The 130,978-nt window shown below is 36.4% G+C and overlaps 9 protein-coding genes across 16 annotated transcripts in view; 2 read left to right on the top strand and 7 right to left on the bottom strand.

Moving 5' to 3' along the window:
• The first annotated feature begins 14,694 nt into the window (after nucleotides 1–14,694).
• On the top strand, nucleotides 14,695–15,923 carry LOC131672954 (ecdysteroid-regulated 16 kDa protein-like). The gene is made up of 3 exons (XM_058950536.1): nucleotides 14,695–14,826; nucleotides 14,922–15,232; nucleotides 15,371–15,923. The coding sequence occupies exons 1-3, from the start codon at nucleotides 14,742–14,744 to the stop codon at nucleotides 15,455–15,457; spliced, it is 483 nt and encodes a 160-aa protein (XP_058806519.1). The 5' UTR covers nucleotides 14,695–14,741; the 3' UTR covers nucleotides 15,458–15,923.
• A 1,356-nt stretch (nucleotides 15,924–17,279) lies between these two features.
• Nucleotides 17,280–18,726, top strand: LOC131672953 (uncharacterized). The gene is made up of 3 exons (XM_058950535.1): nucleotides 17,280–17,438; nucleotides 17,620–17,930; nucleotides 18,408–18,726. The coding sequence occupies exons 1-3, from the start codon at nucleotides 17,354–17,356 to the stop codon at nucleotides 18,498–18,500; spliced, it is 489 nt and encodes a 162-aa protein (XP_058806518.1). The 5' UTR covers nucleotides 17,280–17,353; the 3' UTR covers nucleotides 18,501–18,726.
• An 18,708-nt stretch (nucleotides 18,727–37,434) lies between these two features.
• Nucleotides 37,435–49,521, bottom strand: LOC131672958 (probable serine/threonine-protein kinase clkA). 2 transcript variants are annotated; one of them, XM_058950543.1, is made up of 7 exons: nucleotides 49,245–49,521; nucleotides 48,052–48,162; nucleotides 47,130–47,789; nucleotides 46,319–46,575; nucleotides 41,088–42,760; nucleotides 39,385–39,715; nucleotides 37,435–38,786 (listed from the first exon to the last, which is right to left on the bottom strand). In XM_058950543.1, exons 5-7 carry the CDS (start codon nucleotides 42,724–42,726, stop codon nucleotides 38,744–38,746), a joined length of 2,013 nt encoding a protein of 670 aa, XP_058806526.1. In that variant the 5' UTR covers nucleotides 42,727–42,760; nucleotides 46,319–46,575; nucleotides 47,130–47,789; nucleotides 48,052–48,162; nucleotides 49,245–49,521; the 3' UTR covers nucleotides 37,435–38,743. The 2 variants fall into 2 exon arrangements, with proteins under 2 accessions (XP_058806526.1, XP_058806527.1); XM_058950544.1 differs by having other exon boundaries at nucleotides 46,410–46,575.
• Nucleotides 49,522–49,726: 205 nt separating this feature from the next.
• LOC131672966 (steroid hormone receptor ERR2-like) lies at nucleotides 49,727–74,782 on the bottom strand. Of its 5 annotated transcripts, none has more exons than XM_058950552.1 (9): nucleotides 74,533–74,782; nucleotides 58,628–58,774; nucleotides 58,034–58,144; nucleotides 57,494–57,623; nucleotides 56,787–57,008; nucleotides 56,316–56,351; nucleotides 55,791–55,931; nucleotides 55,341–55,543; nucleotides 49,730–55,072 (listed from the first exon to the last, which is right to left on the bottom strand). In XM_058950552.1, the coding sequence occupies exons 1-9, from the start codon at nucleotides 74,569–74,571 to the stop codon at nucleotides 54,734–54,736; spliced, it is 1,368 nt and encodes a 455-aa protein (XP_058806535.1). In that variant the 5' UTR covers nucleotides 74,572–74,782; the 3' UTR covers nucleotides 49,730–54,733. The 5 variants fall into 5 exon arrangements, with proteins under 5 accessions (XP_058806539.1, XP_058806537.1, XP_058806535.1 ...); XM_058950553.1 differs by having other exon boundaries at nucleotides 49,732–55,072; nucleotides 56,787–56,993; nucleotides 74,533–74,781; XM_058950556.1 differs by lacking the exon at nucleotides 58,628–58,774 and having other exon boundaries at nucleotides 49,727–55,072.
• A 4,951-nt stretch (nucleotides 74,783–79,733) lies between these two features.
• LOC131672968 (protein AF-10) lies at nucleotides 79,734–84,278 on the bottom strand. The gene is made up of 4 exons (XM_058950557.1): nucleotides 84,102–84,278; nucleotides 82,228–82,349; nucleotides 81,321–82,152; nucleotides 79,734–81,188 (listed from the first exon to the last, which is right to left on the bottom strand). Exons 3-4 carry the CDS (start codon nucleotides 82,063–82,065, stop codon nucleotides 80,941–80,943), a joined length of 993 nt encoding a protein of 330 aa, XP_058806540.1. The 5' UTR covers nucleotides 82,066–82,152; nucleotides 82,228–82,349; nucleotides 84,102–84,278; the 3' UTR covers nucleotides 79,734–80,940.
• Nucleotides 84,279–84,744: 466 nt separating this feature from the next.
• On the bottom strand, nucleotides 84,745–97,137 carry LOC131672959 (DNA polymerase alpha subunit B). The gene is made up of 8 exons (XM_058950545.1): nucleotides 96,974–97,137; nucleotides 96,355–96,580; nucleotides 96,179–96,236; nucleotides 87,164–87,336; nucleotides 86,436–86,844; nucleotides 85,562–85,947; nucleotides 85,282–85,491; nucleotides 84,745–85,199 (listed from the first exon to the last, which is right to left on the bottom strand). The coding sequence occupies exons 1-8, from the start codon at nucleotides 97,113–97,115 to the stop codon at nucleotides 84,881–84,883; spliced, it is 1,923 nt and encodes a 640-aa protein (XP_058806528.1). The 5' UTR covers nucleotides 97,116–97,137; the 3' UTR covers nucleotides 84,745–84,880.
• Nucleotides 97,138–97,395: 258 nt separating this feature from the next.
• On the bottom strand, nucleotides 97,396–100,704 carry LOC131672956 (dipeptidyl peptidase 3). 3 transcript variants are annotated; one of them, XM_058950539.1, is made up of 5 exons: nucleotides 100,572–100,704; nucleotides 100,256–100,355; nucleotides 99,663–99,960; nucleotides 97,791–99,537; nucleotides 97,396–97,699 (listed from the first exon to the last, which is right to left on the bottom strand). In XM_058950539.1, the coding sequence occupies exons 3-5, from the start codon at nucleotides 99,936–99,938 to the stop codon at nucleotides 97,542–97,544; spliced, it is 2,181 nt and encodes a 726-aa protein (XP_058806522.1). In that variant the 5' UTR covers nucleotides 99,939–99,960; nucleotides 100,256–100,355; nucleotides 100,572–100,704; the 3' UTR covers nucleotides 97,396–97,541. The 3 variants fall into 3 exon arrangements, with proteins under 3 accessions (XP_058806522.1, XP_058806524.1, XP_058806521.1); XM_058950541.1 differs by lacking the exon at nucleotides 100,256–100,355 and having other exon boundaries at nucleotides 100,572–100,703; XM_058950538.1 differs by lacking the exon at nucleotides 100,572–100,704 and having other exon boundaries at nucleotides 100,256–100,473.
• A 337-nt stretch (nucleotides 100,705–101,041) lies between these two features.
• On the bottom strand, nucleotides 101,042–102,585 carry LOC131672960 (DNA repair protein RAD51 homolog 1). Its single transcript, XM_058950546.1, has 2 exons — nucleotides 102,397–102,585; nucleotides 101,042–102,329 (listed from the first exon to the last, which is right to left on the bottom strand). Exons 1-2 carry the CDS (start codon nucleotides 102,475–102,477, stop codon nucleotides 101,394–101,396), a joined length of 1,017 nt encoding a protein of 338 aa, XP_058806529.1. The 5' UTR covers nucleotides 102,478–102,585; the 3' UTR covers nucleotides 101,042–101,393.
• Nucleotides 102,586–105,697: 3,112 nt separating this feature from the next.
• LOC131672955 (papilin) overlaps nucleotides 105,698–130,978 on the bottom strand; it is a 74,620-nt gene continuing 49,339 nt past the window's right edge. Inside the window, exons 4-40 of the mRNA XM_058950537.1 lie at nucleotides 129,983–130,043; nucleotides 121,252–121,334; nucleotides 120,817–120,967; nucleotides 120,174–120,297; nucleotides 120,015–120,095; nucleotides 119,245–119,417; nucleotides 118,910–119,045; nucleotides 118,033–118,373; nucleotides 117,643–117,825; nucleotides 117,392–117,565; nucleotides 117,123–117,311; nucleotides 116,908–117,049; nucleotides 116,714–116,823; nucleotides 116,300–116,618; nucleotides 115,786–116,232; nucleotides 115,101–115,679; nucleotides 114,678–115,032; nucleotides 114,486–114,610; nucleotides 114,228–114,407; nucleotides 113,756–114,154; nucleotides 113,322–113,678; nucleotides 113,076–113,252; nucleotides 112,826–113,005; nucleotides 112,284–112,460; nucleotides 111,555–111,725; nucleotides 111,114–111,338; nucleotides 110,869–111,039; nucleotides 110,375–110,794; nucleotides 109,959–110,171; nucleotides 109,678–109,839; nucleotides 109,119–109,355; nucleotides 108,711–109,039; nucleotides 108,462–108,612; nucleotides 107,698–108,201; nucleotides 107,216–107,371; nucleotides 107,043–107,156; nucleotides 105,698–106,955 (exon numbers count right to left, since the gene is read on the bottom strand). Of these exons, the coding sequence (XP_058806520.1) occupies nucleotides 106,732–106,955; nucleotides 107,043–107,156; nucleotides 107,216–107,371; nucleotides 107,698–108,201; nucleotides 108,462–108,612; nucleotides 108,711–109,039; nucleotides 109,119–109,355; nucleotides 109,678–109,839; nucleotides 109,959–110,171; nucleotides 110,375–110,794; nucleotides 110,869–111,039; nucleotides 111,114–111,338; nucleotides 111,555–111,725; nucleotides 112,284–112,460; nucleotides 112,826–113,005; nucleotides 113,076–113,252; nucleotides 113,322–113,678; nucleotides 113,756–114,154; nucleotides 114,228–114,407; nucleotides 114,486–114,610; nucleotides 114,678–115,032; nucleotides 115,101–115,679; nucleotides 115,786–116,232; nucleotides 116,300–116,618; nucleotides 116,714–116,823; nucleotides 116,908–117,049; nucleotides 117,123–117,311; nucleotides 117,392–117,565; nucleotides 117,643–117,825; nucleotides 118,033–118,373; nucleotides 118,910–119,045; nucleotides 119,245–119,417; nucleotides 120,015–120,095; nucleotides 120,174–120,297; nucleotides 120,817–120,967; nucleotides 121,252–121,334; nucleotides 129,983–130,043 (8,320 nt within the window). The 3' untranslated portion in view covers nucleotides 105,698–106,731. The remainder of the gene's footprint in view (nucleotides 106,956–107,042; nucleotides 107,157–107,215; nucleotides 107,372–107,697; nucleotides 108,202–108,461; nucleotides 108,613–108,710; nucleotides 109,040–109,118; nucleotides 109,356–109,677; nucleotides 109,840–109,958; nucleotides 110,172–110,374; nucleotides 110,795–110,868; nucleotides 111,040–111,113; nucleotides 111,339–111,554; nucleotides 111,726–112,283; nucleotides 112,461–112,825; nucleotides 113,006–113,075; nucleotides 113,253–113,321; nucleotides 113,679–113,755; nucleotides 114,155–114,227; nucleotides 114,408–114,485; nucleotides 114,611–114,677; nucleotides 115,033–115,100; nucleotides 115,680–115,785; nucleotides 116,233–116,299; nucleotides 116,619–116,713; nucleotides 116,824–116,907; nucleotides 117,050–117,122; nucleotides 117,312–117,391; nucleotides 117,566–117,642; nucleotides 117,826–118,032; nucleotides 118,374–118,909; nucleotides 119,046–119,244; nucleotides 119,418–120,014; nucleotides 120,096–120,173; nucleotides 120,298–120,816; nucleotides 120,968–121,251; nucleotides 121,335–129,982; nucleotides 130,044–130,978) is intronic.

Below are 130,978 nucleotides of genomic sequence, written 5' to 3'. Positions count from 1 at the left end.
TGATATTTATTTGACACTCCAGCTGTGGATTTTTTCTTGTTAAGCGCTCTACTGATATTCAATTATAACCGCAGTTCTGAACAGAGCAATCACGATTTTATGTTTCATCCGCGAAACGATTTCTTTGTAGCAATGGAATTATACTAGGATACTAAAGAATATAAGTCTTGGAAATATTCACTTGCTTTTCGCGAACTTCTCAATTCTCAAGAAATAAATGTCAACGCATGTACGTCATTTGTCGACTATTTAGAAATTGCACTTGTGGAGCCAATGAACCGCACGCGTGTCCAAGCACGCAGATTTGCGCACAATTGACTCGTAAAACGAATAATCGTGGGCACAAATAAAGCAATAATCAGCGAATATTAAACGTTTTGGTATGGACTTTACGTCGCTTGAAACATCACTGCACGTATTTTAAGCTTAGCCGATCATGCGAGACTGTGTGTAATACAATGCGCTTTCACAATTCTTCAACGACCTTAATGATATTCCACAGAGCGAAATCCCGAATTGGATTCAGCATAACGGTATCACAGTTTATGTGATGCTCGTGCGAACTAAAGTAAGTACATTATAGAGAGTTGAAATTATAATGAGCTTTGATGTGTAAGCCGCAAAGGGTACGCACGAGGATATAGAACCGCTTTGAATGTTCTTTCTCGTTCATACTACATGAACTGTACACATTTTGATTTGTTATTGACTGCTGCAATCGCGTACTAGTTATTATGTACTCGGATTAGCAATTTTGTTTTGCGCGTTATATATTCGAGAAGAGCACTGTCTACTAAATAAACCTGCTGCTTCGATAAAATATTAATGCGAAGTGCTGAAAAGTCGAGTTTCATGAAATTCTTTAGCAATCGCTGGTGCATACAATAATTATCATTGCGACTAAAATTGGACTGGAAAATAAAATGCTATTGTCTTATATCTAGTGTATCGTATTTGTATTACCTTGCTGGCTAACGATCATGTAAGCCCGTTGACGCCTCTAAACTGTTCTAAATTGACTATGAATTATTCGGCAGCATTCAACTAATGATATATGCAAATCTTTCATTTGATAAAAAAAGTGGCCTATAAAGTATTTCTTTTTTGCATAAATTTTCGAAAGTACATAGTGAGAATGCGTATATGTATATCGTGGAATCACAAGAGAACGCGCGTCCACGCATATCCGAAATGCAAGAAGGAAAGCGGAACGTCACCGTGGCAGAGCACGACGACTTAAATATAAATTTTCATTCTAGCAGAAAACTACCAGAGTCGTTCGTTCGCTCGTATGTTGTCTTTCGCAAGTGTGCTTATTCATAGTCCCGGTTCCTTTTTATCAAATGTGCTTCGACAGACCTTTCCTCTCTTTCTTTCGTGATCGGTATCTCGCGCGTCACACATATGCATCATTCTTCAGCAGCTCGCTTTACATTGGAGACGTCACGCGGTGGCAAGGATCGTCGTAGTAGTGCAACGGCTGAATAAGCGCGCAGAGTTTTGCCTCGGGCTCCCAGTTACTGCCTTGAATTCCAAACGAAGTCGCGCACTCGCCCCTCAATCTCAACCCGTTTTTTGATCGATTTCTCTCTATCTCTTTCTCTCTCTTTCTGTCCGTGAACCACGTCGACCTTAACGTCTATTATTCTTTTTCGATCGCCAAGAGAGAAAAAGAGGAAGAGTACTTATTTCTTTTTTTATAGACTTACTTTTCAAATTATTTTTTTGTCGGACGACAATGAAGAGTGAAAATTTTCAATTTTTCCTCTTCTTCACTCGCGCCATAAAGAGCAAATACAATATATGAGCAGCGGATATTTTTTCTTCGTCGAGAGGCATATTATGCTTTGACATGGCGAAGCTCGTTATATTATGATTACGTAAGTGGATTCGGACAGTATCATTCTTATTAACGTAATCTTGATGATATTTGAATTAGCAAAACCATATCAAAAACCATAGCAAAACCGCATCATCTGTTACAACTGTGAAAATTGAAAGTCTTGTAAAAATAAAGATTTCCTTTTGAATGATATGGTGTTATGTTGAAATGTCACTGAATAACTTTATTAATATAAAGTTAATAACGCAAAATATTTATAAAATAATGTATAATTCTATTACAACCAGATTTTTCTTCGAAAGTTTTATCGTCATTAACAAGGTAAGCCACAAAAAAGCCTTATAAATTTCACAGTAAAGCAGTCCCCTTGAGAGAAAAATTCGATTACAGCCGCGCAGCAGAATATTTTTTTCCATTTTACCAGAATATTAAATGTAAATAAGACCACTCTCTTTCTCTTTCCTTTTTCTCTTCCTTTCTCTCCTTCCTCTTTCCCCAATCTCGTCCAGCTTCTCTTTTGCAGAAGCAACGAACCAATATTTCCGCTCTTTTCTCCTCGATACAAACAAGAGATAAACAGTGTTTTGATAAGGCGCGACCCATCCGAAAATAGTGTATGCTCATAGTCGAAGGAGTGTTTGGATAAAAGAGGACTCGGGGTAGACTGTATATTTGCCCTAAAGAGACTATGAGCCACGGAAATTTTCTTAAAAATCGAATCCCATTATAGGCCGCTTCTCAGTCTTTGCCCTCTTTCGAACTCTACTGTGTAGTGGTCTCGCGCCTTTTTCTTTCCTTTTATTTCTCGGTGCTTTAATTTCTTGGTCGTGGCAACTTTGAAATTGAAGTCGACAGCCCTTCGATTATTTTATAAACTCGTGGCGGCATGACTCCTTTCATTAGCCGCTTACACGTTTAACAAGTTACACTAACAAATTATAACGATATATTAAGCGCAAAAAATAACAATATTGTCTTCAACGCACTCACTCTTTTAGTTGGAACTTTGTTAAATTAATATCTGCACAACGGTGCCGACATCACTAACCCATTCTCCATTCTAACTCGAATGTCAAACGCAAGACAATTAATTAGAGTGAACATTTCATTTTTTCAGGAAGATCTGCACAAAGCTGTCGATACGTTATACGAATTACATTTAACAAATCCAATTACCAATGACAATATCAGCATGACAGAAAAGTAGATACAGCGCGTTTTCTCTCTCGTGTCGCACGCCGCAAAGAGCGATTGTACGTTACCATGGAAATAGAAAAGGAGAAAATGGAAAAGGATAAATGAGGCAAAAGAAAGAAGTTGAAAACGAAGCTGGAAAATCGTAAAAAGAAAAAAGGAAAAAATGGAATCGAATGGAAATAAAAATTGTACCGATGTAAATCAAATGATGGTAAGAAATATTAAACAGCTTGATATAATATTACTATATTACTGATAATAAACAAAATTAAAAAGATATTTTTAGTCTTTGATATATAAAATAGATTGACTAATAACATCTCAAGTATAATCAAATAAGTCAATTATCGGGCCGGTGCATATTACCGTGCACAAATACTTCGGCTAAAAAAAGCACTCACAAATAAAGAAGTGACAAATCAGCAAAACTCTCATGGTGGATTTCAGAATCAGATAGCTCCTATAGCACGAAAAAACGAAGTGAGCTGTGAAAAAAAACAAAAACAAAAAAAAATGCTCGAAAAAACGATCGAGCGCGCGAGCGAAGTGGAGTTTAAAAATATGATTTTAATACTAGAACTCGGCAGTGCACCGGTAGCCTCGCCGTATATCATGCTTTTGTCCGCCTACCATTGTCTCTCTGTTGGCCGGTACCTTCCTCTCACTCTCTCTCTCTCTCTCTCTCACTCTCTTTCTCACTTCTTTTTGCCGTAGCCTCCCTTGTTACCGGCGCTTTGTCCTCGCTAGGATTGAAACGCTCGTAATTGAAAAATTCACGATTCTCTCTCTCCCGTATTTATATCGTTCCGTGGAATGCGCTGAAATTAATTGCTCGACGGAAGCTTGGTGACAAAGCGCTGCTGCTACTGCCGCCGCTGCTGTTGTTGTTACTCTACATCTCGGAGTCTCGTCGTAACGAGCAGTCGCTCCACAACGCCCCGCCTCGACGAGCGACGTTATTTATGATCCTTTAGTTTTTTTCAATGATGATAAATGCTTTTGCCAACGCGTTACGATACCCCGGCACTCGAGCGCTTATTATTCGTGGAGTCAGGTGTGATGCCTCCAGGTAAATAGAACTTCGTTTCTTTATAGTTACTGTTATTTTCAGTTATTCTTTTCAGAATACTATTGAGTGTATATGTAACGCAATGAATAATATCGCCCATTGTACATTTCCAATAATGAAAGTGGATATTCCATTATTTTAATTTCGAGTCTTAATTAGTACAAAGCGAACAATACGAAATGATAATATTTCACATTTCATCGTCATCGAGTGCATTTTCGAATGAAATATGGTAATATTTGACGTTGCTCAAAAGCTGCAATGGTCGAATAAGAGTAGGCAGCGATTTGCACCAATGACGAATCGAAACACGAGATGTAGTGGTCTGAAAGTTTCTCCAATCACAAATTATCCATGAATCAAAGCCCGATGTTCAGAAAGGAAAGTTCGAAAATGCGAAAGGATGATTGAAGTAGCGCGAAAGAGAAAAGAGAACTCAAATTCGTGAAAGAGTCGTAATGCATCGTGTAGCGAGATGAGGACCATTGACCATAGGTGCAGCTGCGCTGAAATGAGAATGAACTATACTCTCTGGAGAACACCATTCGGATGAGTGCGAATGCTTTTTTCCGAAATGCTGTATCGCGTAAATGAGCTTTTACTGTTTCAATACCCTCAGTTACGTACTTCTACTTCAATCTCTGAGATACGAGGAAAGTATGATGAGCAGTTGTGAATATTGAAGAAAAAACAACGATCAATGAAAATAGCATGGAACAATGAAAACCAATGATGTCGAAAAGCCATCGCAATTCTGATTGTTTTTGACCTTTTGTTTTTTGTTGACCACTGCATTATGTTAAAGGCCTGTTTTAGGCGTTTACTATAATGCGAAGAGGGCGTGTACATCGAAAGTCACAACAATGAGATACGATTGATGACAGTAAATAAAGATAAAAATAGAAAGGCCAAATATACGTATATGGTCAAGCATATTCCGAAAGGAATGACATCATTATCGAACGATACCGACAAAAGAATCGCTGCACTGGTATACTACACTCGGGTAATTTGTTAATTTCATTATAATAGGCTTGCCGACATTATGCCTCTCGCTTTCATGCTTTTGCCATTACTCCGAATAAGTAATTATGCTTGCATTAACAGCCAAATTTATACGAGGGAATGCATACGCATGTGTATCTGTACGAGTCAGTCTGATCAATTATATGTTCATACTACTTATAACTTGATTGGTAACAAACGTTATGTTGAATAATAAATAATTAAACTGAAATGATTTAGATAAATTCGATTATTTTAAATTAAATAATTCTAATTATATAAATCTGTTCACAGAAATCAATGTATTTACACCCTGCTAACTTATCAATATCAAATTAATTAAATTGAAGAAACATCCGATACTTTGAGAGTTTATTGCTTCATAATGTCTTGAAAGCTATATTTACGTAGTAACCAAAATGTCCTTACCGGATTTTTAGATTTTCGGCTATTTCAGACTCAAAAGTTAATCTCGTATGCTTTCATTCTAAAAAGCTTTTTTACGGCATATAATACGGTGCACTTTAAAGATTTAAAGTTTAGTGGTTCTATTACTTTGATGGAAATTAAAAGAAAAAATTTAACAAGCTTTATCCATTAGCAGAAGTACGTCAAAAAAATAATGTAGCATTGAGCATATGAAAAAAGATTTCAATAGAAGGTTTATTTGAAAATCAATGTAGTTATTGATGTAGGCATTGGTATTAATTCGTATAGAATTTAAAAGAAGATGACATAGATTGAAGGAATGCGTGATTTATTCAAGTTGTTGTTGAGAAAAAATACCGCATAGTAAGCTTCTAGAAATAAAAAAGGCGTACTACATCGTGTCGGCAGCATTAACGATCGAATCATCGCCTGTTGTATGATCACGCCAGCTTCTCATCGTGACTAAGCGAAGATGAGTTCTCTTGAGAACGCGCAACGAAACTATTCATCAACGCGTACGCTCTTCTTCCTAAGCTCGTCAATGAAAAGTATGTTATCTGCAGTAGTCGTGCGCGTAATTAATTTACAAACTCGACGTTTAAATACCGCCCTATCAAACCGCGGGGAAAATAGCGCAACTCGTGCGACGCGTCGGCTACGTTTACTTTAAGTGATTATGCCTTTCCGTGAAATCGAGTGGTTTATAAATAATAAACATGTCTCGACACGATAACAGAAAATTCTGTAGGGGTTCGTACAGTGCTCATTTTTTAATCGGTTCTCTCTCTCTCTCTCTCCCTCTCTCTCTCTCTCTTTCTCTCTGAGTTTCCGACTCGGATTATGTTTTAATTGTACCGTGAAATAACCGCGCAGCTTGAATTTCATTTTTCAACGGTTCTAATAATTCGAGCCTTTCCAGCCTGCATTTTTTATTTCACTTTCATTTTATGAATTTATTTTTCAAACTGTTTCAATCAAATAAGGGTATTCTCGAAAAATAATTTATCAATAGCAGAAAAATCTTCCAATAGATCATAGTTTTTAATATTACTGTAGAAAAAGATATCTGCAGGGATATAAATCGACTGTTCCGTATAAGGTTAATTTATTTTTATTCAATAGCGAAAGTTCGCCTCACTATTATCGTAAAAAAGAAAAAAGAAAATTTTAACAAAAGTCACATGCGACATGGAAAAGTAAAAATCTTATAAAAATATAACCGGTGTTTATTTTGATCAAGTGTTTGATAAATTTCCTCGCCTCATAGTTTCTTTCGCGTTATCCACTCCATATCTAAAATGGACGCGACAAGAGCGAGTCAAAGAAAAGCCACATAGAAAAAAAGAAAGTAATCGCGACAGATCTTATAAAAGCTTTCGTGTTCCATTCAACTTAAGAGTACATCAAACACGATGATCGACTACGTTCGTGATAAATTCATCTCTTTCACATTGAAGAGAAAACTCCAGGGAGTCTCGTGAGTCTTATCAGCTACATGACAGTAATTTCATGTCGTTTTTAATACTTTTCTACTTCGATTGCTCTCTTTCTATAAATTTTTGCAAAATTTAAATATTTTGAATAGTTTTATTGCTATGCCAACTCGGAAAGTTGATATTTATAAATATTAACCTGTTAACCGGGGAAATCCCTTTCTAATTACGCAACATATAACGGGCGCGTCCTTTTCCACTAAGACGTGTATGAATGACGTATTACCATAGTAGTAGTAAAATATACGTCCCGCCCGTTCCAGGGCGCAATATAAATATCGAGGACGTATTCATATATCCTACCCGTACCCGATATTGTTTACTTTGGACGTATTAATACGTCCCGCTCGGTTAATAGGTTAATGAGTTCTAGTAGCAGTCATAAAAAAAGATTTTTTTCTTGGCTTATCATAAATTCGATTTTTTCCGTCATCTATTAGTATTATATAGTTCATTTTGGTTATATATATTTTTTCAAGAAAATGTGATCCTTAAAAAATTAATGATAGATACATCAAAATTGGAAATATTTGAAATTAATGTCAGAGAAGTGGATTGTGCAGAGAAAATTAATTTTTTGAATAAAAATTATGACGTCATGGAGTTTGAGGTTGATTCGAATCAATCAAGCTGCTCAAACTTTTCGAGCTTTCATAATAACTTTCATAAAAACGAATTTTTTTTTCCTTGAACTGCTTGAACTTTCCAAGCTTTTGTTAAAGCCCACAAAATATTACGTATAGCCTAATTGTACTTCACATAAGCATCCTTCATTTCAAATCTTTAAAGTATTTTTTAAAAAAGGTCGACTTGAAAAAACATCAATTTTTATGGAAAATACTTCATAGCGAGATTTTCAAATGGGCTAATATTTGCAAATCAGTTCATTAACGAGCAATAAAAAAAATAATCATCGGTGGTACATTCTGAGCGATCTGTGTACATACACAAACACGAACATGTAGATCTGCCAATGTTATTTTATAGAAAGATAGGAATTCTACCTTGAACACGTAGCATATATGCAGCACGGATGATCAAAGCCATACTCGCTGCAACCCTTGGTTCACATTTTCCATTCGCAGCTCCCACTTCCCCTCTCCTCCTCTCCAACTTTCTCCGCCGCTACCGACACGTTCACTATGCTTGCGCGAAAGTTCTGTCTTATTTGCCCTCTTATCTTTTTTTTCTCTGCTCAGCTCGACCATCTTATCCCACCTCTCTCTTTCTTTTTCTCTCTCTGGCCTTTATCTCTATGTTTACGAATATTTTCTTACCTCTTTCCAGAACTTATTCTTTTATTGTTTTTAAATTTTATTATTTATTTACTTTTTTCGTCGTGTACATACAAATATGTCAGATTTATTAAAACTAGCCCATTAAGACTGTGCAGTATTACAGAAATGCAATTCTATTCTTTATCAGAATACGTCTTATAATAAGCAAAAAGTCATTGTTAGCTTTCAATTTTAAGTGATCTCCATAAGTTAAAACTTTTCAATACTCATTCATTTCGATTTTTTTATCAACTATAAAATAATAAGAAACTTTTTCTCTAAGAACTTGATACACGAAAAAGTCTAGAAAAATTTTGAAATTTTGAGGCAAAAGTATTTTGTGGAAATCTAAACAAGAGACTTGCAGCCCATTAACAAGTGCTTGCGCAGAATGTTTGACGGCCGACAAACGGCGACGGTTTAGTTTCCCGTCGCCAAACGACAAAGCAGCGATTCGCAGTTGTAGTGCTGCACCTTTATTTCGCAGTTGTAAAACACTCGCGTACGAGCGAGGCCAACAAGCGCACATCCGCGCGTGCTCAAATTTCACTTCCTCGCGAGCAACACCGGGAGCGAGCATAGTGCACGACACACATACACTGACTCCGCGAAAATCGCCGTTGCGTAATTTATTAACACGGAGTTTGGCGCGTAAGAGTCGAGCTCTGTAGAAAAAAATGAAAGAAACAAAGAACGGTGCGCTCATATCCCCGCCGCGGTGCAGTACGAGAGTAGCGAAAATTAACGTGATGCTGAAAACGCCAGTGGCTAGATTTTCGCTCGCTCTTGCACGTGCTCGCGTTCTCGGGGCTTACGCGAATGGCAGAAAAAAACACATTCGTAGCCAGAGACAGCGTGAGTGTACTATAATTTCACTCGTGCTAATGCTGTATTCCGGGCAATTTTAGTTTATTACAAACGTGCGAGAGGTGCTTATTAAGGCAAATTCCATTTATTTTCAGAGGCAAGCTTTTTATTTTTTCCAAATTTGTCCAACCTTTTATTCGCACGGGCTCGAGGAAAATTTTTCCTTTGACAAAAGTTTATTTTTGTAATTCGAATAGACCAATTGTAATTTCACTGTAGGAGGCTACAATTTAAAAATAGACTTCTCATATTATCAATCCTTCGCGAGTTCTATTGCATAACTAATCCTCTACTACATTATTTTTGATCCTCTGAACAAGGCCTCAAATATACGTAAGCTCAGTTTCGGAATATACCTATATTTTGTCTAAATAAATGCCAGCTCCAACATTTTGGAAATGTCAGAGATTGTTTTTAAGTATACCCACTTTCTAAAAACGCAAAACACTGCAGCTTATTTGAGGCCAGAAATGTTTGGATATTTTTATTAATGCTACTACTATCAAAGTAATGATAATTGAATTATAAGAAAATATATCAATATTGTGATCTTCCCTCATAAAACATATTGTTGTTTCACATAAAAATGTATTTTCAGAGCCACGCAAGTAGTTTCATTACATAGGATGGAAACAAAATAAATTGATGAATTTCAAAACAGACAAAGACATAGGATGTTCAGCGTATACCCTACGAGATCACCAGCGAAACAAAAATAAAACACAGATAAATCAGAAAAATAGTAGGTAAAGAAGACCGCCTGAAAATAAGAAACTGTAAAATTTAAAAGTAGCTAGGCGAAAAGTGAAACAAGATGTGTGAATGCAGGAATATATACAACTGCGGTGAGCAGTCTACTTATGAACTCAGGAAGCGCACAGAGAAAAGCCAGGAGGCGAGGAGGAAAAGAGCACCAGCTGCAGACTCGCCTCTGCTATTACGAATAATAGAACTACGAAGGCAGAACTCGGCAAAGCTTTTTCTCACTCATGATATTCCAAAAATATTCCAATCTCGGTAAATTAATCTTGATGACTATTTTTCAATAATCCATGTAAGCAAACTACAACGTCTGACTAAAGTTGATTCGTTCTACTTGCGAAACGAATCCAATCCGATAGCTATCATGCAATTCCAATTTTAAACATGTCAAGGTTTCGGCAATGAAGAAGATTCGCGCACAACAAGAGAGAGGCCAAACGACGTCCAGCGGAATTCGAATTTCCAATCTCGCGCTATCTTGGCTGTCAAGCTACGGCGCATAAACGTCGCAGACGACTCGCTTTCGGACGATAAGGTGACCATGCGGCCCCATGAGACCAGTCAGTTGCTCGGTCAGTCGCTCCCGCGAGGACTACCCTTTTGACCTCTCGAATCTCTTCGTTCGTTTCGGTTGCTCGCACTCGATCGCCTTTTGATATCCTAGTCCGATTAGAATTGTACAAATCGAATGAAAAATCATTCCACCTGCCATTATGTCTTAGGACTTTGCTTCGTTTTTTTGTTTAGCGCATATTATTATGCAAGATTGCTCGGTTCATTCAAATATTTTCGAATTTTTCACATTCATGTGTAGATTTATAAATTGAATTGTATGATGACCAATACTGAGCTTGCAAATCCGTGTCAAATTATGTGGAATTTCGAATTCCAAATTATGACAACAATTTTTCTTGGAATCGCATTAAATTCCCTTTCACAGATAAAATAGCACTAAATTATTTCAAATTTAGTCTTACCAATACTGTCGAGGGCCATTATACAATATAGAAACTGACAGCAATGAAAACGAGTAGACATCAAAATTCTCATACCTCGTCAACAAGTATACTGCTCACTAAAGTTCTACGGGTCGGGCAGTGTGAAAACCATGTAGGAATTCCACAGCGAAAAGTGGAAAATGGTGAGAGAGAGAGAGAGAGAGAGAGAGGAAGCGAAGAACTATAATTCTGCGTTATCTGCAAGTTCACGGCCGAGCGCATTCCCTCGTGCAAGTACTCATCTAAGCGTGACGTATCCCGGTCGCCTGCACCGCCACCGCCACTTGCGCGTCGCACATAATAGACGCGCCTCCAAACGATAGCCATCTGCCATCGCCAGATCCACTATGTGAAATGTTCGCACGTCTTTTCTCATACACTGTTTTATAGGCTTTTTTTGCCTTCTCCCCTTTCCCGCTCGCATCGTTATTTGGCCTTGCGCCGCGTGATCAATATCACAGATTGAAAGCAACGACCGAGTCACGTTTCCCTCGTCGATCGTTTTATTTAGTTTTCTGGTCAAACCCACGATTCCATCATTTTTAACCAACGTGCACTGGAGAGGATGGATGTTAGATTTTTTACGGTCAGTGAAATTAAATGCCAACAATCATGCAGCGCTGGAGAATTTTAGTGGCATTTTAATACTGCTTTTAATAAAATGAGATCCGTGTATTTGATTGAAAAAAAAACTTAAAATATTACGTATCACGGCGATTTTGAAAGTATTATTTGAAAGAATTAAATGTACGCACACCTGGCATCTTTGATAAAAGATGACCAAACATTCAGAAAGTATAACTGAATTGGAAAATTACTCGTCAGTTTAACGTGAAATATCGGAATCAAGTAAAAAAGAGAAATTTTTAACGGCAACAGATGTTAGTTTAATTAAAATAAACTGAAGCTAGCAGAAGCAGTTTCTGTACGCATTACTCTCAAATGCGTGGTTAAAAAGCATTCACTTTGCAGCTTGTATAAAGTCGCCAAAGTTTTTCAAAGTAATAGAAAGTTTTTAGATATTCAAAGTTTGCCTCCTCCCCCTCCCGCGCTCCAGCCCCTTTCACTCTACTTTCATCTCGTTCTTCTGCTTTTTTTCTCGCTCGCGGATATCATGCTTCTTTTTTCCTTCACGCAAGCTTTCGCTTGAGGAAGTGTATCATTAAAATTCTACCTCGAGCAGAGCATTATACAAGTTGAGGATTTAATCCATGAATTTCATTGGCTATCTTACATTGGCTGTTTGACTTTATTATAACATCAGTTATTAGTACATCCGTTTATCATGAATCATTAAGGAGAAATTAATTAATTAATTTGTAATAAAGTTCATCAAATTCATTTGAATTATTGCATGATTAATTTAATAATAGCAAGAATGCTTATAGAAGCTTTCACCTGCAGTATGCTACCAGCACAAGCAATATCATCACATAACTAACAAATTACGGCAGCATTTTCATTTAAAATTTCATCAGCTCTTATTAGCGCTTGAAACGATAAAGTTACTGGTTATTCTTGTCGGCGTACATAGCTAGTGTGTCAAAAATAATTGGATTCAATGATACATCGCGCTTATAAAATAAGAAGCTATGGGCAGGGTGAAAATTGGTAGATTTAATCGACGCGAAGAGCTTGCTCGCGTAGATATAACCTGGTTTCTCCCGAACATATTGGGGTGGTCGAGGGTGGAAAGCGAGAGAGAGAGAAAAAAAGGATCTCGAGCGCAACTTCGGGCCAAGAATGATTTAAGAGTCGTTATCAGCGGGTGCAACGTGGCTACGGAGTCGGAACGACCTCGTCAGCGGATCGCGCGGGCGAACGAACGCAGGCAAGTTCCTATCAATTCGCTATATATTCCAGGCAGCCGGAATTTCGCAGAGCTCACGGTCGGAAACTACAGTAGAAGAAAGCTAGCTGACCTCTAAATGAGAGAATGTCAATGAGATATATATTCCCTAGTCAATTTACCAGTTGAAAATCTACTTCTTCGAAATAACTTCTGTCGATGGCTAAACCAGATTAACTCCTTTCAAACCGTTCAAGTTCAAGGTATTCGTCTAAAATGAAATTTCGAGGTTCATATTTTCTTTTACTTATCAACGCACTCAACGAAATTGTCTTTGGCTAAGGGTCAGAGCGATTCTTGCCTGATAAACCATTTAAAGAGGTGAGCAAAATTGAAACTGAAATTGATAATCGTGTGGAACAATAGACCTTTCGGAAATATTATAACTCTGAAAGCATTAAAGACTGAACCACTACAATACGCATTGTGAATAAACAAAGGAGGCCCATTAGCATCAAAGAAAAGAGCAGAGGCGCTGAGCTTATACTGTAAATTTGCATAATTAGAGAGTCCTGTCGCACCTGCGTGACTTTGATTGCATTTTATCAACTTGTTATTACATTTTAGTAACAAGACCATTTAATAATTTCCTTCATTTTAATGAACGATGTAATTATTGAAACTGTATCGATTACGCGGTTAACTGTAGAAATGAAAACGAAAATATACACGTCTTATCCAATGAAATAATTATAGTTGCCTTGAAAAATATTATTTTCAAAGTACTGGTCAGATAACTTAAATTGCGGAAATACTAAATTATAGCTAATGTCATAGTCAAGTATCAAACAATACTTTTTAAAACGGTATTTTTTCATCCATTACAATTATTGCTAAAATGTCAGTATACTTCAACTATAACGTGCACAGGGCTAAAAGCGGATATCTTAGTAACAAATATCTTCCGTATGCTACAGTATTTATCGTAGCACATAACTATCCATTCGGTCATTAGTCCTAACGGATGCTATTTCCTAGCGTCTACCAAACAGAGAAAGAGAGAGACAAAGAGAGTAGGAGAGATAAGCAGGCAGGCAAACAGACAGAGGACAGGTATAAATTCTAAGGAGTTGGTCAAGCCTCTCGTTCCTTGAGTTGACAGGGCAAATACGACTCATATTAGGGTCTTAAAGGGGTATTCAAGGATGCTGAATAGCATCAGCCTGTACTATTATGGTGTTCTCATCTCTCTGCCGCGAGCGCGTTATATAGGTACATAATGCTCTTCAGTCGGCTGCGCGTAGAGTGCAGCCAAGCGTTGAGTGCATGCGCTCGATTTCACGTGCGATTGGCCTCCGATAGCCAATGACGGGTGATGAATTGCCGATTAAGACGACCGGCCACCACTGCCATCGCGTAGGTTGCGAACTATGTGTGCGCTCGGCACGCATTTGTCAAAGTATCTCGATGTTATTGCCGTTTGGCCTTAATCCGTAAACAATGAGAGCGTTTCGCGTTGTCTAGCTTGCAACATTTTTTTTGACATTCTTGTTATCTTTTCTATGTTTGCCTTCTTTTTGAGAAAGGATTCGACAGAGAAATAAAGATCGCAATTAATCTCAATTGACTAGGAAAATAAATGACTCTTATTATAAATAAGTTTTCATTGTATATATTATTTAGATTTGTCTTAAGTTAATCTAGAATCTTTATATGTTATTAATAAATTTTTTATTAATAAAAATAATAACGTTGTATTTATTGATAAATTTATTTTTTATAAATACAATAAATAATTATTCAGCAATGTAGAAGCTCAAGGCAAAATATTGTCGTAGTATTCATCTGTAATTATTAGAAAGATATAGATATATCGATGTTCGCATAAAATATCTATTCATAGTACTTTGGCGTCACTGATAATATTATCATTGATAATTGTGCTTAACTAGAAAACTACTCAAGCTTATATAAAACTTACTTCCGACGTAAGGCATCCTTCAGTGGTCACGATGAAGTCAATATTACAAGTTATAGCTGTTGTAGTGATGATCATTTTAGATTCGAATGGAACAAAAATAAATAAATGCCAAGGAGGTAAAGAAAGTATATAATATTTGACAAAAATATTGGAAAAAATTGACGTATACACTAGAGAAAGTATGTAAATGAAAAATTATTTCTCTTTGTAGACAATGCGCCTTCAATAAATGATCTCAAGGTTATGCTTGGAAATTGTACAGATGAAGTACCGTGCGTATTGACTGCGGGTGAAACATACAACTTTGAACAGAAATTTAAAGCCCCAAAAGATGTCGATGATCTCCAATCAAACGCATTTGGTTTAGTCTTTACATATTTAATATCTATTAAAAGTGCGAGTGATCCTGAAGCATGTAAAAAAATAGAAAATACAAAAGGTATGACAGGAGTATGCCCTTTAAAGAAGGGTGAAAACTACATCTACAAAAATGCAATTAAAATAAAGGAAAACGAAATAAGGGTAATTTAGCAACCAAATATCATTACATTAATAGTTTGTTAACGAAAGTCCATTACGTTTTAAAAGATTTTATTTATTAACAAAATTCTGCATATAAATCCGATAGTCATATAATAACAAAATATTTTCTGTCTGCAGGCTAGCATTAACGTACAATGGCATCTGACACACGCTAATGAAAGTCTTACTTGCTTCGAAATTCCTATAAAAATTCAAGATAAATAATTAGTAAACTCAAACCGTCGTGAAATAAACCTTTGCAGTTGAACCGAATTGTTTTGGCAATTTATTTCCTGTTGCAAACTTGTTAATCACAATGCAGCATAATTTTCAAGTTATGTAATATATACTTTTAATGTAGGTACAACGTATCGGGTATATAGAGTGGTAAGGGAAGAATAAACTTAACAGGAAATGGACGGTAATTGATCACCTAGAAAAATTATAAAAAAACTAAGCTTGATTGATAAAAATGGCAAAACTCGTTACTAATTCCGCGCAATTTTTCTATCCAACCCAAATATCATTATAGCTGTCCGTTTTGCTATCCTTGCTAATTACGCATTGTTTTTCTGTAATATTTTCAAGTCAATTTTCGTCGATTTCCAACTGAGTTTCTTCATCAATTGATAAGTGATAAATCTTACAGAATCAAGTGCTTTTGAAAATAAAAACAATTTTTTAAAATCCATTTTTCTTTTTTATAACAATGTTTATTAACGTATATATATACATACGTGTGTGTGTGCATGCGTTTCGTAATTGATCTAATATCTATTCCTATAACAATTATTAATATTACAAAATGTAAATTTTCTCCTTGTGGTCTCTTTCATAAAGTGTATATATGATAAAATCTTACGGCTAATCTTAAACTTGTAGTGTAAATTTTGATAATATACACAAAGCAGGTAATTACATTACGATTGCTTTCGTCATTTATTCGCAAATTTATCTTTTCTTTATCAAGAATAACAAACTTTAGCGATTCAGAGGTACTAGATGCATCACATCGCGTGCTTAGCACTCCTATCGATCTTTAATTTATTTATTTATTTATTTTTGTTCGAAATTGGAATTGGAATTCAACATTCCATCGAAATTGAAAATTTAAGAATATAAGATACTCCAATAAGAATATATTGAATAGAATTTTTCAATAGTTAATAATACAAAGTGTAATGGCCAAAAAGAGTAATCGAATTTCAACAGTAATATGGAAGAAATTGATCTCGCAAGGGTAAATAAATGTTCACGTAAAATTAATTAGTTACACATTAAATTGCTAAGTAACTTGTGAAATATTGAATAACTAAATAGTTTTTTGAAGCCTCAAATATTAATACAATTAAAAAATATGTTGAAAAGTAATAATTGGCTTAGGACTAGGACATATTTTTAACAAAGAAAAGATACATATGTATAATACAATGTTTCCTTTGATAGACTATACTATCACTTAAAAGCAACAAAAGTACTTCTCTAGCGATCATTCTCGTCTCTGTATTATAGAAAAAGAGAATAATATACATATGATACATCAAATATTTCTTCGTTTTTTGATAATACATTTTTGATGATTTTTCTACAATTACGACGTTCAGGAAAATTATAATGCTAATTGAATCATAAGTAGATAAAACGTGCATGTTATTTTAAATTTTGAAGATTCAAACAAGAAACTCTAATACCATAACAATATCAAAACAAAAACTCTAGACACAAGCTAATAATAGATCCAGCTGAATAAAACTAAGACTTACTCTTGACTATGAGACAATCATCATCTTGGCATTTTACTTATAAAGCTACATTATCGGCTACAGTTAGCCAATGCCGGACTGTAGCTATAATATAGGTATATAATTATATAATACGTGAATAATTATTTAACTACAAGGAAAAATTTCATAAAATGTTGTAATATTATAAAGGTCATCATTCATAGATAATTGTACAGTAGATTATAGGAATAATAATTTGCTCATAATATATCCATTGATTATTTTGTACACCAGTGATAAATATTATCGTCCATAATTGCATTTTAGTGAAAAAACCACTTATTCTAGACTATATAAAACTTTTTTGTGCTATTACGTGTTTTATTTAATAGTCAATATGAAGAAAGTATTACAAGTTTTTGCTGTCCTCATTGCGATTATCGTGGGATCAAATTCAACAAAAATAGAAAAATGCAAAGCAAGTAAGTTCAAAGCATATATCAAAAGGTGTTTTCTTTTAAATCATTATATAATTCGTGGAGTTTCATACAAATAAAACATATTTCTTGAATTTACAAAATATATGTAGTCATGCTTTACCTTCAAAAATTCACTGCTATCAATAATACAATTATTGTCATAAAAATTTTTTTTATTTTATAGAAGATTCACCAAAAATAAAAGATCTTGAGGTAAATCTTGAAGACTGTACTGGTACTGATGGCCGATGCATTTTAAATAGAGGTCAAACATACAACTTTGAACAAAAGTTTAAATCACCGAAAAATGTCGACAATCTCGAAGCAGTTGCAACTGCATCAGTATTTAAACAGCCAGTACAAATTACCAGCGCAGATGACTCTAATGCTTGCCAAAATATATCAGATATGAATGGCAAGAAAGGATGCCCTTTGAAAAAGGGCAAATCGTATGTGTACAAAAAACTAATCACAATAAAAAAAGACGAAATTTGGGTAATTTTTCTACTAAATATCAATAATAATAATAATAATAATAATAATAATAATAATAATAATAATAAATATTCAAGTAACAAGCTAATTATTCAAAAAATATTTCATTTTCTTATAATATTTTACATCAGCTGCTTTGATTCACTTATTTGCTCAAGTCGCTTAACTGATTTCGTTAACTTGATTATAAATAGCAACAACAAAGTGAATATCTCGAATATTGATGTATATTAATTGAAAAGAATAGTATTCAATCTCTCATTTTATAAACGATAGATTAAATTCAATTGCAAAGGTTGTGTAGAAATTAGGTTGTTATATCTTGTATAGATTGTATTGTATGTATTGTATATAAGTAGGTCGATTCAAAACTAGACCCACTCAGAGCAGTTTTTAAGAGTTAGCTTCGATAAATTTTTAAATTTAATTACAAATAATGAATCGTTCGATCGAACTGAATTTATTTTTTATTTTCAGGCCAATATGAATATGCAATTTCATTTAAAAAGTGGTAATAATACCATTACTTGCTTTGGACTTCCTATAAGAGTTCAAGAGAAAAAAGAATAAGAGACTAAACTTGTCATGAAACAGAACCATTTCTTATAGTCAAAACAAAACTACTTAATTATTTTCTTACTATTAAGAATGTTATCGATAACTCTATATAGAACTATTTTTCGGTTTATGTATTATTTTTTGTTCTAGTAATCTACTATACTAGGAACTTAGAATAAGAAATGATTTCTTTAAAGTCATTTGTTATTTCAAATAAATGAAGCTTTTAAATAACAAACCGTTATAATTACTCCAAAATCAAAGCTCGAATTAACAATAGTTCTTTTGAAGCAATCGTGCATATTAAACCTTATTTACAGGATAATTTCATGTGGTGGAAGTTAAACAGAATGACCGTTGTTAATCCGTTGTTAATAAAATCATATAAATTATTTAGATGTTGTTACGGTTGTTCTGGTTATAGAAAATAATCGAATAGATAGATAAATCACGGAATTAATAGTGCAAAACGTCCTATAGCAGATAGTAAATTTATATAATTGAGGTCAAATAAATTACGCAGTGAAGAAAATACGTTGAATTGAACAATAATAAGTAGTAATGTGAATTAGGGGCAATGTAAGAATTGCATAAATAAAAAGCATGTAGATTTTAATTAAATAAAAGGATTTTAATAGGTATAAAAAAACCTCCTCAAAGTAACGAGGAAAAAGCCGAAGGCGTGCAGATTATACAATAATTTTACATCAATAAAGCATTAGAAAAGAAGTAAAGAAAACATCTAACTTACAGTGGAAATGCACAATTGAAATGAGATAAGCTCGATTAGCCCTTACAAAGATACAGTGGAATGGCTATTCGCTACGGTCGCTTGGAGATCTCTCTTACTTCACGGACGACGCTTACATACAATAAATAGCGCGAGAGGGAGAAGATGCTGTCAGAGCGAAAGAGCACATGCAGTCCCGATGTCTCGGGAACGGAACAGCCCTCACTATGATGTCGCTGAGTCGCTGATCTGAGGGTAGCAGATGTATGGTAGGAGGACTGATGCTACCTCTACTAGTATAGCAGGTTAACCCGTCGCTAGCCTCTTAGTGGTCGTCGCAAGGGAATACATACTGTAGCGGTAAAACAAACACAGGTACATACGAAAGCCATGGAAGATAATGACAACGGTCGAACTAAATCGCACAGAGAAATGAGCAGGTGCCGGCAGTTAACGAAGAGCGAGTGGCTTAGTACTCGACGGTTCAAACTTTCGAGCGAGATTGACGTTCTCGAGCGCGTCTGTTTTTCGGTGAGAAAAAATGGCGAAAAACGAAAGGATCAGAACTGTGTGCCCTTTCACCTTTAGGCTCCTCTAGAGGGGAACCAAGCAACGATTAGGAGAGAACAAGATGACAGCAACTCTACGCGATGTCTGTGCAAACTCGTAGCTACTTTAGGGGTCGCGTGCTTCAAGGTCCGTTTTTTATGGCTCAACGCGACAGAAGGTAATTTGGGTTTTCTCAATACATGCTGGAAAGACTAATTAGGGACTGAGATGACCAAATGAGAGAAAAGGAAACATAAGGTACGCGTCTGTCGAGGAGTTGCAGTTAACAGTAAAAAAGAAGCACGAGTGCTTATTGTAAACGAGGGATAGCACAGGACGCGAACAACGGCATTTTTTCGTTTGAAATTTGTTTCTCAAAAAAATTGTAAATTATTCATTCAACAATCATTCGACAGTTCTGAAAATAATAACTTCGTATATTCGTATATATAATGGAAAAAATTAAATGCATTGATGAATATATTATACCTTCTTACCTGTTTTAGGTCAGTATTGATGTCAAATTTAGTATAGTATATGAAGACGTCCGTATGACTTGATTCTCAATATCCATGCATTAATTGTAGAAAAAGCACACCTTGTTGTGAAATCTTAACTTATAGTTTAACCATCATAGGCTGATGATTTTGCTTTTTTGACTATAATATATATATATCTTTAATATAAATAAATGTTTTAAAGTTCAATTACTGATGCATATAATAGAAAATATTATTTTCATAAATACACTATTCTATTAGATACTGCTAACTGTATCAATATACTTCTTTTTGAGGATCTTTACAATTTTTTAAATATTCAAAATTATATATTCAGGATTTCTTGTATTATCAAAGCACGATAAGAGAAATACAATGTTTTTAGAACTAAACGAAGTAAACGATTAATGACTTTACATGAGTTCGGAACGAGAACCACTAATATGCGAAGCTATATATAAAGAAGATTCCAGTAGTAAGGCTCATCAGAAATTGGAATACGCGCGCGCGCGCGCGTGTGAGATAGAGCATTTAGCACATGGTCGTGCATAACGAACATGCAAACGAGATTCAAAGCGTTTGGGATAGTTTGAGCAGTTACTAATGTCGAAGTGGTGCACTTTATAATGGTACCGACAGCGAGGAATGAGAAATGCACAAAGAGGGTAAAAGCGAAAGCCGTATAGCGGCTTCGTCAGTGTACAGCTAACTGGTAGCCGCCACCACTCGTCCCTATTCCTCTCGCCGTAAGCAATTCTATTCTGATCTACAACACAATCGTTATTTGACTGCTTCATTATTTCCTGGATAACTTCCTACAGCCACTAGTTATTTCCAATCGAGCAAATAACGAATATCAGTTAACAACTTGAAATTATTTTTTATCGTTCTTTGACTTTCCTTTAACATACCACATCTAATCATTGAAATCCATAGATTCCATATTAAAAATAATTATGTTCTACATAAATCTGATGCGAATATCATATCTTCTACAGGATTTGCAATCCTCAAAAACCTATGAATTTGATGTAAGTATAGTTTATTCGAGGGTCATATTTGCTTCAAATGATTGCAACTCTTCATCTCTTACTGTAGTGGACGAGACAGGGCCAAAGTTAAGTTCCAACTATTTTTCTTCTTTTGTTAGGCATCTCGTCTATAAATAAGGAAGACTTGCTTGAGAATAGCCTCATAATAAAGAAAATAAAAGATAAAAAATAAGAGGAGAAAGAAAAAGTGACGTTCTGTAAGTTATAGCCCCGCTGTTACCTTGCCTCATCAACAATATTGCTTATTTTTATTTTTTAACTTTTATCTTGCTGCTCGCACATGTATACATAAGAAATATGTCTTCTTCTACTCTCTTGTCATACTTCACTCGATACGCTTATAATCCGTTTCAGAGTGCTAATGGATCTGACAACGTCCATCCACGGTAAAACGACAAATGTCTGATGTGAGAAAAGGACAGTATACTATGCCTCATACACACTGAGGCGAAATTATTCAGAGGAATATCCCCCCTCTCGCTCTCTCTTTCTCTCTCTCTTTCTCTCTCTCTCTCTCTCTCTCTCTCTCTCTCTCTCTCTCTCTCTCTCTCTCTCTCTCTCTCTCTCTCTCTCTCTTGTTACGAGCTCTCTCTTCGCCTTTTTGTAAGCGTAAATTGCTCGGTGGTCGGTGTTGTAATGTAATTTGGACGTACTGAAATATTCGTTTGAATGTCACGTAGACGATTCTGTTTATGTGCTTTTATGCTTTCTTACTTTCTGTCACTGTCTCGCCCCTCTCTTTTAGTCTCTTTTGGTTTTACTATTTTATACTCTTGATAAACTCTCTTCTCTATTTTTAATTTTGGACAAGTGAAAGCGTAATTGTATACGTAAGCGTTGCTTTACTGTTGTTACTAGCTATTGCAATGCAATAGAAAATATTATCTAACCATGATATAATAATTTGGTATTCCATTAAAAAAGTCATGCTGACAAATTTTGTTGAACTTGCAGAAAGTATGAACGTTGATATACAGCAACCTGCTCTGCAATTTGCGATTAATATTTTACACGGAAAACAAGTTTACCGAAAAGATTACGGTTACGATCGGTAATGTAGGAGCATGGCAACCGTACAGTTTGTTACATAACTTTCAAAACATTGAAATTTCCAAAGAAACCTCATAAAAATTCTAGAGATTAGTTGTATTTTTATCACGTCATTATCGTAAACTTATGTTTTCTTTTATACATTCTTAAATAAATGTTTTATATTTTCCATATTCCTTTTAAAATATAATTTTTTCGGACTTATACGCTATACTTTTAATATTTTGATGAGGAATTTCACAAAATAATTTTACAAAACTAGTGCTTTTTCTAATGGTTGAAGAATTTAATAAACCTGACCTTCAACATTTATTTCTTTAGATGATTTATAGTTCAATAAATTTTTCTTTATGATTAAACCTTCTCATGTATATCATTACTATAATTTAAAAAATAATTTAACTTAATTAAGCTTTTGAAGTTTGGTGGAAAAATTATAGGTGTCTGTGAAAGTAAAGAGTTACATGAAAATTTTGTGGTGACGGCTCGGGAATGCTTACGGAACAGGTACCTTGACTTTTACAGACTATTCACCGTAATTGTTACCCTAGCCATCTCTGTAATTTTTATAAGCACATGTTCACTATGAATACAGGTAATAGTCCAATAGATGATGAGACGAAAGTTCCCGTGCGTAATAATTAAAATGAATATTTAAAATGCAAATATATAGTATAGATTGCCAGCCAAATGAGACGTTGGCTATCACTGTTGTAAAATATCCGAGTGAACTATGTGTCACAGGAAAACTTGGCTGATTATTAATGCAAGCGCAAAAAATTATTAATGACGCGAACGAAGAGCGCGTTGCGGCCAACAAAAAAAAGAAGAGTAGGCGGCGCGCTCTCGAGTCACAATTAAAAAGCGACGTTTGAAAAAGCGCGTGCGAGAACCGAGCCTCCCGTATAATTTATAGTCTTGGGCTGATAAAATTTTTAGGATTTAGCATCGTGGCGACTCTTTTAACGAACGGTCCGGTCGGGGAACGAACGAACAAAAAACCAAATACCAGCCAGACAAAAGAGGACGCAGATTAAAAGCGACAAAGCCCGCGAGCGAGCGATCTGTAACTCTGCGTGGCCGATAAAACGCGCGAAGAAAGAAAAAGATTTTTTTTCCCTCTGCAGTTGCAGTGGCAGGAGCACGCGGACTCGCGCGAAACTGCTGAAGTTTTTAGCCATGGATCGCGGCACATAACTCAGCACTCGTGCAAGCGCGAGTTACGTAGGAAGGAGAGAGAGAGTCGACGCCAAGAATTTCACTCGACGGAGATAAACGCCCTTCGAGACTTCTCTCTCCCTTTCTCTGTCTCTCTCTCTCTCTCTCTCTCTCTCTCTCTCACTATCTCTCTCTCTCTCTCTCTCTCTCTCTCACTATCTCTCTCTCTCTCTCTCTCTCTCTCTGTGCCTCCCAGCAGCCAGATAAACCGAAGCCGTTCATTAGTTTCTCGCTTGGCACCTTCTTCTCCCTCGGCGTGCTTCTGTCACCTCTACTTTACAGGAAGACGACGACGACGACACGACGATATCTTCAACATCCACAGCAGTTGCTGTCAAAATTTTAAAGCTACGACAAGTTGTGACTTTTAGTTGTTAGAGCCTTTCTCTACGCGCTGGAAAAATTGTAGATTACGACAAAAGTATAAAACTTGGAAATTTGCATCTTGTAGTGACTCGGTTCCTAATCATTCTTTTAGTTCGATATCGAAATAATGTACCTTCTACAATGTCAGACGAGAATACCAATCTAAAAATTGTTATCGAAAAGATAAAGTTTAATACTCCAACTCGTTATTCAATTTTATACAGTTCACCGAACTGTATATTGAATACATATCAGTTGCACTCTCATATCAAACTCCAGTATAGAAAAGAAGCTTAATACATGTACATTGCTAAATATATACTTCTTGGAACAGTGTTAGCTAAAAGTAATATCATTCACCAAAAATATAATTTGACCGATATTCATCTTTTCTTAGATTGATTATTTTCCAAACATCTTTGATGTAGCAAATTGCAAATGAATTTAATAGAGTTACCGCTGCTATTTGCGATATTTCATTTACGTAGATCCTGACAAAGACTACGAGGCATCTAGATTAATTATCCAACAATGTGTATGAATTTTCTGGAAATAACTCTGTTGCTATCTCGCAAGCGAGTAAGAAAATATGATAGCATACCTGAAGAAGTTGATGAAACGAGCACAGAGTTATCTCACAAAAATCACATGCTTTCATGTTACTTCGTTGTTTTTTAGTTTCATAGTCTACTTTCTATATTTTGCATATTGAAAGAGATATTGATTTGTCCTCTGTATCCCACTCGTAGTTCTTACAATTCATCTTCGTTTCCGAAAAACAATTAAGAATTTTCGTTTATGAAGGCATACATTTAGTTTATTAAAGCAAAAACTTTACTTTTAAGCAATTGTTCTTTTTTTACGATTCCCTATATTATTTCGAAAATCCTTGAATTCAAACCTCTCTTACTTCAAAAATGTATATCGAACGTCTATATATATTATACAGTATGAATGGACGGTACAGTCAATGAGTTGCCCTAATTTTGTCATATCAGGGAAAAATAAGCTGCGAAGAAAAAAAGTCTCAAGCGGATTCCATCGGATCATGGAGCTCTTTATCTAGCGTCGCTCTTGCGTACCGTTCGTCTAAGAATCCCGTCAAGATCGTATTAGCTGTCAGACTTTGAGCTCGCTCGAGTGACTATAGCGGCGTTTTTCGCCCGCGGAAGTTCCCAATTCGAGCTGTGTATTCTCCCTCTTTCTCTCTCCGGCATCGCTTTTCCAGCATCAATCTCCAATTTCAATCTTTTATCCATACGCTATTTCTTCTTATACCTAGGTAAATTGATACGCAGTGAACTTGTCTTTTCGAATTGGACCCACATTTATTAAATAATTGATATTTTAAGAATTATCATATGCACTCGAGAGATAATTCAAAGAGAATTTAGAGCGTTCAGCAAAAAAGAAGAGCGTTTACGTCTTTTAAAAGTTAGCAGACAATAGAAAAATATTTGTGTACGTTAATCTAATAACGTACGCGACTTATAACGACCCCGATTATGAGTTTAAGCGCCTCTATAAATCATGAAAAGACTTCATGTTTACATGAGAGAAAAGATTAGTACAGTACTAAAGAAAAAAAGAAGCAGTAGCAGTCCGTGCAACAGCACGCAAAAGATAGGAAATCGTATTCTCTCTCTCTCTCTCGAAAAAGAAAGAGAGACCTATCCTCGATGCGTTGGGATTCAAAGGGAAACAAAAAGAAAATGAAGAAGAGAAGGAGAGGCAGAGAGCGGAAGAGCGAAGAAGAAAAAGAAGATAATAGGACTGCGAGAGGAAGAGGGATTCGCGCGTGCGACTTTTCTTGCCTTGCGGCAGTGGTAGCTAAGGAAAAATCAAAAAACCTGCGGAACTGGGAACCGACTACTTCGCGGTACTGCTACTAGCACGTAACCCCGCGTGTCAAGCCTAAAAAATATGGGTTTCGCGCACCACCGAGAAAGAGAGAGAGGGAGAGAGAGAGAGAGAGAGAGCGGTGCGAAGTAACTTGAATTATAGTGAAATAAAATAACGATCTCGTGCGCGTGCGGGAAGTAAAAGCGAGTATGGCAACTCCTGTCCTCTTTCCCACTTTCGCATCCACCTGCACGCGTGAATCCTCGGATAACAATGCCGAATAAAAAAAGACGAAAATTTGGCGCGAGAGAAATACATTTTTCTCAGAGCGCACATGCCGACGATATACAATCCAAATGCTACCACAATACAGCGTTTTACGTTCATGCTTGCCAGGACTTTCCATGTCAGGAGGACTCTGTATTTGCGAGAAAGCGTCATTCAGTTTGAGAACGGCTTAACTTTTTTTTAAATAAAGTTGAATCGGAGCACTTGTGAATTTTTAACGATCGGTAGAGAGAATCAATTTCAATGTATATCCGGAGATTACAATTTTGAGCAAATTATTTCCCACTGATAGAATTATGAACTTTGACGTCACTAGATTGACTACTAACAATTATCACATAAAACACTTAACAACCAACGTAAGAACAATCCCACAATGGATATAATCGAATTTCAATTTCGATATTTGGTAAAATCATGCTGATAAAAATTCAAAGTGCACACAGTACTTTTCAAGTGACGTGACAAACCGTCGGACAATTTGAAAAAAAATTGTAGAACATTATATATACCAAGGAAAGTGTATATATTCAAAATGCCATATAAATTACGTAGTAGGATGTGAAGAAAAATAATAACACAAGCGTGATAAATTGAGTGGACATAGCGGGCGTAGAGACGAGACATACACAATTCTTCTCTTTTGTCGAGCGATGACGACGAGATGCTGTTATGTCAGTTAATATATAACGTGCGCGCTACACATATAGGCAGCCGAGTCTGACTATCACCCGATCTCGACTACTATACGCCTGACGCTCTCTCATGAGATGACTACGATTGACGAAACACAATTCCATTGAGAGCTTCATTTGATAATATTTTAAGTATGTGTGTGTGTATGTGTGTCCTATCAAAGCATACGTCGCGTTTTTAGCAAAGTTCAGGTTAAGAAATTCTTGACAAAAACACAATTTTTCGACTAATTCCGTTATAGATCTTTGATATTAAAATGAATAAATGAAAGTTAAATGATTATTAAATTTAATGTATCAGAATCTGCAGACCGTGTGAAAAACTCAATATCATCTTCGTGAATAATTGATATTTTTCAGAACTGAATCCACTTGAAAAAAGTAACGAAGTTATAAATGTAATATGTTTATTTATAATTCTTCTTGATTCAAATATGAGCGACCGCTGGGTAGTAAAAAAAGACGCGTTACGCGAGGTCAAAAGTTCTCTGGTTCTTCTTTTTTATTTTCCCTTGTAATCCTCGTAAGGAGAAAGTATCCGTCAGAAGTAGACACGTCGTAAATGGACACACGCGCTCAAGCGTCCAATTTTAAATCTAGATTTAACGCAATTTCATACACATACATTCGCGCGTGAGCACACATGTACAGATATATATGTATGTACACACATATATATATATATATATATATATATATATATATATATATATATATATATATATATATATATATATATATATATATATATATATATATTACAAACCGTAAAAAGTCAATTGGTACAGCGAGAGAAGAGCACAGCCTCGTTAATAAGTAATGCCGTGGGTGGTAAAATTTTACAGGCCAATAAAAAAGCTATAATGGTAATCCTGCAGGTATATATAGGGGAGCGAGCACACGCGACAAAGGAAAACGCTCGATATACGAGGCTGATATTTCGGACGCGACGGGAATAAGGTCATGAGGGGAACCGAAGTATCCGAAAATAATGAGAGATTAAATACGCAATTGCAGAAGGCGAACACACCAGCGGTTTCGTTGTGTGTGGCGTCACGGCTTGAAAGGTGAATTGTTTATAAATGCTCACGCCTAATAAGTGCTCACACGATAGTCACGCGCCTGGCTGCTAGAGAAACGTGTATTGCACGCGTAATTATGAATGTATTCAAACAAATGCTACGAACAACAATCCATTATGCTGAATATACGATTTTCAATTTTACATTAAACTACAAACACATTTATCAATATAAAATTAGATAAAACCCCATTAAGTCACTTAAAAAATATAAACTCATTGTATCAACTCTCTCGCATGCTACCCTCTCTTGCGGCGGTGACTATTCAAATGAGGTTATTTACTAGGGAAGAGGCTGAAAAACAAGCGGTCCGTTCACAGCGAAACTCCGAAAATTTCATGTGAAAAATAAAGAGAGAAAAAGAGAGAGACAGAGAGAGAGAGAGAAGTAGCCGGAGCCGAGAGAGTAGAAATGGCTGCGCAAATATTTTAATCCGGCAAAAGGTAAAGTCGGACTTCCTCCCATTCAGACCATATGAAATGGTTACGGTTGGCGTGGATGAAAAGAACGAGCTGCGCGCCTAACAGAAGCTTCTCCCTTCCTCTTCAGAAAAATGACACACAAAAGTCGTCCAATGTATATCACTGAACAAAGAGAATTTTAATTAATCGCGGCAAGCGAAGAACTGCGTCGCGTCGTTCTGCAACGGAAAGGAGATAGGGGAGAACAAAAACTGTTTTTCTACCCAAGTCAGTAACACCGTCAATTAATAAGTATTAGCGTCTTGCCACGGAAGAAACGACTCCTTCGAATGATTTGACGTCGAGTGTCGCCGCGCCTCGGAAGAGACTTTTAAAGCTTGACATACGATCGAGAATTGGCCTGTAGTACCTCGCCGAGGAATTTGGCGAGAGATTAATGTTTTTCCTTGAGAGAATACTTTTTTTTATTTCAACGGCGACGAGGTGAGCCATTGACAATAAGAATCTGTTCTGCTTTTTCTTCTAATTTTTCAAAGGTTATTAAAACAAGTTTTCTATTTCTCTCCATTTCGCGCTAGTCTGAGTTTATCATTCTAATGAGATTTGAAAATAATATTGTCACTTTGTGAAAGTTGCAGTAATTTTTCATTAGCAGTTATAACGAACTTTTACTAATTTTATACTTGAATTATTTTTATTTAATCAAAAGTTCAGTAATATTCACAAATAAGCAATATTCATCAAGCTATAAAAAGTGACAAATTAAAAGCCTTTAGAAAACTTTCTTCCTCGTTATTTTGCTCTAATTTCTTATCAAACTGAAAGATAGAGTCGCGTTCGAGCAGCCGTAGCGAGCAGACGTGTTTTCCGATGTAAACATAAACATTCTCCACCTCTGCTGGAACAGTAAGCTAACTCAGAACAAGTCCGCGAATAGTTTACCGCTGTTAAATTCTTTTCTGGTTCTTGACTGCGGTTGCAGCCAAAACCGAAAATGGCCACCCAAAGCGGTGAGCCCTCGAACCAAGAAACCCAAAGTGCTAGTAAAACCCAAGTTCATCAATCCTACGCAAAGGTCACTTCCAGTTCAATAATGCCAAAAAAAGACCAAGCTATTGTTATAGATTCCATTGAAGGCTGTACCATAGAAGACTACATCGACGGTCTCGAAGCCCTTATAGACGCCTCCTACATTAAATACATCTCAAAGATCTCTGGAAATCGTGTGTGCACCTACTTAAGTGATAACGCTCTTGTTGAAAAGCTAACTAACAAAATGGTCCAAGTCAAAGATTTTACCCTCAAAATTCGCCCACTACTAGAAAAGAACAAAAGGGTGGTCCTATCCAATGCTTGCCCAGTAATACCGAACGAAGTTTTCATTGAAGCCTTAAAAAATAAAGGCATTACAATAGTATCCCAAATGAACAACATCAGAGCAGGACTAAATAAACCAGGGCGATCACATATTCTCTCTTTCAGACGCCAAGTATACATCAAAGAGGAAGATGAGCACCTGCTACCACAATCGCTACAAATCACCTATGAAGAAACTCAATACTGGGTATATCTAAGCACCGAATCAGCCCACTGCTTTGTTTGTAAACAGTACGGCCACATAGCTAAAGTATGCCCGCATGCCTCACTAACACAAGCTAACAACACAACCATCAACAACGCTAGAAATCAAGAAAACGCCGAGCTAGCTCAAAATCAACATATCCTTCACGATTCTCATAGCGAGCAGCAAATGGACATAGAAAATCAAATACGTGGTCAGAAGCGGCCCCCACCTTCCTCTATTACCTCCGACGCAACTTCAGGCACTCAAACAACTCCTCCAGAAAATTCTATGCCAACTCTTCAAGAAATTGCGGCCCAGAATACTTTCAAAAAACCCGAGCACAAAAAAACTAAAAAGAGCAACGAAACGGTCAGTATTGAAACAGCATTAGCTCCAGCCAAAGAAGCTTTGGACGGACAAGAGCTAACTATTAACTTTGACCAAATGAAATTGTTCCTTGAAAAATGTCGTGGCCAGCCTAAAATTAATAACATCGCAAAAGAATTCACTCATGATATAAAAGGACTCATAGATACAATTGACATGATCTATCCTCAGCTCTCAAACAGTAATCTCAAATCTAGGCTAACCCGCATAAAGAAAAAATTGTCACTACCATCTGAAGAACTTACAGACTCACCTCAAGAGTCGGACTATTAAGATAAATAAAAACGACAAGTAAAAAACATCTAAAAATCGCGTTTTGGAATGCACGTAGCATTCTAAAACGTATTGAAGAACTTCCCCTTCTTCTCGTAAATATTGATATCTTTATCTGTGTCGAAACGTGGCTCACTACAGACTATCAAAATTTCAACATACCGGGATTTCAAATATTAAGGAAAGACAGAACGGAAACTGCTGGCGGCGGAATCTTAATCGCCCTAAGAAGTGGACTTAACGCGATTGAACTAAATCCTCTTAATGATGCGAACGGTAAAATCGAAATCTGTGGCGTTAAAATAACCAATGTCACTCCGCAATTAGACATCATTGCCTGCTACAGACCCCCCAGGAACACTCTACTTCAAGAGGATTGGGACGCAGTCGTAAACAACGTAGAAAACAACAGCTACTCTCTTCTCGTCGGCGACTTCAACGCTCACCACCGACAATGGAACTGTTCTGGAGAAGACTCTCATGGTAAAAAATTATACAGTGCGATCGATAAAAAAGATCTTTTAATTCTTAACACGAAAACGCAAACACGTATAAATCCTTCAAATGGTAATAAATCTAACATAGACCTAATTTTTTCTTCATGTAATATAGCTCATACTATTGATACCACCGTTCTCGATGATTCACGCGGCTCTGATCATTTCCCCGTCATTGTAAATATAGACGCAACTAAAAGTGCCTACGAGAAAAAATCTTTCAAAGTAAATTCTATCCGAACCTGCTGGCCGAAAGTACAAGAAATGCTCAAAGAAAATTTCTCCACATTTTACGAACCTGAATTCTGTGATGCATTGCCTAGCGAAAAATACCAAATTTTTATGAAAGTAATCACAAATACTATAAAATTGAACACGCCTAAAAGAAAATTACCAAAACCACATCGTAAAATAAAAAACCCGGTAACATGGTGGGACGCAGAATGCGACAAAGCCCTACGGTTACGTAAAGCCGCTCATAAAAAATGGCAATTTACACATAAAACGAAAGACTACATAAATTATAAAAAACAAGTCACGATAACCAAAAAGACCCTCAAATCAAAAAAAAGAGAGAGCTTCAAACTTTTTGTTAAAACACTCAACCTCACGACTAACAAATCATATGTTTGGAACAAAATTAAAGTTCTTAAAAATAAATGGACAAAAATTCGTCATAATGATTTTAACTTTGACGCGGAAAAAAAAATAAAAGAAGCCTTAAACAAAGTCGCTCCTCCATGGGCCCCCATTAACCCAGATTTTCACCCACCCAGCAATATCAACGAATTTCTAAGTAAATCGTTTCAGTATTCCGAGTTTAATGCGGCCCTCGACCCGAAAAAAAATAATTCCTCCCCTGGCATGGATGGCATCGATTACGAAATTCTCCAAACTGTACCAACTAATTACAAACTGATACTCCTAGACATATTTAATGAGATGTACGCATCTAACGACTATCCTAACGAATGGAAAAAACAATACATTCACTTCATTAAAAAATCTGACGGAACCAATTACAGACCAATAGCCCTCTCCTCCTGTACGTGTAAACTGTTCGAAACCCTCATAAAAAATCGACTACAGTGGTATCTTGAAAGTAATGACCTTTTGCCAACTGCCCAATCCGGATTCCGGAAGGGCCAATCGTGTACTGACAACCTCGCGAATTTAAAACTCATCATCGAGGAAGGTTTTAAAGAAAAACAACACGTGTTTGCAGTTTTCTTGGACATTAAATCAGCTTTCGACAACGTAAATTACGAAATTCTTTTACAAGTCTTAGCAGACCTGAACTGTCCCTCGAATCTAATTGAATTTGTCAAATTTCTTATGTATGAAAGAATAATTTATGCAGACACTCTCGGCAACGAATTTAGATATGTATACAAAGGCGTCCCTCAAGGAGGAGTGTTGAGTCCTTTATTATTTATTATTTATATAAGCCTGGCCCTCAAAAATTTACCCAAAGGCGCGGTTATTTCAAAATTTGCAGACGACCTAGCCATTATTGTCAAAAAAAAATCCGCAGAAGCAGGTCTATCCACTACCGAAAAATTTGTACAAATTATAAAAACAAATCTAGATAATATTGGACTTGAACTCTCCCCTGAAAAGACAACCTTTATTCACTTTAACAAGTTGGGTATCCTTCCTGGCGAAAGCGAAATTAAGATTGATAACTCACACATAAAGTCTACAGCGTGCGCTCGCTACCTAGGTCTAACGCTAGACTACACACTGTCTTTCAAAGAACATATTTCAAATGTTAAAAAAAAATGTCTACGTGTAATGAATATACTGAAATTCCTGAGAGGAACCTGGTGGGGTGCAGATCCAAGTACTTTGATAACGCTCTACAAAAGCTACATACGACCGATAGTAGACTACGCTAACTTTGTATATTTTCCTCGTAGAAAGTCACAATTGGAAAGCCTCGAACGAATACAGTACTTGGCCATAAGATATGCATTTGGCTACAGGATCTCCACCCCGACCAACGTCCTAACACAAGAATCAAAACTTCCATATCTGTACGACAGGGGAGTATACTTGTGCTCAACATATCTGTCAAAAGTGATTACCAACAAAAGCCTACCTGTAACTAAATCAATCATCCGATTTCATGCAAAATTCAACAAACATAAAAGAAAGAGCCTTCTAGCCAAAGGTATTAGCATTGTGATCCCTCTCAGAAAACATATTAAAACTGACAAAAAATTCAACATTTACATGCACAATTACGATACACTAATCGAAAGCATAAATGTAAATCTAGAACTTGGAAAAACTGTAAAAACTAATCATTTTCCAAATCGTGTCATAGAAAATTATGTAACAAAAAACAACGCTATAGCCGTCTACACAGACGGTAGCAAAGTAACAGGAGCCCAGTCGGTTGGCACAGCATGTATATGCCCGGCATTGCAATTCACGATTGACCGCAGCGTTTGCGAACTAGCCTCCATATTCACAGCTGAATCTATTGCCCTAAACGATGCACTCGATCTTGCGCTCGAAAATACAAACAGAAACATTCTCGTTTTCACAGATTCCCTAAGCGTTCTACATAAACTAAATTCCACAATATTTGACATTAAAACAAACAATTACCTCCTGCAAATCAAAAAGAAAGTTTATGGATTCAAAGAATCTTCCCCAAACGGAAGCACTGTTCAGCTTATATGGATCCCCTCTCACATTGGAATCTGTGGGAATGAATCAGCAGACGAGGTAGCGAAAAATGCAACTAGCAAACCACACTCAAAATACGCTCATATTCCCTACTCCGACTTGCGTCAGATATTCAAAACAGAAGCATCTGTAAATACCAAGATTAGAAATATATCACTTAGTACGCACAAAGGCAGAGAATACTTTGACTACTTTGGCACAGAGGAAAATCAACCATGGTTCCACAAAAAGAATCTAAACCGCGACACCATCGTCACAATAAATCGCCTGAGAGCTAACCATTATAATTTAGCTGCCTCTTTAGCACGAGTAAACTTGGCTTCCTCCGCCTGTTGCTCATGCGGACACGATCTGCAAGACATTGACCACATTGTGTGGCAATGCCCATTACTTGACAATCAAAGGAAAAAACTTGTTAACCAACTAAAAAAACACAGGCTTCAACTACCTCTGAATATCCACTGTCTAATCTATGATCCCAAAACAGAAGTTTGTAATATATTGTATACGTTTCTCAAAAATTGTAACCTACATGTATAATATGTAAAATCTTTCCACCGCAAAACTTTCATCTATATCTACAATGTATCCTACTTGTACAGATCAAAAAATAATGTAAACTTATAGCTAAATAACTCCAAAAGGAGTTGAGAAAGCTCAATAAAAAAAAAAAAAAAAAAAAAAACTGAAAGATAATTTACCAAAAATAAAGAGTAGCTATAAGGAAAGCAAGGAGCGATAAATAATGACGGAACTTAAAGGGTTAAAGTATACAAATTACAGCTAGTTTGGGAGCTGGGTACCATCCCGTATGTAACAAGTTTGCCAAAGCTGAAAACTGATTATTCTTATGTATTTTAAGCCCCTGAAGTCGAATCCGCAAGTCAATTTGTTGACAAATGCGCAGAACATTGTTTAAAATAAAATTGTTCAAACAATTTATCAAAATTGATTTATTCGTGCTGGATACGTTTTTTGTTTTTAGAAAATATAACTTACTTTAAGGTGCAAAAGTCTCTTATAACTTTTTTGTAAAATGCATATTTCCAAAGTTATAAATTTTTCAAGGTCCAAAATACAACATGTTTTACCAACTATGAGTGTTAATAGCTTTTGACTTAGTCAATATTTTTTAAAACTGAAAAAAGCGATTTATTTTTGAATAGTTACTCTATAAATTGATATAGTGAAACATCAGTACAGGTTTTTGTAAATGCACTTTTTTGTGATTAACAATGAGACTTTTTCGATGTTTTAATGCTTGATCTAGTACGCATATCGATAGATTCTATTATATAGAAATTTTTTATATTATATTTAATTCAGATTGATTCAGGTCCTAACAATTACGTCAGCGATATAACAATATTTATTGAAATAACTTATATTGGCTGATAAAGTAATTTAATTTATTCCTACATTTTTCATCGTTGGCACATGTACAAAATGAACAATATTTAACTTTATATTTCACACAAGATTTTTCGCTTATGCAAGCTGTGCAGTTACAACTTATGATAAAAACTTCGGGAGGTGGGGTAGCATTATATATAATTTCTTAGATTCAAATATTTTATTATTTATGTCGTATGCAAGCAGTGAGGTGCTCGACGCCACAATGGTATAGTAATTGTGAGTTACAACTCGAATGACAGATTTGAATTTTTATTTAAAACAAAACTTTTTAGCTTGCTTCATGCGATTCAACTTTCCATTTAGAAAACAATTATTATTGAATAATGCAATAATTATTGTAATAATTATTTTAATTGTTACAATTACATTAGTTGTTTACAAAATGTTGTACATTTATAAGGCCAAAATCGCAGTATAAAATCCTGATACAATGGGTTCTACCAATGCGCGCACTAGATCAATCATTGAAACATCGAAAAAGTCTCATTGTTAATCGCTAAAAAGTGCATCTACGGGAAATCTGCACTAATGTTTCACTATATTAATTTATAGAGTAAGTATCCAAGAATAAATTGCTTTTTTCCGTTTTAAAAAATATTGACTAGGTTAAAAGTTGTTAACACTTAAATTTGATAAAACACATCCAATTTTAGACCTTGAAAAATTTATAGCTTTTAAAATATGCATTTTAAGAAAAAGTTGCAAGAGATATTTTCACCTTAAAATAAGCCGTATTTTCTAAAAAAAATTTTTCCAGCACGAATAAAACATTTTTTGATAAATTGTTTAAACAACTGCATTTTAAACAATGTTCTACGCGTTTGTCAAAATATTAACTTGCCGATTCAAATTTAAGGAGTTAAAATACATAAGAATAATCGATTTACAGTTTTGGTAAACTTATTGCATACAGGATGGTACCCAGATCCCAAACTAAGCTGACACAACGAGCGCCTAATGAATTTCTGTTATTAGTCTCTTAAAAGTAAGAGAAATTAAGATGGTGATCGAAGCTTTAAGGCAAAAATCGAGTGGCATCGTTGGGAAACGCGAAATACAAGAGAGACGGCAGTGTCATAGGCAAGAAAAACAAAGTTACAGGAGGAAAATGTCCTGAAACTGGCACCACGCTGTGAAGGGGGCGGAGGAGAGAAAGAGAGAGAAAGGTTATACGCCAAGCGAGCCGCTGATCCTTCGGATACTTAAATTGAACGAGCTCTACGCGAGAAGATGAGAGAGGGTGGAGGGGAAGGGAGAGTATAAGGGGGGGATAGGATATGAAATGGGACGAAGTATATGTATATTAGAAGATGAGAACCAAGGTTATGGAGAATAGGATAAACAATGGGAAAGAGAAATTATTTAATGTATAAACAGAAATGGAAAAAAATGAGAAAATTGAGAAGAGAGCGACAAATAGGGGTGGATTTAGTCAGAAAGTAAAAAAGAGCTCTTTTGATTAACATAACGGCAATTGTGACCTTCGGGTAAAAGCCAATTTTTGCTACCTTTTCTATACCATAACATTTGATGAGAGGCATTCAACGAGAGAGAAAAAGAAAACAAGATCGATAACGCATCTAAATCATCCCACGTGCCTGAAAGATTACCCGATAAATAAAAGCTCGTAGGAACTGAAAATGAATACAACGGTCTTTACTGGAAGCAAAAAAAAAAAACCGAGAAAAGAGGCGCAAGCATCGAAGTCAAACGATAAGCGGGTAGACACGTGCGGCACACACATACAGAGCGACCGGAAGTAACGTTGCTGTACGCCGTGGCATCGATTGGTGGTATTGTAGCCATGAGAGTAGGTATATACGTACCGCAAGGAATGAAATACACACGTATACGATACCCAGCGCGCAGATCATTAATAACGCGGGCCTTTAGCCACTTTGGCTGTTTTTTATCCTGGCAATGCCACGCACATACATGTACTCACACGCCTCTGGCTTGCACAAATCAACGTTACCCCCGCACAGCTCGCCTACAAATCCGGACACTTTGAGGCTTAAAATCGATTTACGGACTGCGATATATAAATGATTTGGAACCTCCCGGAGACCTGATTCATGGTGTTCACGTTTCTCCTACTTTACCTTTCTCCAGAGACTCCTTCTTTACACACTTTTTTTCCTCGTTGGATCCTTCCTCTTCTTCTTCGTCCGCTTCTGCGTTGTCAGTGACTTTTCACTATTTCAACATTGTCACGCTAATGTATTGACTATATGTACTGTACGATATGTAGGCCATTTGATTGACGTGCAAAATGCTTTTGATGTTTGTATTATAACATTTATTGATTTGTTTACCTCTCTCAAATGCTTCTCATGTTTATTTATAAGCTATATACGAGCAATTGTACACACACACAAGGGGATTTGAGGTTCATTCGGGATGGAATGACGGGAGTTTCTTTTACAAGAGCACGCAAATGTATTGTTACAATTGAAAAAAATTTACATGTGAATAGAGATTTCGTCGCTTTTCTGCAAACAATTTGAAGCCATCAAAATTAAGGAATAATAATAAATTCATTTCTGTCGTGCATGGGAACGGATGAAATGCAGTATTTCGTGAAATTCGAATGACATTTGCCATCAAACACGGTTCACGGACGCTGCTTTATAAATCCACGCGAAGCAAACTTCATTATCACTTTTGCCATACCTACATGGATTTCGCATCGGGAGTATGCATATATATTCTACGGTTTTGTTAAACTTTGTGCTCACTGCACAAAAGAAAGCCAGATATATCGAAAATCAATTTTCAATCTTAAAAGAATTCCGCGCGAGGATTGAAGGCACAACCAATTTCCCATTTCCGATCGATAAATACGTCGCGTAACCTCGCTGTCGCAATCGATATCCAAATGAAACTCCTCTAGTCTACCGTCTACTGCCTATCGGCTATCGCCTATCACCTATCGCGTATCACCTCCCCCCTCTTCTGCATTTTTTTTACGAATGCAAGTGAGACGAAGAAAATAAGAAGAACTCGCGTCGAGCGGCAGAAAAGACCTTGTGCATATTTCAGGCGGTAGCTCATCATTTGACGCGCGAGAACTCGTCTAATAATAATCTTTTGCTCTCAAGGTCATCAATCTCCCACGCGATGATTTCCTTTTCTGTTCGTCAATACGGCCTTATCCCTGTATTCGCAATAAAGCCTAACCGCACATAAGTGTCACATGCAAAGGCTGCTCCTCCGTCTTTTGGCCATCGTAAACTATACCTATGGGTTCTCGTAAAGTACACATTTATGCGGCGCGCGTCTTTGGTCACCTGTGAACCATAAACGCGCGCGTTCGTTGACGAGGAAAGATAACAGCACACAGGCCGAGGACAAGGCGGATCGCATGCATATAGATCGAACCCAAGGAGAGCACACGCGCGCGCGTGTGTGTGTGTGTGTCGGAATTTTTTGTTCTCTCCTCCGATCATCGTAAAAAGAGGAACTCCACGTCATCGTTTCTTTTCGGTTACTTCAGCTGATTCGATGCATACTAGATGTCCTCTAAGTCGTAAACTTCGCTGGCTGCACTGGTTATGAATATTGATTATATTTGACGCGACTCTTTTTCGATGTAATAATAGAGATGGGACGAAGATCTTTGGGATTTCATTGATTCTTCTTGGTCCATGCTTGACTGCCGAGGCTATCCCTGTAAAATCGTAAAAACACCGGGGGTGAGAAGTGTACGCTAAAACCTAACCCTTACTTCTCTATAGCAAAGGATGAGAGGAAGAGGATATGTATGTATTTGGCAAGAGGGTTTCAATGTCGCGAAGAATTCGTTTGAATTTATTGGAGGATCTACTTTGAACCCCTTGAAATTTGCTAGTTTTATTCAATTTTTAGGGTTGAAGCCCTGGCAGTAAAGAGTTTCGAGATAACTAATAGAGTCTTATCTCCGCGAACTTTATATTTCAAGAATGATATAAGGACGGGTTATATGCTCGTATATTTGATTTTGATCAAATACAAATTTACCGAACTTTAGAGATCCTTTTCTATGTGTTTCCATGTATTTTCATTAGAAGTGAAAAATTTCCATTTAATAATCCGCGCGATTATAAAAGTCAATCCAACTGCGAAAGCCCCGCGCGAACTCGAAGGTGAGAAAAGATCCAACTTGGAAACTCGCTCAAACAATGACAAACGAGTGGAGAAATTTCAGCTCGTTAAAAAGCAAACTTGAAAGAGGCGAAGGGTCTCGAGAAGTAAAAGAATGAAAAGGAAGCTCCGCCCTTGCCTCGTACCTTTTTTCGGCAAATTGCGTTTGTCTGGACCGCAAGCTAAGAAGGAAAGTTCGATATTGCCTCTGGAGTTCGGCAGCGCTGCCTTTATTCATTTCGCTAGTGATAATCCTGGATGGCCGATTCCTCGAGGACGCTAGAGTAATAGGCGAGGAGTCCATCCTCGACGATTCCCATGCGCCAGTGCTGCCGTTGACTAACCGAACTGACGACGACGTTGCCTCGGGCGCTCTTAATTTGCCGGCTGACGCGACGTCGACGCTCGCTTCGTCGCCTTGAAAAGTCATCAGGATGTTACGCCTCCGACGTTGCACCGTTGCTGCTTCCTCTGACACTGCAAATTATCAAGGCAGACGGTTAAATTATATGTAATTAAGCTTTATTGGCATGCAAGTGTTTCCTCGTGCCAGTACTTTCTGCTTTATTAAAATGTGGATTACATTTTTTTTCTTGGTACATTTTTATGAGCACTTGAAAATATGAATTCCTGCTTCCTGTAGTTTCTAACATGAATCGATAGCTCGACAGCGCTAATATAAAAAACGCTTAAGTATACAATGTTGCGTTTAAGCCGCGTAAAAAGTAGAACCCAAGAGCTATTGGTCATAACAACGAGAATTTGTTACATTATCGAAAACAAACGGCACGTCTAGTAATAGTAGAATCTTAAACGTTCGGAGAGCCGACGAGTTCCTTGCGATAACAGCTATTGTGATAAGAAGTGCCCAAATGAGTGTTCGAGCTTAAGCGTATCCCCGTAGTAAAAGAAAAAGGAAAATGCAGTTGTTTTCAAGGTTGGCCGTCTAGCGATCAGCGTTGTTACGCTGTGACTTAAAAAAATGTAAAGTGTAAGTCAAGAGGAAGATTCACAAACATAGTAAATAAAACACAATACGAAGAAATTTGAATTTCGACAAGCTTCGTTATTAGAAAATAAGGGTTAAGGTATATAAAGGACTGGATGAATGCCGTAAGTTGCAATTGCAATTGATCGCATGAGATGCTGCTCTATCAGCGTATACGGTTAAGCCTCTCAATGTTCTGAGCTCGACCTGAAGTCTATAGTCCCCGCGGGCTACTGGTAGGCTGGTAGGCTGCCGAGCGACGAGCAAGCGAGGGCGCAAGGAGTAGGAGTGTAGGGACATCGAGGGGCCGAAAAATTCGAACGGTACGCGACAAAACGGATAACGAATAGCTCTTTGTTAGGCACCAACCAGAAAGTCACTTTCATAGCTTAATATTTTTCTCTCGCCCACGAGTACCTTTGTCTTCTTATTCGTATACTTCGTGTACCGCTTAAGTTTAATTGTAAAATAATAGCTTTTTTCATCACCGCGGTTTGTTCACGCCAATTATTTAGTATAGTTTAATAATAAAGTTCGTTGTTACTTTGTATTTTCGTTTTTTTTTTCATTAAAATAATCATTTTAAATACGATAATAATTTTAACTTAATCTTACCCCTTCTCAACAACTAACGTTCAACTACTCTATTTAAATCTTTAACGTTGACTTATTGTCGGCGTGTAACTATGCTTAATTTAAAAAAAACAACCAAAACAAATGCTTTCTCATTTATAGCAAAAATCTTATACACGAGCCAAAATATACTGCATCAAAGATATAAGCTACATTCAAAGCAAATAGGTTCATAAAACAAAACTCGGTCAGAAGGGATCTGTACCTGTATACACATAGAGCTTATACCTTTCTCGTCCGCATGGGACTCGATCAATGCTATCGTGCTACCCCAATCATCCAAGCTCGCCGTCGTCATCGCAGCAGCAGGAGCAGCAGCAGTCGTCGTCTCCTTGAATAAATCATCGCTGCTTGACGGTGCATGGCCGGCTCTGTTCCGATCCCCTGTATCGGCATATTTCGTTGATCGATCTTCCATTCGATTTATCGAAGGAGCGGCAGTCTCATTTGCATACGTTCTCGGCTGTGCTGCTGTTGCATTCTTATCCTCGTTGCTTATCGTCACCTCGATAAACTCCTTAGACGATACTAATTCGCTGGAATCCAGAATCTCGGTCGAGTTTTCCAACTTTGATAAGCATAACTCACTGCTACTGCTGTCGTTGGAAAAATTTGCGACTTGTGCTATTTCCGAAGAAGTAACGTTTGCCTCGTCGAACCATTCAGTGCTACTCTTTGTCAGTGAGTCCTCTTGAGAGATTGTTGAATTTTCGCTTTCGATATTACTCGTCAAATCTTTCCAATTCGTTGAGTTTTCATTTTCATTACTGAAGAAATGCTCCATACTGAGAGTCAACTCCACGCTGCTGTTGGATGAACCGTCGTCTGGGCTTTTTGTTGAATTAAACTCGCTACTTGTGGTATTATTATTATTGGGTTTGTCATCGAACGTCCCTGTAAAATCTTTATTCGACTCTTCGCTTCCAATCCCATTACTGTTGAGATTCTCGTTCTCAGACGCAAAGAAATCATCCACTAACTCGTGGCGTTCACTCGTAGTATTATTATTTTGGCTTTCGTCAAGTACTTCGTTGAGATGCGGCATTACTCCAATTCCGCTTCCAGAAAGATCTTCGCTCTCATTAGCGAAAAAAGCGTCGACGAATTTTTTATCCGCAGATGAATCCTCCCCACTTAATGTCTCCGTTGAATTGCTATTTACAAAATCACTTACAGAAAAACTTTCGTTCTCGTTTGCAAAGAAATCGTCGACGAATTTGTCACCTACGAGGTCGTTCTCTTCACTTAATGCTTTCGTCCAATTCTTACTTAAAAATTCACTTACTGAAAATCTTTCCTCCTCGTTCGCGAAGAAATGATCGACGATATCATCGTGTTCACTCACAGTATCATTAAGAGCCTCACTATTCTCATTCGTAAGAAAGTTTTCTACCATTTCATCGTGTTCATCAGTGGTACTATTTCCATCGATCTCTATCGAGTCATTTTTCGGCACATCGACAATTTCATCTTCCAACTTAAAAAACTTCTTGGCAGTCGGATCGACGTCTTGGTCAAGTGGCGGCTGCTTGTGTTGCTGAAATTTCTCCTTACTGTCCGCGTGTATTGCCTCATTTCTGTACGATTCGTCTTCATTGTCGCGGGCGAAAGTTTCGTTGGAGTTGTTTCCGCTTGCCTCGTTATCGGCGATAGTGAAAGTCTGATTGAAATTCCCCGGGAGAATCGACGACAACGAATCGTCATAAGACGTCGTTGAGTCTTTTTCTTTCTTCAAGAAGAACTTTCCACTCGACTCAACATTATTGTACATGAGGCTGCTGGTGCTCGCATTAATCCAAGTGCTTCTCTTCTGCGCTGTTGAGCTCAGTGTTACATTATTCGCTTGTTGATCTTCAGCTGCCACCATCGTCGGAACCGCAGTCGTTGTTGCTTTGTCCTGCCTGAGAACAGTGAATGGACAGTCGTTAGATACTACTCGACTTGTTTTTTTCTTATTTCCGTCGAGGAACACACACAAAAAGATTCGATGAATGGCAATTCCTAGATACACGACTATAAAGTGCTCTCTTGTGTTTCCGAGTGAAAATTACGTGACTTCAAATATCAATTTACATTTTTATCCGTGAATAAATTATCTGCGTAAAATTTGAACTGTAAGATCATTTGATACGGATCAACCCACGCTATATCAATTTATTTCGAAATAGTATAATTATGTTTCATTGCATATTGCAAAACCAAAACTTATATGAAAACTTATATACTTATGTGCAGTTATCTCGATTTTCAAAAAAGAATGTACAAGATATATGAAACTTATGAAAACAATTTGTTGAATTAATTAGTGGATTAATGTAACAAAATAAGACCTCGACCCGTGGGCTATTCAAGTTGAATCTATAGCTATATAAATCAGGTACCAAATTATTTTACAATGGCAAATGGGGTAATGTTGATCAAGAAATATAATTTCCTTGCGGTATTGGGGGAAGGAGAATTCATACAATATTTCAAGTGCTGTAAAGTCATCAATCAAAAGTAACTCTCGATAAAAGTTGAGCGATTGAATCTGTGCGTGGGCGCGTTATTATTACAATGGGAAAATCAGCAGCAGAGGCGATATCCATAAAGTATCGCGAAAAGATAAAATTCGAAAATGAGGGAAGGTCGGGTTCGGGTTATAAAATACAATAATAAATTCGAAAAAGTAGCAGGAGAAAGATAGAGAGGGAAAAAGAGAGGGAGAAAGAGAGAGAAAGGGCGGCGAGAAAAGGGAAGATATAGCGTGTTGGAGAGAGGAAACGTCCGAAAGAATCAAATCGAACCAATCAAAAGTCCATTACTGAGATATAATCGCCAATTTAGTTGGAGCAATAAACGGCCCCCTTCATTCCCAAAGAAAAAATGACGAAGACGAGGAACCCCCTCTTTTTCTCGCGTACCGAACGAGCCAGTAGAATGGAATTCGCGCAGGCGAGCAAGACGAGTCTCTCTCTCTCTCTCTCGACTTGTCGAGCGAGCGATTGATGATATCGAAGAGTACGATATAATGAAGAGCCGAAAGAGAGCTAGCTGCTGCATTGTTTAGTAGTTGTTCTACAAGAATGATGAAAATTTCATAGGTCTTCGATATAAAAGAGAATGACAGAGGAGATGGGATTTAACTAGAGAGGTGGCATACGACGGCAACAATGACTACGGCTATATATACGTGTATAACATCTCCCTTGGAAGCAATACGAACAATATACGAGCAGAGAAAAGGAAATTATGAAAACAAGATAGACTACCGGATAGAGAGTATGAAAATAAGTTCCCAGTAGGCAAACTCTTTGTCTTTCTCTCACTCTCTCTCTTTTTGTTTATCGGATTTCCTGGCAATATATACTCTATATGCTTCGAAAATTCATCAGTTAGGGTTTTTGCGCTGATTTTATTGTTCGCGAGTTTTTTTTCTCTTTCCTTTCATCGATCCGTTTGATTGTATTGTGTATTGATTCATTATCACAATTTTGAAACACATGATATTACTAACAACGTCTTAAAAGGTCGGTTTTCAATTATTTCTCGTGGCAGTTAAATTTTGAAACTAATAACGAAAGCTAAAAAAATCATTCACACAAGTAAAAGTTGGTAATATTTGCAAGTATAAGTGAAGCAAGTTTTGTGACGTTATGTAAGGTTATAACGAGGTTGATAAGTACGAAGTACAAAATCGTCTCGATCAATTATACTTTCGAGATTATATCCCGCAACTTTTGTCGAGTGAGGTACCGAGCTGTCTCGCTGCCAGCAAAGTTTTCCCAATTTTGCGACATTACACAGTAATTGCAGTCGCGTCGGCGCGTAAAGGTACATGGTTGTAACAAAGAAGCGAAAGCAGAAAGGGAGGCCCAAGACAGAATGAGAGAGGGAGAGAGAGAGAGAGAGAGTTGAGAAAATCAAGAGAGCTACGCACATACGACGAAGAGGACTAGAAGCAGCAAAGAGGCTCGAGTCATCTACTCGTCGACGACGTCGGGGTGAGAGAGGATGGAAGTTCTCTCTCGTCTCTTTGATGAATCAGCTGCTGAATCATTAAAGAAACGTCTCTCTCTTTCGCTACGCTGTCATCTCCTGAGGCGCGCTGCTGCCGTCGACTTTTCATATAGCCACCGCTTTTCCGATTCTAGCTCCCCTCATTTCCTACGCAATCATTCTGAATTGCGCGTTTATACGTCGATACATACATGAATCTTTCAAGAAGCTAAGAGAGCGGAAAAGTAGCAACGTATTTTTCAAGTGCATTAGGGAAATATTTGCGAGAGCACGATTCGTCATTGTAAATAGCTCGCGCAGTTGAGGCACTTGCTGAATTTTACTACTGCTATGCGTGCTCAGCTTATTTTAGCGGCATGTAGTCATGGAAAAGGAGGAGGCGCAGACGTTGGAAAGAAGGCAAATATTTGAACGTCAAGAAATTATGTGACCGGCTGATCGATGAAATCTACTTCTGCGAAATTTATGAATGATATATGACCTGTCGTGAAAAAGCTACTTTGTCGACATCTCTTTTCTATGCGACGTCAAGCCTGTTTGCTTACACTTTGCGCAAACATTCCAGTTGAACTTTTCCAACGTAAATAATCGTTTTTTTATTTTTTTTTCATCAGGAAAACCATCAGCGAAATCATTGTTACATTTGAAGATAACCTGATTTTTTTTTGACGATTCGATGAAATAACTAATTATTGTTTTTCTTTTGTTTAGTCGAAACAGCGTCAAATGAAAATACTTGATAGAAAAGATTTTTCATCGAAGAGAAAAAAAGAAGAGTGAAAAAGAAGTCTAGGATAAAAGAAGCTCCAAGAGAGTGAGGCTGGAACTCCTTGAAAAGACGGCGGCGGCAATGCGGGCATCGAGGGAATTCGAGCCTCCCTGGCGGGCTTTTTGCTATCCTGCCCCCGACCTTTTCTAAAAAAAAAAGGGCTTTTATGAAGAATTTTCATTCAGTATGAATTTAATATGGGAAACGTAGAATATGAAATGATTTTTCTGTGAAAAGTTCGCTCAGTTCTAATACTAAAGTAAACCAGGAGGATGAAAGCTTGATTTTTTCAGTAGATTTCGTAAACCGATAAATTGTTTCAATCAAATGGTTATTGTATAAAAAAGATGTTTGACCGCCACTGTTACTGAAGGAAATTAAAATAGTCGAGTTTCAACGTTAATTATGAATCTTGTAAATAATAGTATTTTTCCTAATTGTGTTATCATTATTAATAAGAATTATTCTATAGCACAGTTACAATGCTAAATAAAAAATAATTTAAATGACAAAAAGAACATCTACGAAGAAAGTAATTTTATAATCCACGTGTATAAAAAAGCTGTTGAGCACATCAATCATACAGTAAAAATAGGCAAATTTATTGACAGGTAGAAACGGGACTGAGTCCAAATCGGCTCACTGTATTTAATAATAAAATCCAATTTATTACAATCTTATCTATTCTTACCGATTCTGTTCCGAGTATCGTTCATTCAAAAGTATGTAAAGCTTGCTGTTACACAATTGTTCAACACGATCCTCAAGTAGTAAGTACAAACCAAGCCAGTTGGAGTCAGTCGAGGAGGCGGAGGGCAGAGGCGTCGCTGATGCATTCTCGTTCACGTCGTTGTCGCTTGAGGACCGTTCCTGCTCGGTCACGTACTTTTCAAGCAGCACCTCGTCCAGACTCTTGCAGCTTTTTTAGCTGCTGTTTTTTTATCGTCGCTATTGAAAAACCAATCGATTTTTTTGATTTTTACTCCTTTGTAATTGCTCCTTCTCTATGCTACTTGGGAATTCAGTTACTGTTTTCTTTATAATAAAGGTTGAGTAATATAATATACCGAATAAATTAATTAGTATTTTTTGCGGATCATTTGGTACAGAACTTTTTTCTTTAGTCGAGTTGGATTCACTAATTTTACATCGGATAAATTTTCTTTGAAGTCTATGAAATCTTGGGTTACTAGATTCAAAGAGAACGATTTTAAATCGAACAAAAATTTAATCAAACGTTTCAAATGGAACTGAGTAAGAGCTTGCCAGGGGTTTTCAGAAAATACTATTACTCTCGATCTGCTCAACAAAATTTTCGTTTGAGTTGGGATAACTGAATGAAGTGTTTCATCGAAATTCAATTAAGTTCAAGTTGAAGTCTACTAAAAGAGCGAAAAGCGCGTCACTCCGTAGTTCGTAAAGTAAACTTCGGAAAAATAATGATTAAATAAAGTAAACGTCGCACTGCCTATACATCTAGATACAAATATTGAGAGCCTTACCTGCAGAATTTCGAGGCAACACCAGCAGCAGCAGCAACGACGTAAGGACAGGTACTGAGATGCGCGACATGACTGACGCCGTTGACGGAAGATTAGATTCTGTACGTCGGTAAACTGCAGCAGGTTTCGACCGCCTCATACGTGTGTGGGTGTCTGATAGCGCGCGTCGTTTGCAAAATCTTCCCCGTCCGATTCACCTATGTGAAGTGAATTTCGACACTTGAAGGCGTGACACGCGCCTGATGGCATTGCCCACCTCCAGCTCACGTGCCGATTCACATACACCTATATGCCTACATACGTGCACCCGACGGATTTTTTTTTCTGTCGAGCTGTAAGTCGTATGAAAGCGAAAAAATTGGTCCTCCTCGCGCAAGCTTCTCCGCAGGATTTTATGAGTTATTCAATATTTTCAAGATCGTTTTGCTCATTGCCCTTTCGAGCGTTGTTGTATATGCTGATCGAGCACGATTCGTATAAAGGTTGTACCTGCCCTAAAATATGTTTTGACCTTTACTACTTTTGGAGCTTCTATCAGCAAATTACGTCGATGGCTGTTATGACTTGATCACTCTCACTGTTGGAGGCAACTTTTATGCTGACACGTGTTATAAACGTGTTATCGTGTACTACCGTCAAATGATTCATAACATTTTCTTGCTGTAAATAATTCAATTAAATTCGATTGCTTTTCAAAATGTTTAAATACAGAAGATGAATAACATTGTTGAATAATCAAAAAACAAATAAATTGAACGATAAAATCAAAGTTACCAATAAATTTAGTAGAATAAAAACATGCAACAGGCCACTCATTTAAAAGCAATGTTAGCTTATACATTATTCTCGAGAAATGTCTATTCGATATAATTTCTTGAATTTTATTCATATAAATCAATGCATCAGAATTGAGTATACTAACGTAAAACATAATTTCCATTTTTTCCCCGATGCCATCGAGTTTCTCGTCTCTAATTAAGACATTGGTCTTAATTCATGCATTGTCGCTGACGTAAAGAGCCACTAATTAATCCTAAAAAAATGCAGAATAAGGTTATTTTGAAAAAACACAAATTAATGAAAATTTTGAGAAAGAGAGAGAGAGAGAGAGAGAGAGGAGAGAGAGAGAGAGAGAGAGAGAGAGAGAGAGAGAGAGAGAGAGAGAGGAGAGAGAGAGAGAGAGGAGAGAGAGAGAGAGAGAGAGAGAGAGAGAGAGAGAGCGAGAGAGAGCGAGAGAGAGCGAGAGAGAGAGAGAGCGAGAGAGAGCGAGAGAGAGCGAGAGAGAGCGAGAGAGAGCGAGAGAGAGCGAGAGAGAGAGAGAGAGGCGAAAAGTTCGACAGAATAAACTATTCGCAAATTGACGAATCAGTTCTTTTTTGCAAGCTCGTGCATGCACACGCAACCGGATGAAGATTTTTTTTCGATATGCGTCCGTGTGAATGAGTTGGTGCTGGCGTGCGAGTGTGTGTTGGTAAAAAAACCGCAGAGTCGTGATGCGGCTCGGATGTCACGGTGTCACGTACATAAAAATTGGCCGACTATCGTTGCCTGAGGAATGTGTGTACAAGTGCTGCTTTTGTATGAAAAATGTCCGAGCCGCATACGCATACACACGCATACACACGCATTCACGCGCATACACGCGCATACACACGCGTGCGTGCGCGCGCTCGGCGACGTGCAATGAGTGGTGAAATTTCGTCGACGACTGTGACATTCGTTTTCTTTTTTAGCCTAAAAATTTGGCAGACTTTCAAAACTTGCCAAAAAAAAGCACAAAAAAAATGTTGGAAGTGATGAGTAACACCGACGATTCCGATCGTACTTGCGAGCTTTTCGAAAGACCATTCGATCCGTAAATACACTTGATGATCAAATACCTTTGCAAAACAAGTTACTAACGTATTAAAGTGCCATCCTCGAAAACGCAGTCATCAAGTTAAATGATTTTGCGCAGAGTGCACAAAGTTAAAATTTAATGTGTATGCATATATCCGGCAAACTGTACGGGTCAATATGCAGGAGAGCTTGAAACCCGTTCAAATAATGAATAAGTGTAGCGTGCAGTGCAGTCCTAAAATGAGTGTACATACATATAAAAAAGTCAAAACGCACCATCATCATGCTGCGAAATGTAAATAACATATTGGCCTTGCTAAATGGAGGTCGTCCAGTCTGCCGAAGCTGTTGCAGAAGCGATCCATCGGGGATAATGCGCAATGAGAGCGTAGTACGATATTCGTTAACGAACAATGCCGACATTACTTACGCACTACTTAGCTCTTTCACACAGAGTAGTAGCAGCGCAATAGCATCATCGATTATCAACGCTACGATGTTGTCATGACGACGCAAAACACGTATGATGAGGAAAGTAACAGCACACGCGAGTTACCGCTACTAAACTCAATAAGCTCTTAGCGCATAGATTTGCATTGAAATGCCAAGTAATCCCAAACAATGTCGTTAATTACTTTGTACATAAAGCTTAATTGAATGCAGACGTTTATTGGCATAGAAACTATTTTGAGCAAGCAGTTCTGTCTCTGTACTTAGCTGCATTCGATTCATACATTATTTTTGGGCTATACTAATATCGCGCGATTTTCTCGAATCCTGTGAAAACAAATTATATGTATTACGAATAAGTTTTAAAGAGAATATCAGGATGTAGATTAAACTTTAACGAACAGTATTTATTCCATCAAATTCTGTTTATTGGTATAGTTCCGCAAATAGTGCTGCCTCATAAATACAATATTCTTTATCTGTGACAACCATCCATTCAGATAAATATAATCGCGCGTGTAAGAAATCTTTTTTTAGGTGCGCAAGCTTAATTAATTTACACAATAGTAGTGATGTTTCGCTTGTTATGACGTACAACTAAATTTTTTGACTTTCTTATATATCATATTGCGCGCGCGGTGTGTGTGTGGTTGTATACATATTCTGTATATGTTTACATTTTATACATACAGTTATTTAACTTTTTTATATTTATATCAAAATTATATATAAAATTGATAGATTATAATTACAAAGTAACTACATACATATTTATAGTTCCATGAGGAAATCATTGCCTAATCCTTTGGCATTCGTTTACATCAGCGGGTATCGCATTCATTTTTTACATAAATAACGTTTTGAAACTATAAAAATATCAGAAATCTTCATTTTGAACAATATTATTAGTAATAAAGTCGAATTTTTTCTACGACAACTGTTCAAAAGTAAAAAAAAATCAATCTTTTTTTATACAAAAAATACGCTAACCCCCGCAATGTAAACACCGACCCACTTACGATTTTAAAATCTCAAAACTGGAGCCTACTGTACATATTTGATGCAAAATAAACGAGATTCCAAAGAAGAAATCTGATGCATTATTTCCATACTGTTTGTATATACATTTGAATTAGGGTATTTACAAACACAAAACAGAATTGCACTGAAGTTTTGGAAATGTTCCCGAAAAGATAGTCATATGCATTAATATAAAATTAAATAAAAATTTTGCATGATAATCTGTTAACAAGAACGTTTCCCACAGATTTTGTTAATTATATTGATAAATTTAAATTTCATTGAAATTTTCAACAGTTTGCATATTCAGTTGATTTAACATGACTTGTAAAGACCGCAGTACAGATTGAAAAAAATGTTTCATCTGTCTAATTACATGGTTATTCAATACAATTAGAAATCATTGATAAATACATTTAAATAACTTTAAATAGCAAGTCAAATTATGGGAATTAATAAGATTAATATATGTAAGCAGTAAGTGTATATTAATTTTTTAATTCCTGCTTTATCATTTTATTTAAACAGAATCCGTTATTGTATTTTGAACGGACATTCATATGTTGACAAACAGTTTTTAAATCATAATCAATCAAATATCCGGAAATTCGCACACTCAATAAGTAATAACCATAACTCCGTAGTAAAGCTCTCTTAATCTTAATATACACCTATTTTACGTCTATAATCTTATAAACATTATTCGAATTTATGCTTTAATACATAATTATAATTTATATATTTTTGCAATATTATTTAATCGCATTTCAAAGTTACTTTTGTATCCAATTCTCAGACTAAAAAATCTAATGCCACGGCGAATCTGTGCTCTTTTTTTTAAATAGTTAGGAAAACAGAACGTAAGAGTAACTAAATGGCAATAGTTTAAGAATAAATGAAATCTATCTCATATTATACTACTTGTCAACGCATAAATGATAATTATTCAAGCTTGTGTTGTTATAATGATTATCTACTTAATTATGTGAAGTTTTTTTAATTACAGAGCTTTAACAAATATTTTTTTTATAAAATACTCGCAATAATTACAACCAAATAATTTAAATTCTTAAACAATAAAAATATAAAATTCACCAAAGGTTTATTTGCAAATAAAATAATTTTTTGGTATATCTTTTCAATTGCTACTATAAAAAGACGACTAATATTATTTATCCACAGATATTAAAAGACTTGAGAAATAGGTAAACATTATTTTAATCTTTCGACCATTGAAAAATAGTCCGAGGTATTTATTTATATTTTTTACATTAGTATTTTTTGTGCTTCATGCCATAATTTTCTTTATAATACAGTACTGAAATTTTATTTTATAATTCTGTGCATCAATATCATTTGAATCAATGAAAAGGAAATCGTCTAAATAAAAAATATAATTTTGTAATATTCGAAGCTGTATTGAACTTTTCTAGTAAAAGTATCGATAAATAATTATCACATTACAATCTTAAGAACTAAAAAATGTTTGCATAATATTTTACTTAATAGACGGATGGCACATTCATAATTAATTAAAGTGGTCGGTTTAAGATGATTGACAGCTTCAAACTCTTGTGAAAAATAAAAAATACTGAAACCTTTTTTTCGTAATTTTTGATTTAGCTTTAAATAAAAATTCGTTCGACCGTGCGTTTGACACTGATATTACATGAGAAGCTAATTATAGAAGAATCCTGTAAAATGTGTCGCTATTATTATTCTGTCGTAACAAGTAGAATTGCGCTGTGTACATTTTTTACGTAACGTATATATCACAGTTCAATAGAGAAGCTCTTTAGTAGCTTCCAAAAAAGGAAGTATAATAGCTAATGTACAAAGAAAAAACGTAATTATCATGAAGACCTAATCATCATTTTACTCAAACATTTAGCAAATGTAATAGTAATTTGATTAATTCCTACGAAATTTCATGAAAAAATTATAACAAAAATGCGTTTATTCTGTTAGACTGTAACTAAATTTATTTTTTTGTGATCCTACCCACGATTTATTAAAGTTCTTTTGCAGCTTGACTTTATTTTAGCAAGCTGTGTACTATAAAAGACAATATCAATCATCCTATATAAGAGTTAAAGCGAGAAAAATATTTACTTAAAAATATCTACTGTTAACGTAAACACGCCGTAAACCGAAGAAATTGAATATAAAACTTCATTCAAAATAACGTAGGATGAATACGCATAGATATTCGCCGTGACTATACAGCCATTTCACTTGATTCAAACATCTTACATTAATAATCATCAAAAGTTAATTGGTTAAGATGTATATTTACATCATAAGCTTTACAGTTTCTTTTACTGTTCATGAATTCCGCAAAACAAACTATGATAAAAATAAAAGAACATTTTTGACTGTTAAAATTAGTTTCTTTTGAATATAAATTTTTAAGTAAAACAAAATTCGTGTGTTTGATAGTGGTGACTTTGAATGCCCATTATCAAACACGCAATTATAAAACGGTTATTTTTAAATTAAAAAAAATACAATTTTGACTTCGAAAACACGTCAACATGATTACATCGAGTATAAGAATCTGTTTTGTAGTCTTTTACAAACTAGCACACTTGCGCATTTTTTAATTTGGTTCTGGTTATGTTAATTAACAAACTATTTTTTAGTATTTTTTAAGTTATGCTTAGGCACTCTGTATTTTGTTACATCACTCTTTTATTTAGAAGATCGAATAAAATTGATAATTAAAGAAAAAAGAAAATCAAATATTTTTTAATGCTAATTATGAATTACCAATAAGAGTGGAATTTCATTCACAATGAACAAATAATAATGATTGAAGGTAGAGGCTATTTGTAATGAAAAACGTATTGCATATAATGTACTTCCGTTACTTTAATGACTGTAAACTTTTTAAGTTTCATATGATTTTAATTATGAATATCTACCTATAAACTGTTCAACTAACTAACACTTTTATTTTTAATATCACAAATCTCTTACAAACACTGTTACATGACTATCTTTATACAAGGCGCATATTGCTATCAACTCACAATACGAAGCATTGATAGATCTGGTTCGGTTCCATTACGTAGGATTCAATAAAGCACTATGATCGATATAAGTGTTTATCGCTATCGTTGACTTGAGCGAAAAATTTTAGCATTAAAAAAATAATTAATAAAATATTTGTTAATATTAATAGATAAAAGAAAATAAAACATTTGCTTTTGAGTTGAAAGATGGTCCCAAACACTTGCACATGATTTTTGTAAAATCAAAAAGTATAATATTCTATTAAATAGAAAACAGATTGAAATTTTAGTTGTTATGAGTCACGCTATTTATAAGTATAAAATTTTGAAACAACGTTTATATACAAGTTTCAACGACACTTTTTGTTTCCGTATTACGTACTCATTTTTAACTAAGAATATTATGCAATAAATTAAAAATGAATATTTGAGACCGATCTTATAATTCAGATATTCATTACACAAACTCACATGGTTAGAGTGCCTAAGCTAATATTTGTCATATTGTATGGTAGACGCTCAATAAGAGCGCTGACACCGTGAAACTGCACATTATATCTCGGTATAATGTAAGTATTTTATTTATTTTAAAGTTCCTGAATGAATTTGTCTTCCTATATTTATTTATTGTGGCACGCACGAATAACGGACGCTTGGTTCTATTGGTACGATGTACGGGTAACGGTGAAAAAATAAAAGGAAACATATTCAGTTATTGGTTTTGCTTCCTGCTCTATACAACATAATTGCACTAGATCTGGACTGATATATGGACATTGATGAATATTATAAATATCATTCACTTGTCTCTTACCCAAAGCATAAATTGTATTAACCCTTAAAATTTTTAATATTCATCAAAACCTGGCTTGCTAGCAATATTATCAATATCGTCTTTGTTTTATATCTCACTCAAGTTCATTTTAACTATCATACTGGTCAAGCTCTCACTTTATGTGCACTACATAACGCCATGTCACACACTCATTTTCAGTACGATATCTTTTTTAAACACTGTTAATCCAAACAAAAAAGAGAGAGATGAGAGAGAGATGACAGAGAGAGAGAGAGAGAGATGAGAGAGAGAGAGAGAAGAGAGAGAGAGAGAGAGAGAGAGAGAGAGAGAGAGAGAATAAAACGAAAAATTTTGTTCGATCTAACAAAAGATATACGCGCACGAACTTTAAACATCTCGTACCTTGAATCTTGAAAGAAAGAAAGAAAATCGCTCTCGTGCGTTTTCAACTATACATGGGTTTAACAAGGCATTAGGTGAGCTGCTCATCGGTAGCTTGCTGCTTCAAGCATTTCGACGAAGAGCTTGTTCATAGGCACCTTACCGGTGCGATAAACGCTGGACCAGAACTTGCGAACAATGCCATCCGCCTGGCGGAGGCTCGGCAACATTAGGAACATGTTTTGGGTAGTGCGCAACGTTTGACCTGGACGCACTGCATTCACGCAATCCGAGAGTGAACTAAGAATGCTGTCGCGAAAACGTTGCAATGCTTGCGGCTCGTCTAATTTTGCGTCGCTGTTGCTCAGAATGAGGGCCTTCAGCATGTAAAATTCTTCACGGGCCAGACTTAATCGCTGCAGTCTATCGACGATCTGCATGCACTGTGAACAATCGTTAGTCACGATTTCATTTTTGAAAAAAATATTTTAATACTGTTTAGTAGTACTATATTTATCTGACTTGTTTGAATGTCAACGCTCATTAAAAACGACGAATTATGCATATAAGTTTTGAAATATCATTACTACTTGAAATAACATTTTCAAAAATTTTCAAAGAAAATCAGATAAATTGTATACCTCATAACAAAAAAACGTCTGGAAATAAGTAAGATTATTACAATTAATTACGAAAAGATATTTCACTCACATGTGTGTACAGTTCCAAGCAATGGCACTCTCGCGCAAGTCTTTCATCAAGCACAAAATCCTGTGCGAACCTGAGCTTTCCGCAATTTGGTATACTTCTCCAGACAAGACCGAAAGTCAAAATTTCAGCCCACGTGCTTTGTAGGAGACGCATTTGGTCATTGAGTGGCAAACTACTGAATCCTGGAATCTGTTTTGCCCAACCTTTGGAACAAACAAAAGTACATTATAAAATATGCTATTAAACATAAGTACTGCTTTGTAAGTACTCAATTAAAAAACAGTAGATCACTCGCATAAGCATTGCTTTCTACCTATACAGCGTAATATTTTAAGTGCCTCGTTAAAAAAGACGAAAGGCAATGAAATTGTTTGAAATTTCAAACAAAAAATAAAACGAAGTATCTTACGAAGTTTTAGCGTCTCCCAAAACCGAAAAAAGGATAATTACCTATAATTCCGACGAGTTCGCGATCGTAAAGATCCGACAGCTGGCCAAGGACTCGCTGATCAGTATCCAAAGTATGCGACAAGTTGGACACCTGCAGCATGTCGGGTTCGCAAGCTACTAGTGCCTCTACCATTTTATTATCTAAAAATACAATTAAGTATAATTAATATACAATCAATGCATACGATTCTCCAAGAAGGCATGCATCGAAATTCATGCCTCACAAAGCTATAGGTGAAACGAAATTCCATTGGTTCGATCGTATTTATATTATTTTACGCATTATATGACATCTGCTGAGACGATCACGTTAGCGATAAAAATGTGGTCTAATGTATGACTCTTAAAAAGCTATTTTTAGGAACTCAGTAATTTTGCGTATTTATAGAACTGAATAAGTAATGAAAACGCATAATATTTATCGTCAACTAGCATCAATGAAAATAATATTCATTTAAATAAAGCGAAGAAGCATTATTTATATATGGAGTTAATAATGATATGATTGAACATAAGCTCACTTACTGATTGTATCCAAATAGCCTGCTGACCCTACATTAGCTATGAAACATTAAAACAAAGAATGTGTTAATCACGCAGTTGGCAGATTAATATTTTTTTAAATACGTGCATTTAAGTTTCGTCTTTCGTATATGGTATACAAATAAGCATTGAAGCATATGAATCGCGACAAAACCGACAATAATTTATCAAATGCCATTCATTAAGCAAAGCAAAAATCAAGCGGTAAGCAAGAATGACAATAAATATAGCATTTTATTAATATAGGAAACGTGGAAATTATTTCTATCAATAATTACTTTTTATTAAAATACAACTACGAATAAGAAACACGTTGTTTCGGGGAAATAAATCAGATTTGATTGATCACAAAAGCTCAGGTAATAAAATACTGAAAATCTTATTGCCAGAACTGGCAATTGAATAAACTCAAAACCAAAAAGAAGTTGCCACAAGTAAGAAAATGTACTTTACCTTCAAGCGTAATGTTTTTTCCCGTGACGTAGGGATCGGTACTCCTTCGATACTTTTGCCTACCACCTCTGACACGGTCCAACCGCACACCTTCCTTGAGCATACCCTGCCTGAGGCACTTTTGAAACCTGCAAGCCTGGCAGGCCTTTCTACGACGTTTGTTGATCTCGCATTCACCGTTCGCCGGGCAGGTGTATTCGATGTTGCCTGTGAAGTTACTGGCTACTTTACCATTATATTCGAAGTTCTTCGCCAGATAGGACTGACAAGCACATAAACACATGATTTGCCTGTCTCTCTTGGTTATCAACATTGAAACACGCTGTTGTTAGATTTCATTCACGCATATAGTCGCGAGAGCCGTTTGATCATCATGGCAATCAAAATATAGAGTGCTATATATGTGCATATGTATTCATAAGTATATATAAATTGTTTACGTTTATTTACTGATAATCTTCTGATGCATCGATAGTTATTCCAGTTACGTATACGACAAATACACCGACAAACACTAAACTTCTGCAAATGATAACGGAAAATTTGATTATGTTTTACGCATCGACAGATTTTCAATTATGTTATTTACCATCATATTGGTCGATAATTCATACAAGATAGGCAAATTTGTTCAGTGCTATCTGGAGGAGCGGCGCTGAGTTGTTTGACATAAAATGCGATTCTCAAGGAGACTATGCCATTCTTACCTTGTATCGTTCTTTTGAAAAAAGCTTTGCAAGCCTCGCAAGAAGCAACACCATAGTGAAATCCACTGGCAACGTCTCCGCAAACAAGACATAGCCTCCTAGGCATCATGTCCTCCTCTTTGACACCGTCCTGTAAGTATTGTGCTGCCTTCAATTGTTGCATTTGCATAAAAAGTAAATGAAATGAAAAAAATATCCGCATCGCTGCGTTTTAATTTCTATCGTTTGCCATCTCAAATAACAATGGATCCCGATAAAATGTTAAAAGGTTCGCGAAGATGAGTCACAAATGACCAACATAGAACGTAATTTTTGCGACCACTCGTCAAAGTCTACTGCACACGCATGAATTTTTTTAGGAACTCCGTATGCCTACAGCTATGAACTGAGTTAATGAAGCCCTTAGACAAACTCACTGAATAATTAGTCGAAAACGCGTATTGTTCGGTGCAGTGCGGGGCACATATAAGTAAAGATACGTGACAATTGCAGAGACGCATACAGGTACACACGCACAAAGTTAAGTTGCGAGTATTATACCTCTGGGGTGCCGAGTGGCTGTGTCGTCGAGGAACAATGATGCATCTCCGGACTGCCAGGACTACCTCCGCTACCTCCGTAATCCGGCATATCCATCTTGGTGCACAGCGACTGCAAAGTTCAGATCAGAAGCTTCAATTGGATATTTTCAATTATCTCCTACGATATTTCAATATTCAACTCTAGTACCGATCTACCTCCATCAATTATTATAAATTATATGAAGTGTATAAGGCACAAGAAAAAAATGGAGATTATGGATCATATGGCGCGGTACATTAGCGCAAGCTTCACGTATACCTATATTGGTGTGTATGTGTGTGTGGTGTGTGCATACGTGCGTGCGTACGTGCATGTATAACGTTTATCGATTTTATCAGTTATTCAATGCTAAATTATGCAACGGAATGCCATCGATGAAATACTTGAGAACACCGAGATCGTAATTTTTTTAGCGAATAACGTCAGAAAAATCGATGTATCGCCTTTCCCCGATAATGTCAATAAAAGCTAGCTACAACGCGAGATGGATTGCTGATAATCTGATGTGGTCTGCGTGTAGAGGAGAATGACGAATAATTGAAGCGCATGTACCTCTTGCTGCTGCAATGTGGTGGTCGGCGAACAGACTTGATAATTCTGATTTGGAGTCGTCGGATTCTCGATCTCCTGCTTGATGTTAGGAACGCTCCTGCTGTTTCCAATCATACTTTCAGAGGCGTTACCAGACATCATACAGACCTGCAGGCAAAGATTCATTGTTCCGATTAGCGCTGTTATAATGCCTCGAACTATTTTCAGCAAGTAGCGCCCCCTCCCTGAAAAATGCGTCAGACGTGACAACGAGATTGAAAAGAACTATCCGTTTGAATTAGCACGAGCGACAAAGAGTAAACAGACGGTCGGAGGATGGGGTGCGAATTTTTTTCCGGGGCTTTTGAAGTTACTGAATACGCGCACTGCTCTCGCGACTCGTAGATTGCACTTTTTTCTGCTTGGCGCGCTCGCAACCACTATTTTTAAGCCCGACCGATGCGAAAACATTTTTAGACAGCTTCGCTCCAGGAATCCGCGTAAATTCGCGCGGTATGGCGCGAGATGCGCGCTGCTGTTCCAGAATAGAAGCGACGAGCGATGCGTTTCTTTATTTTCTTTTCCCTCTCGACACCACACACACATTTCCTCAGCGACAGCCTTGAATTACTTTCAGACTCGCGAACACACCTTATTTGCAGCTTTTATCTTCGCTCTTTTTGCTGTCGTAAGACAAAGTCTACAGCTTTCTCAATGGAATTCGCGCGACAGGCTGTACTTTTTCCAGCGCTCTCTTTCCCTGTTGTTTTACTTTTGTGTTCGTGCGCCGAGAGCAGTTGATTGGCACTAAAGAATTACAAGCACATAGAGCATGAATCACCGTGCAATTATTTCAGTACGAGACACTCGAATTGCTCCGAGTGTTTGGAACTATGTTCGATTTCACTTATTAAATACTACTTTGTAAATCGATCGCAAAGCTCTTGCTGGCGCCGCAAAAATAATTCTTCTCCCTCAAAAGCAAAGCATCAATCTGATAAGAAAGAAAAGCTCGCTTTGACGCGCGTACACACGCGGAGCGAGTGCAGCAAGCAAAGAGTAGCGCTTGGCCCGATTACATCAATTGCAATAATATTAGAGTGGAACGCTGCTATTTGGTTCAGAGGGCAATTTGAATTACGGTAAAGTAATTGGTAAACTTAACAGTGCGGCCTGTTAAAGTCGCTATACGCGCTTGCAATCGAGGTCGCCTTAGTCTCGAATCTGTTTTATCTTTGACTTTTCGCTTAAAGTACTTTGTGTGCTGCTGCTCGCAAGCTCTCTCGTCGCGCAACTTGCAAACGTCCAACTATTACGACATCGTGCGCACCTCGGACACCACGGCAATCGATTATGCTAATTTCATGCTGAGGAGAAAATCTCGATCAACTTTCTAATCAATACTCCAAAGTTCAACTGTTGTTAGTGGTGCTCTCGTCAATTACTTCAACGTTGCGTTGAAAAAAGCATTGATACAATCGCAGTAGTTATCTAGAACAATTACAGACTTAATACATGTGTATTGGACAGTAGCGATATGTAAAAGCTTCATTCTCGTAATATTCTGCATCCACGACGACGTCAGCAAGCTTTACATAAACAATGTTTATTAATGAAAGATTTCATCGATGTTCAAACGGTTCGCAGAAAATACACGAGCAACCTACCTAAGTTTCTAATTTAAAATTCTATGACTGAACAGTAACCCTCTCTCTTGGTGCGAAAAAAAAGAGGGAGTGTCAAAGGACTTGACTTATTTTACGTTCTTTTTTTTTTTAAACACAATTCAAGATTCTTTTCGCTCTCAGAGAAAAAAATCCTTTTAAAAGCAGATAACCGAAGACGTACGTAGGATAATAGCTTCGCGCCAACGCAAAGCGATGCCGATCTGTTCGCTAAAAAAATATTAAATAAAACGATAAAATCATGTTTTTATACTGTGTATAATAAAGTCGAATAACATGTATATCCCGTGATGAAAATCAGAGTGGGAGAGATGCGCGTGGTTGCTTTTCTCATCGACGAAGAGAGTGGAACACAGGAGATGGAAGTAATTATAACTATTTCGCAGTTTGCTACATAGAAAAATCAGAAGAAAGCAATTGTGCTTTTCTTAATAGACTATAAATGACAAGATTTTTTATAGCGAGGGTGAAGGTTGTCAATGTGATAAAGCATAAAAATTGTCGCTTTTTTGTGATTATACACGACTGACTGGCTTTCAATCGTTACGAGTTTATGAGCAATTTATAGAAACTCTCAGAAAAAAGCTTTAATTAATAATGATAATAATGATGATAATAATAATAATAATAACGAACAAGACAATCGAAAATATCACGTCAAAAAAATAACAATCGCGCGATAATCAGAAAATAGTACACACCGGTTATAGCATGAAAAGTTCAAATACGCCACTTAGGACAGTCAAGAAGACGATGTAATGTAACGGTATATATTCTGTAAAAAGGATTGCGTAAGTGCCCAGCAACGTCCTTGTCTCTCTCTCTCTCTCTCTCTCTCACTCCTTATCTACTGGGTGGACGCACGTATGTGTATCTGTGTATATGAAGTCTGGGTAGTATGGCCCGTTGATACGCTTGCGCGCGCGAGTAGAGGGAACCCCTCTCTATCTGGCACGATTGGCCTTGAACTTGACTTTCCCGCGAGAGAGAGAGAGAGAGAGAGAGAGAGAGAGAGAGAGAGAAAGAGAGAGAGAGCTTTACTTCTAGCCGCGTTCGTGTGCGTGCGCGAAGGCCGCGGCAGCGAGTTGAGCGCGCGCGCAAATTTAGACGACGCCCGAGTAGCGGCGGAAACGGCCGATGACGAAAGACGCGCCGTGGCCTTGAGACGCGTCATGACGACGACGACGACAACGACGACAACGACGACAACGACGACAACGACGACAACGACGACAACGACGACAACGACGACAACGACGACAACGACGACAACGACGACAACGACGACAACGACGACAACGACGACAACGACGACAACGACGACAACGACGACAACGACGACAACGACGACAACGACGGCAACGACGGCAACGACGGCAACGACAGCAACGACAGCAACGACAGCAACGACGGCAACGACGGCAACGACGGCAACGACGGCAACGACGGCAACGACGGCAACGACGGCAACGACGGCAACGACGGCAACGACGGCAACGACGACGACAACGACGACAACGACGACAACGACGACAACGACGACAACGACGATAACGACAACAACGACAACAACGACGACAACGACGACAACGACGACAACGACGACAACGACGACAACGACGACAACGACGACAACGACGACGATCGCTGGAGAATGCGTGCGTGCTGTCTTTCCACGTTCACTTTCGCTCGATGTGCCAGCAAAATTCGCACGCGCCCGTGTGGGGATCAAATTATGAATTTTCGCGGCTTTGCCTTTTCTCCTTTAATCCTTTGCGCATTTTCTGAAACGTTCGATTGCGCATTTTCTGAAACGTTCTTAGTTCCAATGTTAAAAAGCGATGGACACATTGTTTCGCGAGTTAGATCGCTCGACACTTGCTTCTGCAAACTTTAATGATAAGCAATTTTTCACGATTATCTCGAAAACTTTCTAACTTCGAGGTTAGCCCTTGAAGTACAAGTTTCGAACTACTAATTTGTAAATTTTACTTTGTACGGTACATAATTGCTTTACCTTGTGCAAGGTAACTTAATTGAAAATAAAACACTTTCTCGAAATGAGAGAAGCCAATGAATTTGCAACAATCTTAGAAAATGTTAGGACAGGTATTTTAAACAGTTTTTTAATCAATAAGGTCGAGCTATAATCTACGCGCACAAACAATAAATTATTTAAACGAACTTTATACTTCGAGTGAAATATTAATTCTTACAGCTAAAATGGCAATCGTTATTTTTTCCCATCGTCATCATCATCGTTGTACAACTTGCAAAAGCTACAAACGATGCCAATGCTTTATGCTAGCAGCAAGTATAAAATCATGATCGCGCGACATACACACACACGTACGTCAGAGTAGTCCACGCGCGCACACGCGCGGCGACGACAAGCTGTTACCGTAATAATCATCTCTCTCATCCCGGCAATTCCTCGAGTATAATCGACGGCGGCGGCGGCGGCGGCGGCGGCGGCGGCGGCGGCAGTGCGCGCGTGCGGCTACTCTTCTCACTATATTGCCACTGTCGACGCTGCTGTTGGGCATCGATTTTCCTCGCGAACAGATGATTAACAACGCCTCGACAGAAGAACAATGACGAAAAAAATCACATACACACACGCGCACGCACACACAGAACAATACGAGCGACGACACTATGGGTCGCACAACGCAGATCGCGATTATGTAATGTACTGGTTTTGCCAAATGAGCTTTTTTCTTTCCGTCAGCTGAGTACACAATATTATGATGTATCCTGCTGATGTAACAATAATTACGATGATCGCTCAGCTGATCGTTGATGTGGTTTTTTTTTATAGAAAATACGATCGTTACATATCGATCATATGTCTTTTTGTGTAGTAATTATTTGCGTAGCTCGTCTTCGTTATATATGAACGAGGCATGTAGAGTCGCCTGATTGCCCATTACGCGAATTATCGGGCGCACACTCACGAGAGAGCGTACTAATTACTAAGTTATTACGAACTTATAAGCTGCTAGGGGGGAGGACAAAACACTGCACACGGCCAACTACATTCTACCAAGCTCCATTGTTGAAAACTGCAATTAAAAGCGCAATCGATTTGCGTGACTTTATTTAGAAAAGTCTAGCCGACTTTTGCTGCAATCCGAGCATGCTATGTAAGATCAGACACATAAAGAGCTGCCTGCTGCTCTTTGGCAAAACAAACCGCAACAACGATCCCTCCAAACGATATACGAATATATACGTATAACGTCTCGGGCGAAAACTTTTTTTTTTACTTACGAACGTTGCGAACCCTACGCGAAACCTTAACAGAAATATCCGCCCGTCAACCTGTCAGGCTGAGCCAGCTACACACACTACACACACAGGCCCCACTCGTGCACGAGCTTCTAATTTAAACACGCGATAATTGGGAGTCCTGTTCGCCTCTGCTGCCGCTGCTGCAACGGCTTCACTTTGAATATCGCGTTCGAAATTTTGTATCTCGCTCTCCCCGGGGCAGTTAAATTCGAATGCGGACGTTTTACTTTTTTGATTTTGTCGATAAGAGCCGGAAACAGCAAGAGGGAGAGCAGCATTCTTTAGCTTTGGCAACCTTCGATATTTTTTTTCCTTCGCAAGCTTTCAAACTTGATACATTGCACTTGTTATTGCCACATACTCGCAAATGTAGCTCTTCTGAAATTGTTCTACGAATAGAAAATAGAGCTTGAGATATTGGGACATTGGATATTATTAAAACACTCCTTGTGCAATGCAATTGGAAACAAGGATAATCCATGTACCGAGATGTACAATGGGATATGAAATTTCGAATGGAACAAAAAAAGAAAGATGGATTTATGCATTATTTAAATCACCTCATTACCGAGCAGCTGTAAATTCTCGTCAAAGTGTATTAGATACTTGAAATATAGTGTCATTAAAACAAGCTCCACGAATAACAATCCATTAAAGAAATCGTAGCACATAGAACGCGGACAATATCAATCAAAAACTCGTTTGGTGTCATCATTTCGGAATGAGGTTTACTCTCCAGATTATGCACACGCGCTACTTAGTCGAGTCGCCGACGCCGCGGCGAAAAATAACCATCGGGAACGACGAAAACATGGTGCGCGATGACGTATCGACGCACAATGTTACGAGGAAATATCCCGCAGAACAAGAAAAAGAGAATGCAGCTCGCGGCTTATAAACAATCGCAAGGATATAATTTGGCGAAGGCGCCCCGCTTGTGCGGTATCAAACGTTTCAAGGCCGTGGCGGTGTGGCGCGCGAAAGCGAGCGCAGTTGTGCAGCAGTGCTCGTTTTCAAACAGGTCGATTACGTAAGCATGAAAAAGCCACAGAGTGCAGCTCCAACGGCTCTTATGCGGGGACACGACATTAAACCAGTTGACGTGTATGAGACTCCAAAAAATCTTGACCCATCATCTCGATGCTTATCTCTCGTGTTATTTTTTCGTTGTTTTTCATTTTTAAATTTTTATTTTTTTAATACAAAGAGGATAACCCAATAACGTTTATTGGATTTTTTCCTGCGATACGAAGAATGCAAGTGTAATCAATGCAAGCGCATTATTTATTCCTATCGTTTTTTGATTAAAGTAACTGATTCGCGTACGAAGCTTTTCTCGATAAGAGATAAGAAATATGTTTGATATACGTGCGTGAGGCTTTTAATAAGCGAACACATCGATCGCTGTCGGCTTATTTCGCGAACACAAGCATGGAAGTTCAAGGTACCGATAAATAATACAGCAATAATTTTACTGATGGCACATTAGGCGCTGCTTGCGTGACGAACGAAAGCAGCCTCGACCAGGCAAGATTTTAACGATTAAACTGTGCGCGAGCCGACTACGTGTCTTTTCTAAAACAAAAAGTTCGATATATGGAGTTTGTCGGGCACTGCTCTATAAATAAACTTGTTAAAATTTATCAATTTGTCACAAAAAGAGCATGAAATCGTACGAGGGGAATGAAGGAAAAATATAAATGATGACTATCTCTCGTGGTTGGTACAAGTGCACATCAGCAATTCCATCGCTTCATTTATCAAGCGCATTCGCCATTCAGAAGAAAAAAGCAAAGCAAAGTAGCTAACAATGAGAAGAACGCGAAAACTAAGCTAAAAAGAAGAAGCAGGCTCGTTGGATTTGTATTCGGCGAGTCGTTTTTCACGAGGCAGCGAGTGGAACATGAATAATTCAATCTGGCTCGCGTTATATTAGGTTGATCCGAGAGAGGGAATTTTCACGAGGCTCGATATATTTTTTGTTTGCTTCTTGCCCGTCGGCATGACCCTGACCAGCCCTATATCCCTGCTACCCGAATCCGCCAACATCGATCCGTCTAGCCTTTTGTTGCACATACCGAGTTCGTCTCTGTGGGTTGACTACCTAACCCGAGTGCGTACGATTTCAACCTCCGCGAAGTGAAATTCAGATTCCAGGTCAGTTTCTTCTTAAGCGGATCAAAGCTCTATTGCACCAAGGTATAACAATAACAAATAACAAGAATCGACTTGCAGGTCCGTAGAAAAAGAAGCTTTTTTTTCTGGTTGGATCCGAGGATATCTGAATTACATCGCTCGCAACGGTAGACGCGAGTTCCGCGAGTGAAAGACGTGGAGAACGATTACGCGACAATGCGAGGAAAAAAGAAGCGATAGCATTATGCACGCGTACGAATGAAATCGATATGCCAAGTATATAAGTCGACGCGCGAAGCAAATCACACACAGAGCAGCAGCAGCAGCAGCAGCAGCAGCAGCAGCAAGCACAGCAGCGGCAGCAGCAGCAACAGCAGCAGCAGCAAGCAGCGGCGGTAGCGACAGCAACAGCAGCAGCAGGGTCAGGGTTACGAACGACGCACGCGGCCGCTGCCGCACGAGCGATGCAAGGTCTCGGCCACGTTTCGATTTGTGATTGGCGCCGCCGCGCGAGCTCTCAGCTTGCAGCGTGTGCAAGCTCGAGCTCTCGTTTGTCCCGCGACGTATGCTGTATCGACCTGCACGATCACACTTCGTATAATGATTGAGTGCTGTTGACGACACGAAAACTGTGCTTGATGCTTTATCGTGAACCGATTATTCATGAGTTATCAATTTCGTGACGGTGCTCAAAACTGCAGTAGCTATAAAAATGAAACCTCGCAAAGCTTTCTAATGCGATGTATTTTCTTTTTTCTTGCACAAATCAAAAATTGAAGCGATTTTATCTAAAAATATCAAGCAGAATACAAATTGATAGGATCCACTCGCGCGCACGAAGCTAACAAACAATGTTTAGAATGTACGTTCGGATCTACTTGGCACACTGTCAAAAAACATTGTACCTTAAAATAGACAGAAATCCGCATAACCGAAACTGTGACCAAGAGTTCAGAAAACCCCAACTGCATCGCCGTAAACTCAAGCACCCCGTGAAAAAATCTACTAAAAAAATCAAGGTCACTGGCAAAAAGAAACCTCCATGAAATTGTGAGAGAGGAAAAAAACAGAGTAGAAGTCTAGAGCGGGAAACCGAGGCGTCGTTGTCGAGGTCACATTTTGCGAGCCGCCTAGTGGAACGCGCACGACATAAGCGAACGAAAGGGAAGGGAAAGACGAAAAAGAATCGATAGCCCCGGCGTTTGAATCACGGTCAAGGTCAACGGCTTTTCTTGTGCCTCGCTTGGAAAACACAACGGAATCTTCCTTCGCGCACAGGGATAGAGAAAATATTTTCGGCTTCTGACTTTTCGTTATCTGATCGCGCTATATACAGTTCGCGACACATACGTACATGCACGTAACGTCATCGCACGGGTGAGATAACAAATCTGCAATAACGCACCGTTCGAAGTATTAATTTTCGGCAGCGGGACTCTTACAATCTGTTGGAAATCTGTTGTTAGCAGAATTTCCTACAGCCACCAATTTTTTCGTCAGTTTACGCGTTAACGACATCGTCCTCCGGATTAATCAACCGCGCAAATGCAAATCCACGGTAGGTTGCCACTTGACTTTTCTCCGTTATGCAAAGGTAGAAATGCATTTTATCAGCATTTACATACCGGCTAAAATAATAAATAACAAAGTATGCGTCTAATTGCGCATCGAACGCTCATTCGGGGAGTGACATTTGGCGGATGAAAGCGAATGAACGATAAGCGGCCAAAAACCGCCGCCCAATCTTCGCCTTGGCAGACTCATGCAATAAGCACAAACTCGTGATAAGAGAAAAATATATGACGATACGGCGCATCAAAAACACATTTGCTGCATTGCAAGAGAACTCGGTCGCGGTGCAGGCAAGCTTTTATCCTCGTGAACGACCGAAAGAAATCGTTAAAAACACGCCGAATCCAGATAGTCGCTCGACTGTCGGCGGCTCACTTGGAAAATTATATATGCAGTGCGGTCCTTTGTCACGACAGCGGTTAAAACTCTGTTAATTTCATAGCTATTGAAATTACAATCGCATGCGTACAACGAAGTTAAACGGACAAGTACATTTACATCGCACGAAAGCTCAATCTTACTTTTGCATAGTCGAGCATCGGTCAGACGGAAAGCGACAGTCGCGAGCTTCTGGCATTTTCTCTCCTGTTTCTAGCATGCGGTGAGAACTAAAATTAAGAGAAGCTATCTATCAGCTGTCTATCTAGCAGCTTTCAGAGGTTTAAAGTCGATTATACGAGTTTCCTTTAACACAAAATTATGCAATAAACGCATCAAGATAAATGGACATTTGATTTTAGTTCGTAAACTCATTTGCACATTCGGTAACACTTTCGTTTCTAATTGCTCGTTTATCAACGTATTCGTATCTGCCACTATCGCAATAATTATAAATCAAAATTGCACGAAATATCCGTATCATTAAAGAATTCAAATAAAACTTTTTTGGATTAACAAATATTCACGACTGTGGGTATGCAATCGTTTAAACATACAACAGATTGGATCTAAATTGCCTGGCGTGATTTTTATCGAAACGAAATTGCATTGAATTATATTTGGAGCTTTTATAGCGCGGCATTATGTCAACAACCGATTTGCGATATCGTTCCCAAAAATATGACTTACTCTTCTGCTCTTTTGCAAACTCTAGACTCGTAGGCAAGAGATTAAACTAATCAATTAATCAGCATGCACTGATAAACATCAAAGTAATTGATTCGATATTGTTTTTGTGTGCAACATTTTCATGGCCACAGTTACGTGTACACGCGCGTGTATAGCATCGAAGGAAATGCAATGAATTTAGCGTAAATATTTAAAGCGACCCCATGCATAAATGTAACAACTTTTATCCACGTGAAATGAAATTGTCGCGTGCAATGCTAAAGATATTGCCTCGGAAACGTCTCTCTGAAAGTGACTGTTACGGGAAAATTGAATATAAGGTTTGGAACTTGGAAAATGTAATTCGGACAATAAAACGCTCATGCGGCTTTCTATTTGCGCGTGTCATCGCATTTCTCTTATCTGTCAATTGTCGCGCTCAAGTGCAGAATAAGAAGCGCGAAAAAATCCAAGGCGAAGGTGAAGGTGAAGCCGCAGAGACGGAGGAGAGAGCGAAGAAAGATATGGGCCTTCATTATACTTTATTTGCCGGTACGTTGTTGCGTTTGTTAAAATCCAAGTGAATGAACGAATAATATACACGCACAAAATGAAGATAGTGGGAGAGTGAGCGCAATCGCGAACTCAGTCAAGTTTAAGGTCGTGCTGCCTCTCGGCGCGTCTGACGTCATCCCGACTGACTGTGTAGAAATGGGACGGGCCTCCTAATTTACCTCCTAATAATGATACGCTCATGTATACCTGCACACTTCTTTCGCGATATTTTTGTTGTTTTTGTCACTCACTAAATGGCGTACCGTCACATGTATTACATACGTTTTGCTTACGGAATATCAATATACTTTCTTTGAAAACACCACAGTTTTGTCGAAAGTATTGTTGGAAGAATCACTGATTGACGTTCGACAACAACATTATACAAAAAATACAAAAATTGAGTGTGAAAAGTTGATGATCGCAAAGTCTACAATCGCAGTTGTCACAATTACAAAAAAATTCTATTGAAAGAGAAATGTCCATGTGGAAGCTAATGAAAATTGAAGGCTTTAACTTTACGGTCGATCTTATGCATCGGGCTACTTTATGCGGTCTACGTTCATCTATCTTTATATACTTATCGATAAAGGGCATGCTGACCAGATTATTAAGAAAGAAAGCGTATTAGAATATTGAGGGTTCAGCAATTTTTCATTAACCTTTTTTTTTTGATATATAGGAAATTTATTACACTTTATTTTTAATGAATATTGTGACTCGTGTGAATCAAATAAGGAGTTTGTTTAAAGGTATAAAAACCAAAGATATTTCATAACTGTTTGAGTATATAAGAATAGTTAAAAATATATTGCACAGCTTTGCTTGACTCTGCGAAACCTGTATTTCGTAGGCTCAAAAGGCAGACAATAAATTTCAACGCTAGATAAAATAAAAGCTCGTGCACCTTTGCACATTGATCGGTAAAACAAACTTTACCAATTTTGTAACGTATAAAATAAACGTAACTTTCAACCCATCCTGAATGCATTTTATACGATTTAAACGACCTATATAAGTAAATTTAGAAACTGCTCATACGTTATAAACAGCAATCAATGCTAACAATACTACCCACTGAAAAAAATCAGGTAGTATACGGAAAATTTTTTGTAAACAAGAATCATTGTGACAATGAAATGCCGCAATTATATATACAAATGAATGCAAGTGCCAATTACATTGTTTGTAAAATTTGAGGAGCGCGGTGCGATAAATTGAGGAAGGCATTATGCTTTTCACACCTCATCGTTAAAGCGCTGGGGAATATATTGCAAACACGTCTTATAAGTGAATTAATAAGATGATTTGATATTTAAATTCTCCAGATAGTAGTGGGAAAATTTTGACATTTTGTTTTTCGAAAGTGTAAAAGTGAATTACCTTAAATATCACATGAATATGAAATTAATTGACGTTCGCATTTGTGCATGCATTATGCACTGAACCGAAAGCATTATACAGATGTATAGCTGACGTGTACGCACGTACAAAGGCCTCTTATATACTTTCAAAGTAAATTTCCTCTGAAAAATAAAAATCAAACATTCGCCAGATATTTCTTTTAGAAAAAAACATTGCACAAGTATTTTGTGTACCTGTATACGTGAAAATTGATTATACGTAATTATTTTATCAATCCTATCCGCCTATCATTTTTTTCTATCTATTGTAAAAAAATAATGAGCCGCCAACAATACACATTGAGATTGGTTCACGCATGAAAAGGCGCAAAAATTTGAATTTCAATGTTTTGAAACACTTAGTTGCATATAGAAGATGCATTTTTTTTAATAATATCAATTATTTTCAAACATTAATAATTAATATATATCAATGCATTTCCAAAACGAATTAGAGGAAAAATAGTATGTAAAAATGTGTAGACTCTGAAGTTGATACTTGAAAGTTCACGTAAAGAGTAAATAGTTTCAAAAAACATGAAATTATGTTTAAAAACGTAAGTTTCATGGTGTTTAAATATTATCGAAAATAATATTCCTTATACTAATTCTAATAAATTATATTTTTTTTAATTTGCATATTTTTGCAAAATCATTGATCGACACTTGATTGTTTTAGCTAGTGGATACCAAATGAATATTGAATATTAAATATAAATATTAATCGTTATAAAATATTTAAAATCCTAGAATTATTCTATTTCTGTCATGTATTAGAAAGATAAAATTTACAAGATTGAAAAGTGTTCATTTATTTAAACGGCAGAAAGCTGTATTTTTAGACACAAAAACTGATACTTGTATTATTAACATGAGAAATCCGCACCAATGATTCTGTACATTATAATTAACACTTATCGTCATTTATATATAATTTTTTTTTATTTTTTGTATTTCCTTGATCAAAAGATATAATTTTGTCGGGTCCATTTTAATCAAATTAATACCGCATGCATAACACCATTCTGTTTACAAAATACCAAGAGAATGCACAACAAAAGCATCGTTTTCTCGCGTGATTAATATTCTTCGCGTGTACGCATCTCTCGTGCGATTGCAAAAATCGTCTTGTTCGCTTGCGCGCTTTTGGCCTTGAATCCGCCTTATCAGCGATGACGCCTGCGTGCCGGCCAGGAAGCAGTCAACAGAGTTCAAGAACACCACGCCGCTCGCGCCAAATGTTGCACGCGTCTGAGCAAGTCACGAAAACGCAGAGCGCGCGAAACAAATATATGCAGCGAGCAAACGTTAGCCTAAAAGTACACGCGTGCAGCGTGCTCGCGAAAGCTTTCTTTTTATGTCAACGAATGAAGGCTATTTGCAGACCGTCGAGTTCCTCCTTATCTGATTTCAGTTTAATTGTTTCATAATAATTTTTGAAAAAGTGCAACAACAACGAGGAAAAGTATAGAAACTGCATCGATTCGAGCACTTGAACAAGTCACAAAAGAAAATACATCTACGGATGCAATCTCTCGCATGCGCTTATATGAAACCTTCTTGGCTTCCAATAGAAACAGCATTATGTAGAGAGAACAGCACTTGCATGTGTACACATTTCAAGGTCTCTACGGGTTTGAACGCGTATACCCATCACACGCACACGCATGTTCACGAAGGAGCAAGAAAGCTGCGACACGGGGCCTATTTTTAAAATGGGATCGGTTATGGTTCGGCGGAAGAGCGCGCCTGCACTCGCGAAAAAACGAGAGAGATAGAGAGAGAGGAGAGAGAGACGAAACGCATGCAGCGCACCACGCCTCGAAAACATATATGTGCAGACTAAGGCAAATGAAAGCTATGCGCCAAATTCACGCTCTATTTCGCCATACTAATGATGATTTTTTAATTTTATAATTTCTTTTTAATACCACGCTGCATAAATATGTCGTTAATTTTTCAGCACGATTATATAAACATGCATCGATTGTGTAACGATTGGTAAGACACTTTTTTCGTTTCCATTTTTTACGTGAAATACGTTCTTAGTTGTTTATACAATAAGGTCAAATTATGAGGATGTAACACCGTTATTGTCTAAAATGCCTACAGACTCTGATGTCAGAAGTCTCAATGTAAATAAGTATAAAATAAGAAAAATGTAGGTAAGAATTTCGAGATTACAGAAAAAATATGTATTGCCTCAGTTTTTATTTGTTAGAAACCGCGCATTATTTTGAAATTCTTCCGAGAAATAGTTAACAAAGCTTGGTGCAATGTGTATACAAATTTTACGAAAAATGAGGGGGTACTGGGCAAGAAACTCGCAGGACGTTGTCTCTTGGGATAAATAAAACTCATACATCCACACACGAGTTGCGCTTATGCTCATCAAAACAAACAATTTTTTCTCGGTCGTATGGCAATCAGTACCCTGCTAGAACACTCAATACTCTTCGAATGCATACATATATAAAACAATAAAATTTGTATCTATGTGGAATGCGATGAACTATTTTTAATGTGCATAGCGAATACAATGACTAAAAGAACAGCCATATTATTCTTATTGATGCACGCATTAAAAATACGAAACCAAAATTTATGAAAATGATCATGGTAAAATTTGTGCGAGAAGTTAATATATACATAAAAGATAAGTTTCTCATTTAGGGTCAGTTATGTCAACCCATGAAGTTTTCCGTCGATTTTATTGCTTATTACGCTGTGTCAATGTTTCGATAAATTTTATTTATACGTTCGCTATAATTTTTCGATTTTTCATATTGATTATATTCTATGAGAAAAAAAAAACTAATTATTCAGAGCTCACTTATGCAAGTAAGAAATTATGTAAAACGATTGGACCGATCGATAAGAGCGAAATTGAAAAAAAAAAATTATCAGTTGTATTAACCAGAGTTATCGCTGTTATTTTCGTAGATTAAGCGTCTAAATATCTTATGAAAAATATTAACTTTATAAACTTTGAAAATCTGGGACAATATACAATACCTTTAAAATGTCATTCCTATTTTTAATTCTTTCATAATAATCTCAAGCGTACAGCGAACATAAAACTCACGAGTAAAACTATTTAAAATCCACTACACACCTATGAATCGTATTAATATTATATCATACACTAACCTAGCAGTACAAAAAATTATTTTTTAAGTGTATATCAAATTAAAAAATCACGAGTTTGACGAACGACTGAAGTCCATGTGCAAATAAAAATTTAAAATATAAATAAAATTTTTAATAAAATCGAATAAAAATTGAATCTTTGTTAATTTATTAATATTAAAAGGCAATATAAATTTCATAGACTAATGTAATTTTCTCGAGAGTTATATATGCATGAAACTATTTAGTAAAGAGAAACAATATCTCAACGAATAAAGTCGGCTTTTGAAATGAAAAGTACATTATTTTTGGCATCACCAACACATCTATGTTTATTCATCACTTACAAAACTCTCCTAATATTTTCAAACGTATATTTTCTTTCGAAAGAAGTCACTTAGTGATATGGATTATATAATACCGATTAGATGTTGGAGTAAAATAGGCATTGTATTTAATTATCAAAATTACGGCATAAATAACATAAAAATATGTATCGCTTATTGTTACAGTAAACGCTTGAAACGTTGAAAATGTTCAAATGAGAGTACTCGAGGAAAATAATCTTGATATACATTCAACATTGTATCGACAAAAATTAATGTAAATACAAAATATATTGTGTATATTGTGTAATTTGTTTTTGTAATGAGTATTTTGAGAAACTAGTTGTTTACGATAGTAGGTATAACAAAAAGAAATAATATTCAGGCACAGTAAACTCTAACAATATAATCACTTAGTTAACCCCCATTTATCTCGAATGCGGAATCCGTGTGCTCGAGATGAAAACGCCGCACCGCAACAGGAACGGATTCCCTTTGTCATGCCCATGATATTGCCATATTATGAACCACCCCCGCCATACGATAACAAAGCCGGTAATGAGCAAAAGTAAATAAGAAAAACTGGCAATCGCATCGCATAGGAGACACGATAAAAGGAGAAAATAATAAAAGTGCGAGGAATTCGGTCGAGCAAGGAAGGCGACCTTGCCCGCGCGCGAACGATACATGTTCGCAAATGGCCAGCCACACAGTGAAAGAGACAGATGCGCACAGAATATACGTATATGCATACACACATAGAACACACAGACACATACCACGTCATACATCCACGCGTCCATGGTCGTGTCGTACATCACAGCAGCGAAAAAATCCTCCTCCAAAAGTGACCGGGTTCGGCGAAGACCGCTCACTCGCGCACGTGCATGACACACGCATCTAGCGGCGGCAGCACGGCGGCTGCAGCAAGTCCCATGGGAAACCCAACACGAGCAGAGAATCGACGAAGGAACCGCGCGTCAAACGATGTCGACGGCACCGCGGCCCGAGCGCGACTGTATCCGTGTCGTAACGTCAGCGTGCTCTTGTCTCGACTCGCCGCGCCGCATCGAAGCCGAAGCCCGAAGCGCCGCCGCCAGGCAGAGGGAGGGAACGAACGCACACTCTCGCGGCCTGTAGACGCTGCCGTACGATACTCCTATAATATAGATCGCAGGGTAGGATGTCTCGTCTGCAAGGCACGCACATGTGTATATTTATATATGCGTAAGCGTATGGGTTTGCCTTTTTGCTTGTCGTCGTTGCTTTCTTTCGGCGGAACTGTATCTTGATGAACTGTACTTGCAGACGGGGCATGTAGGGATTCCTCTCGTGCTACGCGCGGGATAATCTTGTAACGGAGTTTGTAACAGCTTGCGACGCTTATGCAATCAGAGTTGACAGGGCACCCTATAGCGTAATCTCGTTCAAGTTTTGCCTAATAAATATTGCACCTTCGCGACTTTTTCTCACGCCAAAGTTTTGTTGCGATCGGTGGTCGTGTGCGCGCTCGCGTACAAACGCGACAATCATTACCAGTGCTTTTCCGTGTGCTTTTCAGCGCAAGCGGAGAGGATCAGAGATGTATGATGTGCGAAACGCGTGGTCACGTGATCGAACGGCAGACCATAATCATACCGTATGAAGCAACGCGAACAATTAAATAACCGATCATGGCTGTGAGTGCTGGGAACAACGTAAAAGTTCGTAGCAAAAAAGCGACAAATGAAAATTGAGAGAGCGGCCTATATGAAGCAGTCGTCTAATTCGCGCGACAGATTTTTTTAGTGCATATAATTTCGAAAACACTCGTGCGGCGCACATTACGGCGCGTGCGAAATCAGAGATAGGAGCCGGCTCGACGATACCGCGGCGGCCCGAGTTTTGTAACTCGATGCTTGTATTATGTATATCTCACTGTCAGTTACATGTTTGTGTCGTGCGCCGTTCACTCTAGACACGTATTTATCCCCCAGCTTCACATGAGGAAAACTCGGAAAAGTCACAGATTAATCAGTTTTCTGATAAGATCAAAAGTTCTTGAGAGCGTTTGAAAAATACACACACGCAGTATTGCATATCGACAACCATATACCATACGATATATGTAATACGAGTGCAACTATTTTAGATGAAACAATAACGACGGATAAACTATTTGTGATTTGAAAAATATTGAAGATGTAACTTGGAAAACAACAGCGTTCAGCGCCGAGTGTTGCTTGGCGCGCGAAAAATAATTAAAAAACAAACCGCCACAGCAGATACAAAAAAGAATATTCGTGATAAATGCAACCGATAAGACTTTTGTCGAGACTTTTGTTCTGATTCTTGTAGCTAATATACATTAATTGCCCATCTAGTCCTGCATGTTCTTTATTCCTGATGAAGACATTTCCTCCTTTCAAAATGCGAATAATTTTTCATGAAAGTAACGTCGAACTAATATCAAAGCCAAGGCATGAGAGATCGTACTACAATATATTTTTATGTAAATAACCCATGGAGAACAAAGTAAATTTTTAATTTATTCTGATCGGTTTATTATTGTACACGCGCGGCGCCTACTTATCAAATAAAAGCATGGGAATTTCGAAGAAGCCTTTTGTATGCGCGGAGGAAGTGTAGAAAATCTTTATTCGTGGCTAATTGGTATAAGACAAGCAAGCTTTGATTTTAATTTGAAATTGACTTACCGACTCCTTATGCGTGAACCTATTATCGTCTAACTACCATGTATCGCTTATTAATAGTTCTAAATGTATATAGATATATGTACACTCGTGTTATTTACCGAATAAACGAAATTAATCAAATAGCCAACTACTTATAAAGTTTTACAAACTACAGTACATTTTTAATAAATGATGACTAAGATATTTTATATGAATAAAAAAAATAAAGAATATTTATTTTTCATTAGAATTTCTAATAAAAAAATTATAAACATTACAATCAATTATTTATCAATATTTCAAAATCGTTAAAAATATTTTTATAAATATTTATAATTTCTCCTAATTATCAAATAATTACTTTTTTCACTTAGAAACTTTTAATTTTATCTTATTAATTAAAAAAAATCGTCACAAAGTTTAATATAAATACAGAAATGAGAAGACATTTCATAAAATTTGTAATAATAGAAATTTTGAGAACTCCATTCAATGCGTAATTCAAAGTCTTTATCAAAGTATTGTTGGCAGAAGTTTATATATATCAAGCATATTTTCACATGCGAAAAATATTTCAAGCATATCTTAGAGCATTATTCAAAAATAAACGTTGATGAAAAACGAAAAAATTACAAGTAGAATCAATTTTTGGAATTATATATGTAAGGGCACTTGTATACACTCAGTATAATATAAATCGAAAAACTATCTGTCAAAACAGTAGAAGAATGTACGTACATTTTTAAGTAATATTCCATTACACACGCTAAATATTTTGTAGTTATATAAAGTTCTTTGATAAGCTGCCTTTGTCGATCAAACTCAAAAATCATCTCATTAAATTCAAATCCAAAATTTATATTACGTATGATTATTTTAAGATCGATTATTTTTATTCTTTAATTTATTAATATATAATATAATCAAGTAATTACAATACAGATAATGCGAGTTTGTTTGCTAACAAACATCTGTGACAGTATCAGCGCACAATCGCAATGTGGTATAATTCGCTATCTTTTGTTGCGCAGCTCGCATCCAATTACATTGGTTACTTCGGCAAGCGGGTGACGTTTACTCCGCTTCAAATATCGGTCATTAACATTTCTTCAATTTACCTTGAAGCAATGACACATTATCAGACCGTCTCCTGTCGTTTCGAAGATTTTCCGCACGTGCCTTGACAAATTTTACAAAATTTATCTTAAGATTCGTGCACTTTCCTGCTGCAAAATTTGTGTGTGCAACGCACTCGTTGACTGATAGGAAAAGAAAATACCTATCTGCACCATTGCCTCAATTAATGTGTATTGAGCGTCATAAAATATGTGAGGCATATTGTAAGTATAATTCGAAAATGAACATTTATGAAAAACGAGAAAATTACAAATGGAATCAGTTTTTCAAATAAAATATTTTCCGATTAAGTGTAACGAGATTGATCAATACCTTAGTTTTCATAAAATTATTCGGGATAATAAATATAAAGCAAATAGGCTAGAGGATATTGCCAATGATATTCAGAACATTTTTTTGAGGAGACATTTGAGCCAAATCGATCACCAACAAGCAACATGATTTGACATTAATTGAAAATCTCATCTGGAAGAGTTTACCATTAAAAACATGGGGCTGAAACCAGCATTTATTAATGAATGTTGACTTCATTGTGATATTCAATTGAGTGTTTTCAGTTGCAAATTTTAGCGGCTGAAGTAAACGCTGTTTTACGTTCTAAAAAAAATTTTTATTTTTTATTTGGTCGTTCAGTTTTGTTCAACCCTAGCTCCAAGTCTGATTGAATTAACAAAAATTGTTAAAATGGGGTTATAATGGTACTTGAAGATAACCAGTAACAAAAATATGTTATTTCATTTAAAACAAATTGATGTAATTTTCCTGACTTTAAAATACTTATAATCGAACGAACGTGACAAAACTTGTCGAATATTAATCGATAAATCGATAGAAGTCCTCATTGAAATAGATAGCTATCGATTTATACAGCAATGAATAGATGATGCAACATGCTAATTAAAAAATGAAAAAAATATCGATGTATAGGAGTTTTCCTCGCTATCAAAGACTTACAGATGGATCAAACGCCTCATCGGAAATTTAATCCATAACTAACGAGCGACTACATAATGCAATTAACGGACATGCATAACAAGCACCATGACCTGCCAATACAAATGCATTGCTCGTCGATATTGAACGAAACAAAAAGGAAAAAGAAAAACAATCGGCTGATTTGTCCTGAGGGGCGGACATATTCGGCACCAGGTATATATACTCTTTCGTATACGGCATGTGGGTGGCTGTTGTTTTGCGCGCGAGTCAGAGATAGCGATCGGTCGTCGTTTCTCCTACACATAATGCCGCTCTTACTTCGACACACGCGGAGAAAGAGCGAAGAGGGGCGTGGGACGAGTGTATATAGCTATAGAGTGGCCTTGAACTTGACTGTGCCAACGTTTTTGGGCGAGCACATACATATGGATACACATTGCTCACCGAAAACAGCCCACCGGCGTAGACTCCCACCTCTCGCCGTCTACTCGCGATTTTCGGCACTCTGCTAATCGTTCCAGAGTATTCGCCATTTTTGCCAGTTTTTCAAGCCAAAACTCACAGAGATCTTCGTCTTTACTTACAACGTGCCATGCACGTTAGGTTTTTTTTTCAATCGAAAAGCTGAATTGGATAAAGAGTTTTCGTTTCGTTTATCAAGCGAATATTCAACTCAACAATTCATATAAAAATCACAAATAAGAATAGATTTCAAAATTATCGCGCGTACTTTATTCCGCGCTTACATTCTCTTTGAAAGCTGGAAGTGCAAGACTAGCGACTGAGAATTGCAAATCAATTCTTTGAAAAAAGCTCTCTCGTATATTCTCGTGTGTTACCATGCTTATGCCAAGTTATTGCAACGAATAAAACAAGATTTATTAGTAAAGTCATGCTATCCTTGCAGATACGATGTTTGAATAATGATGATGATTAGGTGTTTTGATGAATCGACTAAGCACACTTAGCACACAGAAACCTTGCGGTAAATTTGCATTTTGCAACATTTCCAAAAATTACCTGGCTTAGGTGCGCTTATGTTTTACTGAAGTTTTACTGAACTACTTACTATTTATAGTATGTCATTTTTTCAAACGTATGAGCTTTACATAAGAGGACGTCCATTTAATAAAAACACGTATTTTAAGAAATTTAGATTACTAGTTATCAATCAATTGATTATTAAAATGGTTTAATATATAAAACGTCAATTAAGAAGACATTTTTGGCCTAAGAAATTTTTTTATTAATTCATTTTCAGCTAAAAAAAGGTTTTTCTCAAATACACTTTTGAACATTAATGACATGAAGTATTCTACATTCACATATTTCTCTTTCAATTATTTTTGCAGTACTACTAATTTTTGCTATCTAAATAATTCAAAGAATTTTCAAACTGATAGAAAAATTACTTTTCCAATTATTATTTCTGCTGTACATGTTTCATATAATTTTTATTATGAGTAAGACTTACTGATAGTTTAACTATTTTTGATTGTTACGTGTCACTCATATAATGAATCTTAAAAGTTCAATAATCAATTTTTAAAATGAACTAATAAATGTTTCCAAATATATCTCACTTTCGTTGCAAACAGACGAGAAACAATCACAAAAAAAATGGGTATAGTTAAGAATATATATTAATTGTTTGATTTTAATAAAATTTAATACAAAATAAATAAATCTTACTCTCATTTTTTAATTAAGGTCGACGAATAAGTAATCCATATGTCGGAACATCTATTGCAAATGCATTTCAAATCAAGTATGTTGATAGAGTGCAACTAAAATATAGATTTTGTAAATGTTCTTAAAATTAAAATTATATTTTTTAATGACAATCGGTGAACTAAAAAAAATCAAAAAATAAATGCTTCATATAAAATACTTTTACATACAGATTCCATATAAATTCAAGTATAATTTGCTAATTGTCGAGAGTTCGGTTCTTACGGTATGTCCTTGCGTTTGACAATATCTCTTTTACTGCTACCTTTACAAGTCAATGTAATGCATAAACTGAATGTACACTGGAGCATACACCAGATCGATACAATTACCTAAGTATCAAAATCAGAAATCGCCTAATATTTCAATGTTTGAACTTACAACTTAGCCATCAAATTACAGTCTCATAAATTTAGTTTCAAAGTAGCAGCTGAAAAGATATCATAATTTAATAAGACTTCTATACATATTTATAATTTTATTCTGTAAATTATTTAAAAAATTATCATATCTAATTCTAAAACACAAAAATTTATATAATTCAATATAGAAAATGTTACACTATAAATAATAACTGACAGGATAAAAAAAGGCAGTTGTCGCGAACCTACTTACTAATTAAAATAAAAGTTTCCTTACAATACATTATTAACAATCTAAATTACTTTTACAGTTATAAAAATTAAAATAGAAAAGGAAAAAAACCGTTTATCTTTGGATATTTCGCATCATGTCAACCGACGCATTTCTAATCAAGTTCGAATTATTTGAATTATTTTGAGCAATCAAATTGCTCGATTGACTCTGATAATTACTGGCACCTGATGCATGCCGAATCGTCGTACTTTGCTGTGGAGGATTCACTGATGACGGCCTATGAGCGAATTGCGGATGATTTGCTACTTCAGCGGATGAGCTTGGCGGCATTCCGTTCTCAACCACATTCGCATGGCCACCTATATTACCACAACCCGTAATTAGTCTAATTTACATTGACATTTCATTGTAATTGGTATTTATAGCGTAGTTACATTTATAGAAAATAGCGAATTTACATAGAAATTATTGCGATTTGCTGCTTTGCTTACTGTTATTTGATGGCGAGGTTAGTGGTATTGCTAGCCTGGCATTAACAGCAAGCAAATGATCCCTCCTCTGCAGTAAACTATTTACATTTTCTTCAAGTCTTAAATTCTCAGCTCTCAATTGATGAAGACACGACAGCAGAGATGCAATATCGAAATGTTGCGCTTGATCCATCAAAAACTGACTGCCTTGCTCCCATTGTCTCTCCAGCAATTGATCTAAAGTTTGTGGGATTGTACCACTACCCAATACTCCACTGTTAGTGGAAGTACTAGCGGCATTGTTTGCTGAGAAATTCGTCGAGAACTGCGCCACAGTGGCATTCTGACTTGCTTTGGCTGAGGCGATGACACGACTGTGCAGAGGTGGTCCAACTAAGTTGTTCATGCTCGAATTACCGGCTTCGGTAAAAATCGAGTGTGCCTTCATTTCCTGATTGAGTGTGTCAGTCATTTTCTGTGCCATTGACGAATTGGGATTCAATTGATTTCCCAACATGTGAGGTGCGTTCACTCCGTTGTCAAAGAGTTTTGACTCTTTTTCCTCTTTTGGTTGGTACTTAGGTTCCATTGGTGTATACTGTGTCGAGTGTGAGAAACTCTGAGACGTTGAAGTCGACGAGCTGCTCTCGTTCGTTCGTCTTTTCCGTCGACCCGACGTAGCACTACTCATACTTTCCGAGCCAGGGCTACTTGGAGGAGAATCCTTGACGGTTGGCCCCATGTTGTCACTAAAGCTAGATCGCATTTAAATATCTGCTTGTCAGGATGCTTGCACGGGAACGAAAGATAATAATGCGTCTGTGTGGACGACGACGATCTGCTTTGCTGCGGACTTCACAAGTTAAATAACAAACTATTTCGCACTTTCTCATAACATATTGTATGCTAATTTTCAATTGACACTTACTTAGCAATTCGCCTTAGATTGTTTCTTCACTTGAAAAACTTTGCTCTAACGAAAGATGAAAATTGATCTCATTATTTACAAACGAGAACGCACCTGTGGTTCATAAAATCCTTTGTCAAATCCTGAAAAATACAAAAAATTGATGTATTAATAAACTTGTTTTAAATAAAGCAGTTGTTTCATCTAAATTTATTTTTAATCAGTTATTTTCAATCTTTTCCGAGCTTTGCCAAGCTCTAAAATTTTAGCTTTTTCTGATATAGCCGTAACCACATGACTGCTTATCAAAAGAAAATCCTAGTGACAATTTTCAATTTTATGTATCTTTTAATTCAAATGTAATATATTATTTTTTTCAAATTCAATTCATTTTCTGACTGAAAGTTCAATAAATCGCAGATTACGCTAACTTCTACTCAACTTTTTTGTGATTGTTAATATCTATATATGTTTACTCACTTTTTATCTGCTAAGAGTTCAAGTTTTATTTGAAAATGTTATTCGTAACAAATATTTTTCAAACATTATGAATCAAAAGTAATTCACAAACTATGGTAGGTTTGAAGAAATCTATGAAAATAATTAAGATGATTATGTTACTGCTTTATTTGAAACAAATTTATTACAGAATCAATTCTTGTTTTTTCAGAATCTCAAGTAAAATACCTATTGATTCCTTACAACGTGCCAAGTCCTTAACAGTTCACAACGAGTGATTTATTGACGTGCAAGATTTATGCACCAATTTATTTTTTACAAGCAATATTAATATTGGTAGTAAGTTTTTATTTTTGTTTATCAAGTCGCAAAACCCGCGGTTTTTAAGTATCTACAAGGCATCGTTTTGAAAATTACTTATATGTAAATACATATTTTTTTGATATAAAAGTATATATGAGAAGTATTTACGTACGTAAACACTGAAAAAATGCAATGAATATATTAAACCATTCATCAAACTTTGACAAGCTATAAACTTTATGAATTATCGTAAGAAAATATGACCGTTGAATTTTTCCCCTTTCAAAATAATATTTGACTTTAATAAAACTTCCAACTGTGTTAAAATTTTCGTAAACAATACCTTACATAGTAAATGTTTTAAAACTCAGTTTAATTGTTCACTTTTATATATAAGTACAAAGGTTACACTAAAGCTTATTAGTACTGTTTTACAATAAAGATAACTTAGAAAAATCTGACTGTCAACTTAACTAATATTGTCAAAATTTCAAGAGAAATAAATTTGGGAAGATTACATGTTCTAATTATACGGATTAGCATTGAATCAAAACAAAAACAATAACATAAAGCAGCGAAAAAGTGAGCAAACACAAACTACAAAAAATGCTTTCATACTGTTGCAAACTCAATCATCTATAGTCAATTCACCCGTGCCATTTCATAACACGAACAAAGCCCCAACCGAGAAAATATCAAGGCCAGGGCAGTCATTATGAAACCCTTCTACGTCTATGCAGCCACACATACTTATATATTTAGTTAGCTTAGCTATGAGCATCAGCTCCAAAGTGCGAATCCCAGCTAAAGAACAAATGTAAAGCGAAGCGCACTTAACCTCCAAAATAATAGACGCGACACACAGTCGATCGATGACGCTTACGAAATTTACGCGGCAAACCATGAAGTAGCGAAACACAAAATGATTACGTGATGAACCATTTGTGATAGATGATCATGACTGAAAAATGTATATCTCGTGAAAGTAGTTATGAAATGTTATATAGCTCTAAAACAAAGATGGCGATGACATGACTCTAGCTAATCCATCTCTCGTGTATACTTCGAGTCTTTGCCCCGGTGCACTTTACGCAAGCGGACGGCTAAATGCATATTTTACGAGCATTACTCACCTCAACATCCGTTCGATTAATGGTTCCTCTTTTATTCTAAATGATTTGCTTGTAACACTGTGTTGTAGACGCGGTTACCAAACAACGTCCGCGATGAGAAAAAAAAATTCTTTTGCAAGAGAACGGAGGGCCAACGACAGATATACACTCAGGTTCGCGGAGCTCTTCCACGGGACACGCGCGTGGGAATGGTTTTTGGGTGATGGCGACTTTGGTGCCATCACACAGCTACGTGGTGTGCTTCCGAAGCTTTCGATAGCTTTGCTATACCGAGAAATCCGAGAATACCGAGCAGGTAGTGCTGGCACCTACTGGTTATACATTTCATCTTAGAACATGCAAATAAAGTAGATTTCTTTAATGATAAACTACGTGTTAAAGTTATACGAAGTGCTAAGTTTTAAATTTCATATAGCTATTCTATATAGATAATAGATGTTTACTTTTTGAAATAATTGACGATGTTTAGTTATTAAATTTGAATAATCTAATTATAAAATAATGAACATAATAATTGTTACATCAATGTCTAACAAATTCCCGACTTCGGAAATTTTATTCGATAAATGAAGATATATTGAAAAATTTTAACAACGATTATATGTTAAAAAAATATATATTTAATTCGAAATTTTCTATGATTTCAAAGCTTAAATAAACACTCTTTTTCCATTATACTTAACTCGTACAATTGAAATCTAGACAATAAAAATAGTGAACGTACAAGCTACTTATAATAATAATAATAATAATAAATAAAGTTTAACAGCATTACGTCTCTACATTTTAATTATTTCACACGATATATTGTCTGGTGTCCACGTACTGCTGACTGAAGGTTTGAAGTTAATTCTAGCAAATACGCGTTTGCTCAATCTTTCAGGATTGAGAATCACGGATTCATTTACGTGTTTGCAAAAATATCTCATATCAGATGGTAACAATAACATATGTGGCTTTTCTTTCAGAAAAGCATATTTTTCCCAAAGCTCGCAATCGATGTTAATTTCTTTTGCTGAAGGATACAATGGATAATAGCAAGCTTGATTCAAGATGTAGTTCCCTAAACGACTTAATTTGTCTTTGCATATTGATTTTCTGAAAAGTATGAGGTACAAGATGAATAATAAGCAACGATGAAAACATCAGAAAATAGTAAGATCATTTTATAGCAACTTACATCGTAACTTCTTCGCGTCCAAGATGCATTAAAACGTCAACTGACGTAATTCCTAGTCTCAAACCATCGATATCTAAAGTGCAAGGATCAGGGAGTACGTGGATGTCGGCCCCTTGCAATGATTTCGGTATAAAATATTCTGGCGTCGGATAAATTGCATGATGATGAGCATCTCTACCCGAAGCTACTAATACTACTTGAGTACATTTGCTGCAAAAGCAAAGACATGCTGATTTTTTGCGCAATCGTTTAATTGTAATATATAGTATAATCAACATACCTAACTAAATTATTCTTTATGTTAAGAATAATTTTATTGAAAATCTCTTGATGTGAACAATTTGCTTCACCACTTTGAATGTGAGGATGATTATAGTCAACGAAAGGCCCAATAAGAATTAAAACGTGCGGCTCATCTTCAGCAACTCTAGCCATTAATTCATAGAGTGGCTGATAGTTGAGATCATTCGATTGTGTGAAAGGTCCAGCCGCGACCATGACTTTTAAATCATCAGTAAAGTATGGTGGTTGAGCTGCGGGTATAAAACTGCCAGTAAAAACATCTTTCACTTTTAGCAAATTCTCCGTCAAATTCGTGCCTTCCACTGCAATGATTTGACCAGGAAAAATACTGCATCCTGGTAGATCGCTCACGTCAAGCTCCACCTGTATTATTTAGAGATGTATATCATAAATGTTTACATTTGACTTATCTAAATTGTAAAAGTATGTTATTGCCTATTATACAACATTTTGCATATTTTGATTTAATCTGTTTAAATTCTGCAAGTAAAATAAATATGATTTCCTTTTTATACATTGAACATTTTTTATTTTCCAAACGCATATATTATTGAAAAACAAAGTATTGTATTTAATTTTTTTTTTTTTTAATAAGTCGATCTTAAAAAATAAAAGCAACTAATCCGTGTAGCAAAATGTAAGAATCAAAATAAATGTAAATATATATCTATATAATGTAAAATAAAAGTTCAACGGTAAAAAAATTCACCACGAAGTTTGCATATTAATGATATTCATTGCCCAATTGAAAGAATATGGTAACTATTGAAAATTATTTGTATTACAAAGTGGTACACATATACATATGCTGAAAAAAATGTTCAAACAAGTGACTTCATGTGAATGTCTACCTGCGGCCAGAGTTTCGCCTCAACCGTATCGGTTCTGGGTGGTTTCCTGCAACCCTCAAGTAGTATCGTAGCTCCGACATTCCATTTCTTCGTTTCGGACTCGAAGCACACGCGTCCCCAAGTTCGGTATGGCTTCTGACTTCTTGTGCGAACATTCCACGTGGTCACCAGATCATCCTTCTTTTGCTTTTTCCAAAAGACGTTGATTTTGTACCCAATTATGCGACATACTCGAGTACGTACTTCTGACGCGGTCTTCAATAATTCAAACATGTACCTCGAATTTGCCGGTACACGTGGTCCCGCGTGCTTGATCGAGCACTTGTACTTTTTGTTGGTTGCCCATATTGAGACTTTTTGACCAACGGATAGGACTACTTTTATGCCTCCTTTTGTACATGTAATGTTACTGTAATATACAAAATAAATGTTTATGTTTCATGAAAATAAAATTAATTTTTATCTCTAAATTAACATTTCCTTGATTCCTTTGGATACTGAATCCCAAACAAATCTATAAAAGCGTACATTAACCGATGCTCAGAAGTCAGTTACGACAGCGGCACGTGCGTGAACAGCACAGAGTCGCAAAACGTGATCGGAAAAGTGATTTTTATGTTAGCGAGAAGTGAAAGAGAAGGAAAAAAGCTCGGACAAAAGTAAGAATGGTAAGAAAAGAGAGTAAAGTAAGAAGGATGCAAGGAAGCCTGTTTGGTTATTCAACTCACGACTGACTAAAGCTGAGCTGTGACTGCGTGGCGTCGGCGATGTCGGTATCGATACTGCTCGGTTGTTCGAGGGACGACGGCGTGCTGCATTCTATTGTGGCTTGTATTTTGCATCCGTCGCCGCCACTGCTACTGCTATCTACTAGATCTGGACTGGCTGCTCTCTTTCTATGCTGGAAACCAGTGGAAACTTTGTGAATTGTTTTCAAAACCTTTCTATCTTTACTTTTCTCCGTTTTTTGCATTGTATTCACGGCAAATAGTATGTACGACTTTACACAAATATGCGAAATGGAGTTGTACTTTTGATTTGAGAACTCTGATTTTTGTCCATTTTATACTTCAATATCAGTAATTATGGTAAATGCTTATTATTTCAGACCAGACAATAGTCTTAAGTTAATAAAGTAAAAATAAATTTTTAAGCCGAAACTTAGCTAAGAGTGAACTTACTTAAAACTGAAAAATCCTTGGTTCAATGTCACAAGCTCCAGAATCGGTTGCCGTAGACGAGTGTGTATCTAGTCACGCTATCGTAAACTACGTGCACCAAATTCATACTCGTCTATGGTATCACCTTCTTTCTTTTTTCTGTATTACACAGAGATTCTTGACCGTCAACTGCATCCGCGTCATTCCCACGCTGCTTTCTGCCAATCTTACTTAATGAGTGTGGATCTAGTCACAGATCGATAAACAGTGCACTAGACCATCACCCACTCAGCAGGATCGACCATATTTCTTTTTTTCATTCTCGTTCTTGTCTCATCTTCTTCGCTTGATTTTATTATTTTTCATTTCTCTCTGCTCAACTCCTCTTTTCGCCTTATCTCGCGCGCGCGTTTTGCTCTCAAGGCCCTCTTTCGACGTTTCCGTTTCTCGAGTTTCCACGTCAATGAGCGAAGTTCTGTGATAACCGCGACTTTTTATTTGCTCGAAAGTTGCCGGTCTTGTGTATTCATACCATCAATTTGATAATACCACATTTTGTTTCAAATCAGCATTGGCAAGGTGACAACATGAACTACAACTTGCAAAAAATCATTAGATTTTAGCGTGGAGCAAATTCACGTAAAAATTGTACTGAGTTTCTGTCACTGATGAAATTGCTGGCGAAACGAAACAAAAAAGTTTGATTAATTTATCATTCGATTAATGAAACATTACGAAACTAAAATTAATTCAAATTCGTCAAAAACAAACGTTTAGAATTGTTTCTACAAGAGAAGGTGTATACAAAACATGAAAAAATTTCAATGATGTTCAAATAAAAGAAATAACCCAATAACCTAATCTCGTACACGCGTCTATCCAACGTAGAGAGAAGTAATAGACCAAGGCCAAATCTAAACTACCTAAGAACGGTTATTAATGATTTTATGACTGTGTAATAACTTACAAATCAGGTCAACCAGAAGCAGTTTGCAGGAACGTTTTCTAACAATGATAATAACCCGAGTAATTTTTTTCTTCGCAATCTCTGAACTCCGTACAATAATTAAAACTGTTTGGCTGCGCACATTCTCCGCAATGAAGGCGTAACGCACACACGCGCAAAAATACATCAGTTGAACAAGGATCAACCACATAGTCGTTAAACCGTTCAAACAATCCGCCTCATAAATTTGAGGTGAAGAAAAAAGAATCTTAAGTTGACACGCGCGAGATAGACAGTCGATGACCGGCAGCACGCACAACTGTGCGACCGTTGAGAAGGCGAACGCCGCTAGCTATAAAAATTATTCCGAAGCCGAAGAAGAAGAGGCAGACACGTGATAGCCGTAGCCGCAATCGTATGGAGGATGATTTCGCTGTGATCCGAGTGACGCGAGCAAGCGAGAAAGAGAAAGAGAGAGAAAGAGAGAGAAAGAGAGAGAGAGAGAGAGAGAGAAAGAGAGAGAGAGAGAGAGAGAGAGAGAGAGAGAGAGAGATAAAAAACGAGTCGTTGCTCGCTGTCATCATCAGCAACGGCTCTTGACTTGATGTTACCACAGAGAAGAATTAGAAGACGACTCGGACGGCGATGAGGGTTAACTGACGCTTCATGCTGTCGCCGTGCTGTGTTTCGTACGACTGTGTTCCGTAGTATAACGATCTTTTCGTTTATGGCCTCAACTCGTTCACTTGTAAAACTTGGTTTTTCTATTTGTTTGCGCAAACCAAGCTTGAAACTTTCGTCAATGTTCCACCGAGCAACATCGTTCCGTATATATACTCCTTCACTCTCGTCGTTATCCAATTAATTCAATGCCACTCTGTGACTCTTCCCTCATTGTTTCGCCACTAGAAACTCTTTCGCAACAGCACAGCCAGCACGAAGTTTGCCCAACAGCCTGTTGGACCGAAAAAAAAAGAAGCGGATTCATCGAAGAGAACCGCAAGCGAAAACGGGCAAGAAGAAAAAGAGGAGCGCGCAACCTCGCCTCGCGGCGACTGAATGACGACTATTGTGCTCGTTCCCCCGACAGCAGCGTTTCTCGCGGTGCACGATTTTGGCAAACACGTGTGCGAGTGTGGGGCCCTATACACCATTCATCCCCCTTCACTCCCCATATACCGGCATGCCTCTACGAGATAGACCGTGGGAAATGACGTTGAACGTATACAGGTCGTGCTCGCTTGTTTGCCTGCTGCCATATACCGCGTAGCCATGCTGCTCCCCCCTGCTGTAGCGTATTTTTTTTCTGCCCCTGTGTCTCGCTCGCGTCTTTCGTTATTCGTGCGGATGCTGCACGTGACACACCGGGCCTGCACCGCTCGCCATTCCTCTCAAAAGAGTGAGAGGGAGAGAGAGGGAGAGGGGAGGGGGGGAGTAAACTTAGCACCTCTCTCCCTTTCGCTTGTGCATAGTAGAAATATACACTGCTATATCATGCACACGTGATCGTTGCAAGGATAAATCGCTGTCCTAGTATTTCAGACTAGTATCTTCTTGCAAACAGTCAAACGGATACATACGTGCGACTTGAAGGCTTCAGTTGTGATTGTAAATTTTGACGGTACACTGGTATACTTGCGAGAATGGTTGTTTGCTCACCTTCGCGACGACGAGAACGTGCACGTGCGAGCGAATACTTTTCGCATTGCAGATGTGCGACGACGTGTATTTGTTTAGTAGGGTCTGGGTACGACCATGACTATCCATACATTTTTCCGTATCAAAATAAATTTCCTGGGAATCGGTAAGAGAGTACAAATCAGGAATTTGACGAACAATCAGCAACTTTAGTGATGACGCCTGTTTGATAAATATCAGCCGAAGTCGATCAACGAAGTAGGCAGCGACCCGCAGCGAAAGTAACAGAGACAAGAGAGAGAGAGAGAGAGAAAGAGAGGAGAAAGAGAGATACGCGACATTGGGCAGAGAGCAGCTACAGTGCTCTGCTTCGTCAATTGCACTTAATTGACCGCGGAGCCGGCGTATATAGTGCAGATGCCGTTTGCTATGCGTATACGTCGAAGAGAGAAGAGAACGAACATTTTTTTCATTGTTATTCATCCACAGATTGCCCGTATATGCGGGAAATTTGACGGGTGTGTAAAATGTCGAAGGGCTGAAAAGCCAGGGTCTACCACGAGAGCCATTTGTGACAATGTGGGTGGTTAAGCGACTGATTAATTTTGAAAAATCGTGTGGTATCCGTTAGTACCAAGTTCTCGCTTAAAAGACATCGGTATATCGATCGTCGTTTGTCATTTTTCGCGAAACTCGTACTTATACGGATTGCTCATCGTAAGCTCATTAGATGTACTTACATAAAAGCGCTCGCAAAGAAGACCGCGATTATTGCAACGGCTAATTTGGTATTGCGCGCATTGCGGATTATTTGCGAGCTGCGACGACAGGATGAACATTTTATACGTTTGGGAAAAAAACAAAAAGAAACACACGCGTCCGAACAATCATAATAAGAAAATAAAGATATCGCGTGTGCGCCAGCGAGAGAACGAACGACTTGTATTGTGGGAAGTGAAAGTATGTATATCATAATAGCCTGACCCGGTGTGTGTGTGTGTGTATGTGTGTGTGTATGTATGTGTGGCTGACGTGACAGGAAATGCGAATTCCCTCTCGTGCAGCCTAGTAGCGCGTATTTGTGTATGTACATAACCGGAGGCACCTATTTCCACTGAAAAATCAATCAACAAGGGTTTATAACACTCTCTTTGCATGGCCTTGCCTCCCTATGCACGACCAGACACGCTATTAATTTCACGATTCGACGGTTGAACGACAAATGAGAAGTCTTGCACGTGCGCGCTCACTTTCGTGCAAGTAAAAGGAAAAAGTACGTTTTATCATCTCAATTTCGTTTTTGCTCGCACGCGCAAAGCAAGGAGAGTAGCAGTCAAACGTCTGAAATTCTAAACGAAATCTCTCTGAAAAAGAAAAAAAAGCGGGAACCGGCGATTTCGCAATCTTCGTGGCAACGTAAAACCGGCATGCGTGCCTACACGACCGTGTGGCAGCGAGATAGAGAGAAGTGACTCTTTCTTTTATAATCGGCCTAAACAAAGGCTGCGAGCTGGTTTTTGAGAGATTGAGAGAGAGAGAAAGAGAGAAAGATATGAAGATAGCGCGTCGGGACGCCAACGGGTTTTTCAAGGAATGTAAGTTTGCCGGCCCGTGGCTATTACTACTTACATAGAGGTTCGATGCTCTGGATCCCAAATGTGCGGGACAGATTTTTTCTCCGTTGAGGGACGGAAGACGTTACGTAAAAATGTAGTCACAAGTACACGAGAGAAAAGTTTGTCGTCTGAATTGGTATTAATTGCACGTGTCGCTCGATTTCTTAGATAAAAGAAAAAGAAACATCGCTCACCGATAAGTCGCTATTTATAAAGTCAAGTTCTCTTCTACCAATACCGATAACGAAGCGCTTAATTCGAGCTCATCAATTTATCAGTCGGATTTACATTGACACATGGTCGCTGTCTGAATTCAGCAAGCATGGAGATTGTGTTTATATAACCGTTAAGGAAGAGAACGTCGAATAAATCAATCACGGATAAAAGCTTCTTTCTAAAAAATGCAACATTGAATTATAATAAACTTCGAGAGATTCTTTTGTTACTGAAATACCTGAGATAAAGCAAAGAAAGTTTACCCAACGGCCTCTCGTATCACCGATATGATATACCACACATATACACGCACACAAACGAGGCAGCAATACTGTTGGCACAACGAATTAAGAGGCGTCGCTGGAGAGCAGGCTGAGAGCGAGAGCACGTAAATCACACTGAATTGCAAGGAAATACGAGAGATGGCTTTTGCTTTACACGCGTGACCGCTGAACCAGCCAATTTTTTCCCCAATGCATCATCGCACACATATACACACACCCCAAGAGCGAAGTCAAGTTTTCTGAATCAGCCACCGCAGCGGGAAAGAGAGAGCAAGAAAGAGCAACAGGTTGTTGCCGCGCGCACGCACTCACAAAATATATAACTTTTGTTGGCTTGACGGTAGCAGCAGCAGCAACAGCAGCAGCAGCAAGCGTGTCCAACACGTCTTCTTGGCGCGGAAACACTGAGTGTAAAAGAGAAAGCCGCCCGCGACGCCATGAGTCTGTCTCTCGCGACGCTACGTTACTTACAAACTCGAGCATTTTCGGAAGAAAGAAAATCACGTGACGCTTTAGGCGCCTTTTTGTCGCTCGAACGGAGAGCAAGAGAGGCGCTTTGTTCGCGGGAGAAGAGAGCGATGGCGGCAAAAGCAAGCGTCCTTGAAAACTGAGATTATGCCCTTTGAAAGAAATCTGGCCGGCTCTTTCTCTCCTCTGCTCTCTAGTGCCTGCCTAGCCAACGACTGCTGCGCGAGCGGGAAAGAGAGACGAAGTGGGGACGTTGCTCGCTGCCGCTAGCTCCTCTTCCCCCACCTCGTCACTACTACTTCGCTTAGGTGTATCTCTCAACGCGCGCTCATGCTGAAGCACTGCAGCTTGCTTTTGCTTGCTAGCTCGCTATTGCCTGCCCCTTCTACCAAGTTGAAAGAACGAGAGAGCTTCTTCTATTAGGCTCTATGCGATTTATTTTTTTATAATAGCGCCTTCTTTGTTCGCCTCTTTCGTCGTCGTTTCGCGCAAAAATTTATGTACATGAATAATGCTCGCGTGTACGATAAAATCTGTGAAACAGTAACTCGCCTGATGCTCGCGTGATTTCACACAGTTCTTTGCGTATAATTACATTAGAACTGATGTACCTATTGTCGTGATAATACATCAATAATTAACATTTCAGAGAACATACGAGAAAAATAGACATTATGTTATCATTGTTTTCTTTCTTATTTCTTGAGATGCTTTGTTATACAGCCGAAAACTGCGTTCTTCATCTTTTCATCAAACAAAAGTTTCAATTACAGCCTGAGGTGCTATCCGATCTAATCTACTGTACCTCCCTTTACTCCGAACTGTCCTCGGTACAATAATGAAATTTCTCTCTCAACCTAGATCTTTGCCAGTAATTTTTACTTCTCAAGTTTTTGTCTTTCTTGTTCGCTCTCGGACTTCTATGCCCCTTCTTTACCTGCGACTATCTTTTTACTCCAATTTCTCCCTCTCCAATTTACTCTGGCTGCAGAGAAAGAGATGACGATGTAAGAAAAGTGTTTGGGGCACGTAACTCACTTTCCGTGTCTCCCTTTCTCGCGCCCAAGATGTTATTCGGTGTTGGTTCCCTTACGAGCGACGTTTAACCGCTAGGTATGTTATACCTCGGCGACGAGAGACGGAAATGGCAAAAACTGAAGGAGAAAAGAAGAGAGGAGGGATAATGGCGCGGCAATCTATACCTGGACGATATTTTTGTGGCAGGAATTACAGGGGTCTTTTCTCTCCTCTCCTCTCCTCTCTCTCTCTCTCTCTCTCTCTCTCTCTCTCTCTCTCTCTCTCTCTCTCTCTCTCTCTCTCTCTTTCTCTTTCTCTCTCTGACTGGCGAGAGTAAGTTCTGTGCGATGCCCTGCAGGCCAACCGTATTCAAGGACGAATCATCTCGTGACGGGGTAGTTTATCAAAATCTGCTTTTCGCGGAAACATTTTTACAATGACTTCGAACGATACGACCGTTATTATTAAACTAACGAAGTCTAATTATGTTAATTATTTGGAACAAAAACTATTTTAAGAACGGCTTAGTTAGATTTTTAAGCTGTACTTAAATTTTTTTTGTATCATTTGAAGTGTGCTACAAGTCATTCGAAATGACATGTGTTTAGTGTAATAGACATGCGGTTCGCCAAAGTAAGATTATACCGAGATTACACACTAGAAAATAATTTGAAGCAAAATAAGCTGTCGCAAGGTCGCTTACAAATAAAAAAAATATTACACTCGTCTATTTATATTATGACAGATCAACGGTTCAATCGTGAGAAACGATATTTTCTGCTGAGAAACAAATAAAATCGCGACACACGCTGACAAAAGCCCGAGCAGACGAGTTCTATCCAACTGAAATAAAAGCACACACAGCACCGCAAGGAAAACTTCTTCAAAAGGGTTTAGCATGCTGCACGATGTATATATAACGAAGGGCAGCCGTCAACTTGAGTGACCTCGAAGGAACGTCGGCCTCGTGCGCCACTATCTCGCATACACATTGCGGCCAGAGCACGGGTCTTGTGTACAAGTATGCGCGACCACCAGCAAGCACCGCTGATAATGTGCTATAATACTAAGTTCATTTTTTGAGTAGTTTTTTTTATACCGTGTACCATTCAGTTTATAACTTTTCACTAAACTGCAATGTCTATCGTGATTTTTTGACGAGTAACTATTAAAAGTTAAAACTGTCAATTGGAAATGGTAAAGGTGTGAATTTAATTCGTGACTACGGTGTCGGTTTAGGCTAAGAACCATAGAAATAACGATGAAATGTCGGTACTTTATTTTCAGGCAACGATTAAAACATTCATGATCATTTATTGTTGGGTCAATCAATTCTTTAACTTTACAATTTTCACTGGAATATTCATTTGAAAAGTCTTTAAACAACTAGTGCTTTAAAAATAAAAATGCTTGTGTTATTATTAGATTTAGCAGCATAGATAGAAGAGAAGCCTGCAAAATTAGTTATTTAAATGACTCGGCTAATTAAACATTTATTTGCGGTTAACCAAAACTTATTATTGGTCCAAATAATTTCAAACTTTTTAACATTTTTTAGAGGAATTGAAAATCCTAAAAACGAATCTCACTATCTTTTCATTCTTTGTACATTAAATAAGCTTTTTGAAAACAAATGAAAATTATACAATTCAACAGTAGTACAACAACCAATTTCAATTTTTCCTACATATATATGTATATACGTTGGTTTGTCGATACAAAAGAAAGGTCACGTGCGTTTCAAACGCAAACAAAAGCTTTCTCTTTTCTGCTCGCAGATCATATTCTCACTCGCGCGTCTATCAAGTACATTGCGTTAAAGGTTTGCGCTAAGTCTTCAATTTTTATTAATTAACAGAACGGATGCTCAAGCTTTAACAGCTTTTGTTCTTGAATCTCGGTGAATCAAGAAAAGTAGGGTTTCAAAGATTTCAAGATAAATCGAAAAACATCAAATCGAAATATAACGAAAACAATTATCAATTTATTAAATGCATTACTGATATACTCACGTGTATGAATTTTATCATAGAATGTACTTGCGCAAATACGCACAGAACATAAAGTACGAAAGGGGCGACACTGTTAATGTGATGTGAGTCATCTAGTTTACTACACTCAAAAGAAAACTTAACTATAATTTAAATAATCAATGACCTTTCTGTTAAGTTCTAAATAGTTAGGAACTGTATTTCATCATTATTAGATAGTTCTAAGCACTAATATATAAAAGCTTCCTATAAATAATTATTTTATCATTGCAATATTATCAGTATCATACTCATCCATTAAATTTAATTGCTAAGACTATTGTCTGAATTTTGAAATTTCGTGCACTTATGCCCTAAATTTAAAAATTTTTTTTAGATATCTATGATACAATTGAAAAGTATCTTACCAATTTATTGACTGCTTCTGGTGTAGCATATAATTTCAAAATTTCCTGTTCGTTGTCACTAAAGTTATTTGGATAAGGAAATTAAATGTTAAAACGATTAATACAAATTAAACTGTCAAGTCAAACATTCAGGTCATCATCAATTTAGATCCAAAAAATCATCAATAAAAGGATACGTCAATATCTCTGATTTTGATGAATTTAATAACTTTATGTTTTGTTCTTGATGCTTTTTAAATATATTATCACAGCCTTTTTCTTCTCTAGGTGTAATCTTTTTCAGTTCTTCTAATGCTTCTAATGTTGGATTTAAATTTCCATCTTGATGCTGTATGCAAAAAGCTACCCATATATCTCCAAATTCTTCTTCGCTTTTGTTATACCAGTGACAAAGTTCAACACCTGTAGATAAAAGAAAATAAAATCAACTAAACTATGCTTTTAAAAAATAACGGTACAGTTACTTAGATTACTATACAAAACAATGTTTTTAATACAATGTTCAAAATCATTAAACAATACAGTAAATTATGTTATAAATAGAATAAAGGTTAAAATAATTCTTTAAAATAAATCAGGTAAATACTGATTTTACATGATCAATTCTGATTTAAATTCATAAAAGTTTCAATTTCGAATAAATAATAAATACTAGTACCAAATCATACGTTTACTTGAACAATTTTTTATTGCACTTAAGAACTAGTAAAAATTCACACTATATGTAACATGAAATCATGGTAAAACCTCTGACCGGAAAGAAAATGATATATTTGATTTTAAAGAGTTACTCACACTTTTCCAAAACTTCGTCGCTGACATCATCATAGCCAGTTATCTGGAAGTTTTCTAATAAAAGTGCTTTCGACACCATTTTATTACTGTGGATAGCTTCCCGCCAAAATAATCCGAGCCAACGACAACGAACAACGGCCATGGAACAAACTTCGACTGAACCAAGAGCCGATTCCCACTATCCATTCTCTCAAAGATCGCATGCGCACTCCGCAAATACGGAACTTCCCGATTGGTTTAAATTGGTCAAATTTTCAATACCGAAAATTTAAAGCAGTTTTTTTCAAATCATAATATTTAATTTAATTTAATTTGTTATATTCAATTGATGAATGCTTACAAATTAACAGTTTTAGATAAAAAAAAAACAAATTATATTTATATAAGAAAAAATTTTATTTTTCTTGAATTTGAATGTTTTATTCAAAGGTATGTGCGTGTGTGTGCGCGCGTGCGCGCGTGTGTGTGTATGTGTGTGTGTATGTGTGTATGTGTGTGTGTATGTATGTATGTATGTATGTATGTATATATATATATATATATATATTTGCAATGCAACTGAAAATACTCAATTATTTAAAATAGTGGAAGGAAAGAATTTTTCATCTTTTTTCCATAACTTCATCAGTTTATCAGAAACACTGGGTGATGGGAATCGTTCAATCCATGATTGAATCAGTCCTTCAAAAGTGGGCTCATAATTTTTCAGTTGAATATTTCCAGCATCTAAAAATATTTATTTATGAATATTTAAATACATGATTTTATAAAAACTCAAATTACGTTATGTATAAGGTCAATATTTGTGTAAACATACCATCAATAGTTGTATTAGATTGTACAAAAATTTTTCTTGGTTGTTTGTGTGCTAAAATGATGTCTCTCCATTTGGCCCATGGGTGTGGACCACTCTCTGGTACCTCGCTATACTTATCATACATCTTTTGAGCAGCCTCTAGATCTGCAGTACTCTTATATACTTGTAACTTCTTCAAGAAGTCTCCAATAGCTTTTTTACCCACAGTATGAATCTTACTTCTATCCATTGTTAATCTCAAGTTTTTGCCTGGTTCAGTTTCAACAATTTTGATAAAATCTTCATCAGCTTCTAAACAAACTCTAAGTAATACATAACGAGCTTGAGAATGCGATTGTAGCCACTTTTTTGATGATGGTTGGTACATTTCCAAAGCTCTTGCACAGCCATTCCATAAAAGCGACAACCAATTAACATAGATAATATCATCTGCTTCAGAACCATCATAGCCAAATATTTTGACTACATCTTTGTCCAAGCTCAAATATAAGCCAACAGCTTCAGCTCTACATTCTTCATAAGATGATCCCAATGCTCCAAAAACTGAATCGTAAGTTTCCCCTTCAAAATAGTATTTTGTAATAGGTTCATGTGTGATTGGATTCTTTACAGTTTTTTCATCGAAATTGAAAGTCCCATCAGCATTTTTCCTAAACAATTTTCCACTACCGTGACCTAATAATTCATGGAGCCCTACTTGAACTTCAAAGCTTGCTACTCTGTGTTTATTTAAGAGAGCTTGGTCTTCTTCCGATACAAAAGGTATTACATCCTGCTTCATGCTAGCTGGAATGACATTTCCAAGGGAAACATTTTTGAATCCTTCAGATTGCCTAATCTCATCATAATTTGGTATATTAATTCCAGCCGGAATTCCAGATCCAGAAAATGTTAAAACATCCAATGAAGTGAAATCTGGTCTTAAAAATGTATCTTTTTCAAAATTCTTACCCCATGGTAAGTTTGGAAGTAATGTCTCAGCGCTGTTGACCAAAGTGGTAAACTTTTGAGACATTTCTTTATTCACCATTGCTACAAATCCTTCGAATTCTCCTCTTTGACCAGCTGGATCTCTATAAGTTTCAATGAAACCAATGTAAGTTTCAATAACAGGTCCTTTATCTTTGATCCAGAATCTAGATCCATTTTTGTGTTCTTCTAGAGAGCCTGTTACAAAATGTTCAATGTATTTGTTGATCATTTGAACTTCTGTTTCATTTGCTGCATGTTCTTTAGCTTTTTTCAAATTTTCAACAACAGATAACAGAAGTAGATCATAGTCTCCTCTGGTAATCTTAAACAAAGCATTTTTATATGTCTCTTCAAGAGTTATTTTGGCATCGTCACTTGTTTCAGTTGAAGCCAATCTTATCTCATATTTACATTTGTAACCATCACCTTGAACATCTGTTTTAAAACATCTGGCATTGTAAGATTCTAAGCGTTTGTTCTGCATAAACTCATTAACAAGCTTTGCATCGTCATCTGTACAATTGGCAGAGAAATAAGTAGAGATTCCTTTAGAGCCTAAACCTAAAGACTTAACTTCTTCTACCAAAGAATAAATTGCATCTTGAATCTTTTCCCATAAAAATTTCAAACTAGAAGTATCTTCCTTGTAAGCTTTTGATTCTTTAATTATCAATTCAAGCTTATCTATAGGAAGATTCGGAATGATTTTGCTGTCACCAAATCCTTTGTAGTTACCAGCATTTGAGAGAACTCCACATACATAAACTAAAAATGCCTGAAACAATTATATTTAAAATTTTCATTGAAAAACAATTGATTATTTAAGAAAATTTTTAAATAAATTAATTTAATGCTACACAGATATATGTTTAGATGCTAATTATTCAATAAAATACCTACAGTGAATTCATCTTTTGTAACACCAGCAGCAAGAGCACTTTTCTTTAAACTATCTATAGATTCAGCAAGGAAGACTTTGTGAATAAGCGCAAAAATCAATGGTGATTCTGGGGAAGTTTGTATAAAAACAATTAAACCTCCATTCCAGGATGCGTGACTGAGATAATGAGCATAAGACTTTTCCTTAGGAGTCAAAGAATCAAAAGCAGTTTTACATTCTAACTGAACTATTGGCTGACTGTTCGGTAATGTGTATAAGGATATATCATCACTCATTTTTCCAAATGTATTAAACTGTCTGTAATAAAAGACAAAAAATAAGTCAATTAGCCAACAATTTATGAATAGTACAAAATGAAACGAGTTTAATATTAAAAAAGCTAATTAATATATTCCAGTACAGAAATTCTATGTTTTTAACCTAAAAGTCAAAAAATCGAAATAATTATTTAGACAAAAGAAATTGTATTAAGTCTTCATAAAAACGTTAAAACATTAGATAAAATTATCCCAAGCAACTGTAAACCATTGCAATATATTTCAATAAGTAAATATTTGTAAATTTTGTAAAATGCCTTGGTTTTTAAGATTACCTATGCAAAGTCGTCAAGTTTGTAGAAGGGTTTCTTTGTGTGATCTTATTTCGAACAAGATCCGAGATACCAGACGACCGTATCACGCGGCTATGGCAAACTGTGAATAAAAATGAATTTGACTTGCAAAATTTGAACATTTTCTCACTCTTATTTTAACAATGAAATCTCCTTAAAAAACTCTTTCGTAGAACCGCGAGATGTCAGTTGTGATTTGTCAATTTTCAGGGATTATCCAGTTCTGAACTTCTAAATCCAAGAGTTAGCTGGCTAAATTATTATAATAAAATTATCAAATTATAAGTGTAATACTTACTACACGGTCTAGATAAATAATCTGCAAGCAATGAGCGGCGTTTGTGTGCGTGGCTAAAATTTCAAGGCTCACAAAATTACTTGGGTTGGTATGGATGATATATACGCTAGGAAAAGAAACGAAACAATTCGAGCGATTTCAAAACCGCTCTTCGCACGAATGATTCAAGAAAAACACTCGCGCCACCAACGGTCATACTCGTATTTTTATACTTTATCGCTTAACAGTAGTCCATTAACTCACTAAAATTGTACTTTCTTTTTAAGATCTACATGTTTTATAAACCACTAAACCACAAATTAAAATGACTTATTTTTTGTACATATGTTTTTATTTAAAGTTTGATAAATTTTGGTTTAAAGTATAAACCACAGATGAGATTTATGCTTAAGTTCCCTATGAGGAGAGTTGAAGTGAAAATAAATCAAAATGTTATGCAAAATAATTTGTTTGATGTATTACATATTTCACAACTTTATTTTTAAGAAACTTAAAATTATAGAAAATAATATACACTCTAAATATATTTTATACAATAGTTTAATTGATGAAATATTCAGTTTCTATATATTAAACAGCACTTTAAACTAAATTAAAATAAAATAAAGAAGATATTGTAGATATTTAAAAATAAGGAAATTGTTTGCACAATAAAAGTAGGTTTGTCAAGATGATTTCTATTTAAAAAGAGCCTTCATCAATTTGAAACCTATTTGACATTAATACTTATACAAATATTCTAATCAAATACTTAATACATACACTAATTTATATATTTATTTGAAATTATATTATAGAAAAAACATAAACCCTTTATATAGATTATTCTTTGACATCACCAATTCCATCTGCATTAATTGCAAATGTAGCTTCACTTTCTGGTAAACATGGAGAATCATAAATTTTACAAATCCTAGTTTCACCTCTTCCTTTACGGAAATACAATCTTGTTGTACTTGAATGAGCCAATATATTACCACCAATTGGTTTTTTTTGATCACCTCCAAACATGCTAGCAGCACCATCAACTTGAGCTACTACTTGATTAGTAATTACTACAGCACATCCAAATTCATCAGCCAAACGAAGCAACAATCTCATAAATCTAGCCAAATGATTTTGACGAGCCCCTAATTCACCTCTTCCAGTATAATCAGTTCTATAGAGTGCAGTTGCACTATCAATAATTAGCAATCCATATCTAGACTCTGACATCATAGCACTAGCTTTTATTAAAAGTTGAGTTTGGTGATCAGAATTATAAGCTCTTGCAGTGGCAACATTATCAAGAACACTATCTCCATTGATGTTATATCTTTCAGCAACAGCAATTAAACGTTCAGGTCTAAATGTACCTTCAGTGTCAATGTATATACATTTTGCTTCAGCACCTCCCATATCAACAGGCAATTGACAATTTACAGCTAAAGTATGACATAACTGAGTTTTTCCAGTTCTGAATTCTCCAAAAATTTCTGTAATTGATCCTGTTTCTATTCCTCCTCCTAAAAGTCTGTCCAATTCTGCAGAACCAGTAGTTATGTAAACTATATTTGCTCTTATCATATGAACTTCAGCTGCAGTCTTGAATCCCATAGCTACTAATTTTGAAGCTTCTTGAATAATTTTATCTGCTTTTCCTTCACTAATTCCTTTGATAGCCATCAAGGCTTTTTTGGGAGTATAAGCAACAGATTCAACCGTGAAATATCCAGCTTCCTCCAATTTTTTAATATCACCTGCTGTGATGCCATTGCCCTAAAATTATTAAAATAAGATAAAATTTGTCCTTTGTTAGGCAAAATATTCTGCTGATATACGATACCTCTAGCGATTTGATGAGTTTAGCTTGCCCTTGGCAATCTTCTGCATCGTCAACATCAACTGTTGCTGCTTCCGTGGTCATTTTGTTATAACTACTCTACACTTAATCGTCCATACAAATATCAAAAACCATTTGTGAATTCACGAAAATATTCCCGCTATTCTTCGCAGTTCACACCATGACTTTGTCAACAAGTATGGACATGCACACGCATTTGAATTCAAATGTTGTGGTAGGGATATCAACTCTCAAATTTAGGGCGTGTTCTCAACAGTAATTACCGGATCAGTTAAGAGTTAAAATGTTTAACATTATTTATAATAATTAATGCTATCATTTCTTATTTCTTATATTAGTTAATAAATTATATATGAATGTCATATATTGTTCATTGACTGAAGTATATGTATAGGTATGTATATACAGAGTCTGCGGACAATAATCCGCAACCCGCGAAATTCAAAATCCGGATTATTTTCAACGATTAAGCATCGATGACATTAAATGGGCTTTTTGGCAAGTTACAGGAGCATAACTTACCAAAATAGACCCTTTAGCATAACGACGTTTGATTTCATGGATATTTAATCTTATCGTCGAGAATAATTAGGATTTTGAACTTCGCAGTCGCAGGTCGTTAATTAATGTCATGGCAATCACAACTCACAGTGAAATTGAATTGAAGTGATTCACGTAAGACCATTCATTGCGTAAGATAGAGCGAGAAATTTTAAAATTAATAGAAACAAAAACCCGTAAATATAGGTATAGATCCTCCTAATAAGTTTCTACATCTTTACTTTTCGTAGAAATGATATTTTATTTATAATAATTTCTTATTTTTAATCAAACGAATCTAAAATTCAGTAAAAATAGATACATATCTACATAGCTTTTCTCATGGTATTCGCATTTGTTATTTTCATTATTTTGCTGTGACATGTAAAATAAATACAATGTTAATGTTTCAAGCTATGAAGATAATCCAGTTTCCAATTATTTAGTAGATTTAATTAGTTGTATTCATTTTTTTTAGTAAAGCAACGATTTGCACCAATACTTTCTGAAGTAACATCAATTTAAATGTAGCATTTTTAGTTACTTATTTAAGTAGTAATTAAAATTTTTTCGTGCAAGAAGCTAAGAAATTTATTTAAATAACTTTTATATAATAAATAAAGGTATTTTATGTATCTAGTTCAATTAATAGCACATCATAATGTAAAATACAAATAAATGATATTCTAACAGTCATGTCAAGCAAGACAAAAGGTAAAATAAGACAAAGTGTTTAATGTAATATTTAATTGTATATTTGAGGATCTTAAACGATAATATTATTGTCCATACAATATATTCGTACAGTGCCATTCATTCACTTTTGTTTATACTTTGTCAAAGAATCATATATTATTATTTTTCACCCTATATCTAACAAGTACATTAAGAATCTGTTAATACAAGTTTTATGATAGCAATGAAGTATCAACTCTTATGTCTAATGATATATTATTAAGATATGATTCGTGTGATCCATCTTTTTCAAGTTATAACACAAACCTCCAATGTCTTTAATATTTTTATCGTCTACAGATAACATATTTTTGTCTTTAAAAATCCGCAGTATCGTTAATTTTCAAATTGAAATTACATTGATATAGTGTCATTGTTGTTATTATTGGATATTTCAATCCATTGCTGCATATACTCTGCAATTCAAACTACAAAACTAAAATTTTGTATATAATTAAATAGCTATACGAAATTTCTTAAAATGTGTATATTTGATTATTAATCCGTCCTTTTCTAAGTCATAAAAAAGTACGAATATCAATGCGCGAGGTATGTTTCCGAAGTAAATATGTCTGTGACAACCGATATTACGGATTTATAAAAACGATTAATTTTAATCCTTTGATCGTTTTAGTTCATGATACCAATAATTTTTTTTTTTTATTTCGAGAAAACAGTCAGGAACTATATATAGTTAATGTAAATATTGATAAATGTAGAAGAAACGTACACAAAAATAATAAACGGAATCAAATAATTTGTCTTGAGCGTTTGAAGTGGTTTTCGAAGAACATTTGGTGCAATTTTTCAACATCTAGAGACTACAGTTAAATCGTTACGTGAGTATAACTAATATTTTTCTTTGTTTATTATTACTCTTATACTTGACAAAGAAACTTTTTGAGTGCCGAATGATTCAAATTAAATAATATCTTTCCCTGTTATATATTCAATAATTAATATTGAAAAATGTACTAATATAACATTCGGCATTCTTTTTATCGCATCTCCTTATCATATCTAATAAGGCACAAGATTCATGACTGAAATTAAGTAATAAATTTTATTCCCAGCTAAAATGTGATCATCTCTTTATTGGCTTGAGTATGGAAGGATATGTAGCATTTAATTTTTCAGGTGTTATTATACGTAGCATTACGTACCGCAATAAAGTAAATAAAATTTATTGGCACAATTCATTTTCCTTCTAAATAAACATATATTGTAATTTTATTACTGCGTTTCATAAAATATAAGAACATAGCTACTGCATTATATGCACGGTTGGACACTTACAGTCAATAATGTAGTCACAGTTCTTTCGGGAATAAAAACTATGCTACTTGAAAGTAAAGTAGATAGATTTCTACATGATTAGATATGGCAAAACCAAAGTTCTGCGAGAACAGCATTCCTATCCTCAGAAATAATCTTTTACCTTACTTGTTTTGCACAATACACTACATTAATTAATAATAATATAATTATAAATTAATATTTTTAACAAGATTATAAACTCATGATTAATGTCATCTGTATGATATACCTTGTTAATAAAATTGATTTTGGTACATATTACATTATTCTGTAAAATAATGGAACTTGTCGTATAAAAGAAAGGATATTATAAAAGAGATATCATTTTTCATGTTTATTAGAAAATATTTAAATTTTTCATACAAATGCATAGTTAAAAATCAACTAAGTACGTGTATTCGCCAATATTATTTCAAAAGGCTGCATTTGTTAAACTTTTCAATAAAATTTCAATTGTTGGGTGCAGAACATTAATAATATAATTTTGGATATGCGACAAAAACTTAATTGGATAGATATTATTGTACATTAAAACTATTTAATACTTTACAATAAAAATATAAATTGTAAGCTTATAATGTACATAAACGTTGACATATTTTGTATATTAAACTATATATATATAATTTATATATATATATATAGTCTGTATGTATGTATGTTTGTATGTATGTATGTCAATATTGGTACCGACTTATTGACTTCAGCATATGTTTGAAATTAATTGTAAATATCAAAAGAAAACTTAATGCAAATTAATCCAAGACCTTCATGTTTCGAAATTTCACACAACATATCGATATCATAAAGGCATAATAATTTGTAAAATTGGAAATTATAAATAGTCGTGGTTCCACCACTTATTATAAATCAATGGAAAGTAGCAGGGCAAAATATTTTATGTAGATATTAGTCATATGGTATTCATAAATGATAAAAATTGTCAATATGTATAGTCTCAAAAACGTGGTTCTTTTGAAGCCCTTCATATTTTCTTAGAAATATCTTTTATTTATTTTTATTGTAGAGTGAATGATTATGTCAGTACAGTACTTTGTCAATTAAAGTTAATTTATACATATCTATATCTACTATTTGAGACGTACAGCGAAGGTACTGCGATTGTACTATAATATATACCGCAATAATAAAAAATTAAACGCTCAATTTGTATTTCCGAAATTATAAAACAATCATGACATAAATATACTTTTTACAAGTATTGCAAGTCATGGAAATATAAAACGAGCCTTTAATTTGACCCAACTACATTTTAATGAAGATAATTCTCGTCTCATTCATAAATTCTAAAATTACAAAAGTTTTGCATGATTTTACTTTGAGACGAGAGTAGTAACTCGCCGTGGTCATTTTTTGTAGAGTGCGCCTGTAAGACTAGGAGTCAGTATTAGGTCCAATTACATTTACTTTAATATCATTGCATTCTGGACACTTTCATTACACTGGAACTAGTTTAGGGGTGTTAATTGTAAAAAAAAGTATTTTTCAATACAACGAAAAATGTTTTTAATAAACTACTTTTTTAATTCATTGCAACCTATACTAATATATGACCCAAGGCTTTGGCAGTGTCTTAAATTCGATTCTCGTATTCTCTTATGTTTGATTCAATAAAACAGTTTTCATTCGCACGGGTATTTATAAACGTATTTTGATATTATGAAAGTCATATTTAATAATCATACGATTAACGTCAAAATCTTTTCACCAATCCGAAAAAATCGACCTCTTTGATCTTTGATATGCTTCATTATCATCGAAGTACGAAATTACTTTCGGTAAAACTCTTGGCGCTAATTGTCCAGATTCCGTACACGATCGACAACAGAATTTTGCGTAGTATTGATGTTGACAATATCTGGCTGTGACAATGAGAGTGCAGTTAGCTAGATCTTTGTTGTCTTGACAAAGAGGGTCGACGTAAACATCTGTGGAATAATATTAATCCATTAGTTGCAGATTTCTCATACATTTTCCAAATAGAATAGTACAATTAAGAAATTTTTGACAAATACCATCAACGCGAATATGTACATCTTGCGACTGTAATGAATATTGATTAACGCCCTCACAGCGATAATCGCCGCTGTCACTCTTATTTGATGGATAAATAATTAAATCGTTGTTTTCTGAAAAACAATGAAATTTGTTAGGATATTATAATTCTTTTTCATTTCAATTTTTTTACCTGTAATTCTTATTCGATCGTCTTGTACTATAGGGATTTCATTTTTATACCATGTGATAACTGGATTTGGCGTTCCTGTTGCTCGGCAATGCAACATAATTCGGCCACCCGATACGTACTGTGCTTGAGGTTTTGTCACATTCACTCGAACTGGAGCTATTTACAATAAAATATATATAAAAATTTATACCGACAAAAAATCAATAAATAAAATAATAAGTTACGAGGTTAGTAAAAAAAAATTATCTCATACGTTTAAAGCTTATAAAAAACATTGCATGTATAAAACTAAAAACTACAAGTTAGTACTAGTCCATTTGTCATGCGATTTATAGCAGCACAAACTATTGTAGAACACTGCAAACTAGTATTAGCAATCACACAAATGTTAACGTAGAAATACTTTAGCAAATAAATTTGCGCTTTGAAAAGTTTCTGAAATAAATGAAACCATTACATGACTTTACTCTCATCTAACTTACTTGGGCGAGCATAAGGAGGAGGCAGAGTTGTAAGTGGTATGACAGCTGGAATCTCATACTTTTTAGTGGTGTAGATAGGAGTGTAAGTTTGGTTCTGCTGAACTTGGTTACGATCTGGTCTGTAAGGCCATTTGGGTTTTTCAGGTCTCTGGGGTGGTTGTACCAAGTATTGAGTGTAATGTTGTTGATCAGGTGGAACGTTAGCGACAGGACCAACTGCTTGTAATACAGTCGACCATTCGGCTGGTTTTCCAATGCCGTTGAACGCTTGACAAGTATAGATACCAAGCATAGTAAGCGTGACAGAGTGAATAAGTAAGGTATTCTCAGAGCCCTGGTGATATTGCTCAGTGTTCAATGGTAGCATGCTATCGTTACGCCACCATGTAACCATTGGTCGAGGCCAACCAACAGCGTAGCAATGCAATATAGTTGGTGAGTTCAGGTTGACTGTGATCGATCGGTTTGGCTCGTCTATTATTGCTGGTGGATTGTCGTGCGGCTCTGTTTCCCAAGTGCAAAAGCATGCGTGATTTGTTTTTTAGTTTAAATAATGTTAGTCTACACATTTTTCAAAGTTACATTAGATATTAAAAGTGCTTTTTCCTTGAATCACACCATACTAGATAGAATTAGTAAGATTACAAAGCACACACAACAATTATAGCTGTACATTTATCCAGTGAACCAACAACTAATCAACACTTACATTTAATTTTATGGATACAACTATTGTGTTATTAATCTAACTGCATTTTACTTACCGGTAACTTCTAATTGATATTGTATGTTAATTGGTACTGTGATTCCATTGTCTGCGGTACAAATGTAAATGCCAGTGTCAACAGGATATAAATTGGTAATCTGTAAAGATCCATCTCCTAGTATACGTCTTCTATTTTCTTCACGTTCAATCTGTATTAAAATTCAAGAGTATTAGTAATAAGATAAGCAAAGATTATCTTTAAAATCGAATAGCAGATTCTCGATTTATTTGTATTATTAAAACTCACGATTTTGGCATCTTTTTTCCACATGATAGTTGGTTTAGGTGTACCGACAACTACGCAATGCATCGTGACGTATCCACCCTCCTCAGCAGTGACATTTGGCGTTGCTGGCTGCTCTATTGCAACTGGTTCATATCCTGGTGGTAAAGTTTCCTGATTATCACGGTATGGTGGCGGAGTCGTGTATATTTCTTCGGACGCTGGACTAAGACAAGAAGCACCACATCCATTGTGGCAACATTTCTGCTCGCCGGTACAGTCGGCGTCGGTGTAACATTCCGTTTCACATCTTGTGCTGTTCGATACGACTGGACATCTTCCGGGTTTGGTAACTGTATACATTTATTCAAAACATTTATTAATACGTTCGTTATAAATTAATATAACCTATCAATGTATATGCGACTTTACCTGGATTACAAACTCCTCTGTACTCTGTGCCTTCTCTAGTTTGTACAAGGACAACCGCGCACTTGTGACCTTCGCTACATGAAATTGATTGGCATGGTTCAACGCACCGACAGCGTTGACAGTTCTGTGAGTCAACATAGTCTTCCTGACCGTAGGGACAATGAAGTTGTGCACAGTATTCCATAGCTTCGGCACAAGGATCCTTTGTGTCCTGTCCATCGTCCGGAATACTGTTGACTTCTAGAATATTATGAATACGAATATGAATCATAGATATAAGCAAGAAAAAATTATTATTAAGGATGGAAATAGATTTTCTAAAAATGTATTCCATAGCATAGTATATACAGCAGCATAACGGTGGCTTTGCTAAAATTGGGCAAATATATTACAGGAGCATATATATTACACAGCAATTTATTATTATTGGACGTAATATTTACATGAATATCTAAAGCATTTTATTTGATTTGAGGTAATGAAATTATCTAGAAAATAATTATTGTACGCATGCTGATCCCTTAAAAATTAACTTGGTTTATCATTATGAACTTACGACGACAAACTTTAAGACAAGAATCAATAGTCTTAAAGTTGTTACGATTTCCACCACAACCAGTGTAAATAAATGCCCTGCATGTTTGATATTCATCATCATAATAGAATCTCTTGTAATTGCCAACAGAACACGATCCAACATCAACAGGTTCTTTGCAGATTGCTAAACCACATCATTAAACGTGTTACATAATTTTATCTTTTTCATTTCAACATGAATGCATTAAAAATTTGAATTACTAAAGTCGAAAAGTAATATTTCACGAATCAAGGATAACTTACTTAAATCGGTAGATGCAGTTGCATTTCCAGTTTGTACTGGTTCTTCATGATGAATGCAAACCGATTCGCACTCGTTAGCTGTGCTGAATCGATTAGCGTTTCCATCACAGCCACCGTAGGTGAATTCGCGACAAGCTCTATATGTGACATCGTAGTAGTATTTCGGGAATACGCCTCGACAAGGACCTTGATCGCGTGGTAAATTACAAATATCTAGAAGCAAACAATAGAATTTGAATGATCCTCCCCTTAAGTAAACATGTAAAGGCTTATCCCAATGTCCTCATTGAAATCATTTTTATACTATTATCTCTATTATTCGAACAGTAACAACAAAACTAATGATGGATTTTATTGAATCCAATCTATATTGAATAAAAAACGTCAAACAATTTTAGTCAACAATAAAGTCTTACCTTGGTTTCTGAAAATTCCACACAACCTTTGGCACTGCTCTTCAGTCTGGAATCTATTAGCGTTACCCTCGCAGCCACCATAGATGAATGCTTGGCAAGCTTGATTATTACTATCATAGTAATAAGCAGTAGTCTCAGCATGACATGGTCCAGCGTCAGCTGGTTCGAGACAAGCTTCCAGTTGAGGACTATGCACTGATGATCTTGTTGGGGGTACCGTCGACAGTGTTACGACAGTATGTGACCCTGGTTGCCTTCTACGACAACGTTGCTCACAAACACGTAAGTCGTCAAAGTTGTTCTTGTTTCCTTGACAGCCACTATAGGCGAATTGGTAGCAAGCGTCCGCGCGCCGATCGTAATAAAATCGAGATATTGAGTCATTACACGGCCCGACCATTGGTGGCATTGTGCATGGATCTGAAATGAAAAATACATTTGAAATGAAACCGTAAATTTTTTGAATATTGAAGTGTAATAATAATTATTCACACCTTGAACGTCACCACATCGGTTCTCGCACTCTTCGCGGGAATTGAAGTTGTTTCCATTGCTTCCGCAGCCACTGTAGACAAACTGTTTACAGAAACCTTCTCTGCTGTCGTAGAACCATTTGGTAATGTATTGTTGGCAGGAGCCTCGTTGTTCAGGTAGGAAGCAGTATTCTATAAAAATATTTTTATCGTTTTTACTTTTAGTGTTCGCTTTTGTTTTGTTCATCTTTCAATTTTTTTCTTACCCGATGTAAATGAACCCTCGACAGGTGCACTGGTTGTCGAAATGAAAAGTGCAGTTCTAAAACATCTACCTTCGCATTCTTGTTCCGTTTGGAAGTTATTGTGATTACCTCCACAGCCACCGTAATAGAATTGCCTACATCTTTGCTCCATTGAGTCGAAATACCAGCGTTGCGTGTAATTATGACATGCGCCAAGAAGCGCTGGCAGTAAGCAAGTGTCTTGTTCTATGTTATGAAAGATATTTAGATTAATTTAGGTTTTTAATTTAAAGTCTATAACTAAAATGTTCACAACTACACAACTACAATTTTAAGCGATTTAAATAATATCTACTCAATATTACCAAAAAATAATCAGATCTAAAAATATATTTATTGCTTATTAAAAAATCTAATAATATTATATTAAGCTGGTTAGATAACGTAAAGAGAACTCCTTACCGTGTTTGGATGGACAATCTGACTCGCATGCATCTTTAGAGGCATAATTATTTTTATTGCCACCACAGCCAGTGTAATAAAATGGCATGCAACGATTCTCCTGCTGATCAAAGTGCCAACGCGCAAGCTTCTCCGTACAGTTGCCCTCCGAACGTGGCAGCGAACATGATTCTGTTTATAGTGAGTTCAAATACAAGTCATGCATGTGTTAGTAATTACCAAAAACAAACTCAGTGGACTAATTCTAAGTGACTAAATTTTATGGTGACACCAAAGTTCTAACCATCACCATAACCAATTTGCGATGTATTTCTATAATTTCTACTTGAATGTTAATCAAATGGAGTTATTCAGATACCTTCCTTTTTCTATTGCCATTCTTACTATAACTTTTATTTTTGCAAATACTTTTATTATTATGCTCACGGTGAAAAAAGAAAATTTTAGAAAGTGCGCGAATGTCAATGGATATACGTGGAAGCATGTTCGTCAGTGAATTGGGGGGATGCAATTATTCAATGTAGAGTTTATTGGATATTAGTCCTACTTATTACCGAATAAATTTAAGACATTAGTGTGCGCGTTTTCTATGTACTTGATCGAAAGCAACTTGACTTCCAGCATCATATGTGGGCTATACAGTAACTCAAAACAAATAACGCGTATGTGCATTTCTTTAAACTTAACAAAGCACTACAAGAAGTCTTCGGATCGCTTGATATCCTATACCTCGGTTTATACAGCGGTCTTCGCACGCAGTTTGAGTACGAAATTTATTGCCGTTGCCTTTGCAACCGCCAAAAATGAATTTCCTACATTCCAGACGTTTCGTATCATAATACCAACGTAGCAAAGAGCCAGGACAAGGTCCCGCATCTTTTTCCAATACGCACACGTCCTTCATTACTGAAATTTTATATATAAAATACGGATAGTTGCAAATATTTTATTTTATGTACGTAGTTGTCAATATTTTTCTTTCTTTATGTCGAAATTTTTTAAATTAAACATCGAAGAGACTTAAACCTAATTGATAGTTGATAAATAAAAGTTCATGCTTATTAAGTAGTCAAGTCAACGTAATTAGTATTCGAAAATTCTATCAAATCACTTATTAAAAGTTTCAAATGTTATTACTCAAACAATTTTTTCACTCAAAAAAAAAAAAAAAAAAAATAGAAAACAACAACTTTTAAAGAAAACCTATTATTTTTACTAAATAAAATATTAGATATTACTCGTATTAGCAAGCACATAGGTTTTTAATTTACCTCGACTTTGTCCGGGTTGTAAACATTGTTGGCGACAAGCTAAATCTGTTGGATAATTGTTTGCGTTGGCTTTGCATCCTCCGTATTTGAATTGTTCGCAGTTTTGTGATTCTTTGTTATAGTACCACCTTGTGAAGTTCCCTTCGCAAGGTCCAGGTTCTTTGTCAAGTAAGCATGGATCTGATAAAAAGTACAAAAGTTAAGGTAATTTTTCTTATACAACAGTTATCGATTGCAATAACGCATTTACCAGTATCAGTAGACTCAGAGCAAAGTTCCTCACATTCTTGACGAGTTTTGAAATTATTTTTATTTCCAAGACAGCCTGAATAAATGAATTGACCGCATTGCTTTCTATCGACATCGTAATACCAAGTTGGGTAGTAACCTTCGCAAGGTCCACCGATCTTGGGTAATTTACAAACATCTGTGCAAAAAAAAGAAAAAAAATATAACTCCTCTCGTTTATTAAAAATTTTTGACTGAAATACATTACCTTTTCCTTTGGGCTCGACACAAATAGCTTTGCAGTCCTCCTGAGTCTTGAATCGATTGTCGTTGCCGCCGCAACCTCCGTACCAGAATCTCGAGCAACCACCGTACTCAGTGTCGTAGAACCACTTGACGCTGAACTCGCGACAAGTGCCCCTGTCCCTTGGTAAAGCACATGCGGCTTGCATATTCGGCGGTACTTTGAGACAACCCTCAAAGTTTTCTCCCTGAGCTTCCTCAATTCCGTCGGGACAGCAACCAAATTTAGAAGTGTCACAAGTACAGCCGGCATAGTTTGGCCCTTTAGCTGAAGTTCTTCCATCGGAGCAGCATTTGAATTCGGTGTTTTCGCATCCACAACCTTCAAAATAATTATTAGCAGGAATTAGATAACATATTCCTTATACAGAAAATTATTTTTACTTAAGAGTATTTTACCTTGGTTACGAGGTCCTTTAGCAGCAGTAATGCCATCAGGACAACAGCCGAATTGATATGTATAACAAGGACATCCCTCATAGTTTGATCCTGCTGCAGGCGTAAATCTGTCTGGGCAACATCCGTGTTCCATGTAAACACAACCGCATCCCTTATTATTAGATCCGGTAGCAGCAGTTTTATTGTCAGGGCAGCATCCGAATCTAGACCATTGACATCCGCAACCATAAAAGTCAGACCCACGAGCTGGCGTGATGTTATCAGGACAACACTTGAACGGACTCGACAGGCAGCAGCCTTCTTTGTTATATCCATGAGCTGGCGTTTTGTTATCATCACAGCATCCGTACGTCGTATTGTCACATGGCAGTGCACATCCGGTGTTGTTTGGACCAAGAGCTAAAAGTAAATCACAATTATTGTGCGTCATTTAACTGGAAAATTATAAAATACTTTAATAAAACATATTTACCAGCAGTAGTGTTGTCAGGACAGCATCCAAAGTATGATGCAGTACAGTTTTTGGTATTAATAACATCACATCCTTTGAAGTTGGTACCATTAGCAGTCTTGTGACCATCAGGGCAACATCCATATGTCGAATTAGCGCAATCTTCGCTGACGCGACTATCTAAATTGACTTTTTGGCATCCTATAAATAAAAGTTTAACAATTTCAACATGACTATAAGTCCATAAATTCTAATTTCCCAACCTGAATTGTACATTACCTTTTCCTTTGGGACCAGTCGCTGCGGTTTTACCATCTGAGCAACATCCATATTTTGTCATATTACAACAACCAAGATTATCTTTGCCAAGTGCTGGTGTTTCTTTGTCAGGGCAGCATCCAAATCTAAAAAAATACATGAAAATTCATGTATCAAGCGATAAAATTAATTATGTGCAAAATTATCAATTACGTAGTCTCGTTGCATGGTTTCTTGCAACCTTCAAAGTCATTGCCTTCTGCAGGTGTAATATTATCTGGACAACATCCAAATAGAGTTTCATGACATTGTTGATCAGGACAACCCTTATTCTTGCGACCGGCTGCAGGTGAAACGCCATCAGGACAACAACCGAATTTAGTTTCTTTGCACGTGTGTGGAATGGGACAGCCTTTAGAGAATGGTCCCTTTGCAGCTGTGATGTTATCAAAACAGCATCCGAATTCAGTATGTTTGCATGGTTTAACTTTTCTAGGTTTGCACTTAGGAAGTTTGGTTTCCGTTGCGATTGCCGTATCAACAGGGCTTGACGTAAACACATCGATAGCTAAAATAAAATGAAGTCTTATTGAAATGAAATTGACAGGTTTGTAATATAAAATAAACTTAACGTACGAGAAGATGATTCTGGTTCTTCAGACGTGCCTTCTGGTGGCGTATCTGTGTATTCTGTTGTTGCTTCAGTTCCAGTTATCGTCTCTTCAGTTCCAGTTGTCATATCAGATTCATTAGGTTTTCCGCTTTCAGTGGACATTCCAGACACAGTTATTTCTTCTGAACCAGTGGTCATATCAGATCCAGTTGCTGTTATCGCTTCGGTAGTCGGGAACGTGTCGATTGTTTCTCCTGATCCGGCTGTATAAAATTCAGTAGATCCACTACTTTTAGAAACAGCAGTTTCATGTAATCCGGTTGTATCAGTTGACTCGAGTGATTCCGAAGTGGCAAACGCTTGAGAGGCTGATGTTTCTTCAGTTAGTTCACTCACTGTCACTGGTGACTCACTTGAACCACCAGATACAGATGGCTCACTTGATCTACTTGTTACAAATGGTTCTGTTGTTTCACCAGATGTAGTTCCTTCCGTGGATTCACTACCCGCTGGCGAAGCTTCACTGTTGTCACTTGTCTCACTAGCTCCAGAAACGTCAGTGATCGTTATTGATGAATCTGTGGTTTCTTCAGTGGATGGTTCTAGAGATAAAAAAAAGTAATGAATTATTTATTATCATAAGTTTTACACTGTCTATTTATACATTGAATTGTATAAGTCTATATTTAATAAAAGAGAAATTTGTACCAGTAGAACTATCTACTGGTGTAGTACTGTAATCTGGCGTTGATTGAGTGTTTTCTGTACTTTCACTGTCTGACGTGAGTGTCGTTTCTGTTGGCTCAGTACTTTCAGTTGAATCGCTAGAAATAGTAGAAGAATCGGTTGAACTAGGAACATCGGACGAAGGACCAGTAGAATAATCAGTCGAGGTCGGTGAACTATCAGTTGAAATGACTATACTGTCAGTTGAACTAGCTGAACTATCAGTAGAACCAGCTGAACTTTCGGTTGAACCCGGTGAATGCTCAATTGTAGTGCCCGCATTATCATGAAAACTACTTATAATTGTGGTTTCGTCTGTTGATTGTTCACTGGCAATATTTTCAGTAAGCTGTTCAGTTAATTTTGTATCATGAGTAGAGTCGGAGGAACCAGTGACACCAAACACTGTAGTTTCACCCGAAACATCAGCTAAACACAAAATAATGCTTAATTTTTTTCCTTCATCAATTTTATAAATAATCTAAAAAAATCATACTTGCGCCAGTTCCTGCAGATGAAAAGTTTTCGGTGGTTACTCTAATACCAGAATCTGTACTATAACTATCACTCGATCCAAATAAGGTTGATCTAGTTTCAGAAGTATCCTCAACACCACTGCCTTCATCAGTTGTAAGTGCTGGGAAAGTAGTATCGTCAACATTACCAGTACCGCTGCCTTCATCGGTAGGAATCCCATCACTGAACATCCTATTTTCGAAAGAAACGCTATATCCTGTACTTTGCATATCATATGGACTTACTGAGGATTCTTCTGTTGACTTGACAGTCGATTCTTCAGTTGGTTCTTGTGAATTCTATTGAGTGCATAATGTTGTTTGAATTATTTATCAATAATGATATAACGATGGCATTAGTTGACAAGAGAAGCAAGTAGCGTAATTCAACTTACATTAGCGTCAAAACTGGGACTAACAGATATAAAGTCTTCTTCTTCTTCCTCTTCGCATTCGTCTTCTGCGGAAACTAGAGGTTTATCCGTTGCTACTGGTATTAAGTCCTCTGAAAAATATAATAATTTGAATAATTTCATTCATATTAAATGGTACCAGTTATAAGATCGAATATGATTAAGTTATAAATTACCATCTGAACACGATACTGCTGCACAGTCTTTATTTTCGTCCATTATAGTTTTATAATCACATTCGTTCGAGGAAACTGTTTTGTTATCCTTCAAGCAAATGACTTGACGTGTCATTTCACCACCACCGCATGGTTGCGAACACTGATAAATCACAAAATTAGGATTAGTAGCGGATAATTAAGACATAAAATAAAAGTGAAAATAATATATTTACTTCGCTCCATGGCCCAGCGAACCATTCACCCTTGCACGTATCGGTTTCAGCCCGGCACTCTTTTGTACTGTTGTATTTTTCGTCTGGCTCGCATTTATCATCGGAAACTTTTGTCATTGTTTCCTCGTCTTTGAATGTTGCACAGAATACTTTGCGAGTTTGAACTCCAGTGCCGCATTCGGCCGAACACTTTAACGATCAAATGTCATTTACAACTTATAAGATACACTTTAACATGATAAAAAAAGACAATAAAATGTAATTTTTACCTTACTCCATTGAGTTTTAACCCACTGATATTCACAATTTTGCGAGGTATCACATTGTTTGGTAACCTCAGGTTTCTTTTCGCTATCACACATACTTTCTGAATAAACGGTGCCGTTTTGCGTGGCACACTGAACTGTTCTAGTCTCTTCGGTAAGGCCACATTTATCGGTGCACTGTGCAAGAAGGAGAGAAAAATTGATAGTTCCGATCGTGTGAATGGAAAGACAATATAAAAGTTTAGCAAACTCACGCCGCTCCAAGGAGATACGACCCAGTCAACTCCCTCGCAAGGCCTTACTTCGCAGGATTTCTCTCTTTCGGGAACTTGGCTCCCACAGGCAGAATCGTCCAATACTTCGATCTTGCCTTCATCGTTTTTTTTGTAGCATGTGACTTTTCTCGTTTGTTTACCTTCGCCGCACAAGTGGTCGCACTGTAAATATCCAATAAATATATACCCTTCGATTACAAGACGGAGAAGAAGTTAACAATAGCGTCTCTTACAGCAGGTAGCACAGAAAAAGGATAGAATTCAATCAAGGATGTAACGTACTCAGCAAAAAAATGTAAAGTACTTGCTGAGAGACGATAGCACTAGATGCAGCAACGAGAGAAGCTCATATAAAACTAATGCACTCACGGGCTTCCAGGGCTCGATATAGAAGAGCGGACAGTCGGTACCCTTGTTGCACTCCTGCTTATTGGTAGGCTTAGAGCCAGCTTGCAAGCACTGAGCCTCGTCAACAACTGTAGGAATACCGCCGGCGATGATCTGCTCGCACTTGACCTCACGTGTCTGCTCGCCGCCTTCGCCGCAATGTTTTGTACAGTTGGACCACTCGCTGGTGACCCATTCGGGTGGGCACGCTTCTGTACCACAACCCTGAGTATCCGCGGGCTCGAGTGTTGGGTCGCACAGCTTCTCGTCGGCTTCTTCGTTGTTGCTACGCTTTACGCAGCTCACTCGACGCGATTGGTAGCCTGAGGGATGTTTACGAGGGCGCATTTACCAACTGGCCGATACTTGCACTACTGGGCTTTCAGCGAAATTGTTTTCCAAGCGAGCTAATACGTATACATTTATATATACGATTGATTGCCCCGATATCAGCTCGAATTCACTTTATTGCGTTTTATTGAATTTGTCGCACGCGCGTGCGCCGAAAGCGTACAATTTTTTCGATTGCTTGAAAAACAAAAATCAAATAGAAGAAACAACGCCTGGTGTACGACAATAAAATTGCAAGCAGTTTAATTCCATAGAGTGGTTGATTAAATTGATACTAAGAGTATTTCCCTTCGATGGAGAAGAACTAGTCGACGTTTCTGTGCGATCGCTCTCTGCCAAAGTTTTCGAATCATCGATGATGTTACGATTATAGGTTGATTGAACTTTATTCATTATTCAAGAAAGGCTAAGTTCAATCGAAGTTTTTTCACTTAGAGAGCAAGAGAAGAAAGGGGGATGGGCGGTGGGCGAAAGAGGTAAACAGAGAGACAGAACAGATAAGACAAACCTCCTCCGCAGCTGGCACTGCAGGATGAGAATTCATCGACGACCCAGGTATAGCTGTCGGGGTCGGTGCGTTGAGAATATTTCTTGGGGATGCTATACTCGTAATCAACTCCGACATTATTATCTTGATATAGCAACTGCAACGATAAAAGTAGTATGATTTTCACTTTTTTTTTCTCAACTTTTTCTCTCAAACTGAATTAGTCGCGCGCGCACACACACGCACACACACGCACACACACACACACCATGAGATTGCGTCCCTCATTAACTTAGATCTCTCTATTCTCTCGCCTCTGTGTAACTAGCAGTTGAGTTATAAGCTCTTTCACTTACCACGACGTAGATGGCCTCTGCGGTCGGGCCGAGGGCAGTTATCGTGTCCGGAGCTGAAAATCCCTGCGGCTCTCTACTGTAATGGAACAGCGTACCGGCGAATCGCTGGCTCCGCGGAAAGTCTATTCTCCAATTGCCATTCAGATAATAGTGCCCAGTCATATTTCGGATCGCTGTCGACAATTTGGTGCAATTTACAAACTTTTGCATCCCCATAGGTTCAACGTCACGTGTCTGTGTGTTCACGTCACAATGCGACTCATTCACTTTCCTCTCATTCAATTTACCAGTTGGTTTTCATACGCTTTGCAATTTATTACATTTTTCAAGCATATCAACAGCGAAATATCTTGCAAAATATTTATACAGATGTACAATGCAGAACATGTTGAAATATTTATTTACAAAAACGTGCGATGTAAGCTTTAGTGTTCTTTCAGTAATTGTGAGAGATAAAAGGATGTTTCGCCTTCGATAAGTAATACATTCCAATTTTATTTACAGAAATGTATATTCGCACTGAATGAACGTGTCGCGAAATAAATTCCAGCCATTTTTCAATTTCGCTGAGATTAAAAAAAACTTTAAGCGCGAGCAATATAACCTTTCATTCAGTAAATTTTGATCAAAATTCTCAACCTAACACTTGCGATGTAATGAAGAAATTTGATAAGATATGAAATGTCGAAGAGTTAAAGATGCAGATAGCTTACGATTCTAAGAATCATTTCGCGACGCATTCTCTGGATTAAGCGTCTTATCATTCTTACCAAGATAATTGTTAGAGGGCCGTATCTCCTTGACAGCAATGTTGGTAGCTCCTTCGGGTATGAGTATGATGTCAGTGTAGCCTATTAGAAAAAAAAAGAATGAAGCTCTTCCAATCGAAATATCCATTTACAACGGCATAAAAAATCAATGCCACTCACCGACTTGTATATTGTCATTGTCGTAGCGGCCACGAACAGTATTGCAGTCGGATCCATCGCCGCCGCACTCACGACAGGCGTCCTCTTTAGCCTGGCTACCCAACATCATGTCACAACCCACCGGCTGTGAACGTCATCCACGTTATGCATTCGTTATTTCAGTAGCTTTACACTAATGAGCCTGACGTATGGCACTGATATGCGCCTGACGCGAGAACTATTACTATTACTATTACTCGTTGTTAACCCCGACAATGACAACTACGGCGGTCATTTGAGTAGCCTTTTTCACGAACGCTTAATTTACGTGCGCTTCAAGTTATTATTTCGTTTTGATTATTTAGCGTGAAATTTCACAGAATCAAATTTAATAAAAGAGACGATAATTTGAACATTAATTCGAAATAGCCACTTTGCCGTTAATCAACCATTGTACGTAAATATACAATATGCATAATGAATTTTGTCATCATTACAAAAAAAAATAATGAATGGACGAACCGCAATAGCACGAACTCAAATTAGACAAGTAAGCGAAATTTTTCACTTTTTTTTTCTTTTTTGTATCACTGCAGGTCTATCACGAATATAGTTGAGCGACGTAAAAAGGTGAGCCGTTCATTTGGTCACTTGCAAAACTCACCCTGCATTTGCCTTCGACGCAGACGTCATTTTTCTCAATATTGCAAAGCGTGCCATCAATCACGCTCTGACGATGCCTATAAAAGAACCTCTCGCCTCGAGGCATGCAATTAAGCTCGCATTTGTTGTGACCACCCGTGTACGGTATCCAGCTGTAAAAGCCAAAAGGAATGCTCTTCTTGTACCACATTGTCAAGTGCCATTTCGAGAATTGGAGATAACTAAAAAGGACAACTTGTCCTTTTGACTTTGTTTCGCTTTGCACAAGCTTCAAAAGGTCGAGAACATCGTTTCGTTCGTTGGGTAGTGAGTTTTTCTTTTAGTACGTGCGTGCCAATTATTCAGAAGCAGCGCGAGCGCACATACGAATGCACATGTAGAGTGCAAAAATCATGAATTATTTACAGAATAAGAGAGGATATGAAAAAACACTCACTCGTAATATACCCCTTCGAAAGGTTTCTGGTTAAATTCTGCGCATTGCTCCGTACGGAAATCCTTTGGCTCTCCTGGACATGGCTTTAACACAATAATAAAAATCAATATGACTGTTCGTGTTATTAAGGGCTGATATATGCGCTGTATGAAAGCTTTTGTTCAACCCATGATATTTCAGAGAATGAGAAAATACCATTCCGAATGATAATTCTTAACGTTCGATAAAACTGAAAATAATTGTTGATCTGGCAAAGTATTGGATTTGCAAAAAATAAGGCGGTTTCCAAAAACAAGCTTCAGAATGAAATCGGCTGAATTAATATTTTCTCAGCAAATGTTCGAATTTGTTTACAAAATTACGCTTTGACATAATATCATAAATCGGATTGAAAAGCATTTCAAAGCTGAAAAATTAATAGGTAAGTAGAGAGAGAGAGAGAGAGAGAGAGAGAGAGAGAGAGAGAGAGAGAGAGAGAGAGAACTGATAAATAAGTGGCAAAAAAATGTTTTGGCTGGCGGCGAAACGTAAACTGGAACGAATAAATAATTAAGCCGTAGAGAGGTGTGCGCGCGAGTACGTCTAACTTGAGGCTTAAAAAGCGAGCGAGTGCTAGCTAGTGAAAAATTTGTAGCTCTGTGTCACGCCTTCTCGCTCTTGCACGATCTGAAAAGCCCTCCACTCGACCCATCAGTCTCAGTGCACCTATTCCGTACATGTATGCGTATGCGTGGAAAGAGCGAAATACCGCGTAAGGGCAATATCGATGAATCGTCGCTTTTCGTCTAAAAAGAGAAAAAAGAAGAAAAGACGTATGTGTACACAAGCTCGGGATTTATGACAGCCGATTTTTCGCTTCATGAAAAGGAAAATATCTACTCTCGTATATGAAAAAAGGGAAAATGACAGCAAGGTTGAGATGAAATGAGAAGGCTGCCGTCGCTCGAGAGGATATGAGAAATTAGGTAAGTATCGTATGTAAAGTTATCATCTCTAAATGGATAAGGTTTATAGTCTTCATGGTAGGCATTTTATCAAGGTTGAGAGAGAGAGAAAGCTCATTGGATTTTCGAGACAAAATTCTTTAAAAGAAATTTTATTTAGACCCCCTGTCTCAAGAAGGCCTAACATGCTTCAATGTCTTTTTGGAGACGAGAAAACTTTTAAGGAATTCTACGGTATTTATCTTTTCATTTAAATAAAATACAGAAATATATCATTTATTAATTTTTATATACCAAATTTTATATCCTAAAAATAAAATTTTCGTTGTAGCTCGACAAATTGTATTTTTTTAAATGAGCTTCCCAAACTCCAGTACAATAATTAATGGCGCAATTTCAGTACTTAAAGGTATTACCGATATAACAATTTATCTTTATGGATGAATGACCCTAAAGCTTACTTCTATTGGAGACTTTCAATCTATTTTAAGTGCCTATGTTCTGTATATCGACATTGCAGCCACTGAATCATTCAAAGCCATCGCATTTTTGGGACAATCCATATTTTATAAAATGTACGCTACAGCGAGTAGATTACTTCTTATGCTAATAATTTAAAAATAGCAATACGAGTCAGACTTGTTAAAAATTTCATTAGAGCAAGATTTTGAAATGTTATTGACGTAGCTTGGAAAAAATATGTTGAAAATGTATATCAACAATATTTTATACAGCGTTATTCTGGTTAATATGTCTGTTACGCAAATACATGCTATTTTTATATTTTAATAAAAATAATTTCATAAAGTTCAATCCTTCTCGCGATAAAAGTTTACACTTCAAAAAGCAAAGTTATTTTGTAAACGGCAACACACAGCATGAATTCAATGTACCTTTTGAACAAATGGCTGCTGATCACATCGCGTTTACGAGATTGCTACCAAGTATCTATCTTTCAAGTTTGAGAGTACGCTGAATCTAGCAAAGTTTTCCGATTCGAAACACGTTTTTCCGGTGCGCAAAGTTATACATATAAAGCTACAGCTAAACGCATTGCTGAATTATTAAGCTTCGGAAAAAGACATTGTAAAGTATAAGTGGGTAGCTTGCCCTCGCACTCACGATCTTTTGGCATCATAGATTAAATAATTGAGCGAGTTTAAACGGGTTGCTCTATCTGTTCTGTCCAGCGATCAATTCGAACTTCCACTACTTTGGCCAATGTTTATTGCAAACCGAATTTCGCGAAAAGTACACCTTGAGAGAGGAAGCACTGTAATAAACGAATTCGTAGGTGGCGGAGGATATATATCTGTCTGGTAGTAACTTAGTGTAAATTAAAACTGGTAAATACGCAATGAATTAAAAATCATAGATCCACTTTTCAGTTAGATACATTTAATAAATTTACTAATGCAATTTTATCATTCATTTGACTGATCAATAATTTTGAGATTAAAAACAAGCTGAGAAATCAAACAGAATAAAATTCATCAATTTTTGAATGCGAGTTCGGGTCGATACCGCAAAAAATTTTAACAATGTGTATATATGTATAGACATATTATTATGTTTACATGTAACAGTATGTATATCGCTTGATCTCGAGTTGATCATTCGTCTTATAGAATAGCTCCCGAGAAATTAAGATTAGTGTATTACAAAATTCAAACGGGATCTGAAAACGATGAGACACATGACGATAATGACATTTATTATAAATGTCATCCATCAGCGAAAGTGAAAGTTTGTTTTATTTACGAAAATATATATTACAAGCCCGATCTGAAAAAGGCAAAAGAAATTATTAAAGAAAAAGATTTACATATTTATATTGAAAATAAATACGATTGAAGATAAAGACATAAATATTTATAGCAACCATAATGCTAAAGTCTTAAGTATTAAGACGAAAATAATAATTGCACAATTCTAACTACAAGAAAGAGATACAGTACAAAAATAGATTTTTAACAATATCATTCAAAATTTTTCTAAGAAAATAGTAAAAAAATATAATGCGACCATCGTCAGACATGAGGAGAATGAATTCACTGACCGAAAGCTGAAATTCTATCACTCAGACAGCTGATCTGTTAATTACAGGTAAAAATGGAATACTAATGGAATAACTATTACCTAACTGAAGTCAGTAATGCTTGGAACTGAACCATTTATCGTTTAACATCCAAATAATTTTATATATAACATTTGGTGCATATCATGATACCATTACGAAAGAACTAAATATCCATATCAACCTGAAACCAACAGAAAGTGTTCTTTATAAAATATTTTAGGATTACGACAGATGATAGACTGAAATGGAAGCGTCATTTAGATTATATTGTTAAAAAATTAGATATATTATATACGTAATATCACAAACAAATAAATTAATATAAAAGCCATAAGGATAATTTCCTATGCACTATTTCATAGCATTACCACTAATGATATTATCGCTCGGGAAGAAGCTTATAGTAATGCTTTGAACAGTATTCAGAAAATAAGTCAATAGGAATACCATATAAAAAAGCAAATAATTTAAAAATCCCTTTTAGAATAAAAAATCACTTCTTATTAGAGCGATAGAAGAAAATCATAATAACCTATCAATAGAATATACCACATCGAAAAGCAGAACGAGGCAAATAATTATGTCTGGTGTTAATAAAATATTAGTCCAACAAAATCATCAGTATGTCGCTAGTAAAATTTTTAGGTAATTTTGATATAAGAATGAAAAATAATAACGTTAAACAGCCCAACAGCATAATATTGTTAAAAAGATGTTTTCAAGATAATACGGACATTCTTATTGATATAGATGAAATTAAGAAAACTGAAATGTAGGGAACGTGATATGAAGATATTTACTTTATTTATGCCTATACATTATTATATACAATTTTAGCTATTAATGGATGCAGAATTTTATAACTTGTATTTTTGTTTATTTTGTTTAATGTGAGCCTTGCATATACATAGGTAAATTGTTTGACGCTTCAAACTACTTAGTAAATACGCTATATTCAAAAGTAATAATAATAATATCTGAAAAACTTAATGATCTTGCTAAGAGAGGGGATAATTCAAAATAAAAGAAATGACCTCGTAAATTTCAAAACGTCCACTCGATAACTGAAATGCCAAACAAAACTCAGCGAACTTTGGAATGAAAAAAAAAGTTCTGTGGGAAAAGAATGAAATCAGTTGTAGAGCGATGTCATCGCGGCATTGTGTTGTGTGTGAATCTTGGGGGTTGCGCGATCGATACAACCCAGAGCCGCCAAGTTTTCACCTATAAATCTGGTGCGCCGGAGTACCAGCAGCCGCCGCGCGCACGTTGACAGAGGATGGCCAAGTGCAAGTTGCTCGGTGGTTAAACTCGTTACTCCGAACAAATTATTCATTTTACGGAAGGGTCTACAGTGTCCGTCGTTGTCACCGCCGCGTGTTTATTGTTTCGTTCTGCGGCAAAAAGACGGGCGTCCGCAGCTTCTCCATGCGCTTATAGTGTACGCGTAGGGGGTTTGTTCAAGCCGACAATATATTTTCAATTGTGAAATTTACAATGCTCGAGCGCTTCGTTGAATGCGCAACTATAAATCTCCCATCGGCGAGTTATTTTAATTGAGAGAAATTGAAAGGAGGCAAAAATATTTTATTTCTGAATCACTCGCTGAAAAACTTGATTTACCGCGTAGTCCGAGTTACGTCAAATCGCAATGAGGTGGAAAATTGGTTCTGAATCATACGGTATACGCCCTCTCCTGCTCACTTATGAAAGTCGATAGAAAATCATTTTTATGTGAATTCGCGATAAATTCTTGAATTAAAAATAAGGGAGGCTGCAGACTCATAATGGAAATTTTTCATTACTTGAAACTGTTCATATCACCACGGAGCCGATCTCGCGCACACATCATAATATCCATATGAAAAGCCTCTCTTAGGGTGAGAGAGCACCACAAAAGCGCACCCATTACCCCCACACTAACAACTTTCCCCACCTGCCACGGCAACTTTTTCCAATAATTTTTTTTTTCATGATCCTGCTATTAAAAGGCGCCCACCCGCAAAACACAATGCCATTGTCCGGAATTTCTTCTTTCTTTTTCTTTATCCGCTGCCGTCGCCGCCTTCGTGACTATCCTCTATTAAATCATCTTCAAACAGCTCTTCGCTCTGCACTTACTCATTTTTATTTCTGTCGAAGTTATGGTCGGTATTGCGATAATCGAGAATTCCGAATGGCAAGAGCGCGACCATCAGTGGCTGATCGTCTGAAGAGTCCATTGACGATGCGCACTTGCTCTAGCGCGACGACATCATTAGGACAGAGAACTTGGCACGTATACATGCGGTCAGGTTTATGACCGACTTTTGCCCAAGTTGTACGTGCCGTCAAAGGCACCAGTACCGGCCTTCAACTCAATTGCTTTGACGGTTGTAACGCGATTATTAATACGTGCTTCTATGAGTTAATTTAGAGTTTGAAAACGAGATTCCTGGATAGTTTATTTTTGACTACGCATTTATAAGGATTGTAACGAACTAACTCTTACTAGAAATTATTAATTTTGAATGTTTGCTTATATTTTTATCTACTATTGGGTAATAAAAAGTTAGTCTTTATGCATTATTATCAAATTTTGATAGAAGTGCCTTTGGAAATCTTGTTGTAATAAAGCTGCAAAAGCTTTTAAACACTATAAAGTTTTATAAGTTTCTAAGTTTGCCCATTAAGTTTTTATTGCGAAGTAATTTTCGTTAGTGATTCATTAAGTAACTTCTTGAATAATTAAATGTAACAGGTAGGTCATAGGTTTTCAAAACAATTACAGTATTTCCATCTGATTATATTAAAAAAATGATTTGTTAGGTTACGCAATTCCTTTCTTTTTCTTATTTTAATGTAAATATAAATATTTAGTATTTTTATAAGGATCTTCAAGTATATATTTAACTCCATGAAAAAAGTATTCAAATTTAGCACCATTTGTAAAAATTTTTAATTTGGAAATACAATTTTTGAGATTATTATTCTATGTGCCATGAGAAACTTCAAAGAACTTAGGCCCATTACTGTGCAAGTTTTTGACTTCCTTTTTTACACCCATAAAAATACTAAAATTAACGAGTACAAACGCTGTTAGTTATCCTAGTGGAATGCTTCCTTGAAAATAGGAGACAGTGTTTATTTATATTTTTTCGGCAAAAGCAGTTCAAATATACAATGAAAAATATTTTTTTAAAACTGATAATAACTCAACACAAAATGACGCACTGCTCTTTTAATAAGCTGTTTCATCAACTAATGTTATCTCATAACTATTCAAGATCACGCTATAAATAATGGAAAAGTTTCGCGATGCTGCACTTCAAGCTTTCACAACTGACAAATTTCGACACGCGATGGTTGAAGCATGTTTGTTGCCGCAGATCTTCAATTGTCATAAAAATAATAATTCCTAGACTGGTAGCGTGACTACTCAATCATAAATATTTTCTTTTAATTAAATAACTCGTATGTTATAATTTGCTAAAACAATGAATATAATCATGTGCGAAAGAATTATTTATTAACGATAATAATATCAATTTATTGGCAATTTTATTATCTATTAAAGCATTGATATTAGCAGCTTTACTAAGCTCAAGGCCGAATTCAGTGTCAATATTAATTGGGTTGAAGAGTGTGTTATAATTGTACATATAGATATTATAGCATATTGTTAAGTTCCTCGACGACTGTAAACTAACTATCTAGACTGTAGCTCTATCGTGTATCTCATCAATATATTTATAAAGCGTATTATTTATTCTGTACACTACTCTGTATATTATACTACTCCCATGTAAATCTCGATGTAACTCACTTTTTCAGCATTATAACCCTTCTTCTGGGTTGAAAATGCTCTAATAAATAAAAAAAAAAAATATCAATTTATATTATTTTCAATCGTGCAAAATGTATTAAATCAATAACCGAAAAGTGTGATATTTAAATCATTGTTTAGACATATATCGATGTAGTATCTTATAATTTTACAATATGCATAATCGTATTGATTACTATAATCTATATATTTTTCAAGCTTGTCAATATTTGTGAACATTGTAAAACAAAATGAATTAAATTTATTTCACATGTTAAGCAATAACTTGCATATTATAACTAATAAATAATATAATTAGTGAATGTTAACATTTTTTGTGATTTAACCACAGAATAAAAATTAAAAAAATTGCAATGTAGAAAAAGATTTACAAAAGATATTCTCGTTACAATCATATAAATCTTTTTTTATACCCTTTATTATGTAAAAAAATAGTACATAAAATTGAAGTTATTGTCAATGATGTACGTACATAATATACACACACAAACATACATATAAACTTTTTCTAAAAATGGCATCTTTATGTTTTCTAATACATTCGTACATATTTCTATAACGATTTTAAGAAAATTATTTTTTTGATCAAGACAAAACTTCGTCTACGAGAAAGGAAAAAATGTTAGCTTTGACTCTGTAAAGTTAAATACTTCAGTTCTTCCTACTGCAAATATCAATAAATTTCTAGTGCTGTGACACGATTTCAACGTTTTAATTACATTTTTAATTAAGAATATTAACGTTTTTTAGAACACGTAGGTTAAAAAATAATTTAGTTTGTACAGATGATATATAAAATCTGTGCTTCTTTTCAGTAGATAAATTAAATGTAACTTGAAATTTACTTTTCTTATTAAAAATATAAATAAATGAATTACATAGCAGTATAAAATAATTAAATATTAATACATGATTTTCAATAGAATCTATCCGATATTAGAATTGAATAAGAATTTCTACCCATGTCGAGAGCAACGTTGCCGCAAATCACATCATTTTGCTATCAAAAAAGGCAAAAAAATCAGTAACAGGCAAACCACTTTAAGATGCGCATTACTTTCATCTTTCATATGCATCCTCAGCTAGTAAGCAGCAAAATACAAATGGAAGGAGACAAAAGCCAGAGGCGCATTTTTAAGGGGCGCGCGTCAGAAACAAGGCTCGAGGATTCACGCGCACGCGAGTATATCAAACCTCGGTCTAGCGTGTACATATAGGATAAAGCTCACGGGGTCACTATAACTTTGACGCGTTCTCTCTCCTTCCATCAAAAACTTTCTCCGGTTATTCTGGATTTAATTCGTTTTTGCGCGCGTGCACACGCCGGTCATTGTAAAAAAGTTGGAGGGCTCGTTTTTTTATGCTTGCGGTTTCTGCGGATAAGGGCGCGCGCTGTAGTTTTATAAAGAATGCGCCGTTTTTCCTCTCATTTTTCCTCTCTCTCTCTCTCTCTCTCTCTCTCTCTCTCTCTCTCTTTCTCTCTCTTTCTCTCTTTCAGTTGTTGCGCAGAGCACAGGTTCTTCGCATGGAATGAGATAAACATCGATGGCTCTTTTACCAACTCTTTTTCTTTTTTTCACTTTTCTTTCCATTCTTTTAGAACTTTCGCTCGTTTGAACACGAGTTTCATGAATTATACCCTGCAGCTTGTATATACATTGTTAGTTGCCTTCTTTTCGAATGATTTAAAATGTAAATACCTAAAGCTTGCCGTCGCAGGTGAAACATTTTCTCTGCCCAGGCTATTCCATATAAATCACTACCGTTTAATTAGAAAAATGAAACACCGCCAGTGTATATACGACAAGAGTACATCAATGAACTTTCTATGGCTGTCGTAACAGTTTTAATAACGCCTTTAATGATAGATAATAAACTTACCTGGATGTTGCAAGAGAAGAATTTTTTCTTGGCACCAGTACATCTTTCGTTGTTATACTCGCTGCAAACATAAAAATATAAGCAGTTAATACAATTACCCGCGGCACGGCAAAATTAGATGGAGCAATTTATTTTTTAAGTGGCATAGTTAAACTTGTGCTTGTGAGGGATTTATCCGCGAGCTACGATTAACTAATCAGGTGAAGTTTAATTGCATTCGACGACCTTTTCTGACTTTTCGTACGTAGACGAGGCGATGGTAGTTTTGGCTCTCTACAGTTTAAGCCCTCGAGTGAGAGAAAGCTTCTAATCGTGCTTTACAGCCCGTTAAATCGTTAAATGCACTCGGCGACGCTACGCGTCGTCGCTGTGTCGAGGCGCTTAACGCTTTTCTTCTTTCGAAAGTGGGACGCGCGAATGTTTTTTCCCCGGCGCGTGGCGTGACGCGGATGGGTTGCCCCGTGCCCCCTGCCAAGCTACAATCCCACGATCAAAAAATACTTGAATGGTTACTGGTAGAGAAAAAAAAACATAGGTGGATGAGAAAAAAAAACATAGGTGGTCCCATTGAAGAGCTCCTTTAATTTCAACCTTTTATTTTTATTCGACTGTAATGATCGCACGAATAGTATTTTTACATGAAAGCGATGAAACGTTATTTTGTTTTCCGTCCTAAATGAAATAGTTTTAGTGAATTAGGTCGACGAATAGGATTTCACGTATTTATTTTTCCTTTGTTAAGCGGATAAAACGAATGTATTTTTTGTATGGTTTGTTATATCAGCAAATCAACGAAGAGCGGTATGCAGGCTTGGGTAATGCCTGCAATGTATTATATTATTCAAATATCGAATAACGATTTAGCCGAGCGGCGAGAGCACAGACAGCAAAAGTTGTTTGAATATTTTTCTTCGCTGCGACTGATAATGCGGAGCGAAATACCGTTTCCATGTTATCTTCTACATCGATTTACTCAGAAAAATAAACGTGCTTGCA

This window comes from Phymastichus coffea, unplaced genomic scaffold (genome assembly GCF_024137745.1).
Source record: "Phymastichus coffea isolate CEN01 unplaced genomic scaffold, Cenicafe_Pcof_1.1 PCOF00163, whole genome shotgun sequence".
Classification (NCBI taxonomy): Eukaryota; Metazoa; Arthropoda; class Insecta; order Hymenoptera; family Eulophidae; genus Phymastichus; species Phymastichus coffea.
The sequence above is the reverse complement of the archived record's forward strand: the minus strand, read 5'-3'. Positions and strand labels throughout refer to the sequence as shown.

Bases quoted from the DNA above. Each gene is read 5' to 3' on its own strand.
- LOC131672959 (XM_058950545.1), bottom strand. From the start codon at position 97,115: ATGGCCGTTGTTCGTTGTCGTTGGCTCGGATTATTTTGGCGGGAAGCT. The intron at 96,581-96,973 runs GTGAGTAACTCT...TTTTATCTACAG, and splicing joins CGACGAAGTTTTGGAAAAGT to GTGTTGAACTTTGTCACTGG. The intron at 86,845-87,163 runs GTGAGTTGAATA...TGTATATTACAG, and splicing joins CAGCTCAGCTTTAGTCAGTC to TAACATTACATGTACAAAAG.
- LOC131672953 (XM_058950535.1), top strand. From the start codon at position 17,354: ATGAAGAAAGTATTACAAGTTTTTGCTGTCCTCATTGCGATTATCGTG. The intron at 17,439-17,619 runs GTAAGTTCAAAG...TTTATTTTATAG, and splicing joins AATAGAAAAATGCAAAGCAA to AAGATTCACCAAAAATAAAA. The intron at 17,931-18,407 runs GTAATTTTTCTA...TTTTATTTTCAG, and splicing joins TAAAAAAAGACGAAATTTGG to GCCAATATGAATATGCAATT.
- LOC131672956 (XM_058950538.1), bottom strand. From the start codon at position 100,395: ATGTTCAAATTTTGCAAGTCAAATTCATTTTTATTCACAGTTTGCCAT. The intron at 99,961-100,255 runs GTAATCTTAAAA...CTTTTATTACAG, and splicing joins AACTTGACGACTTTGCATAG to ACAGTTTAATACATTTGGAA. The intron at 99,538-99,662 runs GTAGGTATTTTA...TAATTGTTTCAG, and splicing joins TTACAAAAGATGAATTCACT to GCATTTTTAGTTTATGTATG.
- LOC131672968 (XM_058950557.1), bottom strand. From the start codon at position 82,065: ATGCGATCTAGCTTTAGTGACAACATGGGGCCAACCGTCAAGGATTCT. The intron at 81,189-81,320 runs GTAAGCAAAGCA...GTGGTAATATAG, and splicing joins AACCTCGCCATCAAATAACA to GTGGCCATGCGAATGTGGTT.
- LOC131672960 (XM_058950546.1), bottom strand. From the start codon at position 102,477: ATGACCACGGAAGCAGCAACAGTTGATGTTGACGATGCAGAAGATTGC. The intron at 102,330-102,396 runs GTATCGTATATC...TAATAATTTTAG, and splicing joins AACTCATCAAATCGCTAGAG to GGCAATGGCATCACAGCAGG.
- LOC131672958 (XM_058950543.1), bottom strand. From the start codon at position 42,726: ATGGTGGCAGCTGAAGATCAACAAGCGAATAATGTAACACTGAGCTCA. The intron at 39,716-41,087 runs GTATAAGCTCTA...GATAATTTGCAG, and splicing joins GTCCCATGCGGACGAGAAAG to TGTCAGAGGAAGCAGCAACG. The intron at 38,787-39,384 runs GTACGAGGCAAG...ACGATTTTACAG, and splicing joins ACGCAATTTGCCGAAAAAAG to GGATAGCCTCGGCAGTCAAG.
- LOC131672954 (XM_058950536.1), top strand. From the start codon at position 14,742: ATGAAGTCAATATTACAAGTTATAGCTGTTGTAGTGATGATCATTTTA. The intron at 14,827-14,921 runs GTAAAGAAAGTA...TTCTCTTTGTAG, and splicing joins AATAAATAAATGCCAAGGAG to ACAATGCGCCTTCAATAAAT. The intron at 15,233-15,370 runs GTAATTTAGCAA...TTCTGTCTGCAG, and splicing joins TAAAGGAAAACGAAATAAGG to GCTAGCATTAACGTACAATG.
- LOC131672966 (XM_058950552.1), bottom strand. From the start codon at position 74,571: ATGTACGACACGACCATGGACGCGTGGATGTATGACGTG. The intron at 58,145-58,627 runs GTACATGCGCTT...TGAACTTTGCAG, and splicing joins CCACATTGCAGCAGCAAGAG to TCGCTGTGCACCAAGATGGA. The intron at 57,009-57,493 runs GTAAGAATGGCA...ATGGTAAAGTAG, and splicing joins TTTCAAAAGAACGATACAAG to CCAGTAACTTCACAGGCAAC.